The sequence below is a fragment of the Desmodus rotundus genome, chromosome 6 (genome assembly GCF_022682495.2).
Source record: "Desmodus rotundus isolate HL8 chromosome 6, HLdesRot8A.1, whole genome shotgun sequence".
Lineage (NCBI taxonomy): Eukaryota > Metazoa > Chordata > Mammalia > Chiroptera > Phyllostomidae > Desmodus > Desmodus rotundus.
In genome coordinates this window covers 102533143-102652606 of record NC_071392.1, presented here as the reverse complement: position 1 = coordinate 102652606, position 119464 = coordinate 102533143, and the positions used below count along the sequence as shown (strand labels likewise).

At 45.3% G+C, this 119464-nt stretch overlaps 1 protein-coding gene and 1 non-coding gene across 2 annotated transcripts; both read left to right on the top strand.

Annotated features, from left to right (window-relative positions):
- Window positions 1–33382: 33382 nt before the first annotated feature.
- ARFGEF2 (ARF guanine nucleotide exchange factor 2) lies at window positions 33383–119094 on the top strand. The gene is made up of 39 exons (XM_053927098.2): window positions 33383–33682; window positions 47276–47306; window positions 47966–48089; window positions 56011–56157; window positions 57150–57329; window positions 57688–57922; window positions 61770–61838; window positions 63934–64085; window positions 66268–66398; window positions 67532–67766; window positions 68361–68460; window positions 69433–69572; window positions 70637–70745; window positions 71343–71526; window positions 72840–72951; window positions 73474–73679; window positions 76319–76403; window positions 76508–76679; window positions 77535–77686; window positions 78919–79047; window positions 80105–80263; window positions 83310–83457; window positions 84756–84855; window positions 86057–86097; window positions 86200–86369; window positions 90277–90428; window positions 93776–93948; window positions 96537–96697; window positions 97940–98070; window positions 98216–98345; window positions 101613–101748; window positions 103055–103193; window positions 103302–103356; window positions 104987–105101; window positions 108032–108162; window positions 111235–111403; window positions 112363–112501; window positions 114752–114869; window positions 115423–119094. Exons 1-39 carry the CDS (start codon window positions 33457–33459, stop codon window positions 115597–115599), a joined length of 5463 nt encoding a protein of 1820 aa, XP_053783073.1. The 5' UTR covers window positions 33383–33456; the 3' UTR covers window positions 115600–119094.
- LOC112304268 (U1 spliceosomal RNA) lies at window positions 94832–94994 on the top strand. Its single transcript, XR_002974720.2, has one exon. It is a non-coding gene; the product is annotated as a U1 spliceosomal RNA (small nuclear RNA).
- Window positions 119095–119464: the final 370 nt, after the last annotated feature.

Genomic DNA, 119464 nt, shown 5'->3' with positions numbered 1-119464 from the left:
TACATCAAGGTTCACCCTGTGCTGTACATTCTACGGGTTTCAACAAGTATATGTAACATCGTACTTACCGCGGCAGTACCACACAGAACAGACTTCCCGCCCTAAAAACCCTGTGAGCTGCCTATTCATCCTCCTCCCCCCAGACCTCTGGCAACTGCTGATCTTTTTACTGTCACATCATTTTGCCTTTTCCAGAAAGTCATGTATTTGGAACGGCACAGCACGCAGCGCTTTCAGATTGGCTCGTTTCACCTAGCAATATGCATTTAAGCTTCCTCCACGTCTTTTTGTTGGCTTGATGGCTCTTCTTTTAAAATTGCTAAATAGTTGTCTGGGTGTACCATAGTTTGCTTACCCACTCACCTGTTAAAAGACATCTTGTTTGTTTCCAAATTTTGGCAATTATAAATAAGGACTTACATATTTTTTTTCTAAGTGCGAAAAGCAATGGGATATGGTCATTGTAGATTAGGAACACACAGACGAACACAGAGGATGAAATAAAAACCTCTCCTTTTACAAATAAAGAAACTGAGGCTCAGGGAGGGAAAGTGACATGTGCATGCACTCATCCCTCCAGTGAATATTTACAAAGCTCCTGCCATATGCAGGCACTCTGCTGGGGCGGGAGCCACCACTAGGAACAAGGGAGAGAGACGAGGTTTCCCTCTTCCCTCCTGGAAGGGCCCTACACATGGAGTCAATATTCAAGACAGGCAATACCCAGTAAATAAGTAATATGAATAATGAAAGAACAGCTAATATTTATTGTGTACTTTTTCTGTGCTAGGCATTGTTCCAAAGCTTTTGTGGGTATTGAGACAATCCTCACAGGCACATTGGGAAGTAAGCCTATCATTATCCCATTTGCAGATGGGAAAACTGGGGTCCAGAGAGGTCAAATAACTAACCTAACATCACACAGCTGGAAAGTGGAGGAAGCAGGATTTGAACCCACGTCATGGGCTTCGAAGTCTGTGGGCTTACCACTGCTCTACAACAATAAGAGGAAGTCTTTTTAGACCAAGGGTTAGTGGCAGAGCCCAGGCTGCACCCTGGTCTTCATCTTCTTGTCTCTGCCTTTCAGGGTTCTGAGAAGCCAAATGTCATTGTTCTTCGTGGCTTCTTCCAGTCTCATAGCCCTGGTCCCAAGGGTTGGGGGGAAGGGCTTGGATCTCAGCGCCTGGCCAGGGCTTCTGAGCACAATTACATCCCCTTTATTTTTAAGCCATTAAATCCCTGATGACAAATGCTGCTCTTTGGAGTAGCAGGCTGACCTGACCAAAGGAGAGTCGCTAGGTATGGGGGGAAAAGAACAAAGAAACCATCTCAAAGCCATACATCCCAGCTGGTGTGTTTGACAATCACAACAGGGGTACTCTCACCCAGCCCTGCTTCCTGCTGGGCCGTTCAAAATCAGCAACATAAAAAGCCCAAAGTTTATAAAATGGTGTTGGTGAGGCTCTGGGTAAACAGATACTATGATAGACCACTGGTGAAAGTCATTGTAGTTACTTTGGGAAACAATTGACATCAACTACCCAGCTTTTAAGGAACACAGTCTTGGATCCAGCAATTCCAGGTCCAGGAGTCCGACATACGCGTATCCTCACCTGTGTGTACAGTGATGTACATAAAGCCATCCCCGGCTACAGTGAGCTTCACGGGTGTTGCGTTTTTTACAAACTGAAGGCAAGACCCTCCACCAGCAAAGAGATTCCGACCCGCTTTGCCCACTTTGTTGTGGTGGTCTGGAACCGAACCCATGATATCTCTGAGGTCTGCCTGCGCTCGCCAAGAAGTGCCCTGCTGTTGTTGAAAAGGCAAGGGCAGCTCCCCGTGCACAGCCATTGAGCCCTGTTCAAGATGGGTTGTTCAGGGGGAAAAAGCAAGGTCAGAACGTTGAATGCTACTTGTGCTGTGAGAAAAAGGAGGAGGGGCTGTTACAGAGGCTCTGAATCTCAAAAGAGGACCTGGGGTCAGGCATCCCTTGCTATACAATGAATAGCAAAGTCCTCAACCTCTCCCTGCCTCAGTTTCCCAAACTGTAAAATTGGGTCCTAATATCAGGGCCCATTGGAAGAATTGAATAATCTATGTCAGGGCCCCTGCTCAGTGCCTAGGACATAGGAATCGATCCATAAAGGATGGCTGTAATATTAATAATCATTACCTACAAACGCTCTCTTGAGGAAGACATAAGAAACTGGGTAAGGAGCTGCTTCTGGGCACTGGGAGGATGAGGGGTGGGATGGAGAGCGACTGACTTTTCGGGATCTGCCCTTATTGAAGCATTTAATTTTTTTCTTTTTTTTTAACTTGTTCATGTATCACATGTTTAAAGAATACCATTTAAAGTAGGGGAGCAGGGTAAATTCAACAAGAGGTGATTTTTCAGCTGGATTTTCTGAGCGAACAGCAACCTTTGTTTGGGAGCCCTGCTGCTCCTGGGCCCCACCTGGGAGATGGTTAGAACTGCAGGAGCTCAGCCCCACCCCAGACCTGCCAAATCAGAATCTGCACTTTAACCAGATGTCCAGGTGGGTCACTCACATGTGCAAGAATGAGAGCCTCTGGTTGTGGGACTGCAGTCCTAGCGGCTGCCAAAGGCCAGAACGCAAGTGTTTTTTTTCATCTTGTGATTCAGCGGGAGCACAGGATGAATGGAATGAATTGCCCCACCCCTGGGGTGATGGGGGGCAGGGGAGAGAACAGTAAGATTTAAGAACTCTGCTTACTCTCTCCCCACAGGAGGTTGTAGCACGTGAGATCTGAGGTGTGTGGCTTTTAGCAGCTCCCCACTTAGGGTTTAAAATAACTTTCTGGTTAAAAAAAAAAAAAGGAAAAGAAAGAAAAAAGGGAACCTCCCACTGCAGCCCACACAGCCCAACATAAAAGGAAGGCTTCTGCTCCCCCATCCCATTTCATCTGTCTTTGGAGACAGTGACAGAAGAGTTGCTCAAGGAGAAATCAAGGGGCCTCTGAGATAATCCACTTCAAGCTTCTTGTTTAACAGGTGGGAAAACAGAGGCCCAGAAAGGGTAAGTGGTTTCTCCAAGGTCACACAGCAAATTAGGGGCAGAAGCAGTTCGGGGATCACAGAGGAAAGAGAGACCTGAAGCTTGAGGGGCCACACGGGTAATGCCACTAAGGGAAGCAGATCAGTGATTCTACCGCACAGGCCACAGAGCAGGCATGTGAGCCTGCTGGGCTAATGAGAATCAGTTCTGGATCTTTTGTTGGTCCTGGGAGCCATCTTTGCATCTACCCACAGGTCTAGAGCCATCCATATTAAAAAAAAAAAAAATGTAGTAAAAACACATAAGATTTACCCTCTTATCATTTTTAAATGGACAGTTCGGTAGTACTAAGCACAGTCACACTACTGAGCAATGAGCCTGCTGCTTTTGATGGAGACACAAGTATAAGAAGTGTTTCACTAAGTCCCCGGCTTATTTGCAGATGAGGACTGTGAATGCAGCTGCCCGCACACCCAGCAACTGTCCTCCTCTCAGATGTATCAGTCAGCTTTAGCTGTGTAACAAACAACCACAAAATTTTCATTTATTTCTGCTCTTTTTTTAAAAAATTTAATTGTATGTTTTTAGAGAGAGGGAAAGAGAAGGAGAGAAACATGGATGTGAGAGAGAAACATCAATTGGCTGCCCTCAGTACACACCCCAAACGGGGACTGAACCCACAACCTAGGCATGTGCCATAACCAGGAATCAAACTGTAGCCCTTTGGTTTTTGGGATGACACCCAGCTGACTGAGCCACACCAACCATGCTATTTTTGTTCTTTTAACCTAAAACCCTTCACCAAGTGCCAGAGGAGTCCCCTTATTGCAGAGGTATGTCTGCGACTAAAACCCAGGAAGCGGATTTGGATCCAGACAGATCTGAGCCTCAATCTCTTGCAAGCTGTGTGACTTTGGATACTTGTCCCTGTTAAGCTTCTATTTTCTCAACTGTAACAGGGGGATAATGAAAGTCCCCACTTTGAGTCGTATGTACTTGGTAACCACAGTGGACACAAAATAACTATCTTAAGCATTGAGGTTGGGCCCAGCTCACCAAGATGCTCAGACTATGAAAGGCTGGAAGAAACTGGGCCCAAGTGAGAGAAGATTCAGGGGTCCCCTGTCACTCATCCTCCTCCAAATCACACCTTCATCTAGGCAGGAACAGTGGGCAGAATCACCCACACTCATTAAATGACGACAGTTTTTTCCACTAAGTGCTTATAATTGGATAGGTGTGCATTACATACACAGGTCAAATAATGCCTTCGTATCTATATTGTGTTTATCCAACTAGATCCCAAGCTCCGTGAAGGCAGGGACTGGCATGGGAACAACTAACTATTTTACAAGGCAGGATGAAATAAACTGTGGCTGCAAAGTGCCATGGGGAAGGGCAACCCATTCAAACTGGGTCCAGGAGCCTTCTGAACCAGCCCTTGCAGGAGGGCTAGGGGCTGGAAGAGGATCCAGCATTTATCAGCAATTTGCTTGGCACTCATTTTCCTGAATTTCTTCTTTTCTATTTAGTTTTTTTCTCTCTCTCTTTAAAAGATGACACAAGTGTATCTGTTACTTTTGCTACTGAACAAACTCATTTATTTCTGGCTCATGCATCTGTGGATTTTCTGGGAATATTGTTAAGCTCACGATCTCAGCTGAGTCTCTGGGCAGTGGGTTTGGTTTAGATCTGGCCCACATGTCATTCATTTTGGGGGGACTAGCGGGCTACCCGTGGCGTGTTCTTCTCATAGTGAAAGGCGGGAGCATAGGGGACTAGCCCAGCTCCACCAGCACAGTTCGTGACTTGGTTTATATAATGTCCACTAATATCCCATTGGCCAAAGCCAGTCACATGGCCAAGGCCAAAGACAAGAGATGAAGAAGTACATTCCTTCCCTGAAAGTGAAGGGTGAGAGGGTACATATTTGCTCAACAATAACCTACTCTAGAGCAACCAGCAATATGTGAATGCAATCCCATTAAAAATTCAAACAGGAAATATAAAAGCATAACAAGGAAACAAAATAGTACCCTCATCCTCCCCATCACGCCCTCCCTCCTCCAAGGCGTAAGCACTACCCCAGTTTGGGATGAGTCCCATCAGGCTTCCCCCCACACTTTCACACACACACACAGACATGTGCACAGAACGTTTTTATTTTACCCCATGAGATCATACTACCTGCATGTTCACATGACAAATGTAGGCTCCTAATCATTTGACTATGACTTTGACCCTATGATTGGGCGTGTTGAGTTTCCATTTTATGAATGAGGAATCTGAGATTAAGATGCTTAGACAAGATCACTCACCTCTTAAATAGCTGAACCAGCATTGGAACCCAGAACTTTCCAAAATTTCTTTGAATTGCAAGGAGGCTGCCTCTATAAAAGGGGGTTGGGTTGGAATGCCAAACTTGTTACGGGCTCACTGCACCTGTCCTCTGGGACCACAGAGAAGGACTCTGTGTGTGTGTGTGTGTGTGTGTGTGTGTGAGTGAGTTTTAGGAAAAGGAAAAGGGGATGTTTACCCTGATCAGACTTGTGTTAGGGGCTTTGGGAGACACAACACAGAGGAGAAAAGACCCTGCCCCTCAGGTCACGTTTAATTAAGCCAGAGAAACCAGGAGTCCCTTTTGAGGCAGTTCAATAACACGGCAGAATGCGCTGGGGGAAGTGTGGGGCGCCCACAGGAAGTTTCATTATCTGTCCATCGAGGAGCTGAATGCTGAAGGCGAGTGCAGGAGGGGCTGATAGCCCTGCTCAGGTTTGGGGAGGACACAGGTCTTAACCACATTCGTAGAAAAAGGGTAGGTTTTATCTTTTTTTTTTCTTTTTCCCCCCAAAGCACTGTTTCTATTTATGTAAAGTCCTAACCACTTCAGTGGCAGGAGTAGGGGGAGAGGTTGCTTTTTCAATCCAGGGGCTTCCGTTATGTTAGTCTGTTGCTACCAAACACACGGGTGAGTGGCGTCAGGGATTCGGTAAACTAACTACAATATTTCGTCTCCCTGCTAGAGCAAGGAGGTGAGTGTGCCTCTCGGCTTCAGTAAGAATCCTGAATTTAGGCTTTTCAACTGTAACTACTCCAACTTCTATTTCTGAAGGTTCGAAATCAGTTGATAGAACAGTAGACAAGCATGTAATCGCAGTTTCCACTGTCTGTTCAAACGTCCAATTAAATTTCTTCTTCACTTTTTTTTTTCCAAGAAAGCTGGTTGCTGGCGAGGGCTTGGGCATCAGAGAAAGAGAAAGGACACCCGGGGGGTGAGGAAGAGGGTGTGGACGGGGGTAGGGATGTGGCTCAAGATAAGGCGGGGCAGTTGGCAGGGGCCGGGCATGCAGGGCCTTGAGCTGAGCTCATTGGGAGGGCGAATAAGAGGTGAAAGGTGCGGTGTGACCACAGGTTGGTGCCAGAGGAGGCGTGTGCCTTTATGTGACCTGTGTGAGAGCGGCTTCGTGAGCGTGTAAGAGAGCAAGGGCAGAGCGGCCCGCGGCTCCGACACGGGGCAGGGTCAGGACCGTGTGAACCGTGCAGTGACTCCGGGTGTGATTGAACCCGCAGCTAAAAATTCAAGGCTTTGAAAGGGTGCCTCGAATGGCAACACTTGAGAAGCCCTTCGTACAGAGTTTGAACAAAGCACAAAAGAGACAAATTCTGATGTGTTTGTGGTGCAGCCTAGTGGAAGACGTGGGGGAGGGGTTGGCATCAGGAAGGTGTCACAAGGTGACATCTGAGCTGTCTTGAGGAATGAGTGGGGGATCACTAAGCAAGGATGGGGGTCTTGGCACAACAGGCAGAAGGCACAACAGAGGCAAAGGCAGAGTGTTCAGAAAGTGCCCGGCAGGTGAAAAGTGATGGCAGGACACGAGTCAGGTTCGTAAAGGAGAGGGGCACGGAGGAAAGCCGGGCGGTTCAGCTGCGGATGGGCTGTGCGGAGCCTCCCGCACCAGACATGGGCTCTGGGGAACGCCAGGATCAGGTGGTTTGTAATAATACATTGGGCCCGCCTTCATGCCCCCTCACCCCAAGGGATCAGGGCAAGGCATCTGGGGCCCTTCCCCCTCTTCCTCCACACAAAGACGCACCTTTTGGGGAGGTCAAGTTGGCAGATAGGGTGGCAGATCCTGTAACCCTATCCCCAGTCCCGAGTCAGAAAGCTCTTTCCACAGTGGGTTCCGGTCCAGGTCTACTGTTAAGTCGGAGGTTGGAAAACTGTTTTTCTCATCCACCTGGCTTCAGGTGGGCGGGAGAGAAGCCAAGCCGAGTCCTCTGGAGACAGCTCTGGCTGTGGGACCGGCCCCTTAGAAGACACAAATGAAACCCAATGCAACATGAAAGATGGCAGGAGGTGGCCAAGTGCTGATTTTATCCAGCTAACTCCTCCTTGGAATCAAAGAATGGGAATAGAGCATCTCTTGTTTTCTCCCCTTTTTCTTCCTGGTTAATTGCCGGCCGGGGTCTGTGGCTGTGTAATCAGGGGACTGTTGGATGTGTAATCAGGCCTGGGAGGCAGGTTTCCCAACCACCATAAAAATGAATGTTTATCATTTTCCCGTTGGAACTCACATCCTCAAGCAAACTGGTAAACACCATTTGGGGGAGTGACAGAAAAGGTAAAAAAAAAAAAAAAAAAAGACTGTCTCGGCAAAAAGTTTATAGTCTTGATGGAGGCAGGGGAAGAGGCACAGGTTCGTTATCTCACTCAACTGTGAGCTCGTTAGGAGCAAGGACCTAGGCAAAACCTAGTGCTGGCATCTGTCTCTGGAACCAAGCACATTGAGTGGGACTCAATATACATGTCATCTCCTTCAGAAATCTTTCTGTTGTATGAGAAACCCAGCTAAGTCAACCTAATGAGATTCAATCCTGAAACTTCCATTGGAATTATTAGAAACAAAAGCTCTCTTTATGCTGATGTCTTTACAAGGATAGTATGAGCAATAGGCCGCCAGAGCTGCTACCACAGGGAGAATCTACTTAAGAAACACCAGGGAGCCTGACTGATGAGGCTCAGTTGGTTGGGTGTCGTCTTGCAAAGCAAAGGGTCTCTGGTTCGATTCCCAGTCAGAGCATATGCCTGGGTTGCAGGTTTGGTCCCCAGTGGGGGTGCGCAGGAGAGACAACCTATTGATGTTTCTTTCTCACATTGATGTTTCTCTCCCTCTCTTTCTCCCTCCCTTCCCCTCTCTCTAAAAATAAATAAGTGAAATTTAGGAAGGAAGGAAGGAAGGAAGTCAGTCCAGGGAAAGCAGAGCAGGGAGAGAAAAACTGAGTTCTGGTTGATATCTTTGAGCCCCTGGATTCAGCTATGCCTGAATCCCATTAGTTTTTTTTTTTAAGATTTTATTCATTTATTTCTAGAGAGAGAGGAAGGGAGTGAGAAAAAGAGAGAGAAACATCAATGTGTGGTTGCCTCTCACATGCTCCCAACTGAGGACCTAGCCTGCAACCCAGGCATGTGCCCTGACTGGGAATTGAACCATCGACCCTTTGGTTCACAGGCTGGCACTCAGTCTACTGAACCACACCAACCAGGGCAGAATCCCATTAGTCTTGACTTTACGTGGCTTAGTAGATTCCTTTCTTTGCTCAAGTCAGCTCAAATTGGGTTTCAGTCACTTATAACCAAAAGGCCACCTTGAAGGACTGCTTCAATGTAAAGGTTAAACAAGATTGTAAATTATAAAGTGCTTAGCACAAGTGCTCAAAAAACAGGAGTCATCATTATTAGTATTTTATAATCCCATCTTCTGCACACATATTGAAATCTGTTTTTACTTTCAAAACTTTTACTTAAGGGAAAAAAAATGTTTCAAAGTCTGTAAAATCAGGGTTACTACTCCCTTGGTACCAGTGTGGCCACATGGATTATTATAACACTGAAATATTTCCATAACCACTTTGCATCTCCCACCTCTTGCTTTTGGGGCCCGTCAGCCCACCTCACAATCTAGCACCTAAGGGGTTAATGCCAGGGCTGGCAGGGGACCCCTGGACGTGCTCTCTGACTAAGGCCTCCTCCATGCTGCGCGTGTTCGACATCACCTCTGGGTATAACTGTGTAACCGTTACTGATCCCAAAGATGCCAGAGATACAATTTTGCACAGTGGTGACTAAGCAGGTATGGGTACCAGGCCAAGTCCTGTCCCTCTCCCTGCCTGGCACCTGTCTCCTTGCCTCATTTCTACATCAGGACCGTATTGGTCATTTCTCACAGCAATCTGGTAGACCTTTGTTTTAACACACTGTAGCTGGCCCAACCCTTCCTCCACAGGGGACATATGGTCCGTTTTTGTTCAGCTTTTCAAATTTTAAAAACTCACTCTCGGAAATTGAATTTCCATGTGGTGCCCATCTTTCTGGTAATAAGCAACGGATTTCCTTCCTGCTACGAACTTCAGTTTTGCGAATCACAAGACACAGTTTAACTTTTTGTCTGGAAATGTTTTTTGGTTGTTGCTCTTTGAAATAAGAATCCATGTGCTCGACTGTGTAATGCTGCCATTTAATAAATTATTTATTTTGACTCTCAGTCTATGAAGGATTTAAAGTGGTTTATAAAAATACGTACAAGATGAAATCAATACAAGAGGGAATCAAGGAAGAAAAAATTAGGAGCCATATATCTAATAAGTATAGTGGTCAGCTGCTGTTAAGAGACCAGAAAGAACAGTGGCCTAAACACCATAGACATTTTTCTCTTACATAAATGAAATCTTTTTTTTTTAAGATTTTCTTTATTTATTTGTAGAGAGGGGAAGGAAGGGAGAAAGAGAGGGAGAGAAACATCAGTGTGTGGTTGCTTCTCAAGTGCCCCCCACTGGGGACCTGGCATGCAACCCAGACATGTGCCCTGACTGGGAATGGAACCAGTGACCCTTTGGTTCACAGGCTGGCACTCAATCTACTAAGCCACACCAGCCAGGGCCATAAATGAAATATGGAGGAAAGAGGTTTAGAACTGATGTGGCAACTCCACAAAATTGAGGATAAAGGCTCCTTCCAGTGACTTGTTTCATTGGATCCTTAGAATGTGGCTTCTGTCCTCAAGGCTACCTCATGGTTCAAAATGGCTACAGGAGCTCCAGCCATTGCAGCCACATTTAGGCAGCAGGAAGAAGAAAAGGGGTACACCCTGCAATCCTATCTTTCCTTAAGGAACCTCTTGGAAGTTTCAGCCCAAAACTTCAGTTTATATATCAATTGGCCAGAATTTAGCCCTGGCTGCATAGGAGGCTGAGAAGTGTAATCTTTTAGATTGGCACACCACCACCTCACGTAAAACCGGGGCTCAGTTACTAGGAAAGAAGGGAGACTGGATAACAGATAACCTCTGCTACAGGTAAGAAAACAAAAGCAAGCCAGGAATTCAGCTGGTTCAAAAAACTGCTTTTTGTAACGATCTTTCAGGCTGCCAAATTTTCTGTGAGCATGTTAGTGACGACAGCAGACAGAAGTCCGTGACTAAATACACAGTGTTCTTATCAAAGCAAAGAAAGTAGACCCATTGCTCAGAGAAAGACTTATCTTTTCCTGATACTGAAGTTAACAAGGTCTACTCACAGGTCTTTGTTAGGAAGACATGGGACGTGGCGTCCTTAACAATTTTCCCACAACAATGAAACGACATGCTTCTGGGATTTGCTTCAAAAAATTCGGGGCAAGGGAGTACGTGGGAGTGTGTAGCGAAACCAGATGAGCCAGGAGTTGACAGTCGCTGGACCGGGTGGTGGAGACAGGGGAGTTTGTTAGATATTTCCCCTTACTCTGGTGTATGTTGGTGTAAAATTTTCCCGTAATGAAAAAAAGAGTTTAAAACTCTGCAATAAATCCTTCCCTACAGTTGCTTTTTAAATGTTCCTTTCGATAAACGTGCTTTTAAGTTCATATTGTCAGGCAGCTTCTATCATAATTAATCCATCGTGTTTTTGGCTTTTTGTATAATTTCCTTGTTGTTAATTGATTTAACTGCTTTATGGAGATTTAATTCACATTATAATTCAACCTTTTAAAGTGTACCATTCACTGGTCCCTCACAGAGTTGCATAACCATCGCCACGATCTAATTTTAGATACTTTTGTCACCCCCAAAGAAAACCCCACCCCCATAAGCAGTCACAGCCCATTCCCTCCCCCAACCCCTCCCCCTGACAACCACTTAATCTACGTTCTGACTCTCTGCATCTGCCTATTCTATATGTTTTATATAAATGGAATCACAACATGTTTTTTGTGTGTGACTAGCTTCTTTTTCTTAGCATGACGTAGTCAAGCTTCATCCATGTTGTAGCCCGTGTCAGTACTTCATACCTTTTCACAGCCAAAGAATATTCTGTTTTATTGATAATGCCACATTTTGTTTATCCAACTGTCAATTGATAAACATTGGAGTTGTTTCCAATTTTTTGTTATTAGGAAGATTGCTGATAGGAGCCTTCGGGTACAAGTTTCTGTGTGAAGATACGTTTTCACTTCTCTTGGATATATATTTACCCCTACGAATGAAATGGCCGGGCTAAGTGATGAACTCTGCTTAACATCGTGAGGAATTGCCAAACCGTTTCCAAGGTGGAAATGTACGATGGTTCCACCTTCTGCGCAGCCTCAGCAACACTTACTATTGTCTGTCTTGTTTATTTTAGCTATAGTAGTGAGTGTGAAGTGGTATCTAGTGGCCTTGATCTGCATTTCCCTAATGATTAATGGTGCTGACCGTCTTTTAATATGCTTATTTGTCATTTGTACATCTTCTTTGGAAAATGTCTTGTCAAATCCTTTACCCACTCCCCAGCTGATTTATTGTCTTTTACTGTTGGATTGTAGGTGTTTTTATATATTCTGGGTACAAGTCCCTTATCACATATATCAATATGATTTAACATTTTTTTAACATTCCATGGCTCGGGGTTTTTTCATGTTGTGTTTTGTTTTTTACTTTCTTGACAGTGTCCTTTGAAACACAAATGTTTTTAATTTTGATGAACTCCAATGTATCTATTTTTTCTTTAGACACTTGTGCTTTTTTGGTGTTATATGTAAAAAGGCTTTGCTTAACCTGAGATCACAAAGATTTGTTCCAATGCTTTCTTCTAAGAGTTTCAGTTTTAGTTCTTACCTTTAGGTCTATGATTCATTGTCAGTTGTTCTTTGTATGAGGAAGGGGTTCAAATGCACTCTTCTGCATGTGTGAACACCCAGTAGTCCCAGCACCTGTTCTGGAAAAGTCTTTATTTCCCTATCGAATTGTCTTGGCCTCCTTGTCAAAAATCAACTGACTATAAATGCAAAAATTTGTTCCTTTCTTTCAATCTATTCCATTAATCCATATGAGGTCTAGAAAAAGTCCAATCATTGTTAGTATAACAAGAATGTTTTGTGCCACATCAATGTAACCTGGCAGCCAAGGAGACCGGACTGGAATGCACATGTGCGAACAATGACAACTTCACTGTACTAGTCAGTGGGGGTGGTGGACACTGTTGAGTGAGCATGTGTACTGTGTGGCCATAGCATTCAAAATGACTGAGTGAGTAGAGCAATGAACTTACATCATATTTTGCGTTAAGCTTGAATATTCCTCTGCAGAAACTATTCAGATGATTCAGAAGGCTGCAGCTATGGGCAACTAGTGATTGGCAGCTTCATCATGACAATGCTCCTGCTCACACACCATGTCCTATGCAGAGATTTTTGGAGAAACATCAAATCACCCAGGTCACTCAGCCCCTCTACAGCCCAGATTTGGTGCCCTGCAACTTCTGGCTTTTCCCAAAACTAAAATCACCTTTGAAAGGGAAGAGATTTCAGACCATCAATGAGATTCAGGAAAATACAATGGGGCAGCTGATGGGGACTGGGAGAACTATGTGAGGTCCTGAGGTGCCTACTTTGAAAGGTACTGAAGCATCATTGTCCTATGTACAATGTTTCTTATATCTTGCATCTTCTTCAATAAATGTGTCTATTTTCCATATTGTGTGGCTGGATACCTTCTGGACAGAGCTCATATGCCTACCCTTATGCCAATACCACACTGTATGGATTACTGTAGCCCAAAGTAAGTTTTAAATTAAAGAATTATAAGTCTTCCAACTTTGCTCTTTTTCAGGGTTGTTTCACCTATTCTGGGTTCCTTGAGTTTCTGCATGGATTTTAAGATCAGTTTGCCAACTGAAAAGAAGCCAGCTGGGATTTTTACATGGATTGCTTTGAACCTGTAACTAACTAGGGGAATATTGCCAACTTCACAATATTAAGTCTTCTAATCCATGAAAATGGGATAGCTTTCCATTCATTTAGGTCTTCTCTTATTTCTTTCAATTTTTTATTCTTTTCAGGGCACAAATACTGTACTTCTTCTGTTAATTTATTCCTGAGTGTTTCATTCTTTCTGGTGCTAAAATAAATAAAATTGTTTGCTTAATTTTATTAACAAACCTTTCATTGATATTTTACAGATACAATTGATTTTTATATCAATCTTATATCCTACAACCTTGTTTATTAGTTCTAATAGTTTTTTGATGAATTCTTTACCATTTACATAACATATAAGCTACTATACCATCAACAAATAGAGTTGCCTTACTTCTTCCTTTCCAGTCTGGGTGCCCTTTACTTCTTTTTCTTATCGAATCGCCCCAGATAGAATGCCCAGCACAATATACAATAGATGTGGTGAGAGTAGACGGCCTTATCTTGTTCCTCATCTGGGGGAAAGCATTCATTCCTTCACCATTAAGGAGGAGGTTAGCTGTGGGGGTTTTGTAGATGCCTCTTAAATTGGGTTAAGGAAGTTCCCTTCTATTCCTGGTTTGTTTAGTGTTTTTTTTTTTTTTTTTTTTAATCAAGAAAGGGTGCTGGATTTTGTCAAATTTTTTTTTCTACCTACTGAGATGATCATGTGTTTTTGTTCTTTAGTCTATTGATATATTATATTAATTGCTTTTTTAATGTTAAGTTCACTTTGCATTCTGGGGATAAATTCCTGGTGTGTAATCCTTTCCACATGTCTCTAGATTCAGTTTGCTAGTATTTTGTGGAGGATATTTGCAGCGATATTCATGAAGATATTAGTCTGTACTTTCATATTCTTGCAATGTCTTGGTCTTGCTTTCATAGCAAGGCAATACTTGACCTCATAGGATGAGATGAGAAATCTTCCCTCTTCTAATTTCCAAAAGAATTTTTGAACAATTGGTATTAATTCTTCCTTACATGTTTGGTAGAATTCACCAGTAAAGCTATCTGATCGTTGCTTTTTAAAAAAATATATTTTAGTGATCATGTTATTACAGTTGTCACAGTTTTTCCCCATTTGCCCCCCCTCCACCCAGTACCCCCATTCCCTCCAGCAACCTCCCCCATTAGTTCATGTCCATGGGTCATGCATGTAAGTTCTTTGGATACTCAATTTCCTAAACTGTTCTTAACTTCCTCCTGTCTATTTTGTACCTACCATTTTTTACTTCTTAATCCCTGCACCTTTTCCCCCATCCTCCTCCCCGTTTCCCTGCTAACTGATAACACTCCGAATGATCTCCATGTCTATAATTCTGCTTTTGTTCTGCTTGTTTGCTTTGTCTGTTTTTTTAGACTCGGTTGTTGATAGTTGTGAATTTATTGCCATTTAATGTTCATAGTTTTGGTCTTCTTTTTCTTGTATGGCTTGGTAATGATGACCTCCTTTAGTTTTACCTTGTCTGGGAAGCAAGTGTATTTGTCTCTGTGTATGGGGTAGAGCTGCTTTGGATCCCTGTCTTAGTAGCGTGGCTATTGTAGAAAAACACACCTGTAAGTTGTACGGGGTGGAGCCTTAGGTATCTGCCTGAGTGGCGCAACCTGTGTCCCTGCTCTGAGGCTCTGTGTGGAGGGGAAGGCTCAAAGAGGGGACAATGCGGCTGCCTGGCCTCTGGAGTTCTACCTGGAAGGAAGCCGCCTCCCAGGACTCGCCCTGATGCCTGCCACCTCAATTTCTCCCCGTGTGACACTGGTGCCCTTCCACTTGTGGCCCTGGTGCCGAATCCCAGAGGGAATGTGTCTGCACAAGTCCCAAGTCCACTGTGGGGCCTTTAAGAGGAATTTCTCAAGAATTCTTCAGTTTCTTCTGCAGCCCCAACCCCCACTGGTTTTTACAGCCAGAAGTTATGGGGACTTATCTTCCTGGCACTGGAACCCCAGGCTGGGTGCTTGAATCCCTCACTCCTGAGGTATCCCCCCCAATTTTTATCCATCACAATTTTTATCCACGACACATGGATGTGGAACCACCCGTTCTGTGTCTCTGTGCCTCTCCGTGCCACTCTGTCACGCCTCCCACACCTCTGCACCTCTCTCAGCCTCTCCACATCTCCACCCCTCCTACCCGTCTGGATGAATGTGGCTTCCTTAAATCTTTGGTTGTCGGACTTCCGTACAGCTCGATTTTCTGATGTTCTGGGTGATGTTTGTTTTGTAGCCTAGCTGTAATTTTTGCCATAGTTGTACAAGGAAGTGAGGCGTATTTGCCTATGCCCCGATCTTGACCGGAAGTCCATGTCTCCTTGCTTTTCTTTGTGGAATTTATTTTATTATTATCTCCTTCGTTAGTTGTATGTCTATTCAGATTTCCTACTTCTCCTTTTAGTAGAATCACTTTTGGTAGTTTACCTTCCTAGGAATTTGTCTGTTTCAGCTAAGTCACCTAATTTTGGGGCATAGTTGTTTATAGCATTCCTTTATAAACCTTTTTTGTTGTTATTTTTCTGTAAGGTCAGTAATGATGTCTCCTCTCCCATTCTTAACTTTAGTAATTTGAGACTTCTCTCTATGTTTCTTGGTCAGTATGGCTAAAGATTTGTCCTTTGTTGATTTTTTCAAAGAACCATCTTTTAGTTTTATTGATTTTATTGTTTTCTGCTCCTTATTTTATTACTTTCTGTTCTAATACTTCTTATTTTTTTCCTTTTGCTTAACTTAGGTACATCCATAATATTTTTAAAGTAGTGTGTTCTAAATTATTTTCCACAGGACTGGAAATGACTGGTGAAGAAAAAGGATTTCTCTGATCAAATAGTTTTGTGAAACACTGAGTTTAATCATATCAAATCCTCCTCCTCCTCCTTCTCCTCCTTCTCCTTAACTGTGGAGGTTCTCAGAATCTTTGCTATCTTTTAAAAAAAATTTATTTGTTTGTTTGTTTGTTTGTTTAAGAGAGGGGAAGGGAAGGAGAAAGAGAGGGAGCAAAACACTAGTGTGAGAGAGAAACAACAATCGGCTGCCTCTCATAAGCTCCCAGCCAGACCAAGCCCACAACCTAGGTGTGCACCCTGACCGGGAATGGAACCAGCAACCTTCCATTTTGCAGGACGACGCTCCAACCGCCTGAGCCACAGGGCAGGGCACAGAACCTCTGCTATCTTTACGAACATTATGGATTTCCAAGAGGGGGCTTCAATATGCAGCACTTTCAAAATTTATTTAGTTAGAAAACTCATTTTTTATTTTTGTAAAGTAATTTTGGACCCTTGAGACCCTGTGAGAAGCTACTGTAGAGTTTTCTGAAGTTTTACCGTGCACAAAGATTTTATACGGTTAAGTGTGGAGTGGCCTTACATCTTCCAACCCAGCGCAACTTTGAGGCTGACGGGTGCAAAATGTAAGGGGTGCCAAAAAACATGGTGATCGAGATAAAACATATTTGTAATGTGCTTTTTAAAACAATCCAAATCCATGTAAAAGATCCGTGAGGGCTCTGACTGGTGTGGCTTAGTGGGTTGGGTGTTGTTCTGCAAACTGAAAAGTTGCTGGATCAATTCCCAGTCAGGGCACACGCCTGGGTTGCAGGTCAGGTCTACAGTTTGGGGTGTGCGAGGGGCAACCACACATTGATGTTTCTCTGCCTCTCTTTCTCCCTCTCTTCCCCTCTCTCTAAAAATAACTCGATACAATCTTTTTTTTTAAATCTACCATGAACAAAATATCAACCTTTGAAATGAAGACAGAAGCAGTATCCCTGACTTTGCCTTCTGCCTCAGGCTCCAGGATGGCTTGGGCGTGGCCCTGTTACTGATCCTATCTGTATTAAAAATGTTGGTATTTGATTCATTATGGATTTTTTGCATTCACTTTGATTTTTGTCAATATTGCATTATAAATATAATTATCCTGATCACCAGGGTTTTTTGGTGCCCACCCTTCCATTTTGCCTGGCTCTCACCTACCCATTGGGCACTCAATACATGCCAGCTCCTGCCGTTGCTACCCTTTGTTGAGTGCTAACTCTGCACCAGAAATCGCTGTGAAGAGTTTTGTAAACACATATCGCCTCAACAACAACTAGAGGGGAGATCAGAAACAGCATTGCTACGCAAGCGACAAGATGGCAGAAAATATTTGTAGCTTCAACTGGCAACAGATCACTGCCCAAAATGTATAAAGAACTCCTACAAGTTCATTTTTTTTTAAGATTTTATTTATTTTATTTTTAGGGAGGGGGAGGGGGGGCAAAAGAGAGGGAGAGAAACATATGTGCCAATGTGTGGTTGCCTTTTGAGCGCCCCCTACTGGAGACCTGGCCAGCAACCCAGGCACGTGCCCTGATTGGGAATCAAACCAGTGACCCTTAGGTTCACAGGCCAGTGCCCAGTCCACTGAGCCACGCCAGCCAGGGCACAAGTTCATTTTTTAAAAGAGAAACGACCTAACACAACAGCAGGCAAAGGAGAGAAATAGGCAGCCCACCAAAGAGGGAAAACAGATGGTCAGCAAATACGTGAAAAAGCTTCAACCTCGCTGTTACCAAGTACAGATTTTGAAGCTTGATGTTATCAAGTATTGGCAAGGATGTCAGGAAATTATACACCGATATCCTCCCTGGAGGGAAATTTGGCATATCTGCTCAATTACAGTTGCACCCATCCTCTGGCTGAGCCACTCCACTTCTTATCCATACCAGGAGATATGGTGTTCACGTGTCCAGGATGTTTTTGAGACTGCTCGTCATGGCAATAAGTTGGAAACATGCTAAAGGTCCTTCAAGGAGGGAGCTGACAAATAAACCGAGGTACGACCAGCAATCCCATTCCCACTGGTGGGGCCTGCTGGACAGCAGCATCTTCTGTCATCAGCCCTGGTCCCCAGAGAGGGCCAGCCCCACTGAGCCTGTCCCCTGACATCTCTTACAGGCTGGGAAACCGGAGCATTGTGGGGCGCGGTTTTCCGCCTTATCTATTATCTTCACTATTGCAAACCTGCCTCTCTGGGTCTTGCCTCCCTTCCTTCACAGTCTGCTGGGGCAGTGATGCCTTTCTGCCACACGTGGTCTGGATCCACATTTTCCCAAGCTGCCCTCCTGGGAGCGTGTGAGCAGCACCTGCCTCCCGGAAATTAAAGGTGTTAAATCCCATAACACAGGAGAGCACTCACAAATGATAAAGGCGCCCTTATCCAGTATCGTGTTTAGCTCCCTACACCGTTGCCTCTGGATCCATACCCGTGGTTGGTGCGCTCTCTCCCTGTTCCGTTGGTCCAAGTGAAACTCATTCTGCAGCCCCTTGGTGTCTGATCCCCACACTCCAAAGCCTGGAGAAATCCCCCCAGTCGGGCTGTGCTGGAATGTGACTCTTGGAGACCAGGTTGGGGGACAGGGATCCTGTTTGATGTTTTTCCACTTCTAGTGTTTGGGAGAGAGGCTAGGTGAGTCCTTGGCAAGGTGGTGTTGACTCCAGCTGCTGGAATCACAGAGCTCTGGGTTTGAGCTCAGAAGCTCAGCACTTTCTGGTCGTGTGGCCGTGGGGCTTCACTTGATCTCTGTGAGCCTCTGTCTCTTCCTCTACCAAGGGCAGTGAACCCCACAAACCTCACAGCCTCATGGGGGTGCTGTAAGGATTAAAGGAGAGAGAACCTGGAAGGCTGGGCTGAGCATCTCGAATGGGCCCTGGCAAACTTGAGATTCTATGAATAGGAAGAAATGCTTCCCAGAGCCGAGTGGGGGGTTGGAAGCAGTGTCAGGAATTGGGTGAGAGGAAGAACAGGAGGACTTGAGGGGGGGAGGGAACATAAAGTGGGTCCCACTGCCGCTGCGAGGTGGGCACGGGGCTCTCTCCAGATACTCCTCTGTTGTGGGCTCTGTCCTGGGCATCGAGGGATTAGTGCCACACCTGGCCCCTACCCACTGGATGCAGCAGCCCTCCTGCTCCCCCTCCCCTGTTGTGACAACCAAGGATGCCTTGGGGGCAAAGTTGTCCTCAGTTTCGAAACCACTGCTCTGAAACTAATTAAGCCTCCTGGTGAACCGGGGATAATAATGTAGTAGCATCCGCCTTTCATGGTGGCAGTAAGAATAGTCGTCATTTGTAGTGTGTTTATTGAGCAGTTACTACGTGCCCGTGGCCGAGCTGATGCCTGAAGTTCTCTCCCAACCCTCTAGTCCATCCTACGTGGCACTGCTCTCTTTATCTTCGCTGTACAGATGCAGAAACTACTACCAATGTCTCTCTCATCTTCAAATTCATCAAACACCTTCCAAGAGCCTGTATGTGCCAGGACTCAAGGAGGGATTGTACGTACATAATATCTCTGGTTTCTGGGTGGATTTGGGCAATGAGAGTCACTAGGTGGAGACTGGAGAATGAGAGGAAAGGAGGACCCAGGGCGTTTGCCCTCCTCTCTCTGCCGTGGACAGCAACTTCAGCAGCTGCTGCATCTACTCTGTGGCTCCAGCTCCCACCACACAGCCCCTCCCTCGGGGGTCCTGGCTCTGGCTGCCTGGCCAGGCTTCCTCCTAGTGGCCCAGACTCCAAACCATGGTAACATCAACCCTTCTCTTTACTCCTCCCCACACAGCAGTGGCATCATCTTCCTGCTACGGTTAATCACTGGGGTGCCTAGCCTGTCCTTTTGGCTTTTTAGCTCCTCCATCACCCATGTAACGCCATGTATTATAGTCCCTCAGTTTAAAATCTGGAGGGTTTTTTGCTTCTCTGATGGAGCTGTGATGGCTACACATAGGATTCGGTTTCCTGGGTTGTCCTCTTAGACATCAGGCTGATGAGCTCCTGGCAATACATGGAGATCTCCTGGATATGAGAATAAATGTATCTGATAGATGTATTAGTCGGGACTCCTTTGATTGCAGGTGACAGAAAACCCAACCCCAAAATGGTTTAAGCAGAAAAAGAAATGTATTCATTTAGGTAACTTCCTACGGCAATGGCTTCGGGCACAGTTTGATCCAGGGACTCCAGTGCTACTGTCAGGATATCTCTATCTCCAGCTCTTATCTTTCCTGTGTTAACTTCATTTGTAGGTAAGCTCTTCCATTATGTGACAAAGAATGGTTCCAGCAGCAACAAGCCTGCCTCCTTCCAACTTAACGACCCCAACAGAAAGAGAGCCCTCTTTCTCAATATTTCTAATGAAGTCCCAGGGAGAATTCTCATTGATCCAGCTTGGATCCCATGCCCAGTCCTGAACCAATTACTGTGGCCAGCAAGATGAGATACAGGGTTACATACCCAACCCATAGAGCTGGGGACAAGGGTCAGCATCCCCAAACTACGGGCTCCAAGAATGGGAGTCAAGCACAATGGTGAACTGTTACCAATGTCTGCACATGTGCAAACACACACACACACACACCGCGTTTGGTTCACTCGGTGCTGATGCAAAAGAAGCCAGCTGATCGGGAGGGGCAGAAGATGTGGCATCAGAAGGCCTACTTCAGAATGCCAGGGTCTCCGTGTGTCCTCGGGTGCGTGACTTAACCTCTCTGCACCCGTTTTCTAATGCACAAGACCCAACAGCGGTAATAACGACACACATTTATTGAATGAATGGCAAGTATGCACCAGGCACTGGCATAGGCTCCGGGAACACAGAAGTGAGGGAATAAAACTGGGGTTCCTATCGCTTGCGCCTCACGTGTAGTTGTAAGAAATGCATGAGATTCTTTGTGCAAAATATCTCCTGAGCCCTGACACGCACCAGGCCTTCCGGAGGAGCTGGTGAAGTTGAAATTTGAAGAAAAGTGAGGTCAGCCCATGTACATTGTAAATGACTGTGGCAAAGGCAGTGAGTATACCCCAGTGATTTTTTTCTCCCCCTCCCCCTTAGTTAGGCACGCTGCTGCCTGAAAACAAGACTACATTTCCCAGCCCACCCTTGCAGCTGGGTGTGGACATGTGACTAAGTCGTAGCCAAGGGATGTATGTGGAAATGCAGTGCGGTGGTGGGGAGGGTGGTGGGGAGTGGGTAATGAATGATGGAGGTGGGGAAGTTCTTAAAGGGAGAGGTCAGGCACCTCTCTGTCCGGTCTCTCCCTGGGTCCCTGAAATGTATGTATGACTGTGGTAGAGCAGGTATCTTGGGCCACAGGGGGTTAATTCCTGGATCTTTCCCATCATTTCTTCCATCTTCAGAGGGGAAGAAACCTCTCTTCAGCTCATCTCCAGCTATAGCCCCATTTCTCTCTTCCCCTTTACAGCAAAAACTCCCCAAAGAGCCTGTATTTTCTGTCTCCAATTTCTCTCCACTCACCCTCGATGTGGGTGCAGCTGAGTCCCACGGTCATTCGAAGTCCTCCTCCAACGTGGATCTGCGGCGTGCGACACAGTTGCTCCCTCCCTCCTTTGTTACTTTTAATTTTGGTAAAATACATAAAATAAAATTTGCCCTTTTAGCCATTCTTCAATGGACAGTCCCGCGGCGTTAAGTACATTCAAGCTGCTGTGCAGCCATCGCCACCATCCAGCCGCACTTTTCTTTTCCTTTTTTCTTTTTAAAAATTTTTTTAAAATTGTTGTTCGAATATAGTTGACTCCATTTTCCTCCCACCCCTCCCCTGGACCCCAGCCATCCCCACTTCCCACCCTCGATCCCACCCCTCAGCTGCTCAACTGCTCCACCTTCCCAAACGGAAACTCCGGACGAGTTAAACAACTCCCCACCCCTCCCGGCCAGCCGCCCCCCAACCTATCTTCTGCCTGTACGTCCGCACATTCCTGATATTTCACATACGGGGAGTCATACGACATTTGTCCTTTCGCATCTGGCTTCTTTCACTAAGCGTAATGTTTTCAAGGTTCATTTACATTGTAGTGTGGATCAGGTCTTCAGTCTTTTTACAGCCAAATAATAGTCCACGCTGTGACTGTACCGCACACGTGTTTTTCCATTTCTCAGTTGACGGACACGCGGGTTCTTCCCACTGTTTGGCTGTGGTGCAGAGCGCTGCTGCGAACCTCCCTGCACAAACAAGGGTTCGTGTGCCCTGGTTTTACTCCTCTGCCCCTTGGAGGAGAGTTGCCGTGCCAATGGCAGTCGGACGCTTTCCGCTGTGGGGACTGGGCCGGGTATGGGGGGACAATGATTTCCAGCCTTTCAGACTTCTTGAGGCCGGTAATATTTCTTAAAAACAAAACAAAGGATTGGGCGATGTATGTAAGATGGTCTGCTTTTTATATTGCCAAGTAAAGACTTTAAGATAAAAGAAAAAAAGGCATTTTAACGACCACCACTACAACCCCCCCCAAAAAAGAGAAGGAGATTTAAATGTTAGAATAAGCAGCAGTTAAAGTTTATGAAAATGCCACTGCATTGTTATGTTCTCCAAAGTACACGAACTGCTAAACACACACACACACACACACACACAAACCTCACCTCCGTACAGTCTAGCCAGGCTCTGCGTGTGAGTGTGTCTGTGTCTGTGTGTGTCGTGGGGGGATGTGGAGAATGCAGCTCTAGGGAATTCTGAGATGTGTAAAAAGCAGTTCTTGGCCTAAGGAGCTTCAGGCTCCGAGGAGAATAAAAACTAGGATAATTGCTTTAATCAAGGCACAAGCAACAAGAGCACTCGAAGAAAGAAATCAGTTCTGACCGTGGGAAAGCCAGTTGGGGAGCAGAGATTCTGAGCGGGCTGAGATGCTTTGTGTGCCCGCAAGTCTGGGAGATAATTTTTACCAGACCAGGGAGAATCTGCAGTTCCTAGAGTCATGGTACCTTTAGGAACGGAGAGATTCTATTGCCAAATAATCTCTTCCAGTTGGGGCATTAATAAAAGCAGTGGGAAGGCTTGGTCCTCTCTTCTTCTGGGCCCCAGCGGCTCTGAGAGCCATCAGAAAGAGCCATCCAAGGATCCAGCTCAGAAATTAGCTCCAAAGTGCCTGCCACCTGAGCGAGTTTGGGAGGGAAGCAGTTGTCCCAAGAGGTCGGGACACTTATGGGGTCCTAGTGCCATCATGAAAGACAAACTAGCATGTACCTGAGGCAGCAGACACCAGGGGGCCTATGAGTCTCTGAGTCCCCCATCTCCGCCTAAGCTCCTAAAATCCTCTTGGAGAATTTGGGGGAGGGGACATAGGGAGCAGTTGTAGCTGAACTCATTAGGGGAAGGAATTATTCTCTTTGCTCCCCAGCTCACAGCTCCCTGCTGGAAGCACAAAAAGGAAGAAAGGAGATGATAACATGTGGCAACTTAGTATATGACTCAGTGACTCCCAAGGGAAGAGGCAAATCCTACCGGCAGGAGTTTAGGAGAGCCTTGGAGGAGGGAGTGAGCTAGCTGCGTGGGGGAGGATGCTGTGGCCTAACCCCGGGCACAGAGGAGATGCAGGGACATTTCCTTCTGTCTCATTCCCATGTGGTGCTTGCGGTCTGCCCTAGGTCTTAGAGACACTGCAGTGAACAAAGGCCCTGAGAGTCCTTACTGGACCTTAATTTCTAGCGTGGGGAAACAATTCCCACGTAAACTAATGTCGGGGCGGCTGAAGCCCTATTCATATCATAGGTGATAGATGAGAACAGTCACTGGGAATATAAGACAGAAGTGTAAGTGGATCGGAATCAAACTTGGCTGATTTCCATCTGAGGCTGGCAATGAACATAGACAAAGGAGTCCCCAGATTTTGGGAGGTGGGCTCACGGAAAGTCGTGGTGAGGCAGATTTGTTTCTGATTATCTCTGAAGGATTAAATAATCCAGTACCAAACTCACACATGACATGGATATCAGATTTTCTTCTGGTGCCAGGGTAGCTTATGAGAATGATTCTAAGGCCAGATGATGAAGTCGAAGCCTTTTCCCTCCTTTTTATCAGAGGAGTAAAACAGGACCAGGTGGAGTTCCTTCTGAACTGCCTGGACATTGGCGCCCTCTGGTGGCCAAAATATAAATTGCATCAAGGCTGAGGGCGGAATTAGGGTGGAGGGTCTTCTTTCCCTTCATGAAAGGAGCAAGGTTAGATGTACTAAGATATTTTGGAGAGGCTGGTACCAAATTGTGGGAAATAGCAAATTGTTGTATTAAGCTGCCAAGGCTGGGGGCATATTTTCCAATGGATAGCCAAAACAAGGAGTTAGACCACTATGGTGGGTAGAAGGTCCATGGAAGTTATAACCTCAGGATTCCACAGCCAGCTGCCCACTCTGCAACGAGAGCAGAACAGTTATCAGAAATTAAGCCCTTGTCCCAGCTGGTAACCAGGGTACAAGCTCATGACTTGACCCAGCGGATGCTTGGGCTCAGGCCCTTCAATCTGGAGTAAGCAATGCAGAGAGCGAGCAATTTAGGACTTATTCTGAAAGGGGAGGGGGGTGGCCCTAAACCAGCATCCTGTTCCCAGTGGCAGCCACTGAGACAAAGTCAGGAGTGAGGGCCCGGTATCCAGTTCAGAAAGCAGCAGTACCCTTTCCAGAATCTTCTTTTGGTATAATTTCGGATCCCCTAACATCCCTCATTTCCCACTTATTTTCTCAGCCTGGTTCTCCCGTCTTCTAATTAGTTTTTTAAAAGACCCATCATCATTCTGGTAAAGCCTTTCTCTGCTTAAGTCAGCAAGAGTTAGTGTATTGATTAGGTTGGGTTGCGCACATCAGAAAAAAAAACAAAATAACTGTGACTTAAACAAGATAGGCCATTTTCTCTTTGTGAAGGAAGTATAGAGGTCAGCAATCCAGGTACCCCATGCCCTTCAGAGACCCCACATCCTTGGGTGTTAATGCTGTGGCTCCTCGTGGTCCTAAATGTGCCTCACGGTCTAAAATGGCTGCTCTAGCTCCAGCCACTGTATCCACATTCTGGCCAGAAGGGAGAGGAGAGGGTGAAGAATGACATGCCCCTCCCCTTTAAGGCAACCTAGACAGCTTACTGAACAGCTCGTGGCTAAAACTTCGTCACAAGGCCACTCTTCGGTGTGAGAAAGGCAGGAGTGGATAGCCTTTCACCGAGTAGTTAGGTTTCCAGCTAAAAATCAAGGTTACCTTGCTCAGCTGGAAGGAAATACTATCTACTGGGGTCAGCTACTAGGAATCTCTGCCTCGATCCGTCTCTGCTGCTGCTCAACCCAAACCTCGCATGGAAGAGCCAGCCCAGGCCACAAGTCTGTGACCACAGGAGAACAAGGGACTCCTACAATACCTATCACACTGACCTACAACTGGCTTCCCCTCTTAATTCTCTCTAATTGCCTTCATCACATTCTTTTTTGTTTCTTCCTTCTTGGCACTGGCTGCCCACTGGCACTCCCCTGGCCCTAATTCCTTTATCTGCCTGCCATATTGTCTTCCCCACAGGCCCAGCCCAATCTGGCCTCCACACCTTGATGCGTGCTGTCCCTTCTACCTGGAAGGGCCTCCTTCTCCCTCTGGCTGGTCTAAAGGTTCCTGTCAGGCACATGTGTCGTGCTTTTTAGCCACCCTGTCTATGTTTGGGGGACATCCACCATACACACAGAAAGCAGAGCCAGGCTCGATCTCCAGCCTCCCTTGCAGCTAGAGGCAGGCATATGGCCTTGGCTTTGCCAACAGTCCCACCCATGCGGGCCTTCCATTTGGAAGTGGGCGAAAGGAAGAAGGCGTCTGATGAGAGCAGCAGAGGAACCCGAAGTTTTCGGAGACAGCTGCAGAAGTGGAGTTCTGGAAATGGCATTCCATCTCAGCACTGGCTGTATGGGCCGTGGCCTGCATGCCAGGGTGGGGCAGTGGGCCTTTCTGAGCTGTCTAGCAGTGAAGTATGGGCGATGCACTTGGCTGTGGAGGCCCAGACCTGATTCCCTGGCCCTCCCAGAATTTCTATGAGCTTCTTGCTGTATTTTAAGAAAATCCTTTTCTGCTTAAATGATCTAGAGTGAATTCTGTTGTTTGAAATTCAAAACCCTGTTTCATACCCTCATCATCTAGGTATTATTTTCCTCTAGCTGCTGTAACAAATTGCCTTAGTGGCTTAAAATAACACAGATTTGTTACCTCATAGTTCTAGTGGTCAGAGGTCTGAAATGGGTCTCATGGGCCAAATTGAAGGTGTCGTGAGTGCTGTGTCCTTTCTGGAGGCTGTAGGGAAGACTCTGTTCTCTTACCTATTCCAAATTCCCGAGCCACGCACGTCCTGTGGCTTATGGCCCCTCCCTGCACCTTCACGGCCAGCAACACCATAGCTCTGACCTCTGCTTCTGCCATCACACAGGCCTTCTCTGGCTCTGGCCCTTCCGTCTCCCCTTTTGACTTATGAGAACCTTGGTGATTATATTCAGCACTATCCCTCCCCTGCAAATAATTGACAATAGTCTTCCCATCCCAAAATCCTTAATTTAATCCCATCTGCAAAGTCCCTTTTGCCCTGTAAAGTAACATTCGCAGGTTCTGGGGATTACGATGTGAGTATCTTTGAGGAACCATCATCCCATCCACCACCGTTGGGTTCCCCAGAAGCTTATCCAGAGACAAGGATTTGGGTGTAAGTGGTTTGTTTGGGAAACATCAGTGGGAAAGCAGGGACATGATACAGCGAAGGGAAGGAAGCCACTACAGGGTGTGCCATTAGGCCAGTGACCACTGGGGACCTCTGGGAGACCCCCAGCGCTGTCTGTTCATCATTGGGTGGCTCTTGCAAAGGTGTTAACCCGTTGGCACTTCTGGTCTGCCCAAGCTGGGCCAGAAGGAGCTCTGAGGCCGAGAGTCTGGCACATTGAAAAGCACGAAACAACACGCAGCAGACAGTGTGGGTGCCCCAGGCATCTGTCCTGGGCACTCACGTCTCCTTCCTAGAGGAGGCTGCTTTCCCTGGGCCAGGGGGCTCGGCTAGCCTGTGTGCAGGACACATGTCAGAGTCAAAGTCCCCAGAAGCAGCCCTTAGGCAACGCTGGGTGGGGACTAGGTGACGGACTACCCCAGGTTCCTCATCCCTCCGCTGGGATAACTCGGAGGCACTGCTATACCGACTCCCAGAGTGACCCAGTGGGCTGGGGCCCCGATGCCCTTCGTGGTCACTGGCTTGATGTCACACTTGTGTGGGCTGCATCCCCACTCCCCTGCGGCCATGTTCTGGGATCACCTCCCAAACACACTCACATCCTTGTCCCAGGGTCCTCTTCTTGGGGAGGCCACGCCAAGGTCCAGGGACAAACAAACAAACCACAAAGTCCCACACTGTGCTGTCTTAACTATTTACATGGAACAAGTTAACGTTTTTTTACTGCAATTGGACACACGTACCCACACAAGCAGAACACAATCACTATGCACATAACCTCATTTGGAGAGAATCCCCAAAGTCTACATTTGAGGTTTTCCCCAAATTCGAGGCCCTAACCAAATGGTGCTCCTATGTCATGCCCCCTCCCCAGCCCTGCTGACAGAGTCAAGGAGGCTGCATTGGAGTTTTTCCTTAAAGTAAACATAGAAAATGAGTATGTCTCAAAGGGAGCAGTGATGTGCAGAGACACTGTGGGAGCCGGCGGGTCATCCAGTGTGACCAGGTGTATAAAGAGTCTGTGTACAGTGGGGAGAAACCAGACTGGCAGCTGGAAAGGCCAACGGCAGGCTCAGCACATGCCACCAAGTTGAGACGTGACTCAAAGGAAAGCAGGAGTCGGAGCAGACACTGTCTGTGGCCAACTTTATTAATGACGACTAGGTTCGGCGACAGGAGATAGGCAACTGAAAATGAAAGGTGCTTTTGTCTACTTAGTGTAAGAGTCGATTGGTAAGCACCCCAGAACGGGCATGGCGCCCCACAGTGTCAGGGACCCAGGCACCTTCTCTCTTGTTGCTGTGCTGAGGAAATATGTGTTTCAAAGATTGCCTCATGGGTCCGACGTGGCTATGGGACACTGGGGGCCTGGGAGGGGGGCTGCTGGATGCACTAGAACATATCCAGTTCAACCTCAAGTATTTCAATTTCAGCTAAACAGCCAATACCTTTAACATATAACTATGTCCCAGTTACTGCATGGGACATACTTAGACTACAAAAGAAGTATTTTCTGTTTACCTGAAATTCAAATTTACTTATGCTGTAACAAAGTACCATAAATGTAGTGGCTTGAAGCAACACACATTTTTCCCTCACGGTTTTGGAGGTCAGAAGTGCCAACTGGATCAGCAGGGTCGTAGCTGGCCGGGGCACTGACGGAGGACCATTTCTCTGCCTGCTCCAGTTTCTAGAGGCTGCCTGTGACCCTGGGCGTGTGGCCTCACCACCACTCCAGCCTCGGCTTCTGTCCTCGCATCTCCCGACTCTGGCCCTCCTGTGTCTCTCTTAGAAGGATTCTGGGGATTATATTGAGTCTACTGGAGAATCTAGAATAATTTTCCTGTTTTGAAACCCTTAACTTAATCACATCTGCAAAATCCCCTTTGTCCTTCAATGTAACATATTTATAGTTTCTGGGGGTTAAGATGTGGAGAGCTGTGGGGACCATGATTGTGCCTATCTTAGAAATGTACAAGTTGCCCCCCAAATTACTTGCTGACTAGATGATCAAATCCTGTGGACCCCAATCCAGCCATCTTCATTCATTCATTCATTCCATAAATAGTTATTAAGCACCTCCATTGTACCCTGGGCATAAAGCTATGAGCAAGATAATGTGGATGCACCTTCTACCTGGAGAAGGCAAGAGGGTAAGTGAACAAACTCATGTGAAAACAGACCTTTCCTTTAAAAGGTGGAGCCTAATTCTTCTCTCCTTGAGTGTGGGCTGGACTTAGTCATTCACTTCTGCAGCAGCTATATGCAAATCGGTACTTTGTCTGGAACTTTACCAAATGTTGTTCACCACATCATCCACTTTTATGCCAACCATGGCTGAGTCACCAAAATAGCACCCTTGGTCAGTCCGCATGGTGAGCCACTTCGGAGACAAGGTCATAAAAATCACAGTGGCTTCCTACGGCTGCTTTCTCTTTCCTTCTCTTGGATCACTCGCTGTAGGGAAAGGAAGGTTCTGGGTAGGGAGCACAGTCAAGCAGCCCTGCGGAGACGGAAGGAACTAGACCTCCAGCCCACAGCCCTGTGAGACAGCCCCAGCCGAGCCTCCTGATGACGCAGCCCCAGCTGACAGCGTGCCTGCACCCTCACGAGAGACCCCGAGTCGGAACCAACCAAGCTCCTCCCAAATTTCTAACCCACAGAAACGATGAGATCATAAATGTTTGATTTTAAGCCACGAAGTGTTCAGGTAATTCATTATACAGCAAAAGATACCTAATACACAGGTAAACAGACACCACTGTTTCCAATTAAATTTAGTGCAACAAATAAAGGAAATCAAGATGATGTGGAAGCAAGTGGTGGGGGCAGGGGTGATAAGACTGGGAAGTTAGTGAGAGCCTCCCTTACCGGTGACCTTGAGCTTTGAACAGAAGTGTGAGAAGGGGCCAGCCAGTGGTGCTTTTCAACTCCAATAGACACCACACACCCTCTTGTATAACCACAAGTCTCCCGTTAACTATTTGGAAATGAAATTCAGATAATGAAAATCTTTCTACACACATAATTTTTTTTTTAAAAAAGACAATGACCTAACAAACAAAGGTGAAACAAAAGGAAAGCAATGTGTGAATTGCAAATTTTATTTTGACACGTAAATGCTCAGACACAATTACTCTAAGAGATACGACAAAGCAGTCAGATGCTGGGGCCCAAAAGGAGAACCCTCTGAATGGGACCGCTACAGAGCCGACGACCCATTGTGGCGCTCAGATGCCATGGCTGGAAGACCACGGTGGTGGTGTGGTTTTCACATGGTGACCACCACTTGGTAAAGCTCCAGACAAAACACAGTTTTCCCCTGAATTACAAAAATAGTTGCATTCCTGGAAAATCAATATATATTAAAACCGGATGAATATGCTTAGTGATGTATATGTAAAGCAGACGTATGTTCTAGGTTTAAATCATTCCTTGTTCAAAATATTTCTTATTCATTGATTTTAGAAAAGAGAGGAAAGGAGAGAAAGAGAGAGAGATTTGGTGTTCCAGTTACTGATGCATTCATTGGTTGATTTTTGTATGTGTCCTAACTGGGCATCAAACCCACAACCTTGGTATTTTGGGATGATGCTCTCACCAACTGAGCTACCTGGTCAGGGCAGACCATTCTTACTAGGTTTCTCACCTACAGGGACGTATAGTCCAGCCGCGTGGGACACGTGTAAATATTTGCGATATGGGACCGTCCAGCTCTCTGCAGGATACTGTCAAGCATTCCTGCTCCCCGCCACCAATGAGGACAATAAAAAAAACCTTTCCCCTCAAAACTTCAAAATGCCCCTGGGAGCGGTCCTGCCCTCACTGAGAAGCACTGATTGAGAGGAACAGACATGCATCAGCCATGCTCTTGATCGGAACAAAAGGGGAATCCTGCGTGGATGGAGAGTCCCGCGGGAGAGAAAAGAAAGAGGGAGAGAGAGGTTCAGGCGGAGAATTCAGCCAAGGTGAGATACGGGTGTCCACTGCTTTTCGAAGTTCACACTCCTCCACTTGGCTTTTACAAAAGACTGACATCGGTACCTATTTTCCTTCACTGAAAGAAATCCGAAAAGAAAAAGCGGAAAGAGAGGTGTTAAAGAGGCAGTGTACACCCTGAGCGGTGAGGGTGACACTGCCACCTCCTTCCCCAGGAGCCATATGGCAGCATCCAGAGCTTCGAACGGTGTCTGTGAGCACCGTGCTTTAGCTCCGTTTATTTTGTGCATCCATCAGCGAGATATATCCTGAGGTATCGGAAAAGCCTAAGAGAGCTCTAGAGTAAAACGGGATGTAATTATGCATTTTGATTGTGATGAATGAAATAAAGGCATTGTATGTGCATTGAACTTGCTTGTGTTCACCATTCATACTATTTACACACACACACACACACGGAATCCTAAAAGCTGCCAAAGTCACTATTGGTTCTGCTAATGGCAAAATGGTCTCCTTGAATCCGCATCCAGTAATGGATAAAAAAGCAAGTCTGTTGCTTGAGTGGATTGATGGGTAGGCAACACGTGGTGTTCTGTTATCTGGGAACACTCAGAAAATTTCCCATATAAATTAATGGTCATTGCTTCTTTGCCTAACGCCACTTCCGCTTACAAAAGATTTCATAGGAATGTTCTGCTTTTGGATAGCAGGGGAAACTTACCCTTAGACTCACTCAATTCCAAGAGCAATGGAGAGTTGAGTAGGGTGTTCAGCAGGGGAGTGACCTGGCCTGACCTTGTTGTGGGGGAAGTCACAAAAACTTCTGTTGCTCAGAGGATTGCACTGCATTTTTCTGAGTTTCGCACATTCATTCACTCACTCACTCGTTCATTCAGCACATAAGCATTGAGGGGCTTCTCATGCTATCTAACAAATGTAGTGGTGTAAAAGAACAATTTGTTGTTTTCTGCTGTTCTGTGGGTCGGCTGGGCAGTTCTGCTGCTGGTTCACCAGGATTACTCAAGCTGCTGTATTCAGCTGGTAGGTCCCCTGGAATGACTGAGCCTCTCTTTCCATGTGTTCTTTCTTCCAGATGCTTCCTGAGCATCCAAGGCCTCTTGATTCCTAAACTCTGGGCCACACACAGCCTCACTTCTGCCACATTCTATTGGTCAAGGCAAGTCTCAAGTCTACCCCAAAGGGATAAAGAAACAGACTCCACTTTAACAGGAGGAGCTCCAAAGCCGAGTTAAAGCTTTGGAGTTCATGGCCATGAAACATTCTACCTGGCTCTGGACCAGGCCCTCAGGACACGGCCTATACCCTAGGCAGACAGCAAACAAGCCGACAAGTAACAAAGGTCAGAAAGTGCAATGAAACACGTCAAATAGGGAGAGAGGGGGGCTGCTTTAGACTGGGGGCTCAAGGAGGGCCCCTGAGATGTTTTAACTGAGACCTGAGCATTTGAGCATGACTGCACGGGAAGTTTCTGAGGTTTCCAAAAAAGACATGTTCTTGCGTGAGCCCAAAGCACCACGGCTCCACTTGGGAGAGGAGGGCGGGCAGTGTGAAAGAAAGCACCCCAGGGGACATCACCAGGGGTGTTGTGATATCACCGGTAGTGGGATGGAGTTGAAGGCGCCCCGGGGCCAGAATATCTGTCTTCTTACACTCATTTGCGGCTGGGTGACAGTGGCGATCTGTTTCTTCTCCTGTCACACACCCCCAAATCCCCCCGCCCTGGTGTACTGCACTGTGAGAAGCCACAGGTTTGTGGCAATAAACAGATAGCCCCCAGAGGGATATCTGTTGGTACTGGCAGCACTGGGCACAGGTGTGGCACCACATTCACAGAAGTTCACTGAGCTAGACCGCCAGGAGGGAGCCCTGCCCGGGTGACGGGAGAGTTGTGTGGAAGGTGTACGTGTGCTGCCAGCAGGCGTGGAGAAATCCTGTTGTGGAGACTGGATATGGACACCTCGCTCTCTACCTTCCCTTCACCTCTAACCCCTTCCTTTCCCTTTCCCTCCACCACCCGCAGTGTTTTCTTGCCACCCTTTCTCACCTCCTCCCCTTTCACCTCCCTCCCACCCCATTTCTTTTCCATTTCATGCCTCTTCCCTTGTCCTAAGTCCCCCTTCTCCCTGTACCCTTCTCATCTGCTCTTTTCTGCCCTCTTCTTTGCTCTTCTCCTAAACCTCCTCTTCCTACCTCCTCTCTAACCACCTCACAGCCTCTTCCAATCGCTCGGCTTCCTCTCGTTCCTCCTCTTGCCCTTTTATCACCTCTCTTACCCTCATACCAATTCTCTTTTTTCCAAACTTCTCTTTCCCCTTCCTCGCTCTCCTCCCATTTCTTCCTCTCATCCCCTCTTTCCTCACTTGTGTCTTCCCTGTGACTCTGATCTCACGTTCCTCACTGTCCCTTTCTCCTTAACTTATTTCCTATCACCTACAACACCACCTCTCCTACCTTTCACCCCCTTTCACCTGCCCTTCAGGTCGCTGCCTGCCTTCGCCCACTGCCAGTCGCCTCCCCACGTCCTCCGCCTTCGCCCCTCCCCTCCTCGTCCACCTGGCCCCGCCCTGCCACGCCAGGCCCCGCCCCAGCCTCTGGCCCCAGCCTCCGGCCCCACCCCTCTGGGGGTCACGGGGTCGACGGGCGCGCGGCTGCCGTAACCTCGCCAGTCACGTGGTCACGTGACGCGCTCCAACATGGCGGCGCCGTGGGGCCGCGGCGTCTCTTCCTGACCGGGCGGCGCGGATGGACGCGGCGGGTGCCGGCCGGGACTCCGGGCCCGCAGCCTCGTTGGGCCCTTCGCTCGTGCCGCCGGCCCGCGGGCCTGCCAGCCCCCGCCGGGCTGGGGCCATGCAGGAGAGCCAGACCAAGAGCATGTTCGTGTCCCGGGCCCTGGAGAAGATCCTAGCCGACAAGGAGGTGAAGCGGCCCCAGCACTCCCAGCTGCGCAGGGCCTGCCAGGTGGCGCTCGGTGGGTGAGCCGCCCCAGCCCGGCCCCGCGCCGGCCTCCCCACGTCGGCCGTTACCCCACTCGTCCTCAGCCCGGCCTCCTGGGCTCCACCTTCCCCCGACCACGAATCCCACCCTGCCGGCCTGCTCATTATACCCCGGGGAAAACTGATGCCCTGGTACCTCGGGACTGGCCCAAGGTCACCCAGCAAGTTGGTGACAGCCAGGGCAGGTTCTCCAACCTCCCAGCCCACTGCTCTTGCCACGACTCCTTGCCGTCCTGTTTCCTGGTTCCTCCCCTCACCACCCTCATAAGCAGTCTTTGCTGTAAGTTTGTTCTTGACCCGCATTCTGCTGGTTGGGGTTCCCCCATGTGAGCGGAGCAGGTGGGAAGAACTGATTTCGAAAAAAACCTGAGGCTTGCTTTGAAGTGCCGGATTGGAGAATGTTTTCCTTTAATTTCGGGGTCTCCCATAACTCATTAACTGCCTTCAGGAAAGGAATGTAAAGGGTTATCCTGCATCTCCCAGGTATTGGGTGGGAGAGATCTTACTCTGGGCGCCCCACTGAAATAGAGGTTTTGCTTTACTGAGTTCTGGATCCCCGGCACCTGCAACAGTGCCTGGCACATAGCAGATACCGATTGAATAGACCCACAGATAATGAAAAGAGGGAGAACACGCTAACTCATAAGTAGTTAAACCTTAGTGGTTGATTCCCACATCAACATCCTATCTTCTAGCTTAAATCATTCAACAAATGCCCACTATGTACCAAGCACTATGGTGGGCCCTTAGGATACAGTGGGGAACAAGTCAGATGAGGTATTTGCCCTTATAGAGCTTATATTCTAATAGAGGAGACTAAGTAATAAAGTTACTGAGACATCTTTGAATACTTATAAATATTTTTGTAAAAATAAAAGAGCGAGATGTGATAATAAACGTCTGCTATTGATAATGGTCTCAAAAAAGTGATCTTTTCTGAGGAGGTGGCATTTGAATGGAATACTGAAAGGCAGGAAGTATCCACGTGGAGTTTTAGAAGAGTAGAGTCCTGGGCGTTGAAGAACAATACATTTGACTAGATCTGGCTCTAACTTAATTCCCTGCCCCAATGCCTTTGATTTGGAATCTGTAAAAAGTCCTATTTTTCCTAACAGATGGAGCAAATAGTTTGGTTTTCCGTTACAGAGTTTGAGGTTGCCGTCAGCTCTCTCCCTCTATTTGATTTGAGGTACAGCTCTGGGATTCTCATATGGCCTGGGAATGGGCTTGTGAACTTTGCATTTCTCTGGAAAGAAGGTCCATGGCTTTCACCAGATTCTCCTGGGGGTCTGAGACTCCCTCAACGGTCAGGACCTGTGGATAGAGAAGTTGTTGTTACTTAGATAATCTTGGAGGAATTCACTGAGATTTAGGCTCGTAAAGCTTTTCTAATTAGAAAACCAAGGCTCACTGTTGGCTGTTGTTGTATCAGGAATGCTTGATAAGCTCTACAGAGCAGTTTGTTAGGCAGAAAAACCCTGATATCTACAAGTCCACTGGAAATCTGCTTGGATTCTATCCTCTCACTCTTACTTTAAGGGTATTGTTGCGGATGATTCAAAATAGTTATTTGGCAGAAAACTTAACATATAACTTTCACCAAATCGTTTATCACATTGTTGGAACCTACTTATAAAACTGTCACATGGCTCATAAAGGACCATAACATTGAGAGCTTATCAGACATTTTTGGATCATATCTTTGTTCAGAAGTTCAGATTTTTCCAACCTAAATTGTGGAGTGTACATCCATTGTCTTAGGAGTGAATTGCAAGAAATCGCCTATAAAGGAAGTAATTGACCACAGGTTAAATGAACAATAAATTGACATGGTGGCTCAAATTGAAGGAACTATTATGAGGAAACCTATGCATAGTGTTGAGTTAAACTGGCCATCTTGTTTAAGAGAATAATTGTGTGTCATTGCTGTTAAGTAAAAGTGACTGTTTTTACTTACAAGCAGTAGAAAACATACAACAAAGTGCCTGGTAAGATTTCACTCTGCATCTCAAGGCATAGTCCTCTTTCCAGCAAAAGTAGCCGAAACGAGCCTTTGTATAAGAAAGGTTGCAATGTGGCTAGTATTTTAGAGGTTACCATGTGTGGATTTTCGTTAATTTTGATAAGAGGAACTGTGAATGCTAAAAGTTGAAATGCTTGAATGAGAAGAGCACTTACAGGAAACAGCTCCGGTGATAAGTCCACCAGTTGTAGCTTGTCCGTTGGTGGGGGGGCTGCTGAGGTTGTACAGGATAAGGGTTGTGAGGGTGTTCTCTGGACTCAAGGTTGCCTGGGTTCAAAACCCTTGTGTGGCACTTGCTCTCTTTGTCATCTTGGACAGATCTTCTGCCTTCTTCGTAGGGTTATTATAAAGTTAGTTTACGTGTGCAAAGAATTGGCATATAGTAGGTGCTCTGTAAAGGCTTGCTGCTGTTATTTATTTTTATTATTTTAAGCAACACACCACCGAAACTGTAAGTGCTCTGACTTAATGTATTATCTGAAGCTACATTGATTCTTCATTCAGTAATGACTTGTTGCTTTATTTGGTTTGTGGATGCAATAAATAAGAATTTAATTACATGGCTAAAAGACTGTGTTTATTGCTGAACTCAGTGAAGACAGGGGTGGTTGTCCCTTGTAAAAACAGTGATGATCAAGACGGAAGAAGTTGGGAGTGACTTCAGTGATTCATCTCCACTAAATGCCAAGTGGATAGAGAGAGACTGCTCAGTTGGGGGATTGTGTCCTTCCATCGTTTATCTGGAGAAATCAAAAGAGCCTGTGAGAGTATTCTTCACTGTGGTTTCTACCTTGTTAACGCATCTTTGACGTAAAAGGAATCTGGAACCTTTCAGCCCTCGGTTGGGTGACGTCATTACATAATACAATCTCCCTTTCATAACTGTCTTATTTAAGAGCCAGTTTCTCCCATGATCTGTCCTTTACTTATACTTCTGCTGTTAAACTACATGGAGTTTGGGGATTTGACAGGATAATTGAATGCTTTTAAATTGGGCATAGAAGAATTGGTCCAGAAATCTGGAAAACTTTAAGAGATATATTATTTAATATTTTAATATTTTTGTGTGTAATTTAATAGACACAAAGGGCTGAGTAAAGGTTAAGTGTTCTATAATTGGTAACTGTCATTATTCTTAGCCAGTATCAAAAACATATAAAAAGAATAGTAAACCTACCTATACATTTTTCATATGAAATGGAGTGATTAAAAAAATGAATTTTTTTTAAAACAGTTTTTAGATTCATAGCAAAGTTGCACTAAAGGTACAGAAGAGAATTCCCATGTGTCCCCTGCCCCCAAACATGCACAGCCTCTCCGCTGATCACCGTCCCTCACCATACACTTAATTACAGTCGGTGAACCTGCATCGTCATCAGTGTAGTCACCTGAGTGACTTTCTAACATCACACTTTATGCAACAACTACATGTATCTACCACGTACTGAGCATTTCTGACATTCCGGGGCAGTGCCATGAACTCTACGTGTGGCCTAGTTCTCACTGTTGCTATCCTCATCGAGGCCCAGAGACGTTGGCCAGCGTAACTCGGCCAGTAAGCAGTGTGGCTGAGGGGTGCACTCAGGCAGTCTGGCTCCGGAGCCCAGGGTCCTAACGATTACTCCCATGCGGGATTGTCTCTCCATACAAAAGCTCTTACACGTAAAGTCACCGTAGAGTCTTTAAACAGTCACACTGCGGTGATGCTTCTGTACCATGAAGTTTCGATGATGTTTCTGTAAATAAGCCATTCAGTGAGTAAAGACAACATGTTTTCCGTAGTTGAATTCGAGATGTATTTGAAAGCCTGTAGTGAAAAAGATCATGGCTTTTTTTCCTGCAGGTTTTTAGCACACATGTATTTGGTTTACTTGAACTTAGGGACTCATGGGAAGAAAGAAATGAGGGTAAAGAGCTGATTTCCCATTGGCTTCATTTGAGCTAGGAAGTTTTTCTTATCTATGACATCTTTCTCTTCACGAGCAGTAAACTCCCTCTTATCAGTTCTGGAGTTGTGACGTGTGATTGATGCCCATGTGTGGGTCCAGTCGGCAAAGGGAAACCAAGGCTCAGAAAGCACCTTGCCCACATCTGCACAGCCAGTGGGGAGACAGCTAGAACACAGGCTCCAGCCTGAGATGTAAACGATGAAATTCACTTTTGGATTTGCTACTCTAACTGTGAAATACATGGGATTTAGAGATGGGCGGATGTTTGGTGATCTTCACTGGAGCCGTTTCGGCGGCTTGGTGAAGGTGGAAACCAGACTGGAGTGGGTGGCAGCATGCGTGGGAGGTGAGGAAATAGGCAGTGAGCACAGAGAACTTTCTCCCAGGGTTTGGCTGTGGTGTAAAGGGGAGGAGAAGATGAGGGTAATGGGGATTTTTCTTTTCTTTCCTTTTTTTTTTTTTTTTTTAAGGTATAAAAGATTGGTTTAAATGTCATTGGGAAGGAGCCAGCTCAGGGAGTACATTCATAAATCTTAGTTGTTTACTAGCGTGCAAGAACATTCAACATTTACACATCATACTGATATGTGGTAAATTGCTTTTCCTCCATTTGATGTTGTTGTTCTAATTTTGATGTGTTCAAATAACTATTCTCATTATTGGGAAGAACCTCAGTGCAAAATTTGAAAAATATGGAAAAAAAAATCCCTACATTGTCATAGCCAATATGGTAAGGCTCTAAATTGAAAGATAGAATAAAACACTTAATTTTAACAAGTTCTGGTGTTTTGATTTGACATTTTGTTTATGAGTACTGTAGACTGTAAAAGTTTTGAAGAATAGCAGGACTCAGGAACCTGACAGATTACTTTTTGTTGAAAAGCTTTATGATGCTTCCTTGGGAAGAGGTCATCTCTCTAGAAGCAGCATCTAAAAATTAGATTTAAATTATTGAAAAGCATTTATTTATTGGATGGTCAGAATGTTCATGGAGAGCTGAGTTTGAAACTTTGCTTATTGATTAGTCCCGTGCACCTGGGCTAATAATGAGCTTTTTTGAGCCTCAGTTTCCTGAGATGATAAAGGCGATAATGCCTGTGTCTCGGGATTATTGTAATGGTTAAGCGAACTACTGCAGTGAAGTAACTGACACAGTACCTGGCACCTAACAGGTGACCTGCCAAAATTCAGGCATTGGTGTTACCATATTTAAAGGAGAAGGAGCTGAAAGCTTGCTCTTCACTGTGCCCCCTTGGGCATGGGTTTGTGGACCTTTCTGCTAGTCTCTGGCATTTGGACACCGGTGAAGCAAGTGGTTGGATGAATTTAGAGCTCTGTTCTCTGCTTGTAGATCTCAGGGGAGACTGTGTAAGCAGTGCTGGGGAAAACAGTAAGACCGTTCTTTATGGGGAAGAGTGAACTTATGAAAAACGTGTACTTAATCAGCAAGGACATGGAGTCTCCTATATAAATAGCTCAGTGCTGTATTTAGTTCTCACCATTTTCACCAGGCTGGAAGGCCTGCCAGGAAAATACTTGACTTTCCTTCCAGCAAGTTTATGAGTTTTTATGCTTATTAATTCATTCCTGGAGTCTTCCTATGAGAAGCTTCTTTCGGTTTACAGTCTTGGTTGTAAATAAGTCTTTTAGCTTTTTGTTAGGTATTTTATTAGGTTTTATAGATTTGTGGGGAGAACAGCCTTCTTGGGCTAGGACATGAAATTCTTAATTTTTCCCTCAGTCCTAGGGAGTGGTCAGTGTGTGTTTGTGCTTCATATAGTCCTTTTGCTTGTTGAGTACACATTCGTTCAGAAGGTATCTGCTTGGGGGTCACACCTGGCGTCATGGTGCGAGGGAAAGAGGACAAATGAGGACCCTGTTCTCACGGAAATTGCAGTTAATGGGGAAGAAGGGCGTTGTTCAAGTGACCTTGTCCTCTGGGTTACACTAGCAACTTGAAATGTTCTAGGGAGGCAAGAGGCCTGGTCCTGCAAGGGGAGAGAACAAGTTGGTGATTGGAAACTTCCCTGAGGAAGTCTGGAGATCTGAATGATAAATAAGACTTAAATAGGCTGGGGTCAGAGTCATTTTGGCAGCATGTGGAAGCAGTATGTGCAAAGGCCCTGTGGCAGCAAGGGGGTGGGTACACCCAGTAAGGAAACTACAAGATACAACTATGTGTGAATTTACAATGATCTCAGAACAAAAAAAAAAATTTAGTTGAAAAGAAAAGGTAGGGGAAGAGTGTTTGAGGATAATGTGGGAGAGGTAGGCCAGGGCCCCACCATGCAGGACATTGGAGGCCATTGTGTGGAGTTTGACTTCTAGACCAGAAACAGTAAGATAACACTCAGGAGCCCTAAACAAGGAAGAAGGTGACAGGATGACCAGATCTGTATTCTAGAAAGATCACTTGGGCCATTGTACTCAGAACACCTTTGAGGAAGACCAGCGGGGTTGCCGTCATCCAGACGAGAGATGCCAGCAGCCTGGACTTAGAGTGGCAACTGTAGAAACAGAGTGAAAGGGACGGGTTTCCCACTGCTAGAAGGTAAAGCTAACAAAACCTCGGGTTGGATTGGGTGAGAGCATGAGAAAGAGGATTGCTAAGTCTGACTACTAAGCTTCTGACTCACCCGGCTGGGTGGATTTGGTGCCGTTCTTGAAGAGGAGAGTGTGGGAAGACCATCTGGGGAGAGGAGGGGGTGGGGTTGATGAGTTGGGACTTGGATTTGTTGAGTATCACCTGCCTTTGAGCATCCGATTGGACAGGTGGAGTGAGAAGTGGACAGATGTGTGAGCCCGATGCTCATAAGACAGACCTGGTCTGGATATCGAGATTGAGAGTCATCAGGATCTCGGTGGGAATCGATGTAGGGGAGGGCGAGATGGCCTGGAGAGAGAGAGTACAGAGAAGGTGAGGCATGGGGAGCCTGCACCAGAGGAAGCCCGGCCTGCTCTGGCTGTGCGGAGGAGGCTGAGTCTGCAAGGGAAATGAAGAAGAGATGGGCTGGCAAGAGGCAGAGAGCAGATGAGGAGAATGTGTGCGTAAGAAGTGTGTAGAACATCTCAGAGAGGGTGGGGTCAATAATAAGGTGAAATACTGCAGGAGCTCAAGTCAGTAGAGGCTGGAAACACGCCCATCCGATTGAGAGAGACGTGGGTCATTGGTGACCTCGGTTTGAGGTGCTTGGGGGCGCAGTGAAGGTGAAAGCCAGGCTGGAGTGGCTGAGGAGATTAATAGGGAGCGCAGACAACTCTTGTCCACATGGAGGTCACAATAGTTGTATTTTTTTTTTTCTTTAAAGGTAGAAGAAGCTTGAACTTATTTCAGTGTCATTGGGAAGGGGGCCAGTTGAAGGGAAAGGTTAAATAATGCAGAAAAGGGAAAGGACAGTTTTTTTCAACAAATGCTGAGTGCCTGCTTCATGTCTAGGAACTCCTAGGTGCTGGGAATTCAGGAGTGAAGAGAACAGACAAAAGCCTCTGGTTATAGAGTTTGTAGTCTACTGAGAAAGATAATAAATGAACTGATAAATAATATGTCAGAGGTGGTAAAATCTGTGAAGAAAGATTAGAAAAATAAAGAGAAAAAGCAGATAAAAAGATAAAGAATGATGAGGGGTAGAGATGACAGTTTTAGGAGGTGAGGGAAAGCCTGAAGAGGTGACGTTTGAACTGTGATCTGAAAGAAGTGGGGAGGGAGGGCCTTCCAGGCAGCAGGGAAAGCAGGGGGCCAAATCTTACAAAGGCTTGGAGGCCAAGGCCATGATTTTGCATTTTACTCAGAGTGGGACGAGAAGCCAGTAGAGAGTTTTGAGCAGAGGAGCCTATGTAATCTGACTTACATTCTAAGGGAATCCCTCTGGCCGCTATGTGGAGAAAATGTGGGGCGGGAGGGAGGGTAAGGGCTGAAGTGGTGAGACCAGTGAAGAGGTGGTGGTCCAGGTGGGAGGTGAGGGAGGTGGCCTGGTCAGAGTGATGAGCTCCTAGCCAGTACAGAGAGCACAAAGTTCCTGAGAAGGCACGGAGGGGTGGGCACCGCTGGCTTCTAGCCGGGGTGTAGAGGGTGGTACAGAAGTGGGTCAGTTTGTAGGCTCGCTAACAGAAAGTAGACGGAGTCTCCTTGTGGCAGCTTCTGGTTTGTGTGGAGCAGGGGCCACTCCATCGGTAGTGAGTAAAGAGTGGCGATGACTGGGAGGGAGAGATGGGCACTCGAAGAGAGCAGAGAAACGTGCCGCAGCTGCTGTGGAGTGGCAGAGAAGATGGGCCCAGGTAGCAGCGGTCAGGGGTGGGCGCTTTGGCTGTAGAGACCTGCCAGCGTGGCCTGTGGTCAGAGGTCTGGTTGTGGGGCGGAGAAGGAGATGGTAGCACAACCTACATTTGGGGTTTTGCCTGAAGCTGAGAGTGGGGGTCCAAGAGAGTCGAGGTTATTGGTTACCTGTCATTCAGTAACAATCCTGCTGAATGGGGTCTGTCCTGGAAAGTAAAGAAAGGGGAAAGCTGACACATCAGCCTTATCAAAGTCCGACAGGCCAAGAAGAGGCCCTGCTGGCAGCAGCTTAGTAGGCCAGCTAGACGGGAAAGGAGGTTGAGGGCAGAGAGCAGGAAGGAGCAGGAAATCTTACCCCCCAGTTGCCTGTGGGGACAAGATTTGTAGTGTGACCAGATGCACCAGGGTGGCTTGGCGTAGAGAAGGAGGTCATTGGAGAGGGAGCTGAGGAAACTGAAGGCAGAATAGTAGGCGGGGGGGGGGGGGGGGATGTGTGCGGGGAGGTGAAGGTTTGAAGGGATGCTGTGGGACTTCAAGGCACTGACCAGTGGTGGCATTGCGCAGGTTGGCGATAGTCATTGTTGGACCCAGCTTGGGAGTGGAGCAGAGAATGTGACCTAGTGCTGAAGTTGCTGATGACTGGGGAGGTGTGACCCAGGTGGTTCATAGGTGGCAGTCCAGAAAGGGTTTCCCAGGAAGACGGTGTGCTTTTCAACTGAAGCCACCCCACCCCAGTCACGTTCCCTCCTTTCCAGCCTGCTCGTTTGTTGCTGCTGGTTGCCCGGTTGGCAGTTGGGGAAGCAGAGCCGGGTGAGAAGTGGAGCAGCATAGAGCAGGTGTGCCCCACCATATTCTCCTCTTCCTTCCCCCCTCCTGCTGCTGCTTGTCGTCAAGAGGCTCTGAGTGCCGGCTCTGGAGCGGCCAGCTGTGGGTGTGAGTCATGACTACACAGTGGAACTTCCGGCTGTGACCGCAGGCCGGTGACTTCACCTCTGCGCTTGGACTCCTCACCTGTGTCCCAGCTGTGGATAAGAGTGCTCTTGCTTCCTTGCGTTGTAGTGAGGACTGAAGGGGCACCTGCCCCGAGTCAGTGTCAGCTGTTACGATGATGATGTGGGTTCCACTCACTTTCTTTTTCCCCTGTGGCCTTGCCTGGTTCCATTGATGGCACTAGAGATTGTACTCTGTTGCTGACTCCTGTTTCAAGATAAGAGCAAGACATTTATTGACCACCTGCTGTGTGTCGGGCATTACCTTAGCTATTAGTGTCACAATACCTTTGTCATGGGGTTGTCAAGTGAATTACCTTTCCCCCAAATGCCTAGTCCCAGTCTCAGGAGCACATGGGCTGCCTTTATCACCCTGATTTTTTAGAGCTGGAAATCCAGATTCAGGGAGATTTAATAACCTGCCTGGCATCAGTCAGCTAATAGGTATCCATGCCAGGACTCGAACCTAGTAGTGTCTGCATCACAAACCTGTTTCTTTTTTTCCCACCGCACCAGCCTGTGTCAAGCTCTCTGAGGCCCTCTGCCACCCACCTTTTCCCTGGGCCTTCTCCTGCCTCTTCTTAATGGAAAAAATACCGTGTTATCCAGATATGTCCAGAATCCAGCTGTTAGTTTGACCATAAAAATGGCACTTGCATGTGGTTCAGACTGTACGTCTCTCTACCCGCACTGCCTCCACCCTGCTCCAAGCCCCTGTGTTGCTTGCCCGATCAGATCAGCTTCCCTGCTTCTGTTGTGGCCACCCTCCTCTTCATCATCCAAACAGCAGCCAGAGTGATCTGTTAGAACGGAGGTCTGCTCAGGCTGTGCCCCCTTCCTCCTCCAGGCTTTCCATCATCTGGGCCCCTGCTGTGCCGAGTGGAGAGGATTTTTCATACGTTTTTTTCTTTAACAAAGACTGGTGCAGAGAGCGCAGCAAGTCCTAATTCTTGTGGGAATAACAATTTGTGGCCTTGGCTTCTTAGCCCTTGTGTAGTAGTAGCCTTCCCTTCCCTGTGAAGCAAGTGCAGGCCCTGCTGCAAGTCACTGGCCCTTGTTCATTCTGGTTGACTGGGAGACGCCAGAGCCAAGTTGTAAAAGCCTCCCCAAGGCCACAGAGTAGTATAGAAACCAGGGCTTCGTTCACGTTTTGACTCAGTGATGGCCAGACTAACATTTACGTTGTTCTGTAATTCCGGGTGCTTTTTAAGAGTCTAGGTACCCAAGAGATTATGAACACGGGCTCTGGCGCCCGATTTTTTAGGTTCAAGTCCCCCTCCACCTCTCTGGGTCTTTTTTTTCCATCTGTAAAATGTAGCAGAGTTTGGCCTTGAACCCTGGCCCTCTGGCTCCTTAGTTGCTCATTGCTCTTTGGCTGAGCAGCATCTAGCCTGCACAAAACTTAGATGTTTTGTCCTCACAGTAAGATTGTACTCCATAAAAGTCACTTTTATCCTCTGCAGTTACTCTTTTGCAGTCAGTAAAGTGCTTTCTTTCAGATTCTTTCCTATCCTTTAAAGCAAAGGTTGCAAGCTAGTAGCCCCAGGGTCAGGGTAGCCTGCAGACCAGTTTTATTTGAGCCATAAATTAAAAAAAAAAAGTTGAAGTTGCTTTGAATTGCAGCCAGAGCTTTCATTTTAAAGTCCAGATCAGAACAACTGGCACCTCTGGGCTCAGGGTCTCTCGAGATACCATTTGGCTGGAGCTCCAGCTCTACTGTGCCTTCTGCCCTGTTGGTGGAGAGGGGTCCTCCTGGCCCTTAATGCCTCGTACCCACCCATCTTGCTCCCTGAGGTTCCCTGCATGGCCCCAAAAGGCCTTCGAGTGTGTAGCCCCTGCACTTGATTGTATTACCCTGGGCGCCTCGGTAAGCAGCAGTTGTGGTGATTGACCCACAGATTGGAGGGTGGGCACCACTGGCATTCCCGAGCAGATTATTTTAAGTTTAGAGGCTGGCGGGGACTCTTACAAAGGCCTAATTGTTTCAGAAACATTCACTTTCTAAACTTAACTTTAACAAGGTAACCCTGATTGGAAGGAAACCTTACGTTTGCGTTCGGGCAGCAGTGCCCCTCTGGCATGTCACACAGGGACAGACGGTTTCACCACCACACAGAGCCTTGACATTATGGATATAGATTTCTGAAAGCTGAAAGCTTAGCTACCAGCCTCAAGGGCTGGATTTCCTGGGCCACTCCCACAGCCTGGGGGCCTCAGCTTAGGGGAAGCCTGAGATACTTCCTGAGTGGACTGTCCTCCCTGAAGGGCAGGAAGCGGGCCACGGGGCTCCGTAGCAAACTGTGTCACTGGCCTTATGTTCCATGAGCAGAATGCTTGATATTAGTCATCGGGGCGTTTGGCTCCTGTTTTTTTTGGTAGTAAGAAGATTGAAAGACTGCCTTAAAGTTAGAATTTGCCACCTCTAGTAAGTCCAGGTATTCAGTTTCTGCATCCTAAAGTTCAGTCTAGAGTAGAGTTGTCCAAGAAAAGGAAAGCTGTAACTTCCAGATCTGTGTTCTGGGGTTGCTAGGGGAACTACTATCATGTCCAAACCCCTGGCTCGCGTGAGATTGTGTAAAGAAGGCCGGTGTTCTGGAGATCCTCTGGATGCATCGTGTTCAGGGTAGACCTGCTTCACTGGCCCATTTGGGGGATACATTGAGCCCAACGTGTAGGAATGCAGATAACTGAGTGGGATGGGGAATTCTGGGTATTTAGATAGGGTGTTCTGGCATGTTTTAGAGGCACAAAATCTTGTACTTCTGGAAAAAAGACTATCGTATTTTGCTGTATATAATGCACACTTTTTTGCCCAAATTTTTTAGAGAAAAATAAGGATGTGCATTATACTTGAGTAGTATCTGAAATACCTTATATCTGTTCCTGTGTTTTGTAATTATTTGTTACATAAAATTTCTTCTGCCATAGTATGTTCAAAAATAAATGCTAAAATTCCTTTAATACAAAAACAGGCATCTAAATATAAATAAATAAAAACTTGAATTAAAAAATTAAAATGAAAGATTTTTCCCCTGAAAGTTTGGGCCAAAAATGTGTGTGCACACTGTACACAGGAACACATCATGCACGGCAAAATACAGTATCTCTTTGACATTGCGGTTGCTGAATCCTGACACTTCAGTTCCATAAGTGTAACCTCCATGGTAAAGAGTTTTAAGTTAATTATCTTTCTTTTGTTTTTTTAGAGAGAGGGAAAAGGAGGGAGAAAGGGAGAGAAACATCAATGTGTGGTTGCCTCTTGCACGCCCCCTACTGGGGACCAGGCCTGCAACCCAGGCATGTGCCCTAGACTGGGAATCAAACCCTTGACCTTTTGGTTCTCAGGCTGGCACTCAATCTACTGAGCCACACCAGCCAAGGCAAGATTTTTAAGTTAATTTTCATTCACAAAAATTATATATGCCTTTGCACAACCATGTGAATGTACTTAATGCCCTGAACTGTGCACTTGAAAATGGTTAAGATGGTGAATTTTATCTTCTATTTACCACAACTTTTAAAAATGCACTTGTTATTTTAAAAGAGAAAGTATATGCTTACAGAAAATGTGAAAAAAGAGAAAGAAAAATATCATCCCGCTACTTACACACCTTTCAATATTTTGTTTCCAGTTTTCTGTGCAAGTTTTGACACCGTTAAGGTGTTACTGTATCGCCCTGCTGTAGTGATAACCATCATTAACATCATTTTGCAGAATAGGGGAGTAGCTAGAACGTGGACTGTGGAGCCAAAATGTCTGGGTTCCAATTCTCATCCTCCAGTTCCTGATAGGTAACAGGAGACAAGTTACCTAACCTTTCTGTGTCTTGGTTTCCTCGTCTAAACCAGTGATTCTCAACAAAGGCAGTTTTGCCCCAAGGGACACTTGGCATTGTCTGGAGACACACTTGGTTTTCAAGACTGCAGGGGGATGCTGCTGGCATGGAGTGGGCAGAGGCCAGAGATGCTGCCAAACATCCTGCAGTGCACAGGACCGCCCCACAATGAATGTTCTGCCCCCAGGTGTCAGTGGAGCAGAGGCTGAGAAGTCCTGCTCTAAGTAAGATGGAGACACTAGTACCTACCTCATGGGATTGCCATGAGGGGCAAATACGTTAAAATATGTAAAGTGCTTAGAACAATGCCTAGCACATAGTAACTGCTGTGTGTTAGCTATTATTGTTATAATCATTCTCTGTCACTTCATGTCATTATTTATGTTCTTTAAAATCTCATAAACATTCTTTTAAATAGTTTTTGAATATTATTTAGTAAAGTATCTTTTCATAAAAACATTGCACACTCCTAACAAGCCTTTCTTTCTTCCTCACCAGATGAAATTAAAGCAGAAATAGAAAAGCAGAGGTAAGCTGGAGCACTTTCTCCTTGCCGAAATACAATTTCAAGGGAGTAGGTAGTGGCCGAGGGGAACCCCTTTCTCTGCTCGTGCTCTGGTATGTCTGGTCTTCAGGCAGCACACACTCTGCTGGCCCAGAGCGGGACACATTACCGAGCTCTGTGTGTGTTTGAACCGATGCTAAGTTAACAGGTTACTGGCTCAGTAACTGCATTTGGAGGAAAGGGAAAGGAAGGTCAAGTTAATGCTATCGTACCTTTCCTTGACAGAAGAGGCAGAGCCCTTGCCTCTTGTAAGTCCTGCTTCCTTAAGCAGGAGGGCAGCTTGTCGGGTAAGAGGCTGTTCCTTGTCTTCACAGTAATGAAGCCGGTTAGTCACATCTCAGAAACAGAGCTCTGACGTGGCCGATGCCAAGATCCAGTGCAGGATGCAGTCGATGCAACTCGCTGATCCGAGACCTCGCTGTCTGCGTGTGGCCGCTCTGGCATTTTGTCCAAATGCATGTGTGTGTGAATTTTGAATTGTCTAGCCCCACAGGTGCAGTTTGCAAGCATTTTTAATTAAATGATTGCAGGTAGGATGGGCAATTAAGAGTGTAGTGGAGGAAAAGCAAGATTTTTTTTTTTTTTAATTTTCCCTCTGTGGCCCTCTCCTGCTCTTTTCCTAGGCTTGGCACTGCTGCACCACCAAAGGCAAACTTCATTGAAGCTGACAAGTATTTCCTTCCATTCGAGCTAGCCTGCCAGTCCAAGTCCCCACGGGTGGTCAGCACGTCCCTCGACTGCTTGCAGGTACCATGTTTAAACTTAATTCTGTAAAGGGGGTTCTCTTCAGGCCACACTGGTGACCCCTCTGCTTCTCAGAATGCTCTCTGGGATGACAGAAAAAGGAACATTCTAACTTACTCTTTTTTTTTTTTTTTTAATTAAATTCGAGAGGGAGGGAGGGAGGAAGGGAAGGTAGAGGGGTAGGAGAAACAGATAGACATCGATTTGTTGTTCCATTTATTTATGCATTCATTGGTTGATTCTTTTATGTGTCCTGACCAGGGATTGAACCCTCAGCCTTGATGTATCGGGACAGCACTCTAACCAACTGAGCTACCTGGCCAGGGCCACATTCCAACTAATTTTTTAGAGAAGTCTCATGAGGAAGGGAAGTGAGAGGGGACTGACCTCCTTACCTAATAAAAGAATTCGCCCTGGCGGGGTGCTCAGTTGGTTAGAGTATCATCCCGATACACCAAAGTTGTGGGTTCGATCTCCAGTCAGGGCACATACAAGAATCAACCAGCGAAAGCATAAATAAGTAGAACAACAAATCAATTTTTTTCTCTCTCTCTAAAAAATCAGTAAAATAAAAAAAAATATTTTAAAAAGTACTTGTTTCCCCAGAAATACTTTGTTGCTTTCTCTTATGTATGTTTTTCTAGAATATTTGCTACACATGGACATATATTTTTATTCACCCTCTTCCTTGATGGCATTAAAATTCATAAAATCAAGTAGAGAAATATATATAATCAAACCTTATTGTTTGTAGTAACATTCTGTACAGTTGTTGTGAACACCGATTGAGCAAATTCTGAACCATTGTTTCTAAAGGAAATACAGGGTTAGATTCCCTTGAACCTCTGGCCTCAGCATGCTCATCACCTGATCAATGTGCAGCTGGTCTTTGTGCGCTTTGTTTGAAGACACCGCATTTTCTGTGTGTTACTGATTCATTACCGTGGACTCAAGTCCACAGCACTGTGCCATATGCCTGAACAAAACCCACCCAGCACACGTGATCTCTCCATAAAGGACATCGCTGCCTCCTTGCTCCTTAGGAACACCAGACAGGACTTCAGCACTACGGTTGAGGGCTATTTTAAATGGCACAGTTTTGTCCTATTTTAAAAGGACAGAAATGGGAAAAACATAACGCTGAATGGACCACAAAAAAAGACATTGTTTACAGTATGAGGGCTGAATCAAGCAGGCAGAGTGCCTCCTTATTTGACCTCCGCTGGGAACTTGCTCATCGAGTGATTCAAAGTTTTCGCTGCTCTGTACATGTCTGCAAGTGACCGCAAAAGCACCACAAGTATCGATGTTGGGCTTAAAAATAAATTTTAGGAAGTGCATTTATGAAGACAAAGTCTGTGGATAATGGGGATCGACTGTACTTAGACAGCCAGCAACCTTGTCATAAATTACCTTTCACTAATGAAGAAGCAGAAGTTAGGGTGACTTGTCCAATGACGTACAGATAAGGAGGCACAGTGCTACAACTTGGATCTCTTAATTCCTAGTCCAGCATCCTGGGTTTGTTTCATTTTTTTTCCATTTTAAAATTATATAGTTACAGCCCTGGCCGGGTAGCTCAATTGATTGGAGCATTGTCCTGTGTACCAAAAGGTTGTAGTTTCGATTCCCAGTCAGGGGACATACCCGGATTGCATGTTCAATCCCTGGTCAAGGCATGTGTGGGAGGCAACTGATTGATATCTCACATCAATCTTTTTTTCTCTCTCTCCCCCCACTTCCTCTTAAAAAAATTATGTAGGTTTCAGGTGTACACTTCTGTAATACATCATCTGTATATTGTATTGTGTGTTCACCATCTGTATTTTTTTTAAATGATCTACTGCTGAGGTTCCTGGTTACCCCAAAGAACATTTATTCTTAACCCCAGTGGGAAGCCTGCATCAATGAAAAGAAGCTTGATACATTTTTTTTTAATCGATTGAAGAGATCCACAATTTATTGGTACTTTCTAGAACAGGAATGGTGAATAGGTTCTGTATTATGGTTGTTTAGAAGCAATGTTGAGAAGATAATGAAACCTCATCTGGGTTTCTTGAGTAAGTGTCGTGATTGATTGGTAATGTCTGCTGAGACAGGACAGCCAAGTGGTGGTGGGCGTGCCACATTTTTGGCATCTCTAGTCTAATATTTAATAATCTCTTTTCTCTGATATATCTATACTTGAAAATTGATGACAGTTTCTTCACAGAAGCAACTCTTCCAAATGAAAAGTCATTTGCTCAATGTGATTCTGTACAGATTGTCCTATGTATGTATAACAAGCCAAGAATTCTTAAACAGCAGCCTCAAGTCCTACTTCTATCCTAAAATATTTGTTGCTGTGGAACATTTTCTGAAGAAATTTGGCATAAGTTTAATTTTAGCTGTTTAGTCCTCGTATTAAGGTTTAGTTTGAAGCTGGTGCTGATAGTTAACGTTACTGACGTACTAAGTAAGGGGCTAACGTTTTGAGCATTCAGCCCGCGCTGGGCCCTGTGCGAGGCGCTTTATCATCATCATCGCTTTTAACCTCACAGATCCTCTGATGTACCTACTCTCATCCTCATTTTAGAAGTAAGGAAACTGAGGCTTAGAAGATAGAGAACCAGCCCCACCAAGTTCCGCTGGCCTAGAAGTGATGGAACTGGTGGGTGTCCAGGATTTCCCTACTCCACAAATACGTCCTCAACTGGGGTCCTTAAACTGTAGTCATGAACCAGATCTGGCCTTCCACCCGCTTTTGTAAATAAAATTTTACTGGAACACAGATGTCTTAATCTGCTTGGTCTGATTAACAAATGCCACAGACTGGGTGGCTTACAAGAGACATTTATTTCCCAGAGATCTGGAGGCTGGAGAGTACAAGGTCAAGGTGCCAGCTGTTGTGAGAGCCCTCTTCCTGTTTGTAGATAATTGAATTCTTGATGTGTTGTTCTCACATGGCAGAGAGAATGCACTAGCGTTTTTTGTTTTATCCTCGCCTGAGGACTTTCTTCTTCATTGCTTTTAGTGAAAGAGGGAGGGAGAGAGAAAAACATCAGTGTGAGAGAGAAACATGGATTGATTGTCTCCTGTTCATGCCTGGACCAGGGGTTGTACACACCCTGGACCAGGGATTGAACCCAGAACGAAGGTATGTGCCCAGAGCAGAAATTGAACCCACACCCTTTCAGTTAGGGGACGATGCTGCAACCAACTGAGCCACACCGGCCAGGGCTGTGATGTGTCTTCTTATAGGCCACTAATCCCATCCCGAGGACTCCGCCCTCCTGACCTCATCTAAACCTAATTACGCACAAAGGCCCCACCTCTGAATCCCATCCCTTTGGGGTTAGGTCTTCAACATAGGAATTGTGGGGAACGCACACATTCGGTCCACAGCTACAGCCATGCCCGACTGTTCGTGCTTGTCTGTGGCTGCTTTGCCGCCACTGCGGCCCAGTTGAGTAGGCACAATGGAGACCATGTGACCTGCAAAGCCTAAGTATTTAGTATGTAGTCCTCCACAGAAAAAGGTTGCCAACCACTCCGAACTATTATCCTGTAGTTCTGGACTCTTTAAGTAAAAACGTGCTCCGTTTTCCTAGAGGTAGTCTGTTTCTGGAACTCCGTATCATATACACAGTCTGTGTATGCTGTCTCATGGAAACATGGCTGTCCTGCTTTACTGGGTTGAAAATTTAAGAGTGTAGTGCCTGTCTTGAGGTGTATGGCATATGTTAGCTCTTTCCTAAAGAGCGGAAGTTCTCTGTAATCTGGTAGGTACTCCTCTGTCGTCCTTTTTATGACATGGAGAGTGGCTGGGTGCTCCCCAGGACACTGAATGAAAATTTCATTTCCTCTTGGTGGCTGTCTTTGCAAAGCCTGTTTGACCGGCTTTTCCCAGTGTGAGTGAGGTAACTTCTGTCTTGGAAATGGAAGGCCAATGTCTAGGGGTAAAGGGTGGTTTTGGCAGATTGGAGCAGCTGCAGACACATCTGCATTCTGCCCTGGGCATTTAAAAGTGTCTTCTTGGAGCTCAGAGAGGTGACGGGTGGTAAAGGATCTTGTGAGTTTGTGTGAGCAGTTAGCTCAGAGTTCTGTCTCCCCATTGGGAGAAGCCTTCCCCTCGGCTTACTGCTACCAAATGATAAAGACCCTCTGTATTCCTTTCCTTGGGCAGCTGGTCTGCCACACACTCCCCAGGCCAGGCCTGGGGGATGGAGTGTTAGGGTTCAGTCTTGCTTAAGCCAATGAGTGATCTCCAGGTTTCCCTGGGCACATGTCCATAACAAAACGTTTTAAAGACTGTGTTCCTAATATATTCATATTTCTTCAATTGTAAGATTATAAATATGTACTACTGTTATGAAGTTACATGTGTTATAAAACATATAAAAATAGAACTTTTAAAAGAATAAGACAAAAAACTAGGTAGAAATAAAGTTCTGTTTTCTTTCTGCACACCGGTGAAGGCTGTGGGAAAGCCCTGGTCTGAGCTGTCCTGTTCACACCATTGCGTTGTCTTCTAACGTGTTCCAAGAAAACTTTGGGTTTTTAAATGCACGTGTCTAATCATGTAAGTTGTACATGAGTGTATTCTTTGTTACAGTATTTTTAGAACTTTATAGATAAGGCTGGAATCCCTTGGACCGCTAGCTCCAAACCCAGTTGCCTGTTTAGGTGTATAACTTTCTTTATATTACTTTTATTTTCTAAATAAATGGTATCATTTGTACAGATTTTTTGCAGCTTTTTGTATTCAGCAGTGTCTTTTTAAGATCTAGTTCTATTGCTGTAGGCAAATGTAGGACAGTCTTTCTGACTAATACAACATGTATGAATGCCGCTATTTTGTTTACCCCTTCCCCTGTAGAGGGCATTGACCGGTAGGGTCACACCGAACATCCCTGTGCGTGCAGCCTCCTCGGACACACGTGTCAGTGAGCCAGCTGCCCAAAGGCCTCCCTCCTCTGCCCTCGTCTTCCTCTTCCCTCACTTCGTCAAGGAATAAGGCAGGAACTTCTCTCCGCCTCTAACACCACCCCCCAACCCCTGCCCAAAGTCCAAGCTACCAGCACCTCCCTCCAGGACAGCTGAGGTGGCCTCCTCACATTTTGCCTGCTTCCACTCCCATTGCCTGCCCTAGGTCCTCTTCTCCACATGAGAACGGGGGGGCGGGGGGATGCCTTTAGAAATCATATCATGCTAATCCTTTGCCTAAACCTGCCGGTAGCCTCCCACCTCACTCACTGTGCAAACCACTTCCCCAGGGAGCTTGCCAAGCACTCTCATGCCATAGGCCCTCAGATATGTTGCCAGGCTTTTTCTATAAGTACAAAAATACTTGTAGTCAGGCATTTTTATTTTTCAAAATGACATAATGCTATGCATTATCACTGTGACCTGCTTTTTTCAAGATACCTACAAATCACACAGGGTCCTGTGGGTCCCATTCGGGACTCCTGGCTTTGGTCTGTCCGCACCCCTACCCTAGAGAATATAAACCCCATGAAAAAAAGGACTGTCTTGCTCACCGTTGTATCCCCGGTACCCAGAACAATATCTGGCATGAAGAAGGGCGAGAAGGCAGGACTAGAAAGACCCACAGGACGCAGGAACTCTGCTTTTTTTCTGGCTCCAACTCTGTACAGACAAGGGAGTAAAGTCATAGTTAAAACCTGTTTCAGTTTGAAACGTCACGTGCCCTTTGAGGAGTCTGGAGAGGGGAGAATGCGTCCAACCTTTTTTTTGTATTTGAGTTAAACATCCAGGAATTCACTTCTATCTTTGCTTTGCAGCATCAGTGTTGGGTTCTGTGGGGCCTGCTTTTATTCATTTTTATTTAAAAAAATTATTTTTTTACTGTCTGCAGTATTTGTTCATTGTTTGTTTATTGAGGGAAACTTTCTTTGCCCAGATATTCATGTGTCACAATTCAGGAACACAGGTCAGTGACAGACTTTCAGGAACTCAACCCAAAGAAATTCTTTGCATTCCAAACGCAGTTCGCACTCTGCGAGATCCCGGTATTCCTCATCTCCTCAGAATCTTTCCTGGAATCATAATTGCTGTAGAAATCTGCACATGCCTGCTTTCTTGGTTCCTCCTCAGCAAACTTGCAGAAAACCGCAGCCCCCAGGGATACAGTGAATACTCCAACAATACGAAGTCACAGGCGCTTTGCCAGAAGGCCACGTGTCTGAGGTTTTGTCAGAGCTCTGGAAGGCACAGTGGTTACGTTCTCCTGAACAACCCCGTGCTTCCTGGTTGGGCCTGCTTTTCAACGTTCCCGTTTTAGCAGCTCATAGGCCACCCCACTCATAACCCGGTGCTCAGGAAGGACTTGCGTGCACGAGGAGTACGCAGTAAGGATGTCCAAACCAGAGCTCATTCGGAGGGAGCCAGCACTGCCCCCTCGGGAGGTCTGCACGTGCAGCAGCAATGAGCAGGGATGAGGTGAAAGGGCACCCTGACTTGTTCTTTAAAAGCGCACTCGGTTCTCTGCCACTTCCCCTACCCGGCCCGTCTGGAGATCTCTGGGGTTGGACTTGATCTGCAGAGTGTATTCAGGCCTTTCTCCTGCTCACTCTCCTGATCTGTTTTTATTCTGCTTCCTGAATGTGGCACTTTCATAGCTACTGATGGGCAAGAGCCATTGAGAAATGGCGTCAGGCCTCTGCGGGGTGGTGGACCTTCCTGTGGCAGTCAGCGGTGGCTGCACTGTAGAGAACCTCAGGCGCTTGTGTCTCTGTGCACAGGTAGAGGCAGATTTGATGAGCCAGAGACCCAAATGGATAAGGAACAGAACAGCATTTTTAAAGAGTCTTCACCGAGTCCCCGGAAGCAGACAATGCATTAGAATTCATGTATCCCGGTGGGGTTGTGTTCAGCGAGCGGTTCATTTATCTGGTCGGCCTTCAAAGTCATCAGGATGGCTTGGAGAACACTGGTGCCTGGGCTCTACCCCAGAAGCTGTGCTTAGTACATCTGGGTTGAGGTCCCGGAACCTGTATTTTTAATGAGCTCTCCCAGGTGCTTCTGAATCTCAGCCAGGCTTGGAAATCACCCTGCTCCTGACCTTTGAGTTCCCTCCCAGCTCTGATTCTCTGTGGTGAAATGCAGGTCATCAGTGAGGTGACAGGCAGGCTGCCTCTGAAAGGCGGCCCCTGTCCAAACCGATCTGTCACCTGATTGTGAGTGCGTGACCCAAGCAGCCACTCATCTCCTCAGGGTAGCGGGCGTTGTTTGACAATGTCGGTGCAGAGTTCAGTGTTCGCACTTCAGTTTCTGGATTAGAAGAAGTACCGATGTGACTCAACATGCCGAAAGAATGCGAGCGCGCACTATAAAGTGTCTGAGTACCACCCCTAACCACAGCTGTTCCTTCTCAAGCAAAAATGTGACTAGTTTTTTTATGTACCTTTCCATTTATATACATGTTTTCTTACAGCTTGAGACATAATTCACATGTATATGATTCTCCTACTTAAAGTGTATAATTTCGTGATTTTTTTATATTAATAGAGTTGTGTGACCATCACCACAGTCTAATTTTAGACCATCTTTACACCTCATAAAGAAACCCCATTTCCCTCTGAACCCCCCCCCCAGCGTCAGGGAACCACTGACTACTTCCAACTCTGTTATATATGTGGTTTGAATCCTTCAGTTTTTTACTTGAGTGACTGTGTACTAGGGACAGTTCTACACCTTGCCTCTTCCTTCAGGTACTGTTCACCATTGTGGGGCTCTTCTGCCATGGGGCGGGGGGGACAGAACCAATGCTGCACTCTCAGGGTGGCTGTGCCCGCCGTGCCCCTGGGGAGCAGAGAGACCTGTGGGCACCGAACGTTAAAGGCCGTGCTTATCATCTGCTACAGTGGGCGGCTTCAGTCCCTGCCAGGCAGAAACATCTCGTCTCTGTTCTTACTCTGTTCAGAAACTCATCGCGTACGGGCACATCACTGGCAACGCCCCAGACAGCGGAGCTCCGGGGAAGCGGCTGATTGACAGGATCGTGGAAACCATTTGCAATTGTTTTCAGGGCCCTCAGACTGATGAAGGAGTCCAGTTACAAATAATTAAGGTATTTCTGTGTGTTTGCCTGGTCTGGATTTTAAATTAGAAACTAGTCCCTGCTGGGAATTTGGATTTCTGATTTACCACGTGTTAGTTGTCTCAGGTGGTGCTGAGCTGGAACAGAAAAATGTAAGCATCAGTTAGGTCTTTTATAAAGTGTCAGAATTTATTAGTGTGAACTAAGACAGGAAGAGTGGAACCAGGTGTATTTTCAGAGTAAACAGTTCCACTAATAACAGTGTAAATTGTTTGTGAATTAAATCGGCTTGAAGTCCTCTGGCCTTGCCCCTTGAATTTCGTTCGGGATTCCCAATCTGCCATTTCTCAGCAGGTTCCTGTTGATACTCTTATCACCAGTTTGCTCTTGTCTCCTTGTCCCCCGATTCCATTTCCCTGTTCCATAGCTCCTGCAGGAACGGGTCAGCATGGGGCTTGTCAGAGAACAGGACTGGGATGGGTGTAGCGTGCTGCATCTTAAGCCCTAACTATATTAGTTCTGTGAGGGATGGCTCCGTGTTAGCCACACCTTTCCTAAAGCTCCCTGGAGGACCCACTGGGGGACTGGGAAACGGACCCCCCACCAAAACATGGATATTTTGTGGTTAATCTAGGTGAGATCAGGTTGGAGCATCTTCCCTCCAATATATATTTTTGGCTTTTTAAAAAAGTAAGCTGGTCAGTGGAGTGAAGGGAGGGAAATGGGACAACTATAATAGCATAATCAATAAAATATATTTTAAAAAAAAGAAAAAAAATAAAAAGTAAGCGGTAGAAAGCCCTCTTCAACACAATTATCTCAAATTATTTGGACTTTATGGAGTTAATTGTTTTTAAACTCAGAGCAGGTACTAATCATCCAGTTTAGTTTACAGAGCCATTATTTTTAAAATGTGTCAGACCAAATGAAAACAAAACCAGACCTCGTGGAAGAGTTTGGCTGTGGGGGACTTGGAGCGAGGTGGGTGTTCGTGAAGCTGAAGGTTTCGGGTTCTCGTTCAGGCTCTCCTGACTGCAGTGACATCCCCGCACATCGAAATCCATGAGGGCACCATCCTACAGACGGTCAGGACGTGTTACAATATCTATTTGGCCAGCAAAAATCTCATCAATCAAACCACTGCCAAGGCTACCCTCACTCAGATGCTGAATGTCATTTTCACCCGCATGGAAAACCAAGTGGTGAGTGATAGCAGGCATCAGCTGCCGGGGGCGGGGCATCATCCCATGCTGCGAACTGTTTTGTGGGTGGCCTCAGTGCCTGGCGAAGATCCACTGGCATTTTAAAGTTTATCCCTTCTTCCTCTGAATTCTCTACACTCTGTTTTTGTTCTTGCTTTAAAGAGCAAGGGAGAGAATCTCTAGCACGTGTTTTAAAATTTGCATTCACAATTTTTTTGAGTTTGTCAAAGGAATTTATTTCCTTTCAAACATGTTATCCTTCTCTTTGGAAACTTTTTTAAACAGGCTGGTGTGTTTTCTGTTCCTTATCAAAATTCTGGAATCATTTAGGTTGAATCCCCTTTCTGTTGCCTTCTAGTTGCAGGAGGCCAGAGAATTGGAAAAGACAGTCCAGTCGAAACCCCAGTCCCCTGTGATCCAAGCTGCCGCAGGATCCCCAAAGTTCAGTCATGTGAAGCAGAGCCAGGCACAAAGCAAACCAACAACTCCTGAAAAGACGGATTTAACCAACAGTGAACTTGCCAGGAGTCATCCTGGGAAAGTGAGCTCAGAGAACGGAGACGCACCCAGAGAAAGAGGCTCATCGCTATCAGGTATGCCCTGTGCGCTGTTCCTTTCCAGCTGGGCGGGGACAGGATAATGTCTGCAGGAACCTCTGATAGCAGCTCATCCATTGCTGGGCCTTCTCCTTGACTTTACCCTTTGCTTTCCTATCACGGAACACAACTAGCACGGCATGATGGCTAACGGCCCATCGTTGGCTCTGCAGTGTTCTCTCCGTCGTTCCTGGAGTGTATCTAGCCATTGCTGCTTAGTGTCAGCTTCAGTGCAGTGGGCTCAGTTGGGTGCACTTATCTCCCAGTAGTTATTATTTGGGTGGTTAGTCATTCGGAGTCTGTCTTACCCTCCCAGGGGACAGTAGGACCTCATCTGTCATGTATGCACAGGATTTCCATGCCTTGCCCCCTGCCTGGCAGTTTGTAGCTACTCTCAGACCTCTGAGAGGGGCAGGAAGGTGGGCAGTGGTTAGGTGCATAGATGTACAGATAGCATTGTTTTCTTGGACTGTGACTGAGAACATTACTTGTTTTTGTTTGCTTTTTTAAATGAAAGCGATAATTATTCTCCACCTGTAATCTTAAAGTAAATAATGTATTAGGCATGAAATTGTGGATTGGGCTGCCATCCACAATTATTTCTGAACGTTTGCATCTCTCCCTGAACAGTTAGTATGAACCAGATCCAAAATTGCTGTTTCTTTCAGGATTGTACCTTCCCAAGTGATCCCGTCAAATAGTTCTTTACTCCAGCTGCTGGCTCTGCATCTTTGTAATTGCTCTCATGCCTTCCTCTGTCACGTTATTGGTAACGATTTCTGACGCTGGTATGTTCCCTACTGGAGTATACAGATTTGAGCAGCTTTTGTTCCTCCGTAACTCACCACAGTGCTTGGCTTACGTAGGAGCGGGCCAGGTGTCATTGCTAGAATGTTGCGCTGTGTCAGTTCACCCAAGGAAAGGACAAAAGAGAACGTTGCCACTAAGAACTGCGTGTGTCTCAGGGTGAGCTCAGGTGCCGCCTGCTCAGTCCTGCTGTCATGTGACGTCGGGAAGGTGTTCAGAAGCCCCTGGCCCACCCTCTGTCTGCCGTTATCATTTGCCTTCAACTCTCAGGGCAAGGACCAGAGTTTTACCGTAACCCTCATCAGGCTGTGGTCAGTCAGTCACTATTAATATTTAAACACGATAGTAAGCATAGCTGTGCAGATGTAGACGTCAGTCTCTCTGAGCTGCATGAAAGTGCTTCCACTATGGCCCATTTTCTGCACAGCAGCCAAAGTGCTCTCTTAAAAGCGTGCATTAGACCACGACCCTCATCAGCTTAAAACCCATTGGTAATTTCCCATTCTGTCCCATTCAGAGCGAAATCTGTGTCTGCCCTGCTCCCTTGGCTTTCACGGCCCTGTGTGACCTGGCTCCTGTGTCCTTCTTTCACCTCTTTCCCCCTCGTTCACTACACACTTTGCAGGTGGTATAGATGGTATTTCTGATTCTTGAAAATGCTACACTTACTCTTGTGCCTTTGTTCTTCCTGCCCCTTCCCTGCCCCCCTTGTCTTCAGGTCTCTCAGTTCAAACGGATCACCCTCTCTGAAGCTCTCTGTCACGTCTGTCTTCTCATCCTCTACTTGACGTTAGAGTTAATGTTTACTTGTGCTTGGTCTGAGACCCTGGCTGCCCTGCTTACGACTACATTCCCAATATCGGGAATGGTGCCCAACACTCATGGCAGGCAGTAAACACAATGTTTTGAATAGATGGTGGGGAGGGGCTTGATCTCTAGACTCTAGGTTGGCAGAAACACAGTAAGTGAAAATTCCATGAGGATGATTTGCAGTCAGTTTGCTGTGGATTTTGTTGCCAGTACATGGTGCATCCCTGAGGCTTCTCGAAAGAACGTGGGAATCAGATTGCCTGTGTGAATCAAACCGCAAACTTGCAACTAGGTCAGAATGGAGGCGTGCCGACAGCCTTAAAGAGCCAGTGGCTTCAGTTCTCAAGGTGTGGCTCTGATGGATGAGTCCACCAGAAGAAGGGATTGAGAAGCCTCCGGAGCCAAGGAGGAAGGACAGCCTGAGAGGGGGGTGGCAGAGACAGTGCCCTGGGCGGGAGTCCAGGCTATAGAGGCCCAGGCTTTGGCGCCTCTGTGACAGAGCCCACACATCCAGCCCTCCTCTGGTCCCATCCACAGGCACCACCATCACACAGCCGCCTCTCGCTAGCTGGCCACCGCCCAGAGCCGTGCTCACTGAGTGGGCCCTGTACGTGCGTTTTCTGTTTCAGCGGGGACCCCCCTCCCCCCGTGGCCTTCCTGGGGAAGTTGGCCTCCCAGTGAAGACAGTTCGCTGACAGGCCTGAGCCCCTCTTTCCCTGTTGCAGTTTTTCATCCCAAGTTGATAAATCAAAAGTCAATTTGTCAGTCTTACCAGCCTGTCAGGAAGTGGATCAAATGGCTCTTTGTAAACTCACAAAATGAGGGTTTTTTAAGCCTAAGATGTGCTTGCTTGCGTGAAGTCCTGGGGGGCTAACAGCTGCCCCGGGGAGCCTGCCCTACCTTTCCGTTTGCCCTGCTCCTGCTTGTGTGGCTAGCCTCGCTGGCTTTTTGCAAACAGCCTGATGGAGATGCGGCAGTTACCGTGAATACCCCCGCTTAAAATGTCCAATTGAATTCGTTTTGGTATATCCACAGAGCTGTGCAACAGTTCATCACGCCCATTAGCAGTCACTTCTAAGTGCTGTAAAACAGAGAAAGCTCATCCGCCCTCATCCGTTATGGAGGTTCTGATTAGACAGCCTAGGTTCAGATTATGACTCCACCACTTAGTAGCCCTGAGCCTCAGTTTCCTTCTCTGTAAAAGGAGACTACAGCCAGTAGTCTATGTTCCAGCTTTAGGAGAATGAAATGAGAGCAGTGTCTGGCTGTGTAAGTATTTGCTCTTATCTTTCAAATAAGCTTCAGGTGGAACGACTAACGAGTTTAAAGAAAAGTAGCAGAGGGGAACCCGGTGTGAAGGTGACGGGAGCAGCACAGCGGCGTGATGGCGGCCTGTTCCCTGCTGAGTAAACAAGTACTTGTGTGGGGTCAATGTTCAGGGGCAGGAGGGCCCTCTGTGCTGCTCCCCAGGGCCTCAGGCCCACGCATGGGACTCATACATGCTGGCGTGTTTGAAAATCCTCTTTAAGGGAAAATTTCAAGGGTTATTTTTGTTTTGTTTATGTAATGTGATGGCCTTTTTGGTCATTGTGATTTTTATGTGTACTTCTGAACGTCTAGTCAAGGGCTGTTTAGCAGTTCTCCCAGAACTAGTTTTCCACAAAAACAAATGGTGCCAAACCTCTTCTTCCATGTAAACGGTCAACATTTTGCAGAAAATTTCCATTTAAAGTTTAGTAAATCTCCGACTATCACATTAGAAATCTCATGCTAAGTTCTAGGTTTACAGTGTGGGGAAAGTGAGGCAGTCAAAGGCAGCCACTTACCAAGGCTTCCTGTTCCCCAAGGTGAAGACACAAGAGAAACCATCATCTTTTGTTCTGCCGGGAACCACAGCTGGATAAAATCCAGCTCCTGCATCCAGCTCAGGGTGGAATCGGGGTCCTGGGACTTAGAGCAACTGTGGCTTAGGGAGGAAGAGTGTGTAAGTCAGAGGGGTGTTAGTGTTCCACAAAGGGAAACTGGAAATCATAGCGGATGTTGCCTGGGAGGCTCCAGATTTCATGGACTTGTCTTCTATTGGCACAATTGACCTGGCCTTCGTGGGTACTTATTTGCACCCTTTGCTTTGTGAAATGTGACCCTAGAGAACATGGACAAAATCTCTTTCCCCTTCCTGTTTTCACTGGAAGTGCCCACACATGTGTGTTTGTGTTTATGTGTGTAGGGACTGACGATGGAGCCCAGGAAGTGGTGAAGGAGATCTTAGAAGATGTGGTCACCTCCGCTGTTAAAGGTAAGAACCCAGCCTTGCCTTCTACCTCATTCCTCCAAAAAGTCCTTAGCCAGACACTTTAGTGGTAGAGTGCCCGCCCCCAGTGAGCCCAGGGAACCTGAGTCTACCTGTGTCTGCTCATCTTTCATATGGAATTCAAAAATTACTTGTTTTTAGTGGTTGATTTTATTCTCATTTGAGTTGGGTTCAAGAAGCATGGTCTGCCCTGACCAGTGTGGCTCAGTTGGTTGGGCGTCGTTCTGCAAAGTGAAAGGTCGTTTGTTCGATTCACGGTCAGGGCACATGACTGGGTTGCAGGTTCAGTTCCTGGTCAGGGTGCGAGCATGATGCAGCTGATCAATGTTTCTCTCTCACATCGATGTTTCTCTCCCTCTCTCTCTCCCTCCCGTCCCCTCTCTCTAAAAATAAGTAAATGAAATCTTTTTCTTAAAAAAAAGCACAGTCTGATGATGTTAGGGCTGGGGCTCCACAGGGAGCCCCAGAGGGCCCCTCCCATACACATCCAGTTCCTCCGGGAGTGCACTGAGCCCTGAGGTGGTGTTGCTGCTGAATTTCCACGGCTGGCCACCGCTGTGTCGAGCAGACAGTCCCTGTGTCAGCAGCTATCAGAGGCACACGGGAGCCTGTTCTCTTTTGTCAGGTTTCACTTATACCCCCTCAGTTTCATGGTGTGGCTTCAGTGGGATTAAACTTGTATAGCCCAGAATCAGTATTGGATGATTTTTTCTTTGTTTTTGCCCAAAATCTCAGGTCAGTGGCTGTATGTTGAACACATAATTCCAGTGTCAATAGACCATTAGTGGGTTAGGAGATCAATAATTTAATGGGTTACAATCTGCATTTTGTGATGAAAGAAAGTAAAATGAAAATAGAATACCAGCTGAATGCATTGCATGTGGTTTATTAAGCATTGTTTTGTGAAGCGTGCATTTCAGTTATTTGTGTGCACATGTGTACTAGGTCATGACTCTTAAAATGCATTTCTTACTGAAGGTCATAGTCAAAGAAATTGGACCTACTGCTCTAAGCTCTATTCTTTTGTTAATTTAGGGTACCATCAAGCTATATACATAGATTTCATTATTTAATTCCTTTTAGAAATGTCTTCAAAATGGGATAATTTTATTTCACACCCTTAGGTTTTTTTCTAGGGCCAATACAAGTCCTCATATAATAAACATTGATCTGTCTTGTTCACTGTGTATCCCCCAGTCCCTGGCACAGAGCTTGACAGATAATAGGCACTTGGTAGACCGTTCGTTGAATGAATATATGCTTTGTAAAACCATTGATGATGATCGTGCTTATAAAGTTGTTTGATGTTCCTTATATATGTAAAGATCCGCATGGTAAATGCCTCATGGAGATCAGCTGTTCTTTTTATATATATATGTATTATTTTTAAAGAGGGAGAGAAACATCAGTGTGTGGTTGCCTCTCATGCACCCCCTACTGGGGACCTGGCCTGCGACCCAGGCATGTGCCCTGACTGGGAATCAAACCAGTGACCCTTTGATTTGCAGGCTAGCACTCAATCCACTGAGCCACATGAGCTAGGGCCAGCTGTTCTGCTTATCATCAGATATCCTTTCTTTCATTAAATGATGAAATCTATTCAATTCTTTGTTTTTCCTTTTTCACATGGTTGCCAGGAAGCTCAGGTCTACATTTTTTTTCTGTGAGGTTTTCTTTCATAACTGTCAAATCCTTTTATTTATGTGGTTCTTCTCTAACGCTTGTATTAATAACTCTTTTTTAAAAAGTCTACCCTTTTCATGTTAACAGCTTCTAATTTTTTTCAAAAGGGGACAGGGTGGGCAGGGCCACTGTATCGTACAATTCTGGAGGCCGCATAGACGTGGATTACAGAGTGAGCCAGGCCCCCGGCAGTGGGGCTGTGGATACCAGACACGTGGGAAACTTACACACCACCTTGGCCAAGCCTGTTGCAATATTATGTCAGCCATGGGGTAGTGGTGCGGGGGAGGGAGAAAAGCGGTACCTGGAAGGTTACGTGAAGCACTTCTGCATGGTGTCAGGCTGCCTTTCCGGATAAGCGCTGATTCGGCGATGCCTTTTGTACTTGTGTTTGAAGAAGCAGCACAAAAGCACAGTCTGACAGACCCCGAGAGGGCCCTTCGTGAACTGGAGGGCCAGGAATGTGCTGTCCCGCCAGCAGTGGACGAGAACTCACAGACCAACGGGATAGCGGATGACAGGCAGTCCTTGTCGTCAGCAGATAACCTGGTATGTTGATGACTGACTTATACAGACTGAGTTTGACTTTCACCTTTTTGGAAGGGGCAGAGTTCTCTGTCAAAGAAGTGAGTGAAAACCAGCGAGCCCTATCCAGGTGTTGGTCGCAGAGTCCTGGCATGATATTCTTCGTATTAGTAGGTTCCAATTTAGAGTGCACCAATTAATGTGGATTGTATACAACAGTGTTATCAAACCCTGTTTATTCAGATTCTTAACACTGACATTTCCTGCACTGTTCCTTCTCTCTCAAAGTATGCATTCATTATTAAAAATAAATAAAATATAGAGGAAAACCAGGGAGATATAAGAGTCATCCGTGATCCCATAACTCAGAGGTAATCCTTGTTAACCTTTTAGTTATATCTTTCTAAACTTTCCTCCCCTCACATATTTTTTTCACTTAAATGGAGTAACTATATATATATAGTTTTGTAACCTACTTTTTAAACTTCATATATATGATGAACATTTTTTAGGCCCGTAGATATGTCCACCACAATTTATTTTAAATAGTTTTATTTCCTGTTGAAAATGTTATGAACTCGCTCTCTGTACCTTTTCACCAGTGTTTCTCAGCCTTTTTTATTATTGCCCCTTTAACAAACCTTTTTACCACCCACCCTTCGTGAAATTTTAAAGGCACTGTTTATGTACTATATGTATACCTGTGTTTTACACATAAAAAATAAGATATTTTTCACCCCCAAGAGCCATATTTTTGCCCTTATCTTAGCCTGTTACAACAGAATACCACAGGCTGGGTAGCTTATAAACAACAGAAAGTTGTTCCTCACAATCCTGGAGGCTGGGAGTCCAAGATCAAGACCCCAGCAGTTTCGGTGTCTGGGGCGGGTCTGCTTCCTGGTTCATAGGCAGTTGTCTTCTCTGTCCTTTCATGGCAGAGGGGTGAGGGACCTCTCTGGGGCCTCTTTTATAAGGGCACGAATCCCATTCATAAGGACTCCACCCTCCTGACCTGATCACCTCCCAAAATTCTCACCTCTTAGTATCACCACATTGGAGGTTAGGTTTCAGAATATGAATTTTGGGGGACACCAACATTCACTCTGTGGCAGCCCCCTAGGGGTTATAGTATCCCTGTTAAGGACGCACAGAGGGATGGGTGTATTTAAATACATAGGCAAGACTCGTGTCTCATTTACGAGGCTGACTTGCTGTGTTCACTGCACCCTCTATGGGCATCTCTCCACATCAGTATGTATAGATCTAACTGATTTTTTAATGGCCATGTAAAATCACTCGTGTGGATTACCATAATCTATTCAGCCAATTCCCTTTAGGTTATTTCAGTTTTATCACAGGAACAACAGTTCTGTAATGAACATCCTTATAGATAAATCGTGTGCACATCCCTAATTCTTTCTTTAGGGTAAATGCCTACAAGTAGTATTGCTGGATCAAGAGCTGGAAGCTCTGGCTAAGCCTTTTGATCCTTAACATCAAACTAGCCTGTTGGGGAGGTAATTCTGGCATCTCTGCCCACCTGCAGGCTCTCAGTTCTCGCTTTCCCATATCCTCATCAAGACTGGGCAGTAGCGTTCATTCAGACCTTTGCCAGTCTGACGGGAGAGGCGCCCTGCCTGCAGTAGTGGTTCGGAGTGAGGTCGTGGGTTTGCCGTTTGCATTTCTTGGTGAAGTGCTGCTTCATGTTTTTTGCTTGTTTTCATTTGAGATAAAGGTTTCCTTATTTCCTTAATGAACTATAAGAACTTATTATATGTTGAAGATATTAATCCTTGCCATAGGCTACAAATATTTTTTTATTTTTAAATGTCGCTTACTTATTTAAAGTTTATTTGAAAACACCCATCATATTTCTCATTTATCTTGGAATAGTATTCTTAGAAATACATTTTTACCCAAGCTTATATAATTACTTATATTTGTTTTAGTCTTTTATGATTTAATGTCTGTGCATTTATCACTTTACACCACTCACACCCACATTTCGAAGGATGGGAACAGGTTTTAGAACTGCTTTAATGGCTCCCCCTTGCTCCTGTGTTGCCACTTCTCCCCCACCACAACCCTCAGTTCCCCGCTGAAAAAGTAAAATACATTTCCATGAAATAATTACATTTCTTATTTTTGAAAACAGGTATCCTTTTGTATTGACCCTTTGATTTTTCTCGTTTCTTTCTCACCTTAGGAATCAGATGCACAAGGACATCAAGTGGTCGCTAGGTTCTCTCACACTCTGCAGAAAGATGCCTTCCTCGTGTTTCGCTCCCTTTGCAAGCTGTCCATGAAACCCCTTGGTGAAGGCCCCCCGGATCCAAGGTAAGCAGACAGTAGCTCTTGGCTGTTTATGACCCAGATGACCCAGGAGGATCTGAGGGGTCCAGGAAACTCAGTGTCTCGGCCCCAGATTGGTGTGAGTGCAGGAATTTATTCGGGATGGTTTTACAGCTTTTCAAGCTCCTAATGGATTGTCTTTGTGTCCCCACCAGCCAAGAGTTTGCCCAGTTTTGCTTTCTTGGTTTATGTGCTAAAAATAATTTCATTGAACATGCATTTACCCTCTTTTTACTGACTCATGGATTTAATATACTAAGGGTGGCGGGGGCAAGATGTGGGCAAACCTCAGTTTCCTGACCTGCTGGGGACTTTGCTTCATGGATACAGGTTTAAGCCCCAGATTCAAACCAAAAAGCCACATCTTTCTTTGTAGTAGCAAATGAACTATCACAACGATGGAATGCTGTGGGTTGTCCAAGCAGAGGCTTCGGAGCCCAAAAACACTGTATTCAGTCCTGGCTCTTCCACTTGAGATCAGCTCTAGGGCTGACATTATCTGAAAAATAGGAATATAGAAAATCACCTTACAGGACCCATCTAATAAAATAATACATAGTGACGTCCAAGCACAGGGCCTTGCCCTTTGTAAGAGTTTTATAGTCACTATTACTATCGTTGTTATTATTGCTAGTCCTTAATAAGAACCCTCAACTCTTATTTTGAGAAGGTAACCATTAGGGAAATGGTTCATGGAAGGTTCCCGTTTCTTACCATCCCTTGGGCACCCTCTTCATTGTCTGTGAAGGTAGAGAGGGCCGGGTGTCTTAGTCTCCCGTGAACGATGTAAAGTGCTTGTTCTGTCAGGTTAGTTCCAGGACCCGCTGTCCAGGTCAGTCGATACTTGCCTCTCTCCTGCTGCACTCTGCGCTCTGTCGCAGGGCGGGATGGAAAGAGTAGGAGCTGGCAGCTCTTGTTCTCACAGGGTCTGCAAGTTCCAAGAGGACTCACCTCGTGCCATCTGCTCTTGTTCTCTTGACATTGGTTGCTGTTGCTAGTTCTTAATTCATTGGCTTCTCAGGAAATACTCACCTATAGAGGAATGAGACCTGCTCAAGAAACTTGATTTTTAAATTTTATCTTTTAGCCTCATCATTGTTTCTTGTTTTCTTTGCCAGGTCCCACGAGCTGCGCTCCAAGGTGGTCTCCCTGCAGCTGCTCCTCTCCGTGCTGCAGAACGCTGGCCCCGTCTTCAGGACTCACGAGATGTTCATCAACGCCATCAAGCAGTACCTCTGCGTGGCGTTGTCCAAAAACGGCGTCTCTTCCGTGCCTGATGTCTTTGAGCTCTCTCTGGCCATTTTTCTTACTCTTCTTTCAAACTTTAAAATGCACTTGAAAATGCAGATAGAGGTACGGCCTCCAAATTGGTTTTTAATTTTATACCAGATGAGTTAACTGCTGGTGCCATAGTCACCAGGAACTACAATAACACAGTCTACTGACTGCCACCCCCGAAGAACTTCTTGAATGAATGAGGAGAAAATACCTCTTCATAAACAGTTACTGTGCCAAAATCACATATGCTTTTCATTTTAACCAAAGGTTTAAATCACGTGGTCTGTGTGCTAGGCTCAGACCCCACAACTTGTTTGTTTAGCCTGTAAATTATTTGAAATACCCTGACTTAGTTGCCAAGTTGGAAAATCAGATTCTATGTGAAAATCCACATTCCTGGTTTCTCTCAAAAAAATCCTGCCTCTCCACGTGGCAGCTCTTGGCAGTCACTCAGGAAGAGCCACTGCTCCAATGGGCCCATGTTCCGCAGTTCCCTGTGGCCCTGCCCCTGAGCTGTTCCCACGCGGCCAGCATTCCGATGCGATTCAGCAACATGTGTGCACCACTCTTCCCTCACCCTAGGGCCTGCCTGTCCTCTAAAGGGCTTGGGGTTTGGAGCCCTAGTTCAAACTACTAATCGGTGTCTTCCTTGGTTTTCATGTCATGTAGGTCTTTTTCAAAGAGATTTTCCTGAACATTTTAGAAACATCAACCAGTTCTTTTGAGCACAGGTGGATGGTCATTCAGACGCTGACAAGGATCTGCGCAGGTGTGTTTACCCTGAGGGCGTATGCTCATTCCTTTGGCTGGCCCAGGACCTCTGGATGCATTCATTCTCCAAAGTCCAGAGGAAGACCTCTAACTCCTCCTTTTAAAGTTTTGATGAAGTTCTGGGAAAACCATACCTTAGAGGAAGTGCTGGGAAAACCATTACATGCTAACCTGATGCTAACCTAACAAACAGTCCTGTCCCACCTCTCCTCCTTTAGAGGGTGACCGACTCAGCCTGGGTTGCCTGAAACATCTTAGTACTGAAGAGTCCTCGTCCTTGGGAACCCCCAAACCCTGGAAAATTGCTTTTCTAAGTCCCAGGGTCCCAGGTGTTGGAGCTGCCAACCCTTGAGTGGGCGCATAGGGGAATGTGGATTCGCCTCATACTGCGTGATCTCGTGCCTGTAACACCAGCGCCCTGCTCGCATCATCAAACATAAGTGCCTGAGAGTCACGTGACTTCGAGAGGTGGATCAGGCAACTGTTACTCTTTTTTTTTTTTTTTTGTCCTCACCTGAGGACATTTTTTTATTGCTTTTAGGGAGAGAGGAAGTGGGGAGAGAAACACTGATGTGAGGTAGAAGCATCAGTTGGTTGCCTCCTGTCCTCATCTGGACCAGGGCTCCTACGTGCCCTAACGGGGAATCAAACCTGCAGCCTTTTGGTTATGGGATGATGATCCAGCCAACTGAGCTGCAACAGCCAGGGCTGTTACTCCTTTTTTGATGAGGAAAGTGACCTTGGACGAGGTGGAATGAACTGCCTGAGATTTTAGTTAGTACCAAGGCCTAGAGAGAGGGCCTCCCGCCTCCCTACTACTTACAACATACATTTCCTGTGTAAGGTACGTCCACCTGAGTTGGTTATTCACAGGAAAAAATTTTTGAAAAAGGAAACCTGTTTAATAAAAAAATATAATTGCTGTTTGTGTTCAATCAGAATTTCTAATATCTGTCTGTTATTTTCCAAGATGCCCAGTGTGTTGTAGATATTTACGTCAACTACGACTGTGATTTAAATGCTGCTAACATTTTTGAACGCCTCGTAAATGATTTATCCAAAATCGCTCAGGGAAGAAGTGGGCATGAGCTGGGAATGACACCTCTTCAGGTAAAAACTCTAGGAACACTCATTTTTATTTAAAGTTTGCTTGGATAAACATTTATCGGTGCTGGGGATATAAAACAAACAGACATGTGTACTGGCACATGACTGCTGCTGTCGTGACGTTTATAAGTAGGCGAGGAAGAAGTGACCTGCAGAGAATGAAGCAGAGAAGGTAGCGAGGGAGTGCTGGAGGAGGGGATGTTGTTATTCTTAGTGACGTCGTTAGGGTAGTCTCCCTGAGAGGCTGGCATTTGAACTGAGATCTGGAGGAAGCAAATTCGCTCTCAGTCACCTTTCCAGAGACCGTGTGACAACAGGACCTCAGGCTCCAGTGAAGGCAGAAGACACTGCCCCTGGCCAGTGTGCCTGCAAAGAGTAGAGCCCTTTGGAACTGGCCCAGAGGGCTGCGAGCTACCTGGGACTCTGTAGCACTTTGGGGCCTGGGCGTTTCCCCAGCAGCAGGGTCACACTGTCTTCAGCTTGACAGGGAGGCCTGTGCCACCTCGGATGCTGCTTTGAGCCTAAACTAGATTCTGTGCAGTTCACCTTTAATTTTTTTATTTAAGAAATACTATTTTCTAAAAAAAATCAGTGTCTTTATTGTAGAGTGAGCCTTAAAATGGAATACATGTGTGTGTGTTTGGGGGATAAGAATGTGTCCAAAGTCACTCATTTGCTGAGTAAGATTCTTTTGTCATTTTGGAGGTCACTGTTAGTTTAAAAAAAAGAAAAAGAAAAAGTGTTTTAAGTGTTTTTTCAAATTACACAAGCAGTGAGTGAGAACTTCCTTTTAGAAATTCAGGTAACACTTCGTTTTAGGAGAGCACACATCCTATATTTTTGCTGCTAAACGGTGTTTGTAATGAATGCCCGTAGAGATTTTCTGGGTTTTTGCAGTGAGCCCTTAATACTTATGTCACCTGTTAACTTTCCCTCGACTTTTATACTTAATACCAGTGCGTGTCAGTGATTACCTCATATCCTTGCAGGGTTCCCTAAGAGCCCTGCAGATGTCTGCACTTAATTTACCTGTTAAGCCTCTGTGCCTTGTCACTCCTGTCCTTTAGGAGCTCAGTCTGAGGAAGAAAGGCCTGGAGTGCCTCGTGTCCATTCTCAAGTGCATGGTGGAGTGGAGCAAGGACCTGTATGTGAATCCCAACCACCAGACCAGCCTCGGTGAGAAGTGTTGCTGCTGCCACCACCTCCATTCACAGTGGGCTACTGTGGCTGTTGGGGAAAGGTGTCTTCGTGTGTTTGCCTTAGAGTTAGCCAGAACACTTTAGTTTGCTAAATTCCTGTAGTATTTTAAAGGTCCTGCTTTTTAATCCATCTGGAATTTGGGGGAGGAAATAGTATGAGCTGGGCTCTGACTTCATTTTTGCAAATGGAGAACCAGCTGTTCCAACGTTTTTAGCAGTCCCTCCCTCACTGATTTGGAGCCCCACCTTTACGACGTACCATACTCCCCTTCGTGCATACGTCTGTTTCTGAGTCTTCTGTCGATTTGTCTGTTCTTGCACCAGTGCAAGTGTGTGGATTGTTTTTGCACTTTCACACTTTCACATGAATTTCAGAATTAGTTTCTCAAGTGCCACAAAAAGGTGAGTTTCTAAATAAAGTATCAGAGTGATACCAAGGTTTCATGCTTACTGTCTTTACAGTACCAACGTTATTGTTACAGGTCTGGAAAAGGGAATTGCAGAGCCAGGCCTGAGCTCAGCCATGTCTGGGCCCCATCTGCTGATGGTTATCTTTTCTTTTCTATCATTGCAGGTCAGGAGAGGCCCACAGATCAGGATATGGGGGATGGGAAAGGCCTTGACATGGCGAGACGGAGCAGCGTGACATCCATGGAGTCCACAGTATCCTCAGGGACCCAGACGGCTGTCCAGGATGACCCGGAGCAGTTTGAGGTCATCAAGCAACAAAAAGAGATCATTGAACACGGCATTGAGCTGTGAGTGTGGATGCTACTCCAGCTGAATCTCTTGGTGCCTCTGATGAAGCCACGTCTCTGGGAACCTGGGGTTGGCTCCTCAGGGGGAAATGCCTTTTACAGAAGGCCAGCGCTGGCACTTGCAGCTGAGCCTGATTGCGCCAGCAGAGTGAGAGAAAGAGAAATTCAGTGGCTTTGTGTGGTTGATGCCTGGTCTTTTTTTTTTTTTTTTTCCGTAATGAAAAAAATTAAACTGCTTTAGAAAATATAGAAAAGTATAAAATGAAAATGTGCAAATTGCTCATAAAATTACTGCCTGGAAAAAAATCACCATTGGTAACATTTTTTCCAACTATATATTATGAAAAATTTCAACATACAGAAGAATTGACATTTGCTACATTAGTGTTATGTGTGTGTGGTTTTTCTTTTTTCCTGAACCATTTGAAAGTAAATTGCAGCCATCATAATACTTCGGCCCTACGTCTTTGAAAAATAAGGACATTCTCCCATATAACCACCCCATTATCATTATAACCCTGGTAAATCTTAATGTGTTTTCTTTCTAGTCTCTTACAGACAAAAATGCATGTGCACACAATCTCATATCCTGTCCAACTTTTGAGTGATAGAAATGTTTATTTCTTCATTTCCTCTCACACCATCCTGCGTCTCTCAAAAGTAATCTTTTGAAAACTTAAATCAAGTCTCATCACTCCCCTTCCTAAAATCATTCCAGGGTTCCCATTTTTTCATCACAGCCTGATCCAGCCTCTAGCCCCTCTCACTGGCCTCATTGCTCGCTGACCTCATCTCCTGCCAGTACCCCTGAGTCACATGATGTGTTTCAGTGCTTTGAACACTTCCAGGTGTTTTTATCCATCACACGCATATTCTGGGGAAGAAGGGAAAAAGGGCAAAAAGAGTATACCTCCCAGCCAAGTCAGCATTAAGAAGCCTTCCTAGAAGTATGCATACTACTTTGCCCATATCCTCCGTGGCTAAAACTATATTACATGGCTGTACTTTGTTTAAGTGAAGCAGGGAAATGTAGTTTTTATTCTAGGGAGTTGTGTGCCCAGCTAAACATCTAGGGTGTTAGTAAGTTGGAGGAGGGGAGAATGGGAACTGGGTGACCACCAGCAGACTTCGCTGTACAGCTAGGTCAGAAATCGAAGGTGGAATTCAGAAAAGCTGCCAGGACACACAGGACCTTCTTAGCTGATACATGATGACTTGTTCATGGTGTTATTGTAACCTGCCTCAAATGCTAGTTATTTCTGTCCTTTAGATTTTGAAATGAGCCATCCATGTCCCATCTTTTCTTAAAACAGGTTCAACAAGAAACCCAAGAGAGGGATCCAGTTTCTCCAGGAGCAGGGCATGCTGGGAACGTCAATTGAAGAGATTGCCCAATTCCTGCACCAGGAGGAGCGTCTAGATTCTGTAAGACTAGGAGTTGAGCTCTTGCACACGGGTTCTCTCAAGTGACTCTGAAGTCAGACCAGCTTTTACTTAGAGGTTGTCTGACCTGAGTGCACACTCCTGCTCACAGCAGGCCTACTCATCCCTTTGGCCAGTGATGCGAATAGCTCTTTGAAGGAGATGAACTAGCCTCCTGACGGGTGGTTGTGTACTTGGCGGGACAGGATCAGAGCTAGAAGTGTGCCATAACTGCCAGGAACCGTTCTAGCCGCCCGTCTGCCACTGATCTCTCTCCTGAGTGGGTCCCATCATTCCTCCATTTTTAACTCTCTTGAGCCTCCTCCTCTTCCTTTGGCAGGACAGACTGACCTGGAATGGTTAGGGGGATGGACAGGCTCAGGGAGTCACCTAGCTTCTCTAGCAGTTTAGTCTGTCTGGGTGTCCAGAGCTGGGCATTCTGTCTCCCCACCTTTGACTGAAGTATCTTTCCCTCTGTGTTCATATTTGACCATTTCCTGACATAAGTGAATGTATATGTTTCAGACCCAAGTAGGTGATTTTCTGGGAGACAGCACAAAGTTCAACAAGGAGGTGATGTATGCCTATGTGGACCAACTTGACTTCTGTGAAAAGGAGTTTGTCTCAGCCCTTCGGACATTTCTAGAAGGTTTCCGCCTACCTGGGGAGGCCCAGAAGATTGATCGGTTAATGGAGAAGTTTGCTGCAAGATACATAGAGTGCAACCAGGGGTGAGTATTGTGTTTAAATCCTTTCCCCACATGTTTTTGCCTATATGAGAACAGTAACCTTAGTTCGGTCGGGGGGTTAGTGTGATATTGCTAAATCTTTGCCAAGCAATTAAAGCTTCTATTCGCCATGTGCCAGACACTGTGCCGAGGGATTATGCCGTGTAAGACCGCAGAGCAACTGTTTGTGTCTCCCTTCTGCAGACAGTGAGGTTGAGGACCCGAGAGGCTAAGTAACTTGCCCAAAATCCCAACTAGAGCCCGCGCTATTAATGATGGTAGGAGGGTAGTTTTATGGGTTGAGAGGAGGCACTTGGGCACCTCTTCCCTAATCAGAAACAACTCCCTGGCTTAACAACTGGGGTAGAGCTCAAGGATTTTAGTTTTTCTTAATTACATACTGATGAGCAGATTACAAAAATGGCCATGTAACTAAGAAAACCCATCTAAGTAACTGATTCCACATGGGGTCCTTTTTCCTAGGTAGTTCATGTTTTTGTAGGAAGTGAAATTGAAAAGAGAGCTGGCTTTTATTAAAAACCTCCTATGTGTCAGCCAGGCCCGTGTCTTACATGCGTTACATTGAATTAATGGTAAGCCTGGGAGTAGTGTCCCCATTTTACAGACGAGGAGACAGGCTCTGGGGCATTGAGCAACCTGGCCACAACTAACCAGCTGGTAAGTAGCAGAGCCAGGACCGTGTATGGGTTTGCCTGACTCGAAGCTCACACTCTTCTTTCTACTGAACATGAAGTTAACAATGTCTGAATATACTGAGAACATGATGTGGAATTGTTCAATAGAAACATTTTGGTAACAGTTTTATTTCTGTAGTCAACTTGGTTTTCATATCAATTGGTCCCCGTCCTCCAAGTGTACAGCAGAGAGATGGCATAGTCCGCAAAGGCAGCATCTGGTCATTTTAACCAGATGGATGCTGGAGTTTGCCATGAAGACATAATTAGATGTCGTTTCCTTTAAACATACCGGCATATCTTGTTTATTGCACTTCACAGGTACTGTGTTTTTTACAAATTAAAGACTTGGGGCAGCCCTGCATGAGCAAGTCTATCAGCACCATTTTTCCAAAAGCATTTGCTCGCTTGTGTCTCCGGTCACATTTTGGTAATCTGCAATATCTCAAACTTTTTCACTATTAGTATATTTGTTACTGTGATCTGTGATCACTGACCTTTGACACTGCCATCGTCACTGTTTTGGGGAACCACGACCACATCCAAACAAGGTGGTGGACTTAATCAACGGCGTGTGTTCTGACGCTCTAACAGCTGGCCGTTCCCCTCATCTCTCCACCTCTCCTCGGGCCTCCCTGCCCCCCGAGACACGACGGTATTGAAATTAGGCTAGTGAATGACCCTGTAGGGGCCTCTTAAGTTTCCAAGTAGGAAGGAGCGTCACATATCTCTTAATAGCATAATCAATAAAATGTATTAAAAAATAAAAATTTAAAGAAAGGAGAGTCACATATCTCTCACTTAGTGAGGAAAGCATGTCAAAAGCTGAGATAGGCTGAAAGTGAGGCCTCTTGTGCCAAGCAACCAGCTAAGAACTTGCCACAGGCCAGCCCCTTTGTCAGCAGCCATCAGCATCTCGGAAGGCCCTCCACCAGCAAAAAGACTACAGTTTGCTGAAGGTTCAGACGATGGCTAGTATTTTTAGCAATGAAGGATTTTAAATTAAGGCATATACATTTTTTTAGACACAATGCTATTGTGCACTTAATAGACTACTATCTTGAAAACATCTATATGTACTTGGAAACCAAAAAGTTTTTGTGACTTGCTTTATTGCAATATTGGCTTTATCGTGGTGGTCTGGAACCAAACCTGTCATACCTCTGAGGTCCGCCTGTGTCTCCTGTGTGGACCTGGAGGCCTTGGTCTGTTTCCCTCAGTCACTAAATTCGAGTATGTGACCCGGTTAAATTTCACATTGGAATGCAGGCCTTTTGTGTGTTCTTCAGAATTTCTCCCCTTCCTATTGGGGGCAGTTTGAACAGACCAGTTTTTTCTAGCTTTAGCCTCACATATTATGAAGCTGTGCATCCAACAGTTTTTGTCCTTTTTTTCTTGTCTAAGATAAAAGCAGTCAGACTTCATCAGCATATTGTTTAGGGTACATAAGTATTTCCTTTGTATTTCTACTGTTAAATATTACAGTGGGTAATGTAAACTGTGAATAGCTAATAACTGGATAGCAATTTTAGCCAGCTTTCCACCAGTGCCTAGCATGAAGTGGATGCCGGAGAGAGGCACTGAGGGTGCACACGAAGGGGCCTCACTCTCGGGGTCTTGCACTGCAGGGTCGACACCCGGAGTGGGGGCGCCTCGCTTGCTTTACCCTAGACCCTGGCCGTGGAGGCTACTTGGAGATCTTATCAAAACTGACTTGAAACTGCTTTAGTCAAGGGTGTCTAAAGCTGACACACATTCCGAATTAGCTTTCTCTACATTCCGGGTTGTTAATTACCAGTCAGTGATGATGGAAGTAGGAAGACTCTTGGCTCATTTGGCATTGCGTGGAGCAGTCGGCCTGCTTTAGCGAAGCACGTCCCCGTCAGCACAGGACCGTCCCAGCCTCAGCCGCGTGCTTGTTCTGACATCCGGAATCTTTTCTTCCAGGCAAACTCTGTTTGCTAGTGCCGACACTGCGTACGTCCTAGCATATTCGATTATTATGCTAACTACAGACTTGCACAGCCCTCAGGTAACATACGTTAATGATTTATATATTGTGGTAGCTCCATAAGTAGCCTTATTTGGGCCCCTGGCTGTTTTCTAAATGCTTCTTGAAATTTTTTAAAATTATAGGTAAAAAATAAAATGACAAAAGAGCAGTATATTAAAATGAATCGAGGCATCAATGATAGTAAAGATCTACCAGAAGAATATCTCTCAAGCATCTATGAAGAGATAGAAGGCAAGAAAATTGCAATGAAAGAAACAAAGGAACACACAATCGCAGCCAAATCTACGAAGCAGAGTAAGGTCTAATGGCAAATTATTTCTGTTCACTACAATTTTCAAGTGTATCAGAATGCAGTTAAAGCTCTCTGATGATGAATTTCTTCTGCCTATCTAGAGATCTGAATAAGAAATGTGATTAAGCCCTGGCCGGTGACTCAGTTGATTGAAATGTCATCCCATACACCACAAGGTTGTGGGTTTGATTCCCAGTCAGGGTACATACCTAGGTCGCAGTTTCAATCCCTTGTGGGGGTGTATACGGGAAGCAACTGATCGATGTTTCTCCCACATCGATGTTTCTCTCCCTCTCTCTCCCCACCCTTCCTCTCTCTCAAATTAATGAACATATCATCAGGTGAGGATTTTTTTAAAAAGAAATGTGTATAAATTAATTATTATAATTATGTTGATTCTCTCATACCACCATTTTCTTGCTAGGTTTGTGATTAGTTACAAGAGAGAATTTAAAATAAATAATCTGAATTGCTCCCCAAAAATGTTTCTTAAAACTGTGCTTTAATACCAGCGGCGATTGTGCCAACGTGATTAGAATTCTGTTAGTTAAGACCCCTGTGAAGCTGTCCATTTCTTTGTTTGAGAGGCAGCAGAGTGTAGTGCTTTCGAGCGCAGGCTTTAGAAAACCACTCAGGTCCCAGCTCTACTGCGTATTAGCAGTGTGACCCTGGGTAAGTTACTTAACCTCTCTGTGCCTCGTTTTCCTATCAGTAAAACAGTAATATAATTCTAACAGACTCAAGAGGTGGTTGGGAGGATTTGTGAGTTAATTATAGCAAGTCTATTCAATTAGTGCCTGGTACTCTGCAAGTACCCAGTAAGCATGAGCTGCTATTTATCTCTTATTTCTCTGTAGATGTAGCTAGTGAAAAGCAGCGGCGGCTGCTATACAATTTGGAGATGGAGCAAATGGCTAAAACAGCCAAAGCTCTGATGGAGGCTGTGAGCCACGCCAAAGCCCCATTTACAAGCGCCACTCACTTGGACCACGTTCGGCCAATGTTCAAAGTGAGTATCCCGAGAAGTTAGGACATGGCTAACCCCAGTTCTGGAGTTAACCAGCTGGAAGCCAACCAGCGAGTTTATAATGATGAAGAGATTGAGGAGAGGAAAGGCCAAGTTTGGGGGTTGCTTTCTGAATAGTAGCTAAGGTGAATCCTGCCTAGAAGCCCTTTGGTGATGCTGGGGATGCACCAGCACCGGCCAAAAGCGTGAGCTCTGTAGTCAGAATGTCTGGGTTGGAACCCTGCCTTTGCCACTGTATAGCTCTGTGACCTTGGTCAGGTACTCAGCTTCTCTCTGCTCATCATCTGTAACATGGAGACAAATACAGGGATAGTGGAGGATCGAGTGAATAAAAAATCATTCAGGCAGCCCTGGCCGGGCAGCTCAGTGGGTTAGAGTGTTGCCCATACGCCAAGGTTGCGGGTTTGATCCCCCATTGGGCACACAGGCATCAACTAGTGAGTGCATACATAAGCAGAACAATAACTTTACATCTCTCGCTCCCTTCCCCTTCATCCCTCTCTATAATCAATAAATCGGACTTTAAAAAAAATATTCATTTAGGCAAAAGAGACAGTTTTAGTGTGACCTCTCACCTTAATGGTCTCAGGGTTAGTTTAGCAGTTGAGAGTAGGTGGAAGTAAAAGACCATATCCTGGGGCCTCTCTGTTTTTAAAATGTCTAGAAAAGACACACATTCTATATATGTAGCATTCATTTTTCTCTAAGATGTGTTTATAGCCGTCAATATCCTGTTGATTGATTGAGTCTAGATTTTTGTGAGCTTTTCTTTTTACGGAGTTCACAAGAAAACTGGATGAAAAGTAAAATCTAAATAATTAGGAATCTTTTAGTGAATTAAGTTTATGGAAGATGAGTTGCTTATAGGTTTTATTTTGCATGCCAACCTCTGACCGGTAATGGCTGCCTGCTGCACAGTGGAGTCTCTGATGAATGAGTGGTGTCTGCCGTGAGCATGGGTGTGCATAGTGGAGGCTCACTGGCCCCGTATTTGCCCGCCTGCCTTTGGAGCTGTACGTTTAGTGCGTGGCATCTCCGTAGTGATGGCTTTGACCACAGTTTAGGAGAACTGTTTTACATTGTAACTGGAGTAGATTGAAATAAAAATAGCTGTGAACGTGGCATCCTGGCTGTGCTGGTAACTAACAGTGTGGCTTGTAAGTGTTCTTTCTACTGACATTCTAGACATAACTGAACCCTTCCTCCCTTGGTAGCTGGTGTGGACACCGCTGTTGGCAGCCTATAGCATCGGGCTGCAGAACTGTGACGACACTGAAGTGGCCTCGCTGTGCTTGGAGGGCATCCGGTGTGCGATCCGGATCGCCTGCATCTTCGGGATGCAGGTGGGTGTGAGTCAGCAGAGTTCCGGAGACACTGGTGGGCTGTGTTCTCTGAGATTTGGCAAAGCCTAGAAACTGTCAGGCATTTCCAATTAGCCAAAAAAGTCTCAGCAAGCTCCTTCCTCATGCCCATTGAGAAGCAGCCCACAGATTTGTGCTGGCAACTGCCTCATTAGGGGGGAAAGAGGAGGTTTGGGTTAAAACTCTATTTCAAAGGTTTTAAGGTTGAAAAACCTTTTTTGAAAGTTCAGGCTAGATTAGATTTGATCTACCTAACTTGCCTGCCCTGATGCTTGAAACGTCATTTTTTCTTTTAAAATCAGTTTTTGTTATATAATTTCCCTCATTTCCAAATCTTGTTTGGGGGAAGTAAATGGTTCAATGAAAAATGAAAATGTCTGTAAACTTTTTGAATCTTGGAAAATTCTAGCAAATAAAATACAATTCTCAAACTGTTTTAAAATCAGGACATTGTCCATCCCATTTATTTTCCAGGTCAGTGAGAATTTGCACCCATTTATTTTGAAAAACTCAATCTTCTCTTTGCATTTATTTTACAGTTGGACATTTTCTTTGGTACTGAGACCATAGACTTTGCCATCAGACACTGTGGGTTTCGGTACCCAGCTCTGCTCTTTCTCTAGCCCCGTGACATTGGTCGGGCATCCCTCCGTCTAAGACACCTTGTATTTCCTCATTTGCGAACCTGAAAAAGTAGACCTACTTTGCAGGATTGTTATAGATGCCAGAATTTATGTGACAGTCTTAGCATGCAACAGATCCCTCCTCCTCTCCCTGCCAAGGGGGTGGGGCAGGAACATAAGGTGGAGGTCACTTGGAAAGGGGAGGGCTAGTTCTCAAACAGTGTGCAGGAGCCTCCGTGGGGTGTTCCGGGTAGCAGGAGCACAGCAGTGTGGAGTAACTGTCGCGTTACAGTGCGTGAAGCCTGTCAGTGTGTGTGCAGAAGGTGTCAGAGAAGCCCAGTGCCGCAGCCCCATCCCTGTGAAGACAGCGTGCTGTGGGTAGGATCTCAGTGTTCTCTCCTCGGCTTCCATTACAGCTGGAACGAGACGCCTACGTTCAGGCTCTTGCTCGCTTCTCCCTGCTGACGGCCAGCTCCAGCATCACAGAAATGAAGCAGAAAAACATCGACACCATAAAGACGCTTATCACCGTGGCTCACACTGATGGCAACTACCTAGGGAATTCCTGGCACGAGGTGTGTGTCTTGGAGAGCCTGGTGGTGACCTTGTCTTGGTCAGAGTGACCCCGCGTTCCTTTTATCCAGTGCCTATCTTTGGCCACTTTCATTTTTCTTGAAGTCAAATCTAACTTCAACTCTCTCACCAAAAATACCTCACGTATGTGAAAGCCAGGGGCTGTGGTGGGGGAAGTGGCATTCACAGGTGCCACCTCCCCGGTGGCCATCGTTCTCATGGAATGCACTCGTATTGTGACAACTTTTCTTCCACATTAGCACCACTTCCCCAAGTCCTCACGCCCCTCCTGGGGGCTCTGACAGCCAGCGAGCAGACTCAGGACTAAGCTAGGGGCCTGGGTGCTCTCCTGGTCGTCTGTAAAAGAAAGGGCCGGCATTTCCTTCGAGCCATTGGGCAAGTTGCCAGCGGGTTTGCATTTTTTAACTCAACAGCATCCTAACATTCTCACCCAGGGCAGGACGTACGTGTACGGACATGTATTTGGAAGGTCGTGGGATTTTAGTTGTTCTGGGGAAAAGATTGGATTAGAAACAGCCTAGATGTTTCAACAATGAGAGATTGCTCTTTAAAGAAAAAAGTGTGGTAGGCCACTCCTTAGAATGGTGCGTGGCCATTTAAAACGATGTTGCTGACAGGGGAGACAACCAGACGTCGTGTGCCCCCGGTCCTGTCTGTCCCAAAGTCCAACCTGAGTCCGCTCAGGCCTCTACCGCCGGTTTTCAGGAAGCCCCGGGGACAGAGGAGCATGGTAAATGGTGACCGTGAGAGTGTGGCCTGCAGGTCCAGGTATGACGGGCCCTCAGCGAACGACCAGGTCCTTCAACACAAAAATTGCAAGAAAAATGGTAGATGAAGAGTAAGGACCTGTGGGTTAAAAGAGACGTTAGAGAAATAAGATAAAGATGTTATTAAAAACTAAAACTGGGGAAATACGGCCATAACATATTAAATAAAAAGTCATAGTAACACCTTGTGAGGCATCATCCCTTTTGCTCAACAGACGCAGAAAATGGGGTTTGAAAGGATAAACAGAAATGTCAGCATCCTGAGGGATAGGATTATGGAGGGGATTTTTCCCTTAAATTAGTTGTGTAACTTCTGTACCATCTACATGTATTCCTTTTTGTCATAGGGAGAAAACCGTGCAGAGTAGAGGTGAGGGTGTTGAGAACGGTGGGGACTGTGATGCCAAAAATGAAAACTGCTGTCCCCACCCCCTCATCCCTCTCCCCACACCGGGATTGGGTAGTGGTGGGGAAAGGCCGGGAGCCAGACCGCAGGGGTCTGGTCTGGGACCCACCTCTCCTGCCGGCAGGGCCAGGCAGGTTGCTTAGCCTTGGGGCCGCACCATTCTCTCTACCACACTCACAGGCTTGCCGTGAGCATGAGAGGAGCTCACAGGCAGCGAAGGGCTTCGAACTGGATGTGGCGGGTGCCCAGAGCTTGGTAGTTGTCGGCTGTCAGCTGTCAGCATGGTCCTTGTGGTCCTTTTGCACCCAGCCTTTCCTTCCTGTGTCACAACTCTGGAGCAGTCCATATTAGAAAAGATGGAAGAGGGGCATTGTTATTTTTATTGAGTTGGGTGCTCTTTTAAAGAAGTAATTTCTGCTGAGGAGTCATAATAACCTAGTGACTCAATGAACAGCTGCTTTGTCTCCTAGAACTTCTTTAGCCTGAGAGATATGATGCATGTGGGGTTCCTGCTGGTCTGGCCACCAGGCATACAGCAGGACCTGGAAATGGTAAATGTGTGTTAGCCACCCGTTCGATGGTCAGAAACCTGGAGAAACCAGGTTGGAGCCAGTAAGTGTTTGGCCTTGTATTGCTGACCTGCTTGAGGTAGGTGTACCCCCAGCTTCTGGAAAAGGGAGGGTATTAATAGTTGCCTAGTAATAATTTAATAGTATGCTGTGTGGACCAATCAGGGAATGGCTGCCCTTTTTTTTTTTTTTTTTGGTAAAAATTAAGTAATTTCTCAGTCAAGAGGAAGGCAGTTGATGAGCTACTCAGCAGTGCTCAGTGGAAAGTCGAGTCTCGTAGTCTGGGACTGGATTGTCAGGTCAGCATGAACGGCAAAACCCAGCTTTAGTCAGAGGTTCCCTGAAAATTGCCCAGGAAGGCTTCACCTGGACATCTGTGTGCCATCCGACAGTGAGTTCCCTGCGGCTGGTTTTGCCTCCAGCAGAAGTTGAAACCAGTTTCTGTTTCCTCAGGTCAGCTCCCAATGAGAGAGGGCTTGTGTGCAGGCGTGTGTTCTCACGCACCAGGACCACCCCCGGGGCTGTGAGACAGTCTGTCCACCCACTGCACACTCCTTCTAGGGCACGTGCTCACCCATTCAGTTGACCAGGTCGTAGCTGCCCACTGTTTTAAGTGTGGGGATCCAGCAGTGAGCAAGGAGTTAATGTCCTGTTGGCACTAAAGACAGAGAACAAACAAATAATTATTTGGCATAATACCAAAATGTGTGACCAGGGGAAGGTACGTGATCTCGGGGTGGTCAGAGCAGGTCTCTCTGAGGGACACATTCCTAAGCTGGGAATCTAAGGAGTGAGCCACGGGGGAAAAGCATAGGGAACAGCATGTGCAAAGGCCCTGGGGTAGGACTAGACGTAGCAAGTTAAAGGAGCAGCAGATAGGCCCATGTGTTGTATAGAGTAGGAGGGAGGTGCAGGAGGCTAAGTCAGGTTAGACGGTGCACTCACTGAGTGGTGTGGTGGGTGGAGTCTCCTTCTTTAGTCAAATATCTTTCTGTCTTGAGCACTTACTAAATTTGCATAATTAAACATTTATAAAACGCGACTCCATTGTACCAGCTTTTCTTCTGCTTATTTTCTCTCTCCCTTCTCACTAGGTTGTTTTTTAAGGGAAGACTGTCATCCATACCCACACTCTGGGACTAGGGAAGCCATCCTAAGACTCAGATTTATTCTTCCCTGAGAAGCCATGTGTTTAAAAGAACTCTCTAATGACTAATTTAAGATCACGGCGCCCTTTTCAGGCTATGAAATGGGAACTCATTTCTCCATGCCTTCTTTTCACTAGATCTTGAAATGCATCAGCCAGCTGGAGCTCGCTCAGCTTATAGGAACCGGTGTGAAGACGCGCTACCTGTCCGGGGCCGGGCGTGAAAGAGAAGGGAGCCTGAAGGGCTACACGTTGGCAGGAGAAGAGTTCATGGGCCTTGGCCTCGGTAAGATGCCAGGCCCTACCTTCGGCTGCCCGGCACAGGCTCCCAGGTTAACGGGGACAGACTCTTCTTGTCTCGTCAGGGCTGTCACGTAAAGTGCTTCCCTCTGTGCCAGCCAACAGTGTGTTTATTAATGGAAGTGCTGCTTCAGCAGTCTTAATTGTGATGGAGCTGTCGAGTAAACGCCGATTTGATCAGAGTCAGCAGGGTGCATTACTCTTCTCTGTACATAAAACTGTACTGGGGGGAAAGCCACTTGCTTTAGAAAGGCTACAGCTTTAGGGCCTGCTGTTAGAGGAATGGGTATGTTTCTCTCTGGATTTTCAACGGTAGCGTCAGCCTCTTCCATGTTCATCTGGGTGGCTTTTTAAACAGTATTCTCAGGAAAGTGGAATTACTCCTGGCTATATGCTGGGTTGAGAGACTCTTGCAGTGATATAACACATTAGTAAATAGGGCAAACAGATGTGCCAAGCCACATTCTGAGCTCTCAGTTTATGTATTTTTAACTCATTTACTCCTTGTAACAACTCAATGAGATTGGGGCTATTTCCCCCATTTTGTAAGTGAGGAAAGTGAGGTACAGGGGCTGAAGTGACTAGAGCAGGGATGTCCCAACTCATTTTCACCGGCAGCCACATCAGCCTCGCGGTTGCTGTCAAAGGGCCGAATGTAATTTTAGGACTGTCTGAATGTAACTACTCCTTAACTGTTAAGTGAGAGTTAAGCACTGCTGCCAGGTGGACTAGAGCAAGGCCACACTGCAAGCAGGTGGCAGAGGTGGGTGTCAAACCCAGGCCATCTGATTGCAGAGAGTAGGCTCCTAGGTCGTGCATTCAGTGACTGGAACTGTACCAGGTAACGGTTAGAAGCATGGACTCGATGGAAATGGGGGCACGTAATAGCACCTACTTCTTAGGGAGCATGTGAGGGTGACTGGAGTGACATCCTGGAACATTATGCTGAACGTTCAGCAGGTGTGAGCCGTTACGTATTCTGGGTTGTGTCCATTAATTCAAATTTGTTTTCCTTAACATAGGCATTTAATACTATAGAAATGTAAAAGTCTATCAAGAAAGGGAGATGGTTGATAAAAGCAAGGAAAATTGTAATAACAATGCATTTTAAAAACCAAATGCCAAAACCCAAGTTTAATTTTATTCCATCATCAGAAGGAGGGTTTTTCACCTGCAAGCCATTCTCATTTCTGTCTCTTGTGTGCATATTGATGTCACAGGATACTTTGTTCTGAATACTTGACTGTTTTGGGAGCACTGTTGATTTTGTGCATTGTGTTTCAGGCAATTTGGTGAGTGGTGGAGTGGATAAGAGACAGATGGCCAGTTTCCAGGAATCGGTTGGTGAGACCAGCTCGCAGAGTGTGGTCGTGGCTGTAGACAGGTAATGATTTTGTTCTCCAGTGAAGCTGGACTACCCAGTGACTTGGCATCCTCTCTGTCAGTGATTTTCAATTATTTTCTTTTCTTTTTTAAGATTTTAATTTATTTATTTTTAGAAGAGGCAAAGGGAAAGAGAAAGGGAGAGAAACATCAGTGTGCGAGAGAATCATTGATTGGTTGCCTCTCACTCGCCCCCAACCAGGGATCTGGCCCCCAACCCAAGCATGTGCCCTAATAGGGAATTGAACCGGTGACCTTTCAATTTGCAGGACAATGCTCAACCCACTGAGAAATACCAGTCAGGGCAATTGTCAACCTCTTTTATCTCATGGCACACAAACTAATTACTAAAATTCTGCACCACACCAAAAAATGTATTTTTTGCTGATCTGACAAAAAAATAGATACAATTTTTATTCACACTGGACAGCTGTTGTTGTGTTGGCTGTTTTCACTTTTAACTTGGCAGACTAAGGGAAAAGAGGTCAGTGCCCCTGACCGAATAGTCAGGTGGTGCGTGTTTTAAACATCCTCGTGGCGCACGGGCTGAAAAGCGCTGCTCTGTCTGTGCAGTCACTAGATGAGTGGTTCCCAGTGTGTCTGGTGGGTGTGGGTAGTGACGGTCCCAGACCACTCGAAGTGGCACACGTGGCCCACACCTGCTAATAGCTCTCACATTCATCCGAAGTTTGACCTTGAGTTGCATCAAGATCTTTTCCAGAAAAGTGCAACCAAATATGGCCAAATTATGTCAAGTTTAAAGTGCCACAGTGGTCATTATTCGTACTGAGTTTCAGCCATTTTTCTTAAAACGTTTTTACAAGCCTTTGGTAATTCCAAAGCTAAGTTCTGAAAACATGGACTTCGGCATCTTCTCACCAGCTATTTTACTGCTCTTACAGAAGAGCAGCTTTTTGGGGGTTCTCACTCTGCCACTCCCTCTGTCGTGAGTGACGTCACGTGCTGTTGTGCTTTGACTCTCCCCCTCCTTTCGATGTGTCACTTTCTCTGTCAGTATAGGCGTTTCTGTTCTCAGCTCAGGTTGTAAACCAGTTCTGTGCCCCCGATGCCTCATCATTTATTTTAAAGTGGAGATACCAGACCTGAAATGTTTCCTTTCTCCCTTTTCTCAGTGTTTGAAATTTGAAACTTAGGCTTCCAAATCTAATTTTATTTTTTGATGTCTGAAATTTATCCTCTAGAATTTTTACTGGATCTACTAGACTGGATGGAAATGCAATAGGTATGTATTTGACGCCCCTGTGACCACTGCAGAAGCCTCATGTTACTACTGTCTGACCATTACTAACGAGGCCTCGCGTGTATTGTTGGGTCTGGCCTGTAGTTGACTTTGTCCGCTGGCTGTGTGCCGTGTCCATGGACGAGCTGGCTTCCCCCCACCATCCCCGCATGTTCAGCTTGCAGAAGATTGTGGAGATATCATACTACAACATGAATCGGATCCGACTGCAGTGGTCCCGGATATGGCATGTGATTGGAGACCACTTCAATAAGGTAACTCTTACAATTCCAAAACTACTCCATCGATGTCCAGAAACAGGCAGGCTTTAAAAAAAGTGATTGGGAATTTAGGTGCCTATCACTCATTTTCCCTGTGGAGTCAAGGACAGCTTGGTAGGAGTAGTAGCATACTTACATATTGGTAGAACTGAAGGAGAATAAATTAGAAAGCAGGAGTGTTGCAAAAACTTTAATATCCCATATCTAGGATGTAAGCTAATAGCCCAAGAGTCTTATAGTCATTCAACAAACACATTGGTGTTTGAAAACATTGTGAAGTCCTAAAGTGCTTTCTGAAAACATTGTTCCATGTCATGTCACTATTAAATGTCATTATTTCTTACATTCTGACTTTTATTGCCACCATTCTGAAACTTTTGTAGAGGCAACTAACACTTGTTTTTAAATCAGAAATAAGCAAGAGACTTTCTGTGTTCTGAAACTGACACCTGCTGAAAGGAAACCTAATTTTGTCTCCACTGGAGGTTTCATTATATACATGTAGACACATGCACACATGTCTTAACCAAATAAAAAGAAATCAGAATATATATGCATTGTGTACGTATATGTGTGTATCTGTGATGTCATTTGCTTCAAAAGGGAAAAATAACATCTTCATAACACCGTTCCCTACCAAACATGTCATGATTTCAAACAAATTTTCTCACACCTGGAGGTAGTGTTTTATAATACAGATGCAAATAGTATTAGTAAAAAACAATTCATCCAAAAGAGAATCACTCTTAGCACATCGGGTAGAAGACAATCATGAAAAGGAGCCGTCTGCCACTTGGCTGCGGAACAAGCAGCAGAGTGCTGATAAATGATCTGTCGGATCTGCTGGTTCTGTGGTGTAAACACCCTCCCGGGACCGACTTAAAGCTAGCGACGCGATGCCACTAGTGCAGGTTAAGGCAGAGCTGGGCACTGTCGGCTCTCTCGGGCAGCTTCTAGCGGGCTCCAGGACCCCACTGAAATGAGGCATCGTCTGATGTCATCTCGCTTCTGACTTGGAATAGCAGCTAATCAAAGCTTTTATTTACTTTGCGTCCTTATTAATAGTGCCAGGTAAGGTCTTAATCCCTCACACCACCTTTTAACAAACTACGTGAGTGCCTTGTACCAGGCAGTGGGCAGGTGAGTTCCCTGCCCCCTTGGAGATCACCCACATTTTTGATAAAATAACTGATGGTAAAGGGCCAGGTGATACAGTGTGTCAGGCCTCTCTGGAGGTGACCTTTCATCTGAATCCTCAGTGAGGAGACAGCCACAAGAGCCTGAAGATGACCCAGAGCAGCTGGTGGCTGAGTGAACGGTCACACTGTCATCTGAAGTCACCTCACTCAGCAGCCGTCTTCCCCACTGTTCTGGGTAAATAAATTCTTACTGGACTAGTTGACATAATCGACATGAACTTGCTGGAGAAAAAATGTGCCCCGTTTCCATTAGTGTACCTTGTGCCTGCACTCTTACCCAAGCCTGTGCTGCTAAGCTAGCGCAGACGTTGCTCGTTTCTTCCACAGACCTTTTGGCTAACAGTAGTGGAACCCTTTGTTTCTTTCAGAAATGGCTGTCCAAAAGTGTTCTGGTAAACATTTCCCAACTCTTCAAAGTCTAGATTTAATGCTCGGTGGGACTTCTTTTTTGGCGGGGGGTGGGGAAGACATCACATTTCCAGGTTCCTTTTCCCACCTGCAGTTCTGTTGTCAAGACTCTCTGCGTGCCGGTCCTCGGTGGGCTGTGGGTCACCTCTGGGCAGGCCTGGGAGCCAGGCTGGCAGACAGTAATTACGCGTGTCGTGGTTGCCAGCTTCATTACAGACGTCTGTTCCGTCTGATGGGTGCCATTAAGCGCAGAGCTTGGAAAACTCAGTTGCTTGGGGCTCATCGTTCTTTCCACTGCCTCAGAAAGATGTCTGCTTCCCTTTGGGAACTGGAGCCCGTGAGAATCTTGTAGGTTTGAGGGAGTGATGGCTAAGGACAGGTGTCACTCTCGGGATGCTAGCAGTCATTGAACAGTCACGTGTTTCTTTTCTTCTAAGCTAGGGCGCTCGTGTGTTCTGGGGTGTGCAGAGCTGCACAGTAAGCCTGGCATGTATTCCTGAACCAGGATTCCTGAATTATTCTGGATTTTTAGGAGGGGGATATTCTTTTTATTAGTCTCTGATTACCGTACATCAGCACCTTAAAAAAAACCCAGCTAATAAGTCTTTGACCATCATCACCCCCAACAGGACCCTCCCCAAAGCTAATGGTTCTTACCAGTTTGGTGTATATCTTTCCAGGCGTTTTTCTATGCGCATACATGGGTAGGTATTCATAGAAATATAGATAATATTTTTTTGTTTTGCCTTTTTAAAAAACAATATTGCACATATTTTATAACTTCTTAGCAAGCACTCTTAAAGACTTAACTATACTAGCATATATGACTTTATTGTTGTTTTTTTTAGTTGTGGTAAAAACATACCTAACAGAACTTTTCATCTTAACCGTTTATGAACGCAGAGTTCCAAAGTGTTCAGTGTGCTCACATTGTTGTAAAACAGGTCTCCAGAGCTCTCTTCATCTTGCAGCACCGAGACTCCGTGCGCATTCAGCGAGGACTCCCCGTTTTCCTCTCCCGGGGCCCTGGAAAGCGCCCTTCTGCTTTCTGTCTGTATGACTTTGGTGGCGTCATGCAGTGTTGGTTCTTTTGTGTCTGGCTTGTTGCGCCCAGAGTAATATCCTCAAGGCTCATCCATGTTGTAGCATGTGGCAGAATTTCCTTCTTTTTTTTAAGACTAGATTTTTTCTTTCTAACTACCAAATGTTATTCCGTGTGTGTGGACATTTTTCTATTGGTGTTTTCATTTCTTTTTATTACAGATGATATTGCAATGTGATTCTTGTTAAAAATCAAACATTTTCCAGTCAGACCACATCCATGAAATTTCTCGCTTGGTGTAGCTCCCGCACAGTGTCCCAACCCTTGTCAGGGGTTCCGGTGGCAAACATTCCCTTGCTCTGCTTTTGGGGTACCTTCTTGAGGGGGAAGTCTGAGAAACACCAACCAAACATATGCGTATAACTCCAGTCCCTAACAGGAGGTAAACAAACCACAGACAAGTCCAATCGTAAGGACATCGAAAAGCCTCAATATTTCTGCTGAATTTTCCTTTATATTTTTTTTAGAAAAATTTTTGTTACAGTTGTTTTGTAATGATTTTATTTATTTGTTTTTAGAGAGAAGGAAAGGGAGGGAGAAAGAGAGGGAGAGAAACATCAATGTGTGGTTGCCTCTCGTATGCCCCCCATGGGGGACCTGGCCCACATCCCAGGCGTGTGCCCTGACTGGGAACTGACCCACACCAGCCAGGGCTAAACTTTCTGAAGATGATACTCATTTGTAATCTTTTGCTATAGGCGACAGACATGGGCTGTATAGAAAGGCTTTACAGAGGCTTTAAAGTCTTTCGACCTATTCTGTATGTTTGGATAAAATTAAATAGCACACGGGGAATTGTTTAATGGGTGTGGAGTTTTAGTTTTGCAAAATGAAAATTGTTCTGGAAATCGGTTGCACAGCAATGTGAATGTCTTTAATACCACTGAACCGTGCACTTAAAAATGGTTAATGCGGTACCTTTTGTGTTCTCTGTATTTTCCCACAATTTGTGACAAATTACATTGCACGTTTTGAAAGCACTTCTAATTAAATGTGCAATACTGATCTTTTATCATTAACCTTAAACAAAATTGTACAGGTCACAGCCATGAGACACCTTTTGTCTCCTCCTCAGGTGTACTTTCCCAGAGCACCTGTTTTAAAGGCAGGGTGTCCAGTTTTGAGGTTCAGAACCCCACATCCACAGTTGTTACGCTGTGCCTATTTCACCTCACTTCCTGTTCCTGCTCAGGTCGGCTGTAACCCTAATGAAGATGTGGCTATCTTTGCTGTCGACTCATTAAGGCAACTCTCCATGAAGTTTCTGGAGAAGGGAGAATTAGCCAACTTCCGTTTCCAGAAAGACTTTCTGAGGCCCTTTGAGCATATCATGAAGAAAAACAGGTACGTGCATTGTTTTGAAAGACCTTTGGTCAAATGCCGCGTTGGGCCCCTAAAAAGACCCCCTGCAGTTACCAGCCACACAATTTTTTCCTCCTTTGTTGGTGGAAGCAAATGAAATGAACAGCTCTAAGTTTTTGGTGCAGGGGGGAGACTTTCAGGCATAACGCTTTATGTCCGCCCCACCCCTAAAAAGTGCACTTCAGATCTGCCTGGATCATTGTTTAAAAAAAGAAAATGAAAGCTCATAGGCTTAAACTCTTCAAGCCTATGTGAACCATTTGAGGTAGCAAAGAAGGGCAGCAGAGAGGTCCCCTTGACATACTTCTCTTTCTCTTGGTGAACTCCATTTTCTTCACCTTATTTCTTTATTTTAAGAGAACCAAAATGAAGCCCCTTCCAGCCTGACATCATCCCTGATTTTCGCACTTGCACAAAAACACTCCCTCCTGCCCCTGGGCGCACTGTTGAGAGAGCCGGCAGAGCCCTGTGCTCCAGCCTGCGGGTCGGACGGGTGGTCCTGATGGCCCCAGAGTCCCTCATCTCCTAACTCCAGGCCTTCCCTGCCTGCCCCGCCAGTGTCCACGCAGCATTTGAAAAGGGACAGAATAAGTTTAGAATCCTGTTGCCAGCCGTTCTCAGACCCGGTTGGTGGAACCATAACTTCCCATGACATTTTCAGTAGCATTTTGGCAATATACATACATCAAGAATCTTCATATTTTTGTGCCTCTTGACTCAGTAATTCTATAACTGTCTCCTAAGGAGTCAATCGGAAGCACAGTGTTGTGAGTCACACAAAATAGTTCTTTAAAAAAAACAGAAACCAGCCCTGGCCAGTGTGGCTCAGTTGGTTAGAGGGTCATCCTGTAACCGAAAGGTCCCTGGTTTAATTCCCAGTCAGGGCACGAGCCCAGGTTGCAGGTTTGGTCCCCAGTCCATAGTGTACCCCGTATGCACCCCAGTCCCAGGTGCATATGGGAGGTAAACAATTGATGCTACTCTTGTATCGGTGTTTCCCTTGCTCCCTTCCTCTTCCCTTCCTCTTGCTCTAAAAGCAATGAAAAAACATCCTTGGGTGAGGACTTAAAAAGAAACAAAACAAAACCAGAAACCACCTAAATATACACAAGTGTTAAAGTCACTATTGGTGCCGTCACAACGTGGAATGTTGTGCAGCCGTTAAATCATTCACAGAGTTTGCAACGTGGGAGATGCTTCATAGTTTAGTGAAAAGGGCAGGTTGTAGAATTGGACAGAAAGTGTAATAAAGGGGGTGATATATATTTCCCCACATATAACACTATATTGTCATATTAAGGAATTTTCTTCTTCATTGTATCTTTTCACATTTTCCAAAATGTTTACTAATGTCCCCATATATTACTGTTAACAATCGGGCAAAAACCATTTTCATAAACCTTCTTAGTTCTTGCCAGCAGGTTTCCTTTTCCCCGTGGGGAAACAGCCCTGAGTTCAGGCGCATTGTCAAAGTCACCTCGGTCTGTGTCGGTCCTGCAGTATCTGCAGGTGGCACATGTGCCTTGTGGGTTTTAGCTAATTTTTAACTGTTCTGACTTTCTCCGTACCTTCTCTAAGTGACCTTTCTGTTATCGTTTAGTATGGGGCCCGCAGGCAAACAGGAACGTTGTCCTAAGCCAGATGGGATTTGCAAGCAGGTGAAGCCTGCAATCCAAAAGCCACTCTGCTGACTTTCAGAGCCAGTGCTGGGGAAGCCGTAGATTTGTGTGGCCTTGCTTCCTGCTCTCGGTGAGGTAATAGAGGGCACCACGAAACTGCATATGTCTCGCGAGGTTGTAAGACACACGTGCTAGTCTGTTACAAATATCCAGGTAACGCCATGTTGAATCTCGAAGTGACTTCAGAAAATCGGCCCTTTTTTCTCTCTCCATTTTTGTTTTATAGTAATTCAATTTAAAATATTGCATCTGACACCTGAATTCCAGGCTCCCTGAAGATGGGTTTGAGAATGAATTCTCTCATCTTCTTGAGCTGAGTCTTCTAGATCAATAAACATTTCCTTTCTCCTCCAACCCCTGCCAAAGAGTATGTGTGTGTGTGTGTGTGTACACTTCCATCCATGTATATGTGCTTGCCATACGTGTATATCCCTGCCCAAACACCTAACAGGAGATGCAGTAAGAATTTAGGAGTGGTTATCTGTGGGTGGCCGAATTATGAGTATATTAGTCTAAATGTTTTAGGTCAGAAATGCCAAACAACAATGGCTTAAACCACAAGGCTATATATTGTTTATTTAATGAGTCAGAGGCGGGCAGTCCCCATCTTTGGTTTTATAGCCCAGATTGTCATCAAGGACCCAGGTTCTTCCCATTTCTTTGGCCATCCACAGGGTCACTTTTCATCCTCGAACCTATTGTTTTTCGACTGTTGGACTAAAGCTCTAGCTCCGCCCGTCATGCGGTGTTCAGAACCAAAATAAGAGGAAAGGGGGCAGAGCCTGCCGTGTCTACTCCTTTTAAGACAAAAGTTAAACCTTCCCAGAAACTTCTCTTCCGTACTCCTGTAGGTTTTCTCTGACATCTAGTCAGAGCAGGTCATGTAGGTCCCCTCGCGTAAGGGAGGCTGGGCTACAGAGACCTGGCAGGTACGTGTGCAAGATCGACGTGCTGTGTTAGACCGTTGGCCGTCTGTCTCCTGCGGGTGGCAGGTTGCTGCCTGGATGAAACCAGTTTCTGTCACCAGAGAGGTGGGAGGATGGCTGCTGAGTAGGCCACTGGCTGTTTGCCAAAGGGGTTATTGTAATTTTTTTAATTGGCTCTAATATTTTTAAAATTTGTATAAGAAGTTTATTTGAGGCCATCTGCCCACATTTGCCAGGGAGCAAGTCTCAAATGCTCTGGAGAATAATAGTTCTGTAGCTTCTTGTGTGCATGTGAAATTAAGGAGGAAACATAAGGAGCATTACGTGGCAGTGGGAAAAAGCAAGGCAGGGATTGGAGTCGAGGACAGTCAACAAGGTTGTGTGTTTCAAAGGTGTGTTAGCCCAGATGCCCAGAAACAACGGACAGCTCTTGCTGGGGTGTGACTGCTCACCACGACCTGCCCAGCTCGGCATTTATGGTCAGTCACCCTGTGAGGTTACTTTCCATAGAAACTCTTTGTTGTCCACAGCTCCTCCTTTTAGTTTAGAAGGATATGTTCATGACCAAGCTCTGGTCACATACTGTCCCTAATTTTTTTAACGGAATATGGATTACTGCCTGCTTTAAAGAGATTTTTTGAAGTGCTGCTTCTACGTGATGAGCTGGTTTATATGTCTCCCACTGTCCAGAGTACAGATGACATGGCTGCCCGTTCCTCCTCAGGTCGCCGACCATCCGGGACATGGTGATCCGCTGCATCGCCCAGATGGTGAACTCCCAGGCGGCCAACATCCGCTCAGGCTGGAAGAACATCTTCGCTGTGTTCCACCAGGCAGCCTCGGACCACGACGGGAACATCGTGGAGCTGGCCTTCCAGACCACAGGCCACATTGTCAGTAAGTGGCTCTGTGCCCTCCTACCATCCCACCTGCAAGTCTAAAACAGTGACCGTTTATTTCCTGTCTATCTTACTCCCCGAAAAGGTCTTCCTCGGTTTAGCTGTACTGTGATATAATCATGTGCCGGGTGATGTTCTGAGTTTTGACACATGCTTAGACGAGTGCGTAACAGCCCTGTGAGGGAAATACTGTCAACCCTCATTATTCGCCGATTCCATGTTTGTGAATTCACCTACTGTTAAAATTTTCACGTAACCCCATAACCAATATTCCCAGCACCTTTTTTTAAGATTTTATTTATTTATTTTTAGGGAGAGGGGAAGGGAGGGAGAAAGGGAGAGAAACGTCAGTGTGTGGTTGCCTCTCATGCACCTCCTACTAGGGACCCGGCCCACAACCCAGGCATGTGCCCTCACTGGGAATTGAACCAGCAACCGTTTGCTTCTCAGTCCTGTGCTCAGTCCCCTGAGCCACACCAGCCAGGGCTATTCCCAGCACTTTTGTGGTCATTCGTGGACATGCACAGAACAGTAAAATCCTCGAGTCACCCAAGGTGCATATTCCCAGTTCGTTGAACAAGGCAATGCTCTGCCTTCTTGTTTCAGCTCTTTTACTGAAAATAAACAAGTGTCCTTTTCGTGGTATACTTACTGCCTCGTTTTTTTTTTGTTGTTGTTGTTTTTTGCATTTTTGTCTTATTGTTGGTGACTTTGCCATTTAAAATGGCCCTGAAGCCCTGGCCACGCAACTCAGTTGGTAAGAGCATTGTACCAATTTGCCAAGGTTGCGGGTTCGTTCCCCAGGCAGGGCAAATACAAGAGGCAACCAAAGAATGTATAAGTGAGTGGGACAACAGATCCACGTTTCCCTCAAAAAAATCCTACTTACCTGGCAGGGGAGATGCCGTGATCACAAAGGTGGTTTTCCCAGGGCCAGGCTTACCAATTGCACTCCGGATGTGCTGACCCTGCGATTTCCCCCAATTTGGGAAACTCGCTTGCATAATTTGTGGTAGTGGGGGACTGCGTTCGCGCTGTCCCCTAAAACAAAAGATCAGTAAATAAAAATGTAAAAACTAAGTAGATAAAATGGCTCTGGAGCGTAGTGCTGAAGTGCTGCCCAGTGTCCCTGAGCACAGGAAGGCTGTATTGTGCCTTGTGGGAAAATATGTTTCAGATAACCTTCATTCGGGCATGAGTTACAGTGCTTTTGTTGGCTGTAAGTTCCTTGTTAATTAATCAAAAACATATTAAATACGATGTCTTTAGGCAGAAACAGGAAGCAAGTCTACGTATTGATCGGTTGATGAAAATGCTGTGACCAGAGGCTCACAGGAACCGAACCGTGGCTCCCCTAGGAGCGACGGTTCAGCATTTGCCAATTCATTGCTCACAGCCGCTTTGTAGAAACTACCTACCATAAGTAACAAGAAGTGACTCTACCATTGTTCCACCCCATTTTACTGAAGAGGATCCCAAGCCACCAAAAAATAAAGCAGAACCACATGCCGAGGTCACACAGCTCGGCGCTGTGGAGCAGGTTCACACCAGACAGTCCAGCCCAGAGCTGGTGCTGGACCCTCCCCTCTGGCCTGACCAGAAGTTTCTGGGCCTGCCTATGCTCATGTAACAAGGTGTTTACTGCTCTTGGTCTTTCTGGAAATTGTAAGGCATTGGGTCAGCTTTCATCTTTTTCCAGGTCTTTTAACTTTTTGTAAACTTCTTGCTACTCATGTATTTCTCTTATGTGATATTTGTAAGTTTAGAAAACTTTAAGTTTCTAAATTGCTTTTCACCTTTAGCCATTGCCCTTCTTCATCTTCACAAAATTCCATCCAGCACGGTGGTGTGAGGTGTGGTCTTAGGAAGGAAACAACCTTGAACTAAGGGGTGTGCTCAGGATCACAGAACGGGCCCAAGCCTTGCTCCAGGCTCAGTGTCTGTCAGGCAGACCCCGTGCGCCAGCCTCGCTCACAGATCCGTGTTTGCATCTTACAGAGTTCCTCCAGCTCCACTCTACAACAGCTTAAGTTAAATGGACACCTTGGCACCCTGGTGCAACTTAGTTTTCCCACAGCTTGCCCTCTCTTGCTTCCTTAGGGACACCTCTCAGGACTCCTGAAGAGGCCTTCCCTGACCACTAGCCTGAACAGCCCCTCTTAACTTCTGCCCCTTGGCCAGAATGCACCCCACCCGAGATTACCTTACATGTGTACTGACTTAGTGATTGTTGTCTCTCTCACCCATTGGAGCACGAGCATCGTGAGGGCAGGAAGTTTGATTCATCATCTCTGTGACCCCAGGGCCCATAACCATGCTTTGCACATAGTTGGCACTCAGTGTTTGTTGAATGAATGAGTTTGGGTCTTTACATCGTTGCTTGAGCTCAGGAAACACTTTAGCCCAAACTGTACTCAGTGCACTTAATCCTGAATAATTTGCTAAGAAGCATTATCTTCCAGAAAGAGTAACATGCTTTGCTTAGACTTGCACAAAAGAAATCCTCTGGGGTGTGTGTATATGTCTAATCCCCATTTCTAAATCCTGGCCTTATTTTTTTTTAAATGTGTTCCTTTGTCTCCCCAGCGACGATTTTCCAGCACCATTTCCCTGCAGCCATCGACTCCTTTCAGGACGCTGTGAAGTGCCTGTCGGAGTTCGCCTGCAACGCCGCTTTCCCTGACACCAGCATGGAAGCCATCCGGCTCATCCGCTTCTGTGCAAAATACGTCTCCGAGCGGCCTCGGGTACACTTCTCCTTCCTTGCTCGCTTCTCCTTCCTTGCTCACGTGGGCGGTGAGGAAAAGCAGTTGTGGGGCCGCAGCCCTTACTGCTGACAAAGACCGTTCTGGCTACTCTCCGAGGAAGAGTGCGTGTTTGCCTAAACTAGGTGTTCATTTCAAATGCTGCCATTGTGGGGGTTACACCTTTTCCGTATTTTGTATGCTTGAGGTTATTTTAGTCAACTGGACTTTTATGTCGTACCCTACTAATTGTTTTATAGACGATAATAGTATTTTAGCTTTGAATTTTGGCAAAGCTGAAGAAGCTAGACCTTTTATTTGAAAGAAAACAAGCCTCCCTTTTAGGAAGTGACATTATGCCACTGTGACGTGCCTGGGCAACCACGTTGGAAAAGCACCTTTCGTTTCCTCCTGGAAGTGTTTGAGGTTTTTCTGTTATGTGTCACCTATCTAAAGAGGCCTGTGAGATTTAAGTGACAGCCTCAAAACCAGAAACTTGAGTGGAAACAAGCACAACTGAACTCTGGTGGCCTACACAGTTCTCTTAAGCATTCTTTACAGAACTCTAAACACCTGTGATGTGTGTGGTCCCCACAACAGCTCATTAAGATACGATGAAAATGAGAGCCACTGCCGGCTGAGCACTTCCCACAGTCAGGCCCATTGCGGGTATTGTCTGTGTGCTGATTTATTCGGTCCCCACAGCAGACCTGTGAGATGGGTAGTTATACCCCCATTGTGCAGGGGAGTTACCTGAAGCACAGAGAGAAATCGCCAAATGTTAGATAACCAGAGTTGATAAAGAAATTCCTTTATAACAGACAGTACCACTTCAAGAGCGGTTACAGAGCGGAGGTGTCAAAATGCGGGTTAGGTCTTTACATCTAGACGGTGGAAAGACTGCCAGCTCGTAGCTGCATAACCTTGGGCAGCTTGCTTAACCTCTTAGTGCCTCCGTTGGTGCACCTGTAGAATGGGACCACTATTTCTACCTGCTTCCTGGAATCGTTGTGAGAATTGACAGTCCATGTAGAGCACCTTCACAGTTCCTGGCCCATAGCAAGCACGCACTCGTAGTAGCTACTGCTGCTATTATTTTAAGCACTGTATTAACATTTTAGAAGGACCAAAGATACTGAATCATCCCTTGCTGAACAGACATGTGGGGCCTTCCTGTGTGTGTAGTTCCCTTTCAGCTCCTTCCTTTTGCTTGCCAGTCTGCATCCGCGGTGACTCTCATCGTAGGTGCTACAAGAGTACACAAGCGACGACATGAACGTGGCTCCTGGTGACAGAGTCTGGGTCCGAGGCTGGTTCCCCATCCTGTTTGAGCTCTCCTGCATCATCAATAGGTGCAAGCTAGATGTGCGGACAAGGTAACCGTGCCCCAGGCGGCACCCCTCCCATCACTGACTGAACCTCGGCCTCCTGCTCACCTGACCCCATGCTCCCCCACCCCCTTCCAGCTGCACTCTTCCCCCTCCCCATGCCCTCTCCCGCACCTGGTGTTGTTTTCTCCAGAGGACTCACAGTCATGTTCGAGATCATGAAGAGCTATGGCCACACCTTTGAAAAGCACTGGTGGCAGGACCTGTTCAGAATTGTGTTCAGGATTTTCGACAATATGAAGCTGCCGGAGCAACAGTCGGAGGTAGGTGATGACTGAGGCCCTGCCCTGGGTGAGATGGGAGACAAGCCTCTCTGACCTGTGTCTACCTCTGGGGGTTGTGTCCTCATCCACACGAAGTCTTAAATACTGAGCCACCTAACGTGTGTTTTTAAAATGCAAACACCCTTCCTGGCGCTCTTGTACCATCACCAACTGGTATAAGAAAGCTCACCGCCTGGGACTAGTGAGAGGAAATTAATCACCGGACTCCGCCCACACGGCCCTCAGGCATCATACCTGCCCGACCAGCAGGGCACCTGACTGGTCCACCCGCCTGTTGGTTCATACCAACTTCGGAACAGTCAGTAAAAGCTGGAGTGACTCTCCAGCTTTTAAATAGGTTTTTATGAAGTTACAGTCAGATGACGTCAGCAAATATTAGGCCTTTTTTTTTAAAGGATGTTTGATGCTTCTAGTTGTTATTTCTCCCCTAGGGGAAGAGGAATGGGGAGAGGGCATTCTTGCTGAAGATTTTAAGATGGGAAAGTAATTTTTTTACCTTCTTTTAGTAACAGCATTCCCTCCCTCCCCCTGGTATAAAAGGAACGTACGCTTAATATGGAATATTAGGTATACACAAAAATTCATCATTCTACCACTCAGAAATTAGAGCTAGTGTTTTGGCAGACATCCCTCCCTCTTTTACATGGATTAAATAGGGTTGACATCATAGTATGGATAGAGTTTTTAACCTTATTTTAAAATAATTAAAATTTTTCTTCATTATAAAACAAAGCAGGAAACAGAAAAACAAAGAAAAAATTTAAACACGCACAGTTCCAAACCTCCATAGGTAGCCACTTCCACCCCCTTCCAATGCAGCGTGTGTGTGTGTGTGCGTGTGCGTGCACGCCCATATCACACACCTTGTTTATAGAAATGGAATCCCATCACACATACTGTAAACTGCTCTTCGACTGAACGAGTGAATGTTTTTCTGCAGCTGAATCTTGTCTTCTACAGCATTTTTAGGGACTGCAAAGCATTCCTGTCTGTGGATGTTCCATAGTCCATGGAAAATTGTTTCCAATTTTTCTTTCTTCAGAAAGCACTGAAATGGATGTTTTTGCAGCTACACTCTTGCTTATTTATTCTCTTGCTTGGAAGTGGCCTGTCGTGTTTCAGGCTTGCACACTATTGAGGCTTTTGATACACACTTCTAAGTTGACCTCCAAATACACTTGTAGCTGTTCACACTTCTGCCGGCAGTGCTTGGAGTTCCCGCTTCCCCATGCCCCCTCCAGCTCTTCATAGTTTAATTTATTTAATCATTAATTTGATAGGCCCAACTGTCACATTAAAAACGTTAAATTGCTAGCAAGGTTGCATGTTTTCCCTCATGTCATTGATCACACGTGTTTCTTCCTCTGTGAACTGTCTTTTTGTGTCCTTAGCCCAACTGTTGAGTTATTCATCTTTCCTGTTGATCTGTGAGTTTTTTTAATATAAAAGTAATATAGCATATCCTCACATAAATTTCAGATGATTTTGCCCAGTTTGTTTTCTCATCTCCTTTTTGGAAAATTTTAGCTTTTAACCAAATCTGTCAGTGTTTTTCATTATGGTTTTCCCTTTTCTGGGGTCATGCTTAGCAGTCCTTCCTTTTCTCATGATTATATAAATCTATATATTTCTTTTGGTAACCGTATAGCCTCGTTTTTATTTTTTCTTTTAGCTTTGTTGAGATTAATTGACACACAGCTCTGTGTAGGTTTAAGGCGTACAGTACCATGACTTGACTTGACATGTACTGTGAGGAGACCACCACGATCAGCTTCATTAACATCCACCATCTCGCATGGATACGAAAGAAAGAAGGAACACGCTTTGTTCTTGTTAGGAGAAGGGCTAGGATCTCTCGGCGCCTCTCAGATGTGCCGTGCGGCGTTGTTACCTGCAGTCGTCGCGGCGTATGTCACGCCCTCAGCACTCGCTCATCTCGCAGCGGGAAATCTGTACCTTTGGCCCTTTATTAAACTCCTCCACTCCCCACCCATCACCTCTGGTGACCATAAATCTGATCTCTCTGTCTGTGAGTTTGGTTTTTTTGGATATATTTTTTTAAGATTCCATATAATAGTGCCTTGGCTGGTGTGGCTCAGTGGATTGAGCACACTGGCCTGCGTACCAAAGGGTCCCTGGTTCGATTCCCTGTCGGGGCACATGGCTGAGTTGCGGGCCAGATCCCCAGTAGGGGGGCATGCAAGAGGCAACCACACATTGGTGTTTCTCTCCCTCTTTTTCTCCTTTCCACTTTCTCTAAAAATAAATAAATAAAAATCTTTTGAAAAAAGATTCCATGCAATAGTGAGGTAATAGAGTCAGTATTTGTCTTTGACTTATTTCTTAGCATAAGGCCCTCAAGGTCCATTCATGTTGCCATTCATGTTACTTCTTTTTTATGACCGAATAGTACTCCACCGTGTATGTGCCCCGTTTTCTTTATCTGTTCATGTGCTGTGGGCGCTGAGGCTGTGTCTGTCTTGGCTGTTGCAGACCACGATGCTCCAAACGTGAGGGGGTAGGTGGTTCCTCCGCGTCGTGTTTCTGTTCCTTCCCGACATACACCAGAAGTAGAATGTATTAGATCATATGGTAGTTCCATTTTTTTTCATGTTTTGAGGAACTTCTATATGGTTTTCTGTGGCGGCTGCACCAGTCTACAGTCCCACCAACAGGTGTCCCTTTCTCCACACCCTCGCTGGCACTTCTCTCCCGCCTTTTTGATGAGTGCCGTTCTACCAGCTGTGAGACACCTCATGGTGGCTGTGGTTTCATTTCCGTAGTGATAGTGATGTTGGTACCTTGTCATGTGGGTGTTGGCCATTTCTGTATCTTCTTTGGACGACGTCTGTTCACTTTTAATATTTAAAGTTTTTATGTATGGTGTGAGTATTTAGCATAACCTCATATTCACTTTTTCCAAATCATCGAAACTTTTTGGAAGTAACACTTTGAATAACTGTTTAATATTCTGTCATATGGAGGTACTCAATTTAATTGCCACATTGCTAGACATTAGTTTCTATCTCTGGTTACAGTATGTAAATACCAGTGTGATAAACATAACTTCACCCACAACAATTGGGTTATTTTTCAGGGTTCATCCCTGGAAGTAGTGTGACTGCATCTGCGGGTGTGAACGTTTGTGACTATTGACACCTACTGCCAATTGCTTTCTAGAACGGTTTGCCAGTGACGTATGGGAGAGAGTGGCTTTTAAACATTATCTTTTTACTGTTCTTCCAGAAATCAGAGTGGATGACAACAACTTGCAATCATGCACTTTACGCTATTTGTGATGTATTTACCCAGTTTTACGAAGCTTTGAATGAAGTTCTTCTTTCCGATATATTTGCACAGTTGCAGTGGTGTGTAAAACAAGGTATTCTATGTTTCCAGGCGTCATTTATCTTGACGTAGTCCTTCATGAGAGATTAATTTTTTCCATAGGTAAAAGCATGGCCATAATGCCAAGGAGCACAGTGTATCATTTACTTGGTGAAAGTGAGTTGGGGTGGGGAACACGCAACACAGTGCACAGGTGATGCGCTGTGGGGCTGTGCACCTGCGATTTGTGTAATTTTGCTAACCGGTGCCACCCCAATAAACTCAATAAAAGGGAAAAAATAATTGGTGAAAATGTATACTTTTAAAATTTAATTAGAACATGAAAACAATCTCTCAACCAAGTCAGTTTGTGAAATACTTCTTCACAGTGGGTTGTAGTTTTTTATATATTTTAAAAGATGTACCTTTTTGCATGTTATATTACTCTCAAACTTTTATATGTGTTTGAAGTTTTCTATAATAAAATGTTTTCACGATGTACGGTGGGCCCCGGCTGGGTGGCTCAGCTGGAGCATTGTCCTGTGCGCCAAGGGGTGGCGAGTGTGGCCCCCGGTCAGGGCGCATACCTAGGTTGCGGGTTCAGTCCCCGGTTGGGGCGTGTAAGGGAGGCAGCCTGTTGATGTTTCTCTCACATCGATGTCTGTCTGTCTCTTTCTCTCTCCCCACCCACCTTTCTCCCTCTCTTTCCCTCTCCCCCTATTCCCTTCTCCTCCCTCCCTCTTTCCCCGTTCCTCTCTCTAAAGTAATAAAACACAGCCTTCGGTGAAGATTTTGTTTAAATGTGCTGTGGGGGTCAAGATCAGTAGCTTCATCAGGGGACATTTGGTTTGAGTGCTTAGGTGTTCACTTTGGTGTGCGTTAGGGAGACACCCAGGTAGCACATTAGACCTGGGTGCCACAGATAGTTTCGGCTCATTAGGATAAGGCTTAACTTACCTAAGTTTTTCCAAAAGCGTCTCAGTTTTAAAATAGTAAATGATGAAACAGTTGACACCTAGATGGCAAAAATTGGAAAAGTAGAGTTTGAGTGACGAAATTTTTAGAAACACTGTTCAGATATTTTCCATCTCCTTTTACCGTTTCTCATACAAGAAGCCAGTTAATTAGGTAGCAAAATGTTGGCCTTCTTCCGATCCCTGGCAGTAAAGCTGTGATAAGTAATTTCTCCTCTTTATAGCCTCCTTGAACCATAAAAATGTTAGTAGTGCCTGTGGCAGCGCTTCATTAATTAGCCTACAGATCCCCAGTGGCACAGTCTCCACCTCACAGTGTGGAGCGTCAGTGGTCTGGTTGGAATCAAAGCTGCAGTTAAAATTTAGTGATACTGTTTTATCTTGCAGATAATGAGCAGTTGGCTCGATCAGGTACAAACTGCTTAGAAAATTTAGTGATATCCAATGGAGAAAAATTCAGTCCTGATGTCTGGGATAAAACATGCAGTTGTATGATGGATATTTTCAAAACGACCATTCCACACGTGTAAGTGTTAATGTGATGATTGTTATTTGTCTCTGTGTTCAGTGGGTCTCTTAAAGCTCTGGGTTGCCTCTGACAGTGACCGTCTTCCTTCTCTTGCGTTTTCTCAAGTTTGCTGACGTGGAGGCCTGCAGGAACGGAGGAGGATTCATCGGAGAAACACTTGGTGAGATTTTTCTGTTGGTTCTTTTCTCTGATCTCATTTTATAGTAACAAGAAAAGTAAGGAGCCCAAAGACTTTATGCTTTCCCGATGGGAAATGAGTAAAGTTATAAGATCTAAAAACTACGTATGTTTATTGATGCATTTTTTTTAGGAAGTACAGAAAAGTATTGGGTTGGCCAAAACTCCATGTGGTTTTTTCCATAAAATATAAGACACATTTTTCATTTTCACCAATAACTTGATTGATTTGGATATTCTGAGTATGTCACCTATGTCCTGCGTGGTATAATGCTGATTGTTCTCAATTAATGCCTCAATTTGATCACCATCAACCTCAACTGGTCTACCTGACCACAGAGCATCATCCAGCGAGATATCTCTAGCGTGAAACTTCGCAGACCACTTCTGACACGTCTGATCAGTCACAGCGCCTTCTCCATACACTGCATGAATCTTTTTTTGCGTTTTTACCTTTCTTGACATAATAAAGCATAATATGCCAAAAATATAGTGTATTTTCTTCCATCTTCAGTATTAAAATGGCTATACAAAAATTCACCAGTTTTAGTAAGTTTTTTTAAATGCACGCTGATATGACAGCTTTCGCAATACAATCTAACAAAATTGTTTTGAATAAAGTTAAAGACAATTAAGCACTACTGGAGCCATCTTACAGAGAAAAACAAACTTTTTGGCCAACCCAATATTAAGAAAATAAGTCACCTAATAAAACCACAAAATATTTCTAGTTGTATTCTCTGAGAACAGCCTTTTCAATAGCTGCACATTATTTTAATTTATTTAGTGACTTCTCCCATGTTGGACGGGTCACTTCTGGTACTTCACTGTTGCGAATAATGTAATTATCCTTATTTATTATCCTTCTAAATAAAGAGCACTTTCCTCTCCACCTATGAAATAATAGTTTTTGTGCAAAGCCACATAAAGTTCTAATTCACGTCTCACTTTTGAATACTTTGGTTTACATGGGTGTTTGTAACATTAACTTCTATTCCCAAATAACAAAAAGGGCATTAGATTTCAAAAGGCATTTGGGATATAACAACTTAACCATAAAGCCCATTACTTAAACACTTTCTGGTGTGTTTTTTTCTTGTTTGTTTTTTCATTTGATAACTTTATTTTTTAACTTTTTCAATTACAGTTGACATTCAGTGTTACATTAGTTTCAGGTATACAGCGTAGTGGTAAGACATTTATGGGACTTAAAAAGTGAGTCCCCCGATAAGTCTAGTACCCCTTTGACATCGTACGTAGCTGTTGAACGCTGTCTTCTGTTGTCAACCTAAAAGAAAAGCTACCTTTAACACCAGTTTATTTTTTAACTTGATCTCGTTAAAAATTGGTCGTGCTCATTGTTAGAGAAATGCCCTCTAAGTTGGCATAAGAAAATGTGAAGTTAATGGAGGGAAGAAATAATGGAAATTTGCTCTCTCCTCTGCATCGTCTAAGAAGTGCCACATTGAGCACGCAGTGCGGTTATACTGCGAGCCGAGCAAGACACAGAAGCCCAAGTTGGGCCCTGGCGTTAGAGCAGGCACTGCTCTGCCCGGGGTCACACTGTAGATGACGAGAAGCGAGCATTGTATTTCTCTCTGGTTAACTTACAGGACGTAGATCTGGACCTCCAGTCTTTAAGCAGCATAGACAAAAACGCCTCCGAGAGAGGCCAGAGCCAACTCTCCAACCCCACCGATGAGAGCTGGAAAGGTAGACCATATGCAAGTAAGGCTGCTTTTTTTATTGTTTGTATTGATTTTAGATGGGTAACACACATGATTCAGATATCCAGAGGGCACCGAAGAGTAAACGTGGTCAGCCTTTCTTCTACACCGTGCCTGGGTCTGCCAGTTCCTTCCTGTCTGCAGCCAGTGCACCAGTTTCTTGTGCCCCCCTCCAGAGACCTTTGTTTACATGCCAGAAATGCATATTCGTATCCACACAAATGCATATATATATAAAAAATATGAATTCTCTTCTCCTTTTTGTGCAGGTGTAGAATACTGTGCATTATGTTTTCACTTAATATATCTTAGAGCTCATCAAAATCAATACTTAAAGACCTTTCACATCGTTCTATACTATCGTATATTATTCCAGGCTTTATATGTGCTATTGTTTGCTTAATTAGGTCCATACTAACGGACATTTATATTAGCCCCACTTTTTTCTTTTACAAACAATATTGCCTGAATCACCTAAGACGTGTCATTTGTGAATTTTTCTGTGCAATAAATTCCTGGTGATAGAATTGCTGAGTTAACAGATAAGTGCATCTGCCACTTTGACAGATAATTTCAGCTTGCTGCCCATCAGGGTCATGCCCATTTACTTGACCTTTGGGAACGCCTAGGAGATGTTTGGTATATTTGGAGTCATTTTAATGTGCCGCTTTCTAATTATGAGGGACACTGAGCCATTTTTAAGATGTTTAAGAACTAGGTCTTTATTTTCTATGAAGTATCTGTTCATAATCGTTGCTCATTTTGTATTGAGTGTTGCTCTTTTTTTATTGATTTGGGGCAGCTCTGTATGTCTCAGAGATCCCTTTCCTGGATACTAGTTTCAAATTACTTTTTCAACTTGTGCCTTAATGTGGCTTATGGTGTTACTACTATCTTTCAAAAAAAAAATAGGTTTACAGCCCTGGGCGGTGTGGCTCAGTTGGCTGGAGCATTATCCCGTAACTGAAAGGTTGCAGGTTTGATTCCCAGCTAGGGCACATGGCACATACCTAGGTTGCAGGTTTGACCCCTGTTCTCAGGACATATGATCCCTGGTTCAGACGCAGGGTCTGGGTATGTAGATCCCAATCCTGGCAGGCAACCAATCAATATTCCTCTCTCACATCAATGTGTTTCTCTCTCTCTCTCTCCCTTCTATCTCTCTAAAAGCAATGAAAAAAAAATCTCCTTGGGGAGGATGAAAAAAGAACAATAGGCTTGCCAGTTGCTGTGAATCAGGCACTCCGCAATGTCTGTCACGTGTGTGACCTCTTGCAGTCCTTAACGTTGGCCCCCTGAGGTGGTGCTGTTTTACATTTGAGCGGCCTGGGACTTCAGCTGATGGCATGACCCACAGTGTGTAGTAGAGTTGTGATTCAGGCACACTTTGGCTGACTGAGAAATCAGACTAACTGTTCTGGTGTGAGTCTGCTCTTTTTAAAGTCATCTACCCCAGTTTTTCTTTATGACAGACCCTCGCTCTTCTGCACATGCCAGGCTGCGGGCGTTAACACGGCCATTAACTTCGGAAGCAGCACGTTAGACAAAGCCACGTGTGTTCATTTATCTTCTGAAGACATAAAAACTAACCACCCTTGAAATCCATTAAAAAGGCACCATGCTGGAGACTGACTCCCTGTCCCCCATACCGCAGCACCCCGGTTTCCCTCCAGTGTCCATGAGCCCGCGAGCCCTGCTGCCTCCTCAGCTCCAGCTGAAGGGCTGGCTGTGTGTAGGGAGCAAGTGCAGAACCACTCTCGGTGCAGCACAACACCTGAACTCCGAGAGACGCCTGGGACTTGAGACCCCGCCATCCCTCCAAGGAACAGGGTCTTTCTCCCTGTCTCCCATCTCAGCCTCCCCTCTGGGCTCCAACTCAGTGAGCGGAGCAGCTTGCAGAATCTCTTGCAGCACATGTTTTCTCCCCTCGTTTCCATCTTTGGCCCAAGATGGCACACTCGAATTGGTGTAAGTCACAACTTTGCCACACCACTGTGTTCTTCTTTAACTAAAGGGAACTCTGCTTGGAGATCTTACCATATAATTTCATAGCCACTTTCAAAAACTTGACGATGACCCATCTTCCTTGTCTGCCATCACTAAACACTTCGTTTACTGGTTTTCACATTCTGCTTCTATAACAATAAGTTGAAGAAGAAATCTCTACTTTTACTATAGTGCAGTCAGCCAACACCCGTGAAGTGCCTGCCGTGGGCTGCCCCTGAGCCCAGGGGGTGGAAAGAAGAGATGGATGCAAAACTAGTCACAGTCTAGTCAATAGAAGTCACACCAATAATTTGAATAGGGAAAATTCTACATAAAAAACTGTCAACTAGTTAAAGATGGCTAACCAATAAAAAGCGTAGAAGGGGATGCAGAAGTTTTCCTTCTACATCCAAAGCAGTCCTGCCTTCAAGGCAGACAGAAAGCGATCCAGAACTAAGAACTAAATGAGCCCTGCCCTTCAAGACTAGGTTCAGACCTGTGTGGAGAGTCTGGCCACTGCAGGAACCAGTGGCCGGTGTAGGGGCACAGTCCCGAGCTGCTCCATAGGAGTGGCCTGTCCGGAGACTCCACAGCTGACTCCTCTCCTCCTTCAGGCCTTTGTTCAGATACCACGCTTGCAGAGAAAGCTTTCCCGACCAGATTGTTTCAACACGCAACCCCACCCTGATGCCATCCCTACCTCATCCCACCCAGCCTTTATCCCCACCCCACCCCACACCCTCATCACCTGACATCCTCCATTGTACAATTAAATATCTTACGTATTGTCTGTCTCTGCCAGGGGAGCTTATTCATTTTCGTTCAGCTTATTCATTGTTAGGCCACAGCATCAAGAACCATGACTGTACATAGTAGGAGCCCAGAGAATATTTATCCAAAACTGGCTGAATCATTATTAGGGTTAATCTTTATCATCTAATATAGATCAGAAACTGTTTGCCAGCCTCCTCATCAAGTGTGTGGTCCAGTTGGAATTGATACAGACCATTGACAATATCGTGTTCTACCCGGCAACAAGCAAAAAGGAAGATGCAGAGCACATGGTTGCTGCCCAGGTAATAAGAGCAGGCCTCGAGGAGGGCCCCCTTGTTGGTGGGGAGGTGGCACAGATGCAGTGGTGTTCTGGAGCCAGCTTGTGCCGGCCCGCGAGAGCCCGTCAGGCCCGTCTCTTCCCCAGCCCATGTTCCCCAGCGTGTTGGTAGTTTGAAATTGGCCGTGATGGAAGTATTTATACCACAGAAATCAGTGAACACTAAAATCAGGGCTGCTTTTTTTTATTATTCCCCAGAGAATCAATGACCAGCATACCACTGTTCAGATGCCACTGCCTACCTTGAATGTTATTAATCATGGGGACTATTCCTCACACTTGGTGTATAATTTAACCATAAGTAACTGAGAGGGGAATATATGTGGATGACAATACTAGTTTTTCCTTGAGAAAGTTCACTTTTTGTTTTGTATATATAATCTATATACATGGTATTCCTGGAAATAGAGAATAAGTGTCGAAAAAATGGACAATAACCTTATACCTTGGGATACAAATGGAAGTGCCTTAGGGGCTAGCAGGTCCTATGAGTGCATGGGGCAGGCTGGGAGAGAGCTCCAGACCAGTCAGAGCCGAGGCGCCTCCAGCTTTGGAGGCGAGGGGTGTTAAGTTGTAATGGCCTTCCGGTTTTCAAGAGGAACCAGAATCAAGCTTTTTTTTCAAATAGGAAATCACCTTTTTAAGTGCTGTAGTTACTGATGAACAAAACACATCTGTGGGCTAGATCCAGCCCACAGGCTTTTTAAATTTTTTTTATTGTTTTTTAAGGGTACAATTTGGTGCTTTTAGTATATTCATAAAGTTATGCAAACATCACAGCTGTCTAATTACAGAATACTTTCTGTCACTGCAAAAGGGAACGCCCTAACCATTAACTGTCACTTCCCATTCCCTTCTGGCTCCAGGCCTTAGCAACAGCTCATCAAATCTGCTTTCTGTCTCTATGTACAATATTTCCCTTATCTGGATATTTCATATTAACAGAATCATATAATAAGTAAGCTTTGATGTCTGGCTTCTTTAACTTAGCATATATTTTCTGGTTTCATCCGTATTGTGGCCTGTGTAAGTACTTCATCATTTTTATACATGACTGAATAATATTCCACTGTATGGCTATGCCACCTTTTGTGTTTATCCATTCATCAGCTGATGGACATTTGGGTTGTTTGCATTGTCTGGCTATTGCGAATAATCCTGCTGTGCACGTTCGTATGTAAGTTTTCGTGTGGACATACGTTTTTAATTCTCCCGGGCACGTATCTAGGAGTGGCACTGCTGGATCATATGGTAACTCTAAGTTTACCTTTTTGAGGAATAGGTGGACTGTTTCCAAAGCAGCTGCACTGTTTTACATTCCCGTCAGCAGTGTATGAAATTCCATTTTCTTCACATCCTTACTAATGGTGGTTACCATCTTTTTAAAAAATTATTACCGTCACGCCAGCAGGTGTGTGAAATGGTATCATTGTGGTTTTGATTTTTGTTTCCCTAATGACTGATGATACTGAGTATCTTCTGTGCTTCTTCTTGGCCATTTCTGTATCTTTAGAGAAAGGTTTGTCCAAATCCTTTGCCCACTTTCAAATTGAGTTATCTATCTTTTTATTGCTGAACTGAATTGTAAGAGTTTTTATATATTCTGGATACTAGGCTCTTATCAGACATATGTTTGCAACTGTTTTCTCCCATTCAGTGCATTTTCTTTTCAGTTTCTTGATGGTGTCCTTTGAAGCACAAAAGTTTTTAATTTTAGTTAAAAAGTTCAACTTACTATTTTTCTTTAGGCACTTACACTTTTAGTGTTAGATCTAATAAAGCATTGCCTAATTCAGGTCACACAGATTTAGGTCTGTGTTTTTTCTTAAGAGTTTTATCATTTTAGATCTTATATTTAGGTCTTTGATCCATTTTTGACTTAATTTTTTCTATCTAATGGTAGTTATGCGGTTTACCATTATTTTTTTGCACATGGACATGCAGCTGTCCTGGCACCCTCTGTTGTAAAGACTGTTCTTCCCCAGGGAATTACTCTGGCACCAGTGTCGGAAATTACTTGACTGTGAATACAAGGGTCGATTTCTGTACTCTCAGCTCTGTTTCGTGGATCTGTATGTCTGTCTTTATGCCAGTGACCACGCTGTGTTTATTACCGCAGCTTTTTTATTAATTTCTGAAATTGGGAAATAGGAGTCTTCCAACTTTGTGGTGCTTTTTAAAAAGAAATTTTGTAGGAGTTTACTTGAGTCAAACTGACGACGTTGCCAGGAAGCAAGATCTCAAATGCTCTTTTTTTTTTCCAAAATATTTTGTTGCTCTGTTGTCACTTGCATTTGCATATGAATATTAAGATCAGCCTGTCAGTTTCTGCAAAGAAGTCAGCTGGGACTTTGATAAGGATTATGTTGACTCTGTAAATCAATTTGGAGAGTTTTGCAAACTCTGGCTCTTTTGTCCTTTCGAAACTCTGGCTTAGGAGAGTGGGGCCCATTCCTCGGGGGCTCAAGAAATATAAAGTCCCTGATTAGATCCCACAGTTAGGCAAGATGTACAATAAAAAATTCTAGCATTTCATACCTGTATGAGTTTTTTTCCTTCATATTTGAAAACACAGTTGTTGAACTTAAACTCATTGGTCACCTGATGAAGCTCAAGAGTCCGGTTGGACTTTGCTTAATAATTTCCATCTTTCAATGAGTATGTTTCGAGACTTAAACCTTCTATCACAATATTACTGTTTGATTTCATCATTTTCCAACTTCTTTATAAAATAAAGAGGACAATGCAATCCCGTAGTGAAACAGTTGGAGAAATGCGCTTCTGCTCATGCTGTGAAGGCAGTACTGACGAAACTGAGACTTTGGCCAGCAAAGCCCAGCATCACGCACGTGCTCAGTATGCTCTCTCCCCAGCCAAAGAGCAGAGCCTAAATGGGAACTAGTTCCGAGCACTGAGGAATGAAGTCTGTTTTACACAGAGGATGAGTTCTGGAGAGTTATGACTGCCTTTGTCTGCTATCACAATGTCCGGAATCCCTCCATCTCCTTTACTTAGCTCTCTGTCCTCCCTGCTCTAGCAAGACACACTGGATACGGACATCCACATAGAGACGGAGGATCGGGGCATGTATAAGTGCATGTCTTCCCAGCACCTCTTCAAGCTGTTGGACTGCTTGCAGGAGTCCCACTCATTCTCAAAAGCCTTCAATTCCAATTACGAGCAGCGGACGGTCCTGTGGCGAGCAGGTGAGGACATACAGCAGACCGGACAGTGGCCACAGAGGTCATCATCCTAAAACCTTAAAGCCTTTGGGAGAGTCCTGATGCTGTAACTGTAGCTGGAATAACCTGCCAGGTATTTTCATGCTTGAGGGAGAAAGAAAGGAAATGCTGGATAGATTTTATCCCACCACCAGGCACATTGCCTGGCACAGAGGGATGCTCGGTAAGTTTTTGATGGGAAAACAAATTGAAAGTTAGAGAACTGAATTGACGTAGCAAGTCAAAAATATTACATTATATTAAAATTATGTAGTTAAATGTGATGCTACAGTAAGTGTGGTAGTCTAGGAGAAACAGAAAGCATTCGTACATTTTTCTGAAGCTTTTAGGGATTCTCTCTCTTTTCCACCTCCTAAAATACACGAATCCTCGGGTAAGGGTGGGAGGCTTAGTTTTTGAGCTTTTACACAAAAGTGATACTTTATATATTTTTTGTATTGTCACTATCCCCAAATGCCTATTTGACCCTAGAATTTTGAAATCTCCTTTTCCTCTGTGACTTTAAAATGTCTAGACGTGCCGTGTCTTTGGCTGTAATAAGGTCCCGCCTGTGAGAGTGGTGTGCACAGCTCTGTGTGTGCTTGGCAGTGCTGTCAGAAAGTGTGTTCATATGTGTGCTTCGTGGGGAAAATCTTGGGACAAGCTAGAACTCTTAAGAACTATTACACTTGTCAAGCTGGAACAAATGGCCCCAGCAGCCAGCAGGCAGAGGCTCCGGGGAGATGAGTTCGGGGCAGTGGGGGTGAGGTGTGTCTCTCGCCCAGGACGAGCCGTCCGGCTGCCTTCGCCGGCTGTCACAGGTGAGCTGTATGAAAATGTGAGCTATTCAAGAATTTTTTTTAAGTAACTAGTTTAGGTTCCCAGACGATTTTTCAGCATCAGCCTAGAAGTGTACATAATTTCAGTGACTCTCCGATCTCCAGGTTTTAAGGGCAAGTCTAAGCCCAATCTTCTAAAACAAGAAACCAGCAGCCTGGCCTGTTGTCTGAGGATCCTGTTTCGAATGTATGTCGATGAGAACCGTAGGGATTCCTGGGAAGAAATACAGCAGCGACTCTTAAAGTAAGAAAACTGGTTTCCAATTAAGTTTCTCGTCTGTATCACGTCACTGCAGTACTGTGAATTGGAAAGGGCAGGAGTAAAGTTCCTACGCGCTGATGTCCTCTCAGACTGCTTTCCTTTGTGTTTTCCCTTCTCTTTGGTGACTTCTCTTTTTCTATTTTTTAAAGGTTTTTTTCCTGATTTAATTACAAGATTTAATAAAATACAACTCAGTGCTTAATTTCATTAAAATATGTGATTTTATTTTTTTAGTTGAGAGAGAGAGAAACAGCACTTTTTTGTTCCACTTACTTTACTTAGTCACCCGTTGGTTGCTTCTTGTACCTGCCCTGACTGGAGACCAAACCCGCATCCTTGGCGTATCAGGATGATGCTGTAACCAACTGATATACCCAGCCAAGTCCTTTGGTGACTTTTCCATTTCACATTTCTTAATGCCCTTAACACAGCAGAGCTTCGTTTCTTTAATTTGTAAATCTCTTAAGGTACAGAAACATGAGCAGTGGAAAGTGCTCTGAACTCAGAGTCAACAGGCTTGGAGTGAAGGCCTTGCTAGGTTCTCTTTCAAGCACTGTCAGCCCTAACATCCCATCTTTTTTCCTTTCCCAGAGGACTGTAGTAGAGTCATATGGATGCCAGGATGCACTTACTGTGATTATGAGGAGACAGTGAGATGCCATTGAGAGATCCCCAGACAGAAAAGTAGATTTGTGCCACCCAGCTTCTTGGGCAGCTGAGAAAGATGCTGTGTCTGAGCCCCCATCTGCACCTTTCAGATGTAGAAACAGTAACGCACACTGCTGCTCCCATGTACCCGCGTGATAAGACTCGCTCTGCAGCACTGCTGGTGGGGAGTGTACTGTCAGGATCTTTCTGGAAATCAGGTGGCATTATATGCCAGGAATCTAGAAATGTTTGGTGTCTTTGAGTCAGTAATTCCGCTGTTACGGAATCTATTTAAGAAAATGTCTTAAAAATAGGAACCAGGACTCCCACACATAATATTAATTGCCAACTTAATTATAAGGAAAAAAAAAACTTAAAACAGCTTAACTGTCAAGTTAATTTACAGTATAACCTATGATAGAATACTATCATGCAGACATTAAAAACCAGCAAAGCTCTCATTTAGAATGGAAGGGCAGATAAAGTGCTTCCCAGATAAGGTCAAGTTAAAGGAGTTCATCATCACCAAGCCTTATTATATGAAATGTTAAAGGGATTTATCTAAGAAAAAGAAGATCAAGATTATGAACAGTAAAATAACAACAAACTCACAACTATCAACAGATGAACCTAAAACAAAAGACAAACAATGAAAACAAAAATTAAGCAAACAACCAGAACAGGAACAGAATCAGAGAAATGGAGATCACATGGAGAGATTTCAGTGGGGAGGGGGAAGGGAGGAATAGGGGGGAAAGGTACAGGGAAGAAGAAGCATAATTGGTAGGCATAAAATAGACAGGGAGAGATCAAAAATGGTATAGGAAACAGAACTCAAAGAACTTATATGTACAACCCATGGACATGAACTAAGGGGAGAATGCTGGAGGGTTGGGGGGTGCAGGGCAGAGGTGGGCTAAAGGAGGAGAAATTGGGAAAACTGTAATAGCATAATAAAATATACTTAAAAACAAATAAAATTTTTTAAAAGCTAATAAAATTAAGGTTTTCTTGCCCTGGCTGGTGTGGCTCAATGGATTGAGCACGGGCCTGCACACCAGAGGGTTGCCAGTTTGATTCCGGTTGGGACCCAAGTCTGGGTTGTGGGGCCAGGTTGTTGGGAGCCTGTGGGAGGCAGCCGATCAGTGTTTCTCTCCCTCTCTTTCTCCTTTTCATTCTCTCCAAAAATAAATAAAACCTTTTTAAAATAATAATAATAATAAATAAAACAGTTGGCAATTGTATGTAATACAAGGAGAGAAAGGTAGGATGTAACTAACTATGGATAATAAGCCCTGTACTTTTTATGCTGCAAACACTGATTGAGCTTGGCTATGTGCCAGGTCTGAGCTTAGCTGCCCTTTAACATATTTAGTTCATTTAATCTTTACAACAGCCCCTTGAGTTCGGTAGTTATTTATCCCCATTTTACAGCTGAGGAAACCGAGGCTTAGCAATTTGCTCAAAATGGCACAGCCAGAGCGGGTGCCCAGTAAATCTGCATTGTGAGAATAAAGTGTTCCCCACGCCAGTAGGATGTGAGGTGTTGATCTCTCGTTCCCTGTGCCCCTCTGATTCCTCCAGTGTGTGCAGTGAAGCTCTTGCTTATTTCATCACGGTGAACTCTGAGAGCCATCGGGAGGCCTGGACCAGTCTTCTGCTGTTACTTCTCACAAAAACCCTCAAAATAAACGATGAAAAGGTATAAACAAACTCCTGTCTCCACTAGGACAAGGTTTGGGCTGGCTTTTTCTCAGCATTGGAGGGAACTACTTTCTTAATCCTTCCAAGGGTGGCTCCATACCTAGCACCATCCCAGAGGCACTGGAGGGAAGTTAGTTCATTACCAGCAGCGGGTGTCCTGAGTTCTTGGGGCCTTTTCTCTCAAAGAACCGAGGAAGGCTGACGTTGAGCCCACGCCCCGTGCTCTTAAACAGCCGTGGTAGTGTTCGGTATGGCTGTGTTGGAGGAGGGCTGAGAGCGGGCAACACTGGGAACTTGTTTAGACCTGGGAACTTGGCTTTACTAAAATTAAAGTTGACTTTGGTGTCAAGGCTATCCCCAGATAATTTGTGTTTGCAGTGAAATATAGTGAAATTTTAATTGGCAAATTTTTTGCACAAACTTTATAATAGCAAAAAGCAAGAAAAAACACCAATGTTGCAAGAAGTTCTAGAGTGAGGTGAATACTTTTGAAAAAATATTGCCAAAAATAGTTTGATGTCTAACTTTCTATCTTTCTCTCCCCTCTCAAGTTTAAAGCACATGCTTCAAAGTACTACCCCTATTTGTGTGAAATTATGCAGTTTGACCTGATTCCTGAGCTTCGAGCTGTTCTGCGGAAGTTCTTCCTACGGATAGGTGTTGTGTTTAAGATATGGATTCCAGAAGAGCCATCACAGGTACCAGGGACCCTGTCACCAACATGGTAGCCCTGACCCCTGTGGGCCCCTGCTGCTTCTCTGCAGAACGTCCACCATGCCACCTCTGCCTGGCACGTCTCCTGAAGGGGCAGGTCATAGAAACAAGAGTCAGCGTCTTGGAGCCCGGAATGGTCTGGATATAAAGGTGACTCTACGCTGGTCCCAGTAGAGCCCCTGACTGAGGCGTGGGGTTTGTTAAATGGCTGCATACCCAGCTGACGCCGTAGGTGGGGAGTCCATTTCATCTCTGTCATTCCATTTTACTGCTCGAACTGTCTGTGGGACCCGTCGCTGCACGCGCCGACCTCTCCCAGGAAAGTCCTGCCACTGCCTGTGAGTCTCGTCGGAGGGGCCGCTCCGAGAAAACGCTGGACACAGCAGTGTAGGTTCGTGGTTGTTAGAGAGTCTGTTAATAAAATTTCTTGTAATGGCCAAGTGCCACCTAGACTACGCTGGGTTTGTGTTGTCTGAGTGCGTTACAGAAGTGGGAGTGTCCTCGTCGGTGGTGAGTCTGCTGTAGTTAGAGTCGTCTGGGGAAAGGTAGGGGACAAAAGGGTTTTTCTTTTCCCGTTTTGTTCATGTCTGAGTGATTTTTAAAGTATTTTACAAAAGTATATTGAAGATTTGACTGAGGCAGAGTTTAGTAATTAAGTTAGAAGTAAGAGCTTGAAAGGTTAAAGAAAACGTAGTGCCTCCTGATTCTCTGTTTTAGGAACTTGGGGAGAAAATGTCTACAGGAAACAGTGAAAAAATAAATGAGAATGATTAGCCTTCCTGGAAGTATTTGTGGTGGATGGGTATTAAATTAAAATCTCTAGAATACATTGTCCATCTCACACCCCAAAATCTAATATATGAAAGTAGTAACAAAAAGGAAGTAGTAATTTAATGGAGTTAATTTATATTTGAGTAAACTTTTTACTTTTACCTCAGAATAGTGAGGGTACCAATTGTTAGTATCCCTGCTCTGCACCTGCCCCACCCAAGGGCCCTCGAGAGAGAGGGTTGGGGGCTGTGCGTGAGAAGGGTCGCTCTGCGAACGTCCGCAGGCACCTGTGGTGCATCAGACTAGAGCAGGCCTTTGCGGTTGTGGGGCCAGCACAGCTGGTCTGTGACCTTGGCAGTCGGTGACATGTGCCCAGTGCTTCTGTTAATCTGAGCCGAGGAGCTGAATTCTTTGGAAGGTTAGATTCTGAGGCCCTTTTTATGTTAATGATGGTGCAATATTTTTAGCTGCAGAACTGAATACTGATGCACCTTCTGCAAAAGTGGGCGGTATACAATGTGGCCCGGAGCCTGCGAGCACTATATTTGGAAGTTAATTTATCCTGAGTCCGAGAGAAAGAACACACTCTTCATTCTCTGCCCTCATCCTCTGCTCACCTAGAGCAGCATTCAGCATTAGCAAAAGTGTTACACAGAGTTGTTAAAACATTCAGACTTCTACCTACGCCCTTTAGTCCCGTAAATTGGATTGTATTGTTGTCAACTCTGGTGCCTTAGAAGTTAGTAAGTTGGGAACCTATCTATAAAATCAAATTTTTTTTTTTAATAGAGAAGGAGTTCTGGTGCTTTTGTTTACCAAGAAACCAATTTCTTAAAATTTTTTGTTTTTAATGGCCTTGAGAAATGTTTGGTTTGGGCCGGCAGTACGCTGTCTACTTTTCTTTCCCCAAAAGTGTTTTCATTTCTTTACCAAAGAAAAAAACAAGTTTATGTTTCTACGTTATTTACGTACATTTAGGGGGAGCTATGTAACTTAGCAGGAAGGGACCGCGGGAGAGTGTTTTACTGTGAATGGAAAATGTTAGAACACTTGACTGACTTGTCTTGGATCCTACACCTTGACACTGCATCACGGAGGCTGCGTTCTAAGACTTACTCCCTGGTACTGTGGTTCGTCACACCCTCAGCAGGTCAGTCATCCCCATCGACATTTGTACTAAAGGTGTAAATGGGGAACACACGTGTTTGTTACATTTTCTGTACAGCTGCATCCCTGACTGAGACTTTTCCTTTCCTTCTGAGGTTGTCACGTGACGTTTTCTTCATCAAAGGTGACTGCAGGACTTTTCCAGTATATTCCTGCCTTCTCTTTAATTTTTGTCTCCTTTTGCAGACTAAGAAATGGTGTAGCGCCTTTTGTTACATGCTGAAACATTCAGGTTTTCATTTCTTTTTAACTTTGTCTTTTAAATGATTCAATTTTCTGAATGAGGCATTTGAATTGTACCAGCATGGACTTTTAAAAACTGGATGTAAAACCATTTGGGGTGATTTTTCTCATCTGCAGACTGTGACCTGCAGAAGCAGTCCCTTACCTCCAGTAATAAGCCATTCAGCCTGAATCTGCTTTGTGAGTAAATCTGTTCTATCTCCTGATACACGTGGCTCGTGCCCCTCAAACACTAGTGACAAGGGTGTGTGTGACTTGGCAGTACCGCACCAGGACCCCACCTATTATTAACAAAGTAAAGGGAGAAGAGGGAAGCATTTCCAAGGCCTTATTTCTTTCTCAGAATGCTTTAAGTGTTGATTATATGTGCTGGGTCTCTAGAGAGTTTGTTACAATACTGCTGCTTTGAGCAATTTCGTTTTTCTTCATTGTCCTTTATGGAAATCACCAGCTTTGGTATCTTAACAACAAACAGATGGGAAATGTTATTTCAAATATGCATCTTTAGACGCAAACACACTTTTTCCCTGATACTCCTCGCATACAACCAAAGAACATATGCTGTGGAAACTGTATAATAACATCTGGAAACACATTTTCCTCTGACAGGTGACTTTTGTACAAAAAGCAAAGGAAAAAAACCCTGAGGTTTTTTGTTGTTCTTTTGTGATTATGGCTATACATTTAGTAGCCTTTAATAGTTATTAAAGGAACCTGTTGACGGACACAAGTATGGCCATCGTGTTCAAATGTTTGTTGTTACGATACAAGCGGATATCGGTTTAAACAGATGCTGGATTCTCAATACTGCATTTTCTGGATTCTCTTCCTGTATTTGTGTTACAGTTGACATACCTGAAACCCACATCCTGGAGTTTTGCTGTCAGCAGCTTTGTAGTTTGGGAAACAAAGAAACCAAAGCTCAGTATTTAAAAGAATGAATATATCTGGAAATCCTTGCTTTCCAAAAAAGACACTCATCAAAGGTGTAGTTTTCTTCAGTGTTCTAATTTTTAAAAAATTTTATCTGCATATTTGCATCAAATATTTCTTTATGTGCAAAATGTATGTTTTACCTCCTAAAATGCCTAAACGTTAATAGCTACTTTTGTTTAATCTATAGACGATGATTAAGTGCATTTAATATTGGTAATTTAATGAAAAGCATTCCTTGCCCAATGGATGTATACATTTTTGAAAGAATAAGCAGAATTATATAACATGAAATGCTATGTAAAGTTTTCTATGTAAAAATATTATGTATAATACTGTTAAAATATCCCATGCTTTAATCAGGTGATAAATCAATAAAGTTTTAAAAAGTAAAACTTTCTAATGTAGTAATTAATTTGTACATCAAGACATAGTTTGTTCTCATGGCAGCTATAAGCTTGTAGATTAACAAATAGAACAATGGGAGAATATTATTGTGAGTTTCCGTTTTTTTAAGCACAGTTCCCCTTTTCCCCTTCCTCCCCTCACTCCAGGAAAGGGGAAAAATCCAGTCACGAGATTTTTCTTTCTCTCGTGATCTGCTTCACTCATTGGTTTGATCAGTGCTTTCGTTCCCAAGACAAAACAGAAACCCTGGCCTGCGGGCAGTGAGGGCAGATCACAGAGGCAGCCAGCTGGTCACTTGGGGGAGGCAACGCTAAGGCTCACACAGGGCCCCCAGATATGAAGACAGTAAACTCTGAA

Excerpts from the sequence above, each read along its gene's own strand:
- ARFGEF2 (XM_053927098.2), top strand. The coding sequence starts at position 33,457 with ATGGACGCGGCGGGTGCCGGCCGGGACTCCGGGCCCGCAGCCTCGTTG. Across the intron at positions 86,098-86,199 it reads ACTGGATGGAAATGCAATAG|TTGACTTTGTCCGCTGGCTG; the intron begins GTATGTATTTGA and ends TCTGGCCTGTAG. Across the intron at positions 111,404-112,362 it reads GACGGTCCTGTGGCGAGCAG|GTTTTAAGGGCAAGTCTAAG; the intron begins GTGAGGACATAC and ends TCCGATCTCCAG.